At 35.0% G+C, this 104,845-nt stretch overlaps 8 protein-coding genes, 1 long non-coding RNA gene and 1 other non-coding gene across 16 annotated transcripts; 6 read left to right on the top strand and 4 right to left on the bottom strand.

Moving 5' to 3' along the window:
• Nucleotides 1-14,485: 14,485 nt before the first annotated feature.
• Nucleotides 14,486-17,987, bottom strand: LOC108213504 (chlorophyll synthase, chloroplastic-like). 3 transcript variants are annotated; one of them, XR_010289793.1, is made up of 9 exons: nt 17,812-17,987; nt 17,472-17,558; nt 17,314-17,379; nt 17,148-17,231; nt 17,002-17,063; nt 16,679-16,811; nt 15,630-15,734; nt 15,492-15,547; nt 14,486-14,814 (listed from the first exon to the last, which is right to left on the bottom strand). XR_010289793.1 is itself a non-coding variant. In XM_017385303.2 (6 exons), exons 2-6 carry the CDS (start codon nt 17,556-17,558, stop codon nt 16,712-16,714), a joined length of 399 nt encoding a protein of 132 aa, XP_017240792.2. In that variant the 5' UTR covers nt 17,812-17,987; the 3' UTR covers nt 15,761-16,711. The 3 variants fall into 3 exon arrangements, 1 of the variants encoding a protein (XP_017240792.2); XR_010289794.1 differs by lacking the exon at nt 16,679-16,811 and having other exon boundaries at nt 14,495-14,814; nt 17,812-17,985; XM_017385303.2 differs by lacking the exons at nt 14,486-14,814; nt 15,492-15,547; nt 15,630-15,734 and having other exon boundaries at nt 15,761-16,811.
• Nucleotides 17,988-20,301: 2,314 nt separating this feature from the next.
• LOC108215063 (cysteine desulfurase, mitochondrial) lies at nt 20,302-22,113 on the top strand. Its single transcript, XM_017387396.2, has one exon. The coding sequence runs from the start codon at nt 20,429-20,431 to the stop codon at nt 21,797-21,799; it is 1,371 nt and encodes a 456-aa protein (XP_017242885.1). The 5' UTR covers nt 20,302-20,428; the 3' UTR covers nt 21,800-22,113.
• A 2,836-nt stretch (nt 22,114-24,949) lies between these two features.
• On the bottom strand, nt 24,950-25,728 carry LOC108212516 (uncharacterized). The gene is made up of 2 exons (XR_010289795.1): nt 25,112-25,728; nt 24,950-24,988 (listed from the first exon to the last, which is right to left on the bottom strand). It is a non-coding gene; the product is annotated as an uncharacterized LOC108212516 (transcript).
• Nucleotides 25,729-34,263: 8,535 nt separating this feature from the next.
• Nucleotides 34,264-36,019, top strand: LOC108214929 (probable xyloglucan endotransglucosylase/hydrolase protein 7). The gene is made up of 4 exons (XM_017387183.2): nt 34,264-34,657; nt 34,777-34,877; nt 34,974-35,170; nt 35,273-36,019. The coding sequence occupies exons 1-4, from the start codon at nt 34,471-34,473 to the stop codon at nt 35,661-35,663; spliced, it is 876 nt and encodes a 291-aa protein (XP_017242672.1). The 5' UTR covers nt 34,264-34,470; the 3' UTR covers nt 35,664-36,019.
• Nucleotides 36,020-36,731: 712 nt separating this feature from the next.
• LOC108214927 (uncharacterized) lies at nt 36,732-41,990 on the bottom strand. 4 transcript variants are annotated; one of them, XM_017387182.2, is made up of 12 exons: nt 41,745-41,990; nt 41,125-41,171; nt 40,798-40,869; nt 40,255-40,325; nt 39,409-39,487; nt 39,255-39,329; nt 38,995-39,109; nt 38,426-38,483; nt 38,271-38,342; nt 37,825-37,955; nt 37,624-37,747; nt 36,732-37,110 (listed from the first exon to the last, which is right to left on the bottom strand). In XM_017387182.2, exons 2-12 carry the CDS (start codon nt 41,137-41,139, stop codon nt 37,035-37,037), a joined length of 888 nt encoding a protein of 295 aa, XP_017242671.1. In that variant the 5' UTR covers nt 41,140-41,171; nt 41,745-41,990; the 3' UTR covers nt 36,732-37,034. The 4 variants fall into 4 exon arrangements, with proteins under 4 accessions (XP_017242671.1, XP_063944992.1, XP_063944991.1 ...); XM_064088922.1 differs by having other exon boundaries at nt 41,701-41,990; XM_064088921.1 differs by lacking the exon at nt 41,745-41,990 and adding an exon at nt 41,284-41,308.
• Nucleotides 41,991-55,840: 13,850 nt separating this feature from the next.
• Nucleotides 55,841-57,565, bottom strand: LOC108210975 (homeobox-leucine zipper protein HAT22). 2 transcript variants are annotated; one of them, XM_017382441.2, is made up of 3 exons: nt 56,967-57,565; nt 56,593-56,675; nt 55,841-56,402 (listed from the first exon to the last, which is right to left on the bottom strand). In XM_017382441.2, the coding sequence occupies exons 1-3, from the start codon at nt 57,408-57,410 to the stop codon at nt 56,096-56,098; spliced, it is 834 nt and encodes a 277-aa protein (XP_017237930.1). In that variant the 5' UTR covers nt 57,411-57,565; the 3' UTR covers nt 55,841-56,095. The 2 variants fall into 2 exon arrangements, with proteins under 2 accessions (XP_017237930.1, XP_017237931.1); XM_017382442.2 differs by having other exon boundaries at nt 56,593-56,672; nt 56,967-57,563.
• A 395-nt stretch (nt 57,566-57,960) lies between these two features.
• On the top strand, nt 57,961-63,552 carry LOC135151550 (glycine-rich protein DOT1-like). The gene is made up of 2 exons (XM_064090071.1): nt 57,961-57,967; nt 63,203-63,552. The coding sequence occupies exons 1-2, from the start codon at nt 57,961-57,963 to the stop codon at nt 63,550-63,552; spliced, it is 357 nt and encodes a 118-aa protein (XP_063946141.1).
• A 9,718-nt stretch (nt 63,553-73,270) lies between these two features.
• Nucleotides 73,271-73,734, top strand: LOC108214050 (uncharacterized). Its single transcript, XR_001805473.2, has 3 exons — nt 73,271-73,412; nt 73,499-73,550; nt 73,635-73,734. It is a non-coding gene; the product is annotated as an uncharacterized LOC108214050 (long non-coding RNA).
• Nucleotides 73,735-83,978: 10,244 nt separating this feature from the next.
• Nucleotides 83,979-92,653, top strand: LOC135151551 (uncharacterized). Its single transcript, XM_064090072.1, has 6 exons — nt 83,979-85,083; nt 88,526-89,158; nt 89,250-89,708; nt 89,818-90,070; nt 90,162-91,180; nt 92,520-92,653. Exons 1-6 carry the CDS (start codon nt 83,979-83,981, stop codon nt 92,651-92,653), a joined length of 3,603 nt encoding a protein of 1,200 aa, XP_063946142.1.
• A 6,507-nt stretch (nt 92,654-99,160) lies between these two features.
• On the top strand, nt 99,161-100,666 carry LOC108212518 (uncharacterized). The gene has a single exon (XM_017384243.1). It carries the CDS (start codon nt 99,161-99,163, stop codon nt 100,664-100,666), a length of 1,506 nt encoding a protein of 501 aa, XP_017239732.1.
• Nucleotides 100,667-104,845: the final 4,179 nt, after the last annotated feature.

Here is a 104,845-nt window from a genome sequence, read left to right on the forward strand (position 1 = left end):
GTGACACTTGGAGTCGCAAACTTTGACTAAGTCAAAGTTTGCGCTCCAAAGTTGCGCTCCATTGGCTTCATTGTATGTACCTTGTATTTTGACTAATTGAGTCAAAACTTGCGCCAAGTTACACTGTAAGCAAGGGGAGTTCACTTAGAATTAATTCATGCAAGTAAACTTGCGCCTCTTCTCTTAGGGAGGTCAAAGTCGCAAATTTTGACTAAAGTCAAAGGTTGCGCTTTGGCTCCTCTTCTTCCAAGTTGATCAGCCAAGACTTAGAAAATAATTCTAAGTAAATACTCCAACTAGTGCTCCATAGTGAAGTTGTTCCCCTGTTCTCTCTCATCTCTTGGGACGAACTTTGACTTGGTCAAAGTTTGCTCCTCAAGAGTGCATGTCTTCACTTGTGATGGTACTTAGAAAAATTTCTAAGTTAGAGCAAGGTGCACCACTGCATGAATGGCTTGGAGGCGCAAACTTTGACTTGGTCAAAGTTTGCTCTCCAAGTGAAGTTGCTTCCATGGTGTTGTATGTATGTGACTTAGAAAATATTCTAAGTCCAATTCAAAGTTTCTCCATAGTGAAGGTGCTCCCTTGTTCTCTCTCATCTCTTGGGACGAACTTTGACTTGGTCAAAGTTTGCTCCTCAAGAGTGTAGATACTCCATTGTGATGTACTTAGAAAATCTTCTAAGTAAGGAAGAGCTGTTGACTTCGGTCAAATGTTGTTCCTCACATTGTAAGAGCTTTCCTTGTTATCACTCCTTTGACTGAGATTGACTTGAGTTTGCTCCATCCATATATTTATATTATATTCATAATATTATATAAATATATGTATAAATAAAGATATATATATAAATGTATATAAATAATATTTATATAAACATATAGTAATATATATATATACATATATTTAAATATATTCTCATATATTTAAATATATATAATATACATAAAATTATATGTAAATATAAATATAAATATATATAGGGATATATATATATAATTATCTATAGATATAAATATACACATATTTATGCACATAATATAATATATATATATACACTTAAATATATAAATGTTTATGTAAAATATAAATACATATACTATATACATATATATTTATTTAAATATATATACATATAAATATACATATACATATGTTTAAAAACATATATACATATATATTATATATTATATTTAATTAAATATACATATATACATATATAATTATATTTGTACATATACAAATATATAAGTGCACACATATATAAAATGTCACTTCCTGATATGGCTTTCTGTGGAAGCTTTGACATATGGCATTTGAGCAGTAAGCTTGGCATAGCTGACATTTGGCTTGACTTGGCTTTGGAACAAATGACTTGATATGACTGGATCAATTCTTCGATCGATAAATACTTTGCAAAGCTCCGTACGTGCTGACGCTTAGTGCACTGGTCTGGTTCACAAGCGACTAACACTGAAGTCAAACATTGTACCTTCTTTGTCAGCAAACATTGATCAGTCGGTTCCGGGTTAGTTTATGCTTCAGTTTGTTGATTATAAATAACCAACCAAGATATATAGAAATATCTTGCTTCAGGGGTTGCACTGAAATCTTTCGAGTACTTGGACAACATCTTCATTGCTTCCACAATCTTGAATACTTCAATCTTTATTCTTCACTGAGGCATGAACATATTAATGAACTTCTTCCAGTGAACTTATTCCTTCAAGACTGTAGATGGCTTCTTCAACCTTTGTCTTCGTATCTTCCAATTCCGGTGCAGGCGTAGTGTTATTTACTTGTCCTGTTCTATTGTTGAGTTATCATCCCTATGTAACAGATAGGGTTGTCTTTACATTTAGACTTACAACATCACCAAGTCAGATCCTGATCAATTTCCTCAGATCCTAATGATCATTAAATCAACATTTGTAACACTTGGCTTGGCTCAAAACTAGAACAACCATGACTTCATTTGAGTCAATCAGTTCTACTATTAATAAGTACGACGAACTCTTTCGTACGTGTTAACATTTAGTGCGGTGGTCTGGTTCACAAGCGACTAACATTGAAATCGAACTTCGTGGTGTCTTTGTCAGCTAGCATTGATCAGTCCATTTCCGATTTAAAATATTTCTGATGCTGCTTTTGAATAATCAGGTCGAAGATACTGGAATCGACTAGCACTTCACACTGAATCGGTAGACAACTTCTGATCTCTAAAAAAACTTGGACTTTATTATTTACTGAGGCATGAACATAATAATATAATTCTCTAAGTGATTCTTTGATTGCTTTAGTTTACTTGATTGTATAATTCTGTATGTACCTGTTCGTCATTCTGTTGATTCTAGTATCAGACTTATTTATTGTTAGGTCCAATCAGACGTAGAAGGGGGGGTTGAATACGTCTATACCAATTTCTTCGATTTAATTTAATTGCGGATAATTCTGTTTTCGGTTCATGTTAAATCAATCGTAAATAAACAACTCCAGCAAGTCGGGGAATAATCTTTGTATTAGAAATAATCCTCGGGTGCTACAAATTCCAACACAGGTGTCGGCTGCAGAGACTACAATCACTCTAATACAAACTCTCGATAAAATCGATATTAAAATTTAACTCTCGAGAATGTGTATAGTGTGTGCACTTACAAAGTGTGTAGTTTTTTTTTTCAAATGAAACTACAAAGCTCTATTTATAGGCTTTCAAAATCTAACCATGGTTAACGAGTTCGTCCTGGACGACTTCAGTTCGTTCGGGACGGATTTGATTTATCAAAATAAATCTAACTCCATTGAGAATCCAAGTTGCGCCTGTGGGAATGAATGGTCAAAGTTGGCGCCCCTTTAGTCAATACTTGCGCCATATAGGAGATAATCTCTCCACTGTGTGATGCCTTAGACAAAATTCCAACTGAGTGAATTAGTCCAAGTCAAACCTTGCGCTTGACTTTGAAGTTGCGCCACCAGTGTATCAGTGAAAACACACTTAGAAAAAATTCTAAGTAGAGGGACACTCTTGGAGGCGCAAACTTTGACTTGGTCAAAGTTTGCGCTCCAACAGAGATACTGAGTTAACTTACTTAGCCAGTTTCTCAATGATACAAACTAAGCGCAGGTTTTGACTTCGAGTCAAACCTTGCGCTTCTCCTTGATTACAGAGTAGAGGAGAGGAAATACTCTAAGTGTAGGAACAAGTTTTGACTAAGTCAAAACTTGCGCCTCTCAACACTGGAGTGTTTTGTTACTTAGAGAAATTAGTCCTTCCATTCCCTGTTTTATTAATTAAATATATATGTATATATATATATATATATATATATATATATATATCTGATTAATTGTTTTAATTAATTTCTTGAACTATTAATATCCAAGAAATTCACAATTAATATATATATAATATATGTTAATTAATATCTTTTGGCAATATATTCTGGAGCAGCTCGATTGACTTGATCAATAATTCGTTGATCGAATCCACTGAATACTTTCGAATGTCATGACGTCCTGTGCACTGGTCTGGTTCACGAACGACTCGAACTGAAATAATTCCTTGAATCCTTTTGCTTGATAACATGCTTGATCAGTCATTCCGGGTTAGATGTTGCTTCGATAAATTTGATTATAAATAATCAAATTAAATATACTGGAATCTTCTGGTCTTTGATACTTGATCTTCAGGCAATCTTGATAGCAGAAACTGATTATGCTTTATTCTTCACTGAGGCTTGAACATGTTAATGAACTTCTTCCAGTGGACTGATGCTCGTTTCTGATATCTTGATTGTCTTTGTCTGTACGTATCGAATCTCCAACCTGTAGATTCCTGTAATATACTTACATATTGTTTCCTGTCTTTTGTTGTGTTGAGTTATCGTAATTACATTTACGTTACATTATGCTTTACATTTATTGTTTCATGTCTTATTATGATGTTGAGTTATCACTATTACAGTCCACATTACATAATGCCTTAAATTGTGTTTGTTTGGGAGGGAACACATAGACATTTTTAGGCTTTAAGTGTTTATGATGTTCATGTGTACTTATCACTGCACTATTGTATTCTTTAATTTTTTACTAATTTGAATATTAGTTATATTTTAATTCATTTATATAGTTAAGTATATTATTCATGAGGATATTATAGTGTGTTTTTTCAAATAATCCATAAATGGTGTCAAGCATTTGGTGTATTAGTATTTTTGTTGTTTTGTATTCCTAGGTAATCTTTCCAAAAATCTTGAAGATGAACAGGTTATAAAAAGCATATTTGATGATTTTATTATTTGTTCATTCTATACTTTAGGGTAATGAAATAGTCATCAGTGGTTCAGGCACTTCATCCTCTTATAATGTAAGTGCTTTCTTTATATTTACACCCTGCTGTTTTAATTTTAATCTTCCATTCACTCTCATTTATCTTTGTAGAAGATCCTCCACGAATGTTTTAAAATACTTTTTTGAATGTAAATTGCATAGCAATCTCACTAAGGTTCTAGCTCGTAGATTGAGAGGACTGATGGACAAACTCACTTCCCAGACTCAAACAGCTTTCATTAAAGGAAGACACATATCTGATAGTATTCTGATTGCTTCAGAGGTGTATCACCTAATAGATCGAAGAATGAGTAACAGATTAATTCTCAAACTCGACTTCGAAAAGGCTTTCGATAGTATTAAGTGGAGCTTTGTGGATGAAGTTCTGCAGAATATGGGTTTTGGAGATAAATGGATCTCTTGGATCCATAGTATCTTTATGAATTCTCGGATTGGAGTTCTTCATAACGGCTCCCCCACTGAGGAATTTGCTCCAACTAGGGGTCTCCGTCAAGGGGATCCATTATCAACCTTGATATTTAATCTAGTGGGAGAAGTCCTTTCTAGGCTGCTGGTCAAAGCTGAGGAACTCGGAATTTTCAGAGGTGTACAGCTTCCCAATAATGGAGGCACAATCTCACATCTGCAATTCGCGGATGATACAATTCTTTTTTTCAACAATGACTCAAATTCCATTTTGGGGGCGAGGCGAGTTCTGAAATGTTTTGAATTGATCTCTGGCTTAAAAATTAATTACGAGAAGAGCAGTCTGTTTGGCCCAAAAATGTGTGATTTTTCAGTAAGCAGATGGGCTAGCATGTTAGGTTGTGGAGTTGGCAGACCCCCTTTTAAATATCTGGGCGCAGTCATTGGTTACCCTCCATCTAGAATTTCTTTCTGGGATCCTCTTGTTGCAAGAATTCGCAGGCAACTTCAAGAATGAGACTCCAAATAAGTTTCTATGGCGGGCCGCATAGTCCTCTTAAAAGCTTCGTTGGATAGCATACCAATTTATTGGCTATCCCTGTATCCAATTCCTGTCAAAGTCATTTCTGTTCTTGAGAAAATTCGACGCCATTTTTATATGAGGGGGAGGATTTGGATGGTAAGAGAAAGTTGCACTCTCTCTCATGGGAAAAATTATGTTTACCCAAAAAAGCAGGTGGTCTTGGAATCGTCTCATTAAAACATCGCAATCAAGCACTTCTAGCCAAATGGTGGGGACGCTGCTATTCTGAAAGGGGTTCTTTTTGGAATAATTTTCTTGCATCCAGATATGGGAAGAAAATCTTATATGATTTGAAGAAGTTTTCTTACACAAAAAATCGAGTTCCAATCTTTAAAGCATTCACGGAGCTGGCTCGCTGTTCAAATGTCTATCAACTGATTAACCGACAGTCCTTTAGTTGGAGACTAGATTCTGGTGAGACCATTCTTTTTTGGGAGGGTAATTGGCACCCTCAAGGAATTCTATCTATAGCGTATCATGTGCTCTATGAAACGTGCTCAAGCAAACTTATCACGGTTAAATCATTTTGTGAAGCATGGCAGGATCCCCAACTTAGGCATTCCTTGTGGATGACAGATCTGAATTTGATTCCAGTAGAGATTCGAGAAGAATTTGGGCGTCTCATGAGGTCTCTAAGTATGACAAATGGCAAGGACATTTTGATTTGGAGTCCGAGTAAAAGCAAATTGACAACTAAGCAGTTTTCTTCACTCTTAACTTCCAATAGGAACACACTGCCTCAAGCTCATTATTGGTGAGTTATTTGGGCAATTAAATGTCCCCCTCGGGTTTTGATTTTCCTTTGGAAACTTCAGTGGGGTATTCTCCCTACAAATCTTTTCCTCTCATGCAGGTTAGGTTCTTATACTAAAATTTGTCAGTGGTGTGGTGAGGCTGATGAATCAGTTAGGCATTTATTTGGTGAATGTGAACCTGCTAAGTGGGCTTGGAGGTTTGTTGCAAATTGGTGGAATCTCAAGGAGATTACTTTCTAAACAAATCAAGACTTCTTGACGGGTCTTCTCAATCTCAAAAGGCATCCCAATTCTAAGCCAATCTGGCGCCTTGTTGTTGGAGCTACCCTCTGGTCAATCTGGCTGGCCGGAATGCGAAAATTTTCAAAAACATCAAGTGTCCGAGTAAGGAAATTGAAGGTTTAATTTTCAGCAGAGTAAATCAATGGGGTTCAGCCTCAGGTATAGTTCCATTCAGCAGTGATCCTCTCTGGAAGACAAACCCAGACGACATGATTGGATTATACTGGTATAACTCCTCCATGGATTTCTGGAAATTTAAGTTTGTCATAGAAGCGGTAACATGTGCAGTTTGTGGTGTCTGGGGTAGAAATGCTCAAGGTAATTTCTTGGGAGGGATAGGAGGGCGCTTTTACAATGAGAGAAAGGAAATTAAACATATTTTTTCAATTCCAATTATGGTAAACACTATGGAGGAAGTGGAAATTGAAGCTGTGATTTATGCTCTGAATCTGGCTGGTCAAGAGTGGTGTAGTAACAAGAAACTTAATATTTATACATCCTCGCAATTTGCTTTGACCAATGTTCTGGGTCAATCGCCCTGTTGTACTTTGAATGGGCTGTGGAAATGGTCCAATGATCTATCAGAGGTGGCCAACCTCTTTTTCGTTCCTATGGACTTCAATTGGGAAGCAAGGGAGCTGGCCCGGAAGGGTCTGAATGGGCCTAGCTGTTTTTGGGCATGAATGATTAGGAGTTATTTTTCTTTATGCCCGTTAGCGGCATAATTTTCAATTTGCAGCACAATTATTCCCTACCTTATCTTCTATTTCATCTTTATAGGGTAATTATGGATACTATTTTTGATTGCATGCTCCCAAAGATTTCTTTTTAGAGTTCCCATACATCTTTTGCTCTAAGATGCTCCTGCTGCTTCGTATATCGCTAATCTCAGCCGTATTTTCCCTCGGGGAAATGGTTTTTCATAATTCCCAAGACTCCTCTCTGGGCTATATATGTCTGCATGCCTCTATTAGTCTTCATCTGTGTTTTGATTCAATCCCTTCTTCCAGTAATCAGTTTCTTCTCTTTTAGCATATGGATCCCTCTTGGTTTCCTCCGGAGGAGGATTTCGTAAAAATTAATGTTCACTTCAATTCTGCTGAAGTTCCGAACCTCATTGGAAATTTGAATGGAGTTGGTGCCATTGTTAGGGATGGGTCGGGTAGTAAGCTGTGGGGTGGAGCTGGACCAATGCCTGGCATGACTGAGGTGCAAGCAATCATATGGGCTTTCCAGGTAGCTACAGTTGAGTGTCTTAAGCTGAAGAAGCATAAGCTTCACTTTGAAACAGACGTGCATGAAGTCTTTTTAGTCATCCGATTTCAAGATGAAATCGTCCTAGCTGATGAGGTTCGAGAAGCAATGCTGATGTTCAACTCCATCTATACTAATAACTTCCAGGAGGATGAGACGGAGAGAATCATTTCGAGGATTCCAATTGAGCAAAATCGCACAGCGGAATACATGGCTAGATACGGAATGGAGAACGTTGGCTTCTTTGCTGAAACTCTAGGTTTCTTCGGCAATTTGGAGTTCTTTTTGGATAGAGATATGGGTCTAGATATTCTGTTCGAAGTCATGGACAATATGGGTTTAGGGGAGGTGATTGACGAGGAGATAGTAGATGAAGAAGAAGTTGAAGTGGAAAGGGTGGAAAATTTGGATGAAGAGATGGCAGGAGATGATGAAGAAGAAATGAATGGAGGTGTTGAGGAAGAGATGTTTGGAGGTGATGAGGATGATAATTTCTATGACTTTTGGGATCTGGTTTGCCCTAATGCTGAGATGCAGGTCGGGCCTCCCGAGCCTCAGGGGAAGAAGGCAATTATCCCTGCTCCTTGTTCAGTGAAAAGGCCGCTACTCTTGAAGGACAAGGTGGACCCGATTGCCTCTCCGCCTGGTTGCATGGGGACTTCTAGTCAGAGAGGCAATGTCGTTTCTAAGGGGAAAGAGAAACTTTATTCAGGTTTCGCTTTTAATGATAATGGTCTCCTCAGTGAGCCTGCGATGCATATTCTGGATGGTGGTCTACTAAAAGAGTACTGGGCTGTTTTTGAGGAGGAAATTATTGATTTAGAGTCGACGGTATGGGAGGGTTGCAAAGCAAAAGATCTCCTAGAGCAAGCAGTTAAGGCATGATTAGCTCGTTCTTCTGAGTCTAGTTCTTCGCACTCAGGGCAATACTTTGTGGAGTTTCCAGATGATGCAATGGAGGATCCTCTTCCAGAAGTGGATGAAGAACTTATGGATGTGGCTCGAATGCTAGTTGAATGGAACCAGTTTGTTGCAGAATCCAGTTAGATAGCTCGTATCTCCAATGTTATCAAGTATGTTATCATGTTTAGTCTATGCAGAATTTCTAGTCAGTGTTTCTGTTCAGGTTGTCCTCAGGCTTATCCTAGCTTATGTCTAGGTTGCTTTAAGTTCGGTCGTGTTGTGTTAGGTTTCATGCAGGGTGTTGGCCTAGGTTTATGCAGGGTGTTGGGGCTAGGCCTTGTGTCCAGTCTCCTCTGTATCGCTTTCTCGTTTTATATATTTTCGATTGATCAAAAAAAAAACAACTACTCTCAGAGGAGAGTTATGAAAAAAACTTGAAAACAACTGCAAAGTTGTAGAACAAGGATGAATGTCATGTATTTATATAGGAAGGAAGGAATATGGTCAATCATGCATGTACCGATGATCCACTTATGCATGTGAACACTATTTTCAACATTATGAAGATGTTTTGCAAAGTGACTTAGAAATACATATCATTTTAATTATAAATTTAAATTAAGATCTTGTAATTCTCATTTTATTAAAAAAATAAAAATTATCTACATGTAATGGACTCAAGTGACAACTTAATTAACTTCTGTAACCACTGTTTTAAAAACCAAATTATGATTTGACTTTGTGATTATATCGAGTAATGAGTACTCGGGCAATATAGAAGTACTGGAAAAAAATTAGATTTATTTATAAATTAATTTTTGAGATTAAATTATTAACATATGTATATTATATGATAAATTATATTATATATTATAAAATCCAATTTCACGAGTCTTGGATAATTATGTCATTATATTCAATCTTTTCAATTTTAAAACTTTTTTTATTTATTAAATTTCTTAACGTCTAATTCAAGCTGCCCAAGCTTGTATCGAGTTTTATTCAAGTGGCATTTAAAATTGAGTTATCATCCAGACAATATAAAATTAGCTTAAAAAAGAGTTCGAGTGCAGGTACTCAACTGATTTATAACTCAAATCAGTCGAGTTTTAGACAACTGACTATTAAATAAAATAATCACATATAAATTTTATAAAAAATAAATCAGCTTGTTAAATATTGATAAACTTTCATGATAAGATAGTGATAGGGTAGCAAATGATCGTTCGACCGACTGATGATCATAGTGGTGTTCAACATATAAATATGTGTAGACTAATTATAAGAAGACTAAGAGAGAGGAGGAGAGAAAGAGAGACAAAGGGAGATAACAACTATTATGTGTATCTGAATTTTGATCGACTCGTATAGTTAAACTTTTATATGTGCATGTGCTTGAATTCGATCATATCACTACGGGTGATCGTAACTTGTGAACATATTAAATCAATTTCAACTATTTATATGTTTTATAGATTAAAATATATGATTTGTGTCTAAAATTTCTGTTTGTGTCATTATAATTGGATTGAATAACCCACTAGACTTCATTGATTGTAAAAATCTCTCATATACAAATTATATCTTGTTAGTCTCAGTAAATAAAAATATATTTACTATCCTGAGTTAGATATTATTGATGTTATTAGTTGGTTTCAAAATAAAATTATACTTAAAAGTTTAATAAAAACACAATTATATTATAAGAAAACAAAAATCGAGTTTTACTCGAGTGGCACTCAAAATTGAGTTATCATTCAAACAATATAAAATTAGCTTCGAAAAGAGTGCGAGTGCAGGTACTCAACCGAATTACAACTCAAATCAGTCGAGTCTTAGACAATTGACTATTAAATAAAATAATCACATATGATTTTATAAAAAACAGATAAACTCATTAAATATCGATAAACTTTAGATAGTAACAGGATAACAAATGATCAACAGGATAACAAATGATCGTTCGACCGACTGATGATGGTCACAGTATTGTTTAACATATAAATATATGTAGTCGGGTTATGAGAAGATTGAGAGAGGGGGTGAAAGAGAGACAAAAGAAGATCACAACTATTATGTGTATCTTAACTTTCATCGACTCGTATAGTTAAAATTTTATATGTTCATGTGTTTGAATTCGATCGTATCACTGAAGGTGACCGTAAATTGTGAACATATTAAATCAATTTCAAGTACTTACCTATTTTATAATTGAAATATATAATTTGCGTCTAAAAGTTTTACCTATATCGTTATAATTGGATTGAATAGCCCACCAGACTTTACTAGACTTTACTGATCGTAAAAATCTCTCGTATACAAATTATTTCATGTTAGTCTGACTAAATAAATATATATTTACTATCCTGAATTAAATATTATTAATATTATTAGTTTGTTTGAAAATAAAATTATACTTACAAATTTAATAAAAACACAATTATATTATAAAAACAAACAAAATTATTAATTAAAATAAATAATATATATATTTTTATAAATGCTTGCACGGACTTCTACGCTAGTTTATATCATAAAAATATTTCTTTCATCGAAGAATAATCGTTCAGTACACATGTAGAATGCTATTAATAATAATAACTATAATTATATTACCACAAATAGCTATAAATAAATAATCAAAAACTTTTAATTTTGTCAAAAACCATAAGAATTAAAACTTCTAATTATAAAAAATAAAAAAACAATATTCCCCGGTTTGTTGGCCTTTTCTCCTCCATCCTTTAAAATAGTTTTATTCTTTTTCTCCCTTTAAACTAGGGAATCATGCCCGCGCTTCGCGTGCTGGTAAATTATTAAAATTTTCATTAAAATGAGGTCGGAAAAATTTAAATCAATATGAACATTAGATTTTTAATCTTTATTTAGCATATTATGTATATTTACAGGTACAACATCATCAAAAGTTAATTATTTGGGATATATGGTATTCACCGTTAAAAATTGAGATTTGTGCTAACAAAATATAGTAAAAGTAATATTTGTATTTGAATTATACTTATGAGGGGATTATGCTCACGCTGCGCGTGCTAAGATCCTGTTTATTATCCAAAGATAAGATTATTTTTCGGAATTGAGAATATTATACAATAAAAAAATGAAAAAAGTGAAATTTTATATAATATGGCAAGTGAATTATATTGATAATATGATTTTCATAAGCTATGTAATTTTCGAAAAGGATTCGTTATATAACGAAGATAACATGTTTCAAAATTTTGATCAGAGACTGCAATAGCTATAAACGTCATAAAAATCCTCCAAACAAATAATATATAAGAAATGTTTTATTGTGATATTAATCGTACAAAATATTCTTTAAAAATATATGATTTTAATAATATAAATAGGAATAACTCAATAGAAAACAATAATAAAAATAATTATTGGGGAAAATAAATAAAGAAATACACTAATACATTACGACTCAATAGAAAAAGATATAAATATAACTATTTAAGACAATCGACAAATCTTCTCAAGTTTTCAGAACAAAAGTTTTAACTTTCCATTTTTTACTATAATTATACAGTAATCATCACTTCAATCAGAAATGGAGGTAATATTTCTGTAAAAAAAAGAAAAGAAATAGAGGTAATATGGTTCGATTGCGATAGTTAATTATTTTTATATTTGTTGAATAGTAGTTTGCGAACTTCGCCACTGACCATCCCCATCCCGGATCTAAGCCTGGCAGTATTCATATAACAGCTAAACTGATTTGAGTCATGGATGCATTAGAGCCGAGAAAAAAATTGAATTCAAACTGAAACTGATAAAAACTGATAAAAATCAAATCGCATAAACTCGAAACGAAATGAAGTCAAAATTTTAAAAAAACGAACTTATTTTAAAAGATGTTGTGAAAACCGATAAAACAACCCTTCATAAAACTTATAATAAGTTGAAAAAATTAATTATTTCTCCTTGTAAGAAAAAGTTTAACTGTTTCTCCCGGTATATGTATTTATTTGTTAATATGTATATTTGAAGTATAAAAATTCGATTATTACATTTTAAAAGAGTTGATTAGATTTTTTTTGGGTTAATTATCAAGTTGGTCACTGAAGTGGGCTTAATGTATCAAGTTGGTCACTGAACTCAAAACGGTATCAAGATGGTCACTGAAGTGACCATAATTATCAAGTAAGTACCTTGAAATATGAGTTCAAGTAGTAAAATATTATTTATAAAGTTTTACACATTATTTTTAAATGTTATCACAATCAACTAAAATGTTATGACTTCTATTATTTAAAATAATATATTTATATTTTATCAAGTTTATTTATTATTTATATTTTATTATATGGTTATTTTCTTTGTTTTAATTAAAAATAAATAATAAATAAACTTGATAAAATCTAAATATATTATCATAAATATTAGAAGTCATAACCTTTTACTTGGTTCTGGTAAAATTTAAAAATAATGTGTAAAACTTTATAAATAATATTTTTACTGCTTGAACTTATATTTCAAGTACTTGTTTGATATTTATGGCCACTTCAGTGACCATCTTGATACCGTTTTGAGTTCAGTGACCAATTTGATACATTAAGCCTACTTCAGTGACCAACTTGATAATTAACCCGATTTTTTTTTGTTTGAATTTATTTCTCAATAATATTTAATGAATCAATATAAGATATTTATTGACAGTTTCACACATCGAATCCGTGAACTATAAAAATAATATAGGATACATAATAATTTAAAATTACTAAAATAAAATTAATATAAGATAATCATTTACAATAAAGGATATACAACAATTTTAAAAAATGACGCTATGCGTGCTAAGACCCTGTTTATTAGCCATAAGTAAGTTTACTTTTTGGAGTTTAGAATATTATACATTGAAAAAATGAAATTTAATATAATGTGACAAATAAATTATATTGATAATATGGTTTTCATGAGAGGTGTAACTTTCGAAAAAGATTCGTCGTATAACGAAAATAACATGTTTTAAAAAGTTTTAATCAACAATAAGTGTCATTCTATTTAACAAATTTATGAGAATTATTTTCATCCTAATATTTTAGATATTTTATAATAACACGTGTATGATTCTATGTTTAATCTAAAAAACAATTATTTTTTTCTACAAATTACTATTTCATTACAAATCATCTTTCTTGGATTTCGGAATACCATAAAAAATAATGAAAATTAATTTATCTTTCAACTTATTTGACTGGTCTTTTTTAATTTACAAAATTATTTAATATTATTAGGTTTTAAGATTTTTATTAAATTTATCACACAATAATCAAGGTTCAAAAAATAGAATCCAGAATACTCAAAAACACTATTAATAATTGATAATAAAATTAATAAGTAGTATAAAAACGTAAATAAACTAATTACATAACTTATACAAATAACTCTTTTTAACTCTAATATTTTCTTTTTCAATACAAATATGAATCATTACGTAATCATTTTATACACATATGAAGATATACGAAATATGACAAATCTAATTTAAAATTAACTGAATAATATTCTTATCACGTATTAATAGCAGAAAAATATTTATAAATAGATGATAAATTGCAAAAGCTAAAATTTCATGAGAAAATATAATCAGTTGGCTAATATAATTTAATTAAAATTCAATTCGTTAATATTAAAATATTAATAAAATAATGTTAAAATTTGAATTATAAATTCCACGGGTTAAAGGCCAGTTAAGTTATAAGTCGCCAAAAGGGCTTAGATAGGTGCATCATACCAACTCTTTCCATCCACCTCGTCATGCTCACTTTTAAACTAACATGTTAATAATCAAGTCAACTCTATCAAACCGAAAAATATATACAAAAACTACATGTTGAAAGGATTAGTAGCAAAATTGACTTAGCAGAGACACATTCTACTATTCTAGCACCTGCTGAGACTTAAGTGATAAAATAACCTGCAAGTAACTTTAACATTCTTATTTGTCAAAAGTACCACAGGAGAGTCGGGGCTTTGGAGATATTAATGAATGTCTTGATATATCTGCCTACACCAGTGTCTTAAAACTCTACTGTTACTTTTCTGTGTCTATCATATACCCACCAGACTATTATATTCATAAGTTTGTCATGGTAACCAAATACAAATATAAACAATCCGAGTTTTATAAATTTCAAAGTACAACCTCTCGAGATCTTTTAGGCTTTGTAGGAAATCTGAAAAATCCACATAAATCCATGCGACTACAGACCATTCCTTTTCGTCGAGACCTGAATCCCTGAATCCCTGTAATGTAACCTGCATCTCAAAAAAAAAAAAGCATCTATGCAATTAAGATTAATGGAAATACATTTCAAAATTAAACAGTAAGATGAGAGATCGCTACACCTAAGAGTCACAGGGATCTTACTTTAATACTCAATACAAATTTTGAGTTTCCAGATGGAACACAAAAGAAAATTTGTATAAGAACTGCTATATTGTGAATGTTCATAAATTAACTCGTGAGCGAAATTATTATTACAACTAAGAACATCTGAGTAAGTAAACTGTACTTAAAGATATTAAGATTTGCTAGAGGCTGTTGAGATAGAAAGGCTATATATCATCCTGGTAAGTCAGTTTTATTAGTAGTCTAACTATGACAAAACAACAGCGTTGCCTCTTTGTCAAGTATTAAAAAGGACAGTAGCGAAAAGCATTACCGATTTCTATATTTTATTTCAAAAGCCATGTCAGTTACATTGCCTCATTTCCAAAGCCATGTTCAATATTTTACATGTCTGGCTCCTGGATTATATGAGAAGGAATAACTGTCCAGCCACTATATCTCTGTACATGAAACTGTTTTAATATCTATGGTTTCTAAGCCGTTTCTGTAGCTATCTAAATCATTTGGATAATTCTCTGATTTAAATATGAATATTTAAATCAGTCTCCGATCATATTAAATCAAAGTATAATCGAGTACTAACCAAAATTGTTTGGAGACATGTATGTTCCACCCTTAGGATACGGGAATTATCAACATCTGCACATAAAAGGAACAAAATTAATATGAAAGTTACATATGTATCGTTCGAGTATAATCGTGTGCACAATTTAGAGCAAACCATCTTTTGCAGAAGTCTGATCATTGGTTCTATTGCCATCTTCCTGACCAAATCTTTGCGATAACATTTTTTCTACTCCTGAACATCTGCCTCTGCGTTTTGGAGCTGAGAATAATATAACCACTAAGAATTTAGAAATTCTACCGAAAAGAAAAACAGCCTTAAAAAAACTACCAACTGCTGGTGCTCTAGTGAGATCAGGCATCGATTCTAGAGCCTTTATCATAGTGTTGACACCTGGACCACGACCTCCTAAATAATGTTATTTTTGTAATAGTTTGATGATTAATATTCATCTAAGGTTTAAAAATGAAGAACTAAAAAAGAAAAATCAAATTATCAGATGGGAAAGGAATCAAATAAAGGAAAGAGATAAGGCAGGCTATTATTAGCTAACCATATTAACAGATCTCTAATTTGAGTACTATTGTTCTGGAGCTTTAGACGGAGATCTCTGCGATCTTTTTTGTGACATTAACTTCCAATTAAACAGATATAACACAATGACAGATATAACTTCCAATTGAAGAAATTCATACAGTGTTTTCAATGCTCCTTCAGCAATGATTACACATCAAGGTTCATACTCTTGAAAGAGTAATTACAAACATTATTAGTTTCAAATTTGAGGCCCAGGCAATTTTCTTTGTAATTCTTCAACTTATTGTCATCACCAATCATGGTAGTTCCACCCAATGGTGATCCATAAGTATAAACTAATGTTGCTATGATTGGTTTACTAAGTTCGACTTTTAGAGGACTTTGACTACTCATGCTTGCAAAAAGGGGCCTGCAAAAAGCTGTACAAATTAAAATCCTGTGAAAAAATATCAGGAACAACAAATATCTTGGGCCTGCAAAAAGGATTTTTGAATAAAAACAATCATAATTTTTTCTAGGAAATAGACTTTGATTTGGACTTGGGTTTGCAAATATGTCGAATGGATCGGTACAACATTTTGAATCTGAAAGCAATCCAGTATCAGTAAAATTGATACGATACTTTATACGACAATAAAATTGATTTCTCTGGAACTAAAATTATATACCAGTAGTACGCAAACTTTGCCAATAGACATAACTCAATCTTTTCCAACTTTGCCAATAAACTTCTTCACCAAGCTCAAGAGCTCTGTTCTAAGAGCATCGCGAGCTTTAACTTTCTTGCGCCGTTGTAGTTCCCTGAAGAATTGTTTAAGAATATAGCTCTTTTTTTACCAAGTATACAATTCAACTACTCATTTAAATATATTAGAATCTAAGAATATTAACAGTTGCTTAATCTGATATACATGTACTAAGCCCGAGAGTTTTGCTAAATTTAAACAATAGTTGAAGACACGGGATAATCATTAATGGTAAGCTATCATACCATGGTAAACTGATATAACTTGCTCCTAGTGCGAAATTTCCAATCCATCCATTCTGTTTCAGCTGTAGAACAGGAGAAAAGAGGTTTGTGAGGCTTTAAAAAGGACTATTTTCAATCATATAATTACAGAAATCAAATACAATTACCTTTAAAGGGGGAGCCGAATAGATGTAAGATATAAAAGACCCTCCCAAAGCAAGATAAAACATGATAGGAAATGTATGCCCTGCCTGTGAAAGAGAGTAGTGGGCTTAGGGAAAGAAAGCTCGGTGTTATTTGCTGAAGAAAGATCATCAATTTAAATAGACCTACCCACACATCAAGTATACCAGCTAACCCAAGTCCTCCCAAAAGCAGTACCCATATATGAGTAATAACCTGAGGATGAAAGTGTTCTTACATAAAAATTATCGTAAAAATAGAGATAACTTTCATGTATGCCTATTATAACAATAACTTGTATTACTAACCTCATTCTCAGATATGACCCCAGAAGGAATCGGACGATAAGGTTCATTAATAGCATCAATCTCTCTGTCATACCAATCATTGAGCATCTAGACAAATAAGAAAATACAAAATATATTGACTTCAAAGAAATTAATCAAGCAGGAATAAGCACCAAGTTTATGCAGCAGAGGTTCGCCTGTATGTTATCATATTTAATTTATTTTTCTGGTTTGCTTCATAACAAAAGCACATACACGTAGAAATTTGGTTTGCTTCGTAACATAAGCTCATGCAATAACATCAAATATACAATGCTTAACACGTGAATGCATCAAACGCTAAACAGAGAGAGAAGGATACCTGATTCACGTTCCTGAATACAATTCCAGGTATTCACATTGTTGCACAGATTTACAGGAGTATGCGACCATTGTTTATTGACGTTAACACCGCGACCTCTGCGCCTGGAGCCGGGGTCTGAGTTATCGCTCAAGACAGGGTGTGGAGCTGAAGGAGACAATAGTTTCGATCAACACCTCTTATGTGTAGAACAGATGTGACTATATCAACTCAGACCGTGACTCATAGTTGCATCAATCTACTAACTTAATTGTACACAATTAATAAGCTTGGATGAGGGATGGAATCAAGTTAAAAGAAGAAAATACGGTGATGAGTAGCAAAAATAACAAATGTGATTATTTCCTTGAGGAATAGGCACGTTTTCCTTATTATGTGTTTCTGGAAACTTCGAAACCGTTGCTACTGAACAAAGAATCAACATTTGGACCACATCGTCTGTGATTTGTAACAGGCTCTGGCAATCCTTCCACGACCCGTTTTTTCTTATCTCCAAGGCATACCCTATGACGGCTTTCAGTTGTGGTGCGAGTTTTATAACAAATAAGGGGATTAGACAGAGTACTAAATACCAACGACTGATCATAAGTTCAAATACTTAATATAATGGTCTATGAAGTTATGACACGAATGCCTGATATATGAAACGAACCTGTCTGTGAAGGAGTATTGCCTTCATTGTTAATTCGATGAACGCCTGGGGGGGGGGGGGGGCTGCTTTGAGAAATACATATGTTCTGCTTAGTATAGACAGAAATAAAGTTTATGTTTAAAAATATTATACTTGCTGAAATTTACTTTACTCAGAGCAAACATAAATATTCCAATAATCAATCTTACAGATTACTAAGTTCTCAAGCTTCAACCTCCACAGTGAATTCCTTTTCTGCCTGACTCCTAGAAAATAGAAAGATAGATAAATTCACCCTGGTAGATAAAATGAAGAAAGAGAAAAGATTACTAAGTTCTAAAGCTACGGAAGCCTCATTAGAAACTTACAGATTATTAAAGAGCTTTTTAATTGTCACCGGACTTCCATTAATTAAATGTCCCTTATACACAACTCCATAACTACCTTCACCAAGCACATTCTCCTTCTAAAATCAGTAATTAGTTGCAACTTCAAGGTCTCTTAAGGTAAACCAATGACCCCAACCGAAGTGAGAAAATTCAGGTAGCCCGCTTAAAGGAGAAAGAGCGGTTATTGGATGGGAAGAAATTCGTATATACGCAGAAAATGTACCAGAACTCCCTTCTTCACCATATTGGGATCTGCCATCTTTCTCCAGATGATTAAAAGAACCGTGACTGCTATTATTATCTCCATTCTTTGCTTTTCCCAATCCAAAATAATGTGTATCTATATAATTGAAAAATAAATTTAATCTTAACTCATGTATTAACAAATCTCAATTAAAATTTTCTTCAAACATGCATACTAAATAAAAATCATATATGAATAAGTAGCTTAAAAAATCATCTGAAAAATCAATTGCTATAAAAAAATAATATCACAGTTCATATCTGAAGAACTTATACCCGATTTCGTAGAAGCCAATTTCTTAGAATGTGATTTCAGGGACAAAGATACTTTCTCGGCACTATATTACCTGCATCACAGTGGAAGCATAGAAAACATTATCAATTAACAACAATGAATAATTTTTTTTGCTTCTATTGAAAATCATAAAAAATTTCATCAAACATGTACACTGCATAAGAATTCGTATACTATCAACCGGAACTCGAAACTGAAAATCCACCCATATATAGCACTTTAATATACAATCTCTATGTAATGATAACCCATTGAAACTCTTAGAGATATACCTATGCGGAAAGATCTTTAAATCTTCTTTGGAGGGCTTTAGAATCAAATCAATAGCAGCCCTACTTGGGGAGTTTGTTGTAGAAGGCGAGGATTAGTGTCAATGCTCCACATCCCGTTTCTAGCAAATCCATGCTTCTCAAGAGAACCAAACTCTGAAAACTGCAGATATGATGCAGATTCCACGAAAAAGGTGAAGGAAATCAACTGAATAATTTCCTTGAATAGCTACACTATGCTCTTTTTTTTTTGAGAAAAATAGCTACACTATGCTGATGGTGAATACAAAAAACAAACACGTGGTGTGCCTAATTTCAAGTATAACACATTGGCAGATACATTGATTAATTTGTGAACGTAATTGCCATGGTTAAGCTGATACCTGCTAACGTGAATCCATAGCCAGTGAGACTACGGTCAAAAATCACTCTACAAACCCACACAAGAACTCTTTGATATCAAGCAAAGAAATTCAGTTTGAATTTTGAAAACTAATATTCATAGTCTAAGAGAAGAAAGTCGTAATTAGCGAGCAACAGAATCAATCAGTAAATAAATACCCGTGAAGAAGGCAAGCTGGCAAGGTCCTGTAGCCAAGTTGGTTATCTAGCCGGTTATGTGTTTTATAAACGGGTCGCGCAGAATAAAGTAATATAGGTAGTTTAGTATAGGAATTGGGTAAAACATGGGTAACCCGTGGGTAAAAAGGCAAAACGGGCATTGCACACATTAAGAAGATATAGATTCATCATCACCCACGAACCCCAACCCCCAAAACTCATCCTCATCATGGCCGCCAAGCTTATCACCACCGCCCTCCGCCGCACCGCCCTCCGCCGCACCGCCTCTCTCAAACCCATTAATCTCCGCCCCTTCTCCACCGCCGCTGCCACCATCCCCGACCCCTACGATGACCCTTCTTCCCTTACAGTCAAAGGCGTCAAAATCTCAGGCAGGCCCTTGTATCTCGATATGCAAGCCACTTCTCCGGTCGACCCACGTGTCTTAGACGCCATGCTTCCCTTCTATCTGTCTCGTTATGGAAATCCCCATTCTCGAACCCATCTCTACGGTTGGGAGTCCGATGAGGCTGTCGAGATTGCGCGTGGCCAGGTTGCGCAGCTGATTAATGCGTCACCCAAGGAGATTGTGTTTACTTCTGGGGCTACGGAGAGTAATAATATTTCGGTTAAGGGGACGCTTCACTTTTACAAGGAGAAAAAGAAGCATGTGATTACGACGCAGACGGAGCATAAGTGTGTGCTTGATTCGTGTCGCCATTTGCAGCAGGAGGGGTTTGATGTTACGTATTTGCCGGTGAAGAGTGATGGGTTGGTTGATGTGGGGAAATTGAGAGATGCAATTAGGCCCGATACGGGGCTTGTTTCGGTTATGGCTGTGAATAATGAGATTGGTGTGATTCAGCCTATGGAGGAGATTGGGGCGGTTTGTAAGGAGTTTAAGATTCCGTTTCATACGGATGCTGCTCAAGCGTTGGGGAAGATTGATGTGGATGTGGACAAGTGGAATGTGAGTTTGATGTCGTTGAGTGGGCATAAGATTTATGGGCCGAAGGGGATTGGGGCTTTGTATATGAGGCGTAGGCCGAGGATTAGGGTTGAGCCGCAGATGAATGGGGGTGGACAGGAGAGGGGGATTAGGAGTGGGACTGTGCCTACGCCGTTGGTTGTTGGAATGGGAGCTGCGTGTGAGTTGGCGAGGAAGGAGATGGAGTATGATGAGAAAAGGATTAGTATGTTGCAGGAGAGGATGCTCAATGGGATTAGAGCTAAGCTTGACGGGGTTGTGGTGAATGGGAGTGAGGAGAGGAGGTATGTTGGGAATTTGAATTTGTCGTTTGCCTATGTTGAGGGGGAGAGTTTGTTGATGGGGTTGAAGGAAGTGGCTGTTTCTAGTGGAAGTGCGTGTACTAGTGCTAGCTTGGAGCCTTCTTATGTGTTGAGGGCTTTGGGAGTGGATGAGGACATGGCACATACTTCAATTAGGTTTGGAATTGGGAGGTTTACTACTGAGGAAGAGATTGATCGGGCGGTCGAGCTCACAGTGAAGCAGGTTGAGAAGTTGAGAGAGATGAGTCCACTTTATGAAATGGTAAAGGAGGGGATTGATATTAAAAGTATACAGTGGGCGCAACATTGATTGCTGGCGAGAGAAGCTGTCAGATGCTGGATGCTAGTGGTTGTGACATGACTACTGATTGCTGGATTGTGATGATAAGATGCTGGTAATTGCTAGATGCTGAAGCGAAGCATGAAAGCTTAATGGTATTAATAGCTTGGAGGACTTATAAGTCAGGTTTTATTGTAGTTGTTTTATGTTAGGTTTTGTTTTTAAATGACATTTTCAAAGCTTACACTATGCTACCCTAATATGTAATGTATTCTCTTGTTGTGGATATAAATAATTTATATTCTGAATGGGAATAATGAAATTTATGCTGTTTTGATCATCAACTTATTGTGTACTTCTTTGTGCTGTAAGTTGGTGCTTGTATATTTTGCATTTAGAGTGTATAGAGTTTCATGTGCTAATATTCCTCTAAAGAATCGTTTACGTTATATATCTGAGATTCAGCGTTATATGATAATCTGAGAACTAAGTGACTTATACTTGCTATATTTTGAAGCATGTTTGCTGAGAAGTGAGAACTAAGTGACTTATACTTGCTATATTTTGAAGCATGTTTGCTGTGTAGAAAAAAAATGTAACAGTCTGAAATCTGAATTCTAAAAGCTTTAATGCTATCTCTTTCCTCACTAACTCTGATAATGTGTTTAGCTGAGTAGGGAACATGATTATGATCATGCTGCACTAGATTTTGGTTTTAGATTATGGAGTATGGATTAAACACATTGGAGTACTAGTGGTGAGAACTGAGAACCATGAGTATCGACCAGGAAAACATATGGTCTTTTACCTCATGCTCTCGTATGTCTATTGAAAACTATCTAATCGCTTTGATGATATTATTATTTTTAGATGGATAATATTATTTACATATGTTATTGTTGAAATCTAGATATGCTTGTTTATATCGGAAAGTTTTAAATTATCTAATATTTGTTCAAGAATTAGAAGAATGGTGCACAACAGTTTTTTTGATGTCTTTTAAAATTATGAATACAAACATGTGTGTGTTGTATTTGTTTGACATTTTGGAGGTGAGAAGAGAGGTTATACAATTGTGAGGAATATTATTTGCTCTTATACTTATGTTTTTTTTTTTTTTTTGAGTAACTCTTATACTTATGTTGGTTATGAGTTATGTGCTTCTGTGCTTTCTATAGTTTGGAGCATGTTTATGAAAATATTTCATTAGGGCTATTATCCTTTGATATATCTCTATCAGAACCAAAGATTCTCTATCAAATTTTTTCACTTTGCTTCTATAGCTCTATGTACCAAACTCTTATGATGCTCTTCCCCTTTCTTTTAGTGTCACACACACACCGCACTCCTTTTATCAGATACATAGGATATTTATTTTTGTTTTTACCAGATTCTATGATAAAGAAAAATGGTATTCTTAATTATGGTTTTGGCAATTCTACGAAATCTTAAAATTACAAATTGTTTAAATACTCATACTAGAGCCATTCCCTTGGTACCAGTGACAAGTTTCTAAGCAATACAGGTTTATGTTTGATAGGATCGGACCATGGGTTCATTATTTTAGTTGCGGGTTGTTCATATTAAGTATACCTAGACTAGCAAGGGTATGTTTACTTGGAGGAGATTACCCTGGAAATGTCTAGTGGAGACACATGTAGCAGTATTTAAGTATATCCCAATTCTCTCGTCTCATCCAAGTTAAATTGTTAGATAATGTATATAATATGTACTGTATTGCTATATAAATAATTAATTTGACTAAAAAGTCTAATAAATCAGTTTGAGCACAAAAAGAGGGAATATACATTACAGTTGTAATGTATCTATGTTAGTGTAGATGTAAAATTGACCTCAGGCTTAGCTGTGGGGAATTGTGTATATCCATGTTAACCACAAAAGTGTTAGAGACCTGTCAGGAATGTAGAAGAGTGTTTGAAGCTGTTAAAGTTGCCTTGAGCATACTTGCGCATATGTGTTGGGATGTATTATCATTTATCCCTAATGTGCATTGGGGTGGCTTGTGAATCAATTGTAAAAATGTGATAGAAATTGGTACCTGATGGTTATCTACCTTTGAACTGTGGGCACACTTAAACTCTTACATTTTGGCATTTTGCAATGAAATGTATTTGTGACAAGATTTTTTTGTCATAGTAAGAGCTTAGACAATTCACCTTCTGAAGCATTAATTTTTAGTGAAACTGTGGAGGAAGAGCTAGTAGCTCTGAACTTATCAGATTGGTACCAAGGTGCTTCCAAAAAGAGAACAAAAAGAAGAATAGACCAAGCAGCCTATTGTTTAGACCTCCTGGAAGAAATTGAAATGGAGGTCATTACTACAGCAAGTACCAGTACAGTTACAACTCCAGATATTTTATTTTATTGCTAAAGAAAATCTTGTGTTAGTTGTGGTAGACTCTGGATATATAGGTAAATATAGTTACCTATATATATGAATTCTGAATAAGACAATTTTGCAGAACAAAATCACGTCACAGTAAAAAGAAGAATTTCATGATTAGGATTAAAATCCCAATAGTGTTGTTATATATAGCAATTGAACTTGTATTCTTTCTTGAGACAAGTGAAAGTGTTGAACGCAATTACAGGTTAAAGCCACATGAACAATTAGGTGAAATTAGAAAATTAATACTTCTATAGTTATGCAGCCATGATATGTAGTATAACAATGATCTGGTTGTAGGCAAGTGCAGAGAAGATGTTAATCCTCATAAAATTTCTCCGGAGAATGAAACAAAGTTCATCCAAGTCTTACACAGAGAAACTGAATTAAGGTCAGTCAGTCATAGATATGGAACCATACAACAGAGATTCTGTTTACAAGTCAGGGATTGAGGATGATATTCCCACATTTACACTTCCAACTCATGGGCTTGTAATTTGAATTATCGATGTCACTTCTTGAATATGTTATTTTGTACACTCTTCCTGTGCTGTTGTCATTCTTGCTTCTTTTGGTGTGGGGGGTTGGAATCTGGATTGCTTCACAATGCCCACAAGTTGCACACCTGTTCTCACATTGTGGTGGCTTCGAACCGATTTTCCCTCTCAAGCTCAATTTTTCTTCCTGAATTAGTTAAATTATCAACCAACCATATTTGTATTACATAATTCAGTTGTGTATCATGATAGGCAAGTGAAAAAGTAGTCGTCTAACCTGGGAGGGGCTAACTGGTTTTTGCAGTATTCTTCTACCTGCATTATACAGACAAGTGAATAAATATTTTCGATGAGGTGGGTGAACTAAGTCACTGCACACACACAATGTACATGTAGATGACAGTATGGAGTATCAAGTTGATGAATATTGGGGTTTACCTGTAGTGGCCGCAGCAATGAATTTTGTCGATATTACGAGTAGTAGCAAAAGAGTGATAATCACAGAGTGAGGTGGTCTATCATGGTGGGGGGTTTTATGATGGCAACTATGTTTGCTGTGGATACAAATCATGTTTAGACAATATAACTGAAAGAAAATGGAGAGATGGATGTGTGGAATATGAATCATTAGGAGTTGGAGGTGAATAAGTAGATATATAGCAAGGGGATGGAAAGAGAGAGAGAGGAAGAAGATGAAGAAAAGAATTGGTATTGAGAAATGAGAAGGTTTGTTAAATCTGAAAAGTTTGTTGTTGCTTGATTGAATGAATGACATCCTAGCTACCTAAGCTAAAAAAGTACTAGTATGTTCTGATGGAAGTAATAGGACTGAATATGTACAAGCCTATTCATCTATAATCTGTTTTCTTATAAGATGGAAATGATAGAAATTGGAAGGACAAATGAGTGGTTCGCAGAACTTTATAAAGCATTTAGAAGTTTGAAAAGGAACCCTGAACTCAAAAGAAATTGGGATGCAGAAATCAAATCGTTTCCTTGGTCTTATATATTTGTTTCTAGCTAGCTGTATAAAATCTTTCTTGAATCTGGTTTCTTTCTTGGCCTATATCCTAGTGTTGAGGATCCACTTGTCAGTTTCAAAAATTGGTTTCACTTGGCTGAGTACTCGAATTCAGACCATTTAGGATTCAGTTTTGTGTTTAGACTTTAGACAGCCAACTCTTAAATCAGTTGTAAATATTTGGTGAGTCTTTGTTTAAAAGATATGGAGCTAAATGGCTATGTGTTGAATAAATTTCTGATTTTAGAACACGTCTTTAAAAAACGCCTGGTAGCCGGACATTTATAGCTATTTGCTCCTTTTATCCGGCTGCCTGTCTTTGCTGCTTAACATTCTATCAGGAACTATAGTTATACCCATAAATCGTGTTCAGCCCAGAGTTGAAAGAAGCACAAGGTAGAAGCAACTGGGAGCAGAAAACAGTTACTGGATAGTACAGCTACAAGACAAATATCGATATAAAAACATAGAACTAACTCCGCCCAGTGTTGTCACCAGCTTACACTTAAAAACTACTTAGAATACAGCTGGGAAGCTGGGGGGTTATGCGTCTGAAAAATCGTTTTCGTTGATAGATGTAGATTCTCTGTGTTTCTGTCTTTTGTGCAGGGGTCTTGTGCTACTGATTTTGGTTATCTAACTTTTCAGAGAGAACCAACTCATCACGCAAAATCCATATAACCTCCTCCTTTCTTACCTCGTTTCTAACACTGCCCCAAACAGATGCAGTATCAGCGTAAGTTAATTCATGTTGTTAAATTACTCCCCTTAAATATAATAATAATACTCATAGGAAGGGGTGATGTACCAATAGTATGGGACTACCCTGCAAGTTTAGTCAGGGAGGTCTATAGTTTGTTTCTGTAAAGCTAAAGCTAATTCTATCATTTCAACACAGGCCCATCAAGTCAACATAAGTTTTATTTTGGTTTTGACAAAAAAAACTTGAGTGAATTGTATAATTATAAAAGTACTGCAGGTCGGTAAGTGTGAGAATGAACCCATGCTCTGCAACCTGCTTAACTGTTTACACAAGCTAGTGTATCAATATATGATGCCTGTATATCTTCATCTTCCTCGTACACTCCACGCAGCCCCACATCTGTTTAGTTCTACATTCATCTTATCTTTGAATGCAACTTCATGATTAAGCAACGTAGATATTAAAACTATGGGTGCCGGGGTCCCCAGCATATGTATGCTGGGGAGCCGGTATCCAACTCACGGGTTTTTGACCGTTGAATGGCGCGCTGGACGGTTGTAATTAGAAGTTGAAATCATCACAGACGTCTGAATTTATTTTTAGCATAGTAATACTTTAAAGAAAATGTAAACAACAGAAGAACAAAAACAAGAAGCGGTTAGCGGGAGATCATAAACGAAGAACACAATGAATTTCACACAGCCTTCTCAACTCTGTGCGATTTAGGCCTTCATAAGCGAACATAAGCGATTTTGGCTAGCATTCTTATTCACAGAATTTAAGAAATTCAAACGCTCACACTACCTCACGTATGAGTCGTCACACACGATTTTCACACGATTTTGGCTAACATTTTTATTAATGATTTTCATTGTATAATTTGGATCGTTGAATATGCATTCTTGACTTCCTGTTAGTCTTTATGCATTGTGTGATCACGAAAAAAGGGTAGGGAGAATAAAGAAAAACCGTGATTATGGTTGTTTATTTCTCATAGTTAATGTGTTTGATGAATTGCCGGTTTAGGGAAATCTAGTAGGTTATGTGAACGGGTTGTCTTTGCTTCCAGCGCTAATGATTTCAACTTCTAATCACAGCCATTCAGCGCCATCCAACGATCGAAAAATCGTGCCGGGACCAGCACCCTAAAACTATAATGTACAAGAGAGTAAGACACGACAAGTTGAGTAGTAGTATATCATTACCTCTATTTCAAAAGTCGGTGATTAATCACTGATTAATTGATTAATCACTGTTTGTAACTTGTCGAATTGGTTAAATCAACGATTAATCTTGATCAATCCAATTAATCTCTGATTAATATTTGTTCCGTGACTTCATCGATTAACTCCAATTCTCACTTTCACAACACTGATTTATACTATGAAAATGCACTTAAATTTCACTGGGCAAAGAATATGCATCACCCTTGGCAAAAAAAAGAATATGCATCACAGCGAGAAATATATATCCATATTCAGCAAACATTCTTACCACAGGGGTATCATATGTCCCTTGACAAGATTGGGCCCAAATTACATCTGTTTAAGTGGTGCTTATTTCGAGACTAACAGAAATCGGGCAATGTTTACGGGCCCAGTATCTTCGTCAAGAAGCAAAATCACAAAATCACAAATGTTATGGTATGGCAGCTGAAATGACACCGTCTTTGATTTTAGTCCTTCTGTTTTGAAATATAAATCGTTTGATTTTTTGATAAATATTTTTAAATTTTTTGAACGCATAATTAATATCATTAATTCTAAAAAAAATTCTGAATAAATATATATGATTAATATTATAATTTGGAAAAAAAAAATTTAAAAATAATAATTTTAAATAGGTGGTCAAAAGACTTAAAAACGTGTGTCAAAAAGTCAAGCGACCTATATTTCAAAACGGAGGGAGTATTCGTTACGGAGTACTCCTCCGTCCCATTTAATTCTATACACTTTCCTTCTTTGAATTTCCCACTTAATTCTATACATTTCAAAATTTTCAGAAAATATTAAACTTTTATAATATAAAAACCCCTACTCTTCAGCTATTTTTTCAAATTTATCAATTATATATTAATGAGACTCACTAATTTACGTACTTTTCTTTCATTTCTCATCACTTTATATTACATTATACACTTAAATTTAAGCAGCATTTGGTCTGGTTCAGAGCATAGCTAACGTTATATGAAATGTTACTGTACCGTTTGTCCTAATCCTTGATCTAGTGTTTAGTGTTTCGATTAAAACTTACTCTCCCCTCAACTCTCAATTTTATACCATCTCTATTTTGAAATATTCAATTTTTTTTTACATTCCAAAAATAATAATATTTTTATAATACAAAACATTATTTCACCCCCTAATTTCTTTCACCATCTATATTTTATAATAATATAAACATATTTATAATGTATGGTTGTGGGCACATACACACTCCGTTTTAAATTATATGTTCACTTTCTAAAAAATCAGAAAAATGAATTAGAGAAAAAAGAGTTAACATAATATATGTGACATATCAACATTGATCTTGCAAATATAAATTAGAAATATGTGAAAGAGAGTTGACTTTAAAAATATAAATTTACATTGAAAGTTGAAGTGAACAAATATTTTGACAAATTTTTTTCCTAAACTGGACATATATTTTGAAATGAAAGGAGTACTAGCAATCATTTTCAAGTGACAAATCTATTACAATTTCATCAATAATGACAGCTCATATATCAATCTCTCTTCAATCAAAATCATTCACCTAGTTGGTATGACATACCGGAAATCCACTACTTTCTACTATCATCTCAAATTTATTATTAAATATAAATTGATCTCATTTTTTTTTATTTTCCATCTAACTTGACAATTTTTTACACATTTTCTTGATTTCTGTATGAAAATCTAGAGAGAGGTAGTAGTTGTGTGGGAACCTCATTCCATCGATAAAAAATTATGGGTCATTTTTAAAATGTGTCCATCAACTACTTTTTCTTTAGATGGATGATTTTTATTTGGTGGAGATTTTTGTGCATGCAGAGGGTTTTCATTCTTAATGAGTGGGAGGCAATAGAAATCCACCACCTGACTTAAAATTAGTTGCATTTGGAAAATCTGATAAATTACTAAGTTATTACTAGACTACGTCGGGTAAAACTTTACTAGCTACGTGTTGTAATCTTTTTATCATTCTCATTAACCCGTTACTATGTCCTCCATTTTTATTTTCATCCCAGATGCTCATTTCTATGAACGATTGAAACGCCCCTTAAAATGTTGAAGTAGACACACCGCCAGGTGGTTAAAAGACAAGTACTGAATCCCAGAGGTGCTAATTAGGTATTTTATCTCTATTTAGTACTTACAGATCAATTACCTTGATTGATAAGGCACTTTTGGTTTACCAAATCAAAACACTTGTCTCGTTTAACAGACTTAGGCTTGCATGATATTCCTAGAATTAGTAAATATATTGATGCATATATGATTATAATTCCTCATCATGTAAGATATGCAAACAAATCATGTAAAATCAAACAATGTATGTTTTATTAGACATTTTTCTTATTTCAAGTTTCAAATTAATTTAAAATAGAATAAAATTTATGTGGTTTATATTTTTTCTATTAAAAAAGCCCACATTAAAGTTTAGCACAGGGTCTACTTTTTGATTGAGCCGGCCTGTTCATAAGCCGCCAAGACAAAAACATGTGAGTGAAGAATGTATGTTAAGCGAAATTAACTTATAAGCCCGCGAAGACAAAAACTGGAATGACCGAAGAATGAAAGAAAGGATCGAAGGTGAGATGGATAAGTGACTTAAAGTGGGCCAAAAACAAAAACCTACTATATCTGAACGAGTGTGGTATAAGGATAAGACAGGTCCAACTGGAAGATATGCAAACAAATCACGTAAAATTCATAAATGAGAAAGTTGAGTTACCCTACTCTTTATTCGTGAGAAGATGTGTGCATTAAACTTAGGTACATGTAAGTTCATGTGTGTATGTCTATATCCATCCTCCTTACATGCCTGATTTTGACATTGCACCTTCCACCTAGCCTATCACCGGCAACACCGCTAGCTCCAGCTCGATCGGGCTTCTCCGACCAAGCACAAATCGCCGGATCAGAATTCAGAACCACACACTTCGCTACAATTTATAATGTTTGGTTTTCAATCCAATTCATGCGCATTTGGACCACCTGTGGATAGATAAAATTGACAGCACTACTTTGATTAGGATAGTGATGAATGTTTTATGAATAGTTCAGGTTTAACATACGAAAATTTAATGATCTACGAAAATATTAAGTCGGCTCCTTAAGTAGGGGTCTGCGTGCATCTTACTCTCTCCGACTTTCTGGACTGATAACATGCATCTTAGCCTTCCGTTCGGGATGAAACATGAAGAGCATGTTCGGTTTTGGCCCTAAGAACAATTATTCCGTGATACCTACCGATCAGTAACATCAAATTCAGCACAAACAACTGTAAATAGCCTCTCACGATCATTCCATTAAGAGTTTAAAAACAAAACGATCAAACGATGAGTTAGCTTTGGAAACCAATAGTAGCATTCATATATTATTGATACAGCTGTATGATCAGTGATGGCATTCACTACTGTGTCAAAATCCAAACAACAGGGATTGCTTATTTTGACTAGTAAATAGTATAGGTCCACTTCATTTAATAGTTGCAGTAATCAGTCTCGTCAGGTGGTGATTAAGAAGTGGATTTGCGACTAATGACGCTGCCCCAAGTGGCACTCGTACTAGATTAGTGATGCTGTTAGGACGCCAAATATCTGGGATATAACATGGGGTGGGGTGTGCCAAAATTTTGGTGTGTTAGCCAGGGCCGGCTCAACAGTGAAGCCAACTAAGCGGTTGCTTAGAGCAAGTCCAAGAGTGCCTCAAATTGTTGTCCTAAGTTAAAATTTAGGGCATTTGATAAAGAAAGCTGCTCCAACAATGTCCTAGTGATGCCTTATATCACTAGGACAACTCCTTCAAGCCCTATTTTTGAGGCACTCTCTCTCCTTGCCCTATCCCATATTTTATAATAAATTTCTATCTATACTCTCTTTCTCTCTCTACTTTCTATGATGTTTTAATGATGAAAGTGAACTTTTAATAATAAAATATTAAACGAATAGAGAAAATAAGGCACATTGTTGGAGTTGAAGTTGGTTGAATATGTCCTAAACTACTAGGACATAATTTTTTATATTATATTTAGGGCTTCAACTAGGACACTGTTGGACTTGCTCTTAGGGCCTAGTCCCAGAAGGCCTCAAATTTTTCATAATTTTATATATATATATATATATATATATATATATATATATATATATATATATATATATATATATATATATCTTTATGTTATAATAGTTAAATTTTAATTGGCATTTATGAAAATAAATATTTAATATAAATATAAATTATTTTAATTTAAATATATATATATATATATATATATATATATATATATATATATATATAATATTAGTAATATAAATAAAATTAACTTAAAAAAATAGAATCAGATGAAGCAAATGATTTTGAATTTTTCAGTAAATATGTCTAAGTACTTAATATATGTAATATATATACTGTTTAAATAAATAATATCTATTTTGTTTTTCGTAAATTTTCGGTTATTATATATTATGTGATTTCTATCTATTCTGGTATAGTACTCTCTTGAAAAATTTAATTAGCTTAAATGTTATATTAATATACAAATCAACCTAAAATAATATATATATATATATATATATATATATATATATATATATATATAAATGATGTATAAATTTTGTGTAAAATGTAAATATAATTATTATGTTCTCATAAACAAATATATGTATAATCATTTATAAGAATCCAAAATATAAACTATTTCAAATATAAAAAGTAAGTATTACATTAAAATTTATTATGAATAATATATAAATATATATATTACATAAAATAAAAATATTTTTATATATAGAAAAATGTCTATATTAAAATCTTGCTTAGGGCCTCAAGTTGAGCCGGCCCTGGTGTTAGCTCGGACACTTCTTGCAGTACAAGTTAAAATCTGTACAATAAATTTACCAAATGAATGTTAAATAGTTTAAAACGGTACAGTAAATTAGATTTTTGAACTATTAATTATTAGCTAAAGAACTCTATAACCCAGGCACGTTGAAACTGAAACTAACGGGACTTTTGGGTTAAAGTTAGGAATGAAAATCAAGAATGATAATGGAGAGTATGAGAATGAGAATGGTATGAAAATCGAAAAGGTGAGAAGGTTATGATGTAGCCATCTAAAAGATTGAGGTTTTAATTCCATAATACCACCAAATTGAGATTCCGATTCCAATTAACGGGACTCTTTAATTAAATATGAACCAAACATCCCTAACTAAATATATATATATACACGCTATCGGGGACAACCAATCTGGGTTTTACCCTTTAAGCGAAACTGAAAGAGGAGGCTCCTTTGTGGCTTGTGCTCATGATTGCCGGTTTACTGGTGGTAGAGTGACCACGTGAGGCTGCGACGTTTATTTTTAAACTTGTGTTGAAATTATGAAGGCTCTTTTCATTTTGTGGTCCTTTCTTTCACCGACATAAACCCCCTTAATGCACATTTGAGTTGTGCCAACCTTTATGCTTGATCACCAGTTGGTCGATGTTTAGCATATTACGGTTAACTATACTAGATAGACATATAAGTTGAGAACAAAAATTAAATATATAATAAAAGAATAAAATATATTGATTATGTTAAAGTACAATATGACTATGATAATATTAATCTCTTCCTAATATTTTCAGATTTTAGAGGAATTGATAATTTAATATGATATCAGAGTTCAAGCAACTTCAAGCAGCTACACGAAAGAGAAAGTTCTTGATCCTAACTCAAATATGAAATTTTGAATAAAGGAATTGTTAAAATATAATATGATCCTCCCAAGTTTTCTTTTAACATCTTAAAATTTTAAACGTTGGAACTCAAAATATCATAACTAAAGGTAATATTTAAAAAATTTGTCTAATATGTGTCTATAGGCATATGCTAAGTACTAAATTTTATATGTTTTAGATATTTTGATTGGTATGATTACTGTATATGCAGGAGGTACATCATTATTAAAAAGTAAGAGTCAATTAAAATGAGTCAAACTTATAATTTTTAATGCTTAACATGTAATCATGAACACACGTTAGGAAAACCGATATTTAAAACGAGAGCAGGATCGTTAGTAAATTCATTTACCAAGTGTTAATGTCCAATTCAGATTAATATATGTTCCATTCATGACGCCCTGAAATTACTCCATGCACTTGCACAGAAGTGAAAAAATTTTACTTCCACATTTCGCAGACATCTCTTGAGCGAGCATAAACAGGTTATTAATAGGTCATTAGTTCTATTAAAAATTAAACGTTTTCAAATATAAAACTTGATTGAGTTGGAGTTTTGAATTTATGAAGTTACAACTCTCGTTCTCCGAATACAAACCAGACGAACATGACAACAAAAACGAAAAACGAAGGTAGTTGAGCTGCACAAATCAAGAGAGACACACACATAAAAAAGGATAAGATAGAAGATACAGTACTAGCTATGTATGTACAGCTTTCAGTGCCAAGTAGGCAACTAGTATAAATCATATAGACTTGTAGGTTTCACTGAATTAGCAAGAATATACAGGAATAAGTTAAAATATTGTGGGGAGAAGCTACGCATGAAAGAAAGAATGGACACAACTGCATCTAATGTACTGTTGTAATAACAAGAATACATTCTGAGTAACAATAATAAACGTAGGGCGGGTGAAGACAACGAATAGAGGGTCCATGATACGGCTTATGTGGTATTATTTGCTAGCTGTAAGGAAAGCTTCGTTTTTTCTTCTCAGTTTAATTGTAACATTTAATTCCACTTATCCCCACTGATTTATTTGATATTTCAAATCATTTGCTTCGGTTTCTATTTCATCCACATCTCTATATAAACCCCCTAAGTGCTTCATTAGCTTCATCATCATCTCAGCTTCATTTCATGGCCTCAATGTTGAAGTACTCAAATGCAGCTCTTTTGCCGCTGTATGTGGTTTGTTTCTTGATCCCTGCAGCGTTGGCTCGACCTGCAACGTATCTGCAGGACTTCCGCACTACCTGGGGCGATACTCATATCAGGCAGCTCGACGGGGGCAGGGCCATTCAGCTAGTTCTAGACCAGAATTCTGGTACTTAGTAATTGATTTTCTTATGCCTCCTATATTCTTGGTATTGAATAATTATGATATATAGTAGTAGTAATTGTTTCCTGTATAACACTGTCAAATTCTGTTTGATGATTAAATAGGGTGTGGATTTGCTTCCAAGTATCAGTACTTGTTCGGAAAAGTTAGCATGAAGATCAAACTCATCCCCGGTGATTCTGCAGGGACAGTTACTGCCTTTTATGTAAGTTAGCGAGGTTTTCAATCTCAACTCTTTGATTTACTAGTATGCCAAAGAATAGAGATTTAATTGTGGCTTCTTCATTTTGGTTGATAATAGATGAATTCCGACACTGACACAATACGCGATGAGCTCGACTTTGAGTTTTTAGGGAACCGGACTGGACAGCCTTACACAGTCCAAACCAATGTGTACGCTCATGGAAAAGGTGACAGAGAACAGAGGGTTAACCTTTGGTTTGACCCTGCTGCAGCATTTCACACTTACTCTATTTTGTGGAACCACAATATGGTTGTGTAAGTTGATCTAATTGTCAACCAGAGCATCTAAAACTTAAATTTCATCACTGATTAAATGACTAAGGGGAAGACATGAGATCTAATATCTCGTGTATGCAGGTTTTATGTGGATGACGTACCCATCAGAGTGTACAAGAACAATGAAGCAAGAGGAATTCCGTTCCCAAAGTCTCAACCGATGGGAGTTTACTCAACATTGTGGGAAGCTGATGATTGGGCAACCAGAGGAGGAATAGAGAAGATAGACTGGAGCAAAGCTCCATTTCTTTCATACTACAAGGACTTCGACATTGAAGGATGCCCTGTGCCAGGACCAGCTGCTTGTGCCTCTAACGTCCGTAACTGGTGGGAAGGTGCAGCTTACAAACAACTCAGCCCTATCGAAGCTAGGCGATACAGGTGGGTTCGAATGAATCACATGACCTACGACTACTGCACCGACAAGTCCCGCTACCCCAATACGCCCCCTGAGTGTCTTGCAGGCATCTAATCATCCCAATCCACATATTGAATACACGTACATGTATATGTGTACATTTGAATTTGTATGTTCGTCCCTTCTAGTGTTTTACTATAAGGCCCTACAGATATACTCCTTTTGTATGTTAAACTTGCGAGACATGCATATAGAAAGGGTATAGAGGGAATAAGAATATTTGCTTTCTTGTGCTCATGCATGTAAAAGGTTATTGATGTTTGTGTGGCTCTCTCAAGGTCAATGTGATGTTAACTGTGTCTCTGGCATCGAGCCTGAAAACAAAAATGCTATTTGCTTTATTATGAAACTGATGTATATCAATATCAACTTAAGTACAAACTGTTACCAGTTGTTGTTTTCTATTTAAACCCCTTTGTCTGCATCTTATAAAATTTGATCCTGACTTGTAAATTGTAATATTAATCCAAGAAAACAACATTTATCAAAAAAAGAAGAGAAACTTCATTGTACTTGACTATTTATCTTAGAAGTTTAAGGATGGTCCCGATTATTTAAAATGTTTCCATCTTCATCTTGGTTTTCAAAATCTGTATACTAGGTAAAAGTACAATGGAAATTTTGTTCACCTTTACTGCATTAAGGACATTTTATCTTCAGATCTATAAAGTACTAGGAGTTTAAAGCAGTTACCGGACATCATCGCAGAAGTTGCCCTGAGGTCCAAGTGCTCTGACGAACATTTATTCAGGAGCATTGATCCATTGGGACCACGAGCTTCTACGTTAACACATATTTGGTGGCTGATAAATATAATAGAAATGACTAATGGGTTTAGCACACGAAATGAACGGAAAATTGGGGTGTTTACCTTTTAATAGACCACTGGATTCTCTGTTTTTTTGAAGTCTAGCATCCTCATATGATTGTAGTAGGCTACTTATCTTCCGTCCGCCAACCATTCTCAATCGGTAAAGGACTGCAAAACTATTACAAAGTTTGCTGCAACAATACTTCAATTCAAAGAGAGTGTCAATGTATACAAATTCGTGACGCTATGTCATTTCTGTAGGGACATAACAAGTAACATAAGCATTTCAGCAAGGAGATGGTTTTTGGGGATGGCATGAAGAATAGTGGCTACTAGCAAAAGTTTACAAGGCGCAAAAGTTTAAATACAAGAAAGAGTTCTGTATATCTCAAATCAATTCAGTAAGACCTTAAACAGCTTGCTAATCTAAAAAAGAACAAAGATAAAGAGAGGTGGCAGTGGCACCTCTGCAAACCTTATAACTTAAGACAACAAATTACGTTCATCAGATATCTTTGCAACTTCAGCTGTCCTGAATTTCAATGTGTGTTCACAAGATTGTGAAGATAAAATACATCAGTATTCCTTTTATCAGGATAAAGATTATGACTGTTTCACTTCTTTACATTAACTTTGATGGCAACTGGGTCTGAACAATATGGACAGTTCCCAAACAGAACGTTATATGACCTGCACAAGAAGCAAGCAAAGAAGTATTTAAGATTGTATTTGAATGAAGCATGTTGATGATTGTTTAAAAGGCAGAATATTGACAATTTTGGGTCAACCTCATCCTTAAAAGTTGTATTGCAACTTGAAAATATGCAGTGGAATACCTAATCTGATATCTATAAGGTTGTAGCAATTGCAGAGAAACGTGTACAGATTTAAATTTTACATAGATTTACTGATTTGGTGGTCGCCTATCTTCGTCATCACATTTTTACTGGAAAGATGGAACAAACTGCACAGCTGGATTGTATTAGCAACTTACACTCTACTTGATACTTGCACCTCACTGCTTTCTCTCAGCAAAATTTATTTCAATGATGCATGGGAGATTTCACTAGGGGGAAAACAAAGGGATGTCTGACATATAGGGAATGAAGTCCGCTTTTTCATATAATACTCATTATTAAAACAAATCATGATCAGAGCTAAATAAATGAAGAAATGCACCATTGGAACTAAAACCAAACATACTGTCTTGTTGTAGTAAGTGTGAGCAACCAATCCCCAAGACATATACTATGGAAGGCCCTATTGCAGACTTTATTATCACATGTATAATCAGTGGTGCTTCCGCTGCTAGCTCCAAGTTCAACATCTACATAATTAATGAACTCAATAAGAAGGAACTACTTAAAAATGCTGTAGAATCTGTAAATGAAGAATTATTATTACCCGTGGGAAGATATTGTGCATAACAGATCCCACATTCAGTTTGATTATCGCTCACATGAACACTGGGTGGTGCTGGAAGTTTTGATTCAAATATGTTTGAAAGATTTTCAGGAACTGGTTTGTCCTTAATCCTGTCCAACGTAAGAAATTATGAGCACGGTGCTTAGACAGGAGACCCAATATATTGCGACGAAACAAAATATACTGTATCAATCATGTTTTAGATATTTAATCTTCAAGCTGGAAACTAATCATACTTTTGCAAGTCTGCAAGCACAAGTTCAGTATAACCTTGTGACCAATGTGAGTCAATTTAAACATTTATAAATGTATAAGGAAATTTAAACCATGTACTTCAACAAAGATACCATTCTAGAGCACCACAGAAAGAATTAGTCATATATAAGAAGATCCAACTAAGATTAGCAACGAGATTAAGAACATACCATCTTTTGCAATTTCTCCTCCACATCTTTCTTAACAAGTTTACCTTGTGATCTGAGCCCATAAAGCGACATCTATCAATGAAAAAACTTTTAGCATTAATGGGCTTGGTATTAGTAATTAGTAATATCAATAAAAGATGGAGGATAATTCCTACTCCGGTAAAGATCGTGGATCCGTGGCACTTATGAACAGCATCAGAAAGCAATCATCTCCTGAGAACCATAAACATCCCGAAAACTAGAATCAGTGCCAGGGTCACAAGGAGAATATCAAAAGGGTGAAGGAATGATAAGTATCAATCTACTTTTCCTCTAACACGTGTTTCCAGTTCCAGTTTAGTAACAGAACATAAGGCATATATATTGAAGCTTGGTACAGAATACACGCACCATGCGACAACGCTAGATCAAGACTTGAGAGAGAAATTCCAGTTATAATTTGTATATTGTTCGAGTTTTAAAGGTTATTCAAAAGAAAATTAAAAGGTGAAAGAGATTTATGACAAAATCAGATAAAGAAACAAATTTGGAAAGATAAAAGCATGGATCAGTTTGGTGCATCTACCTATCTTAAGAGTTTTATACGTAAACTTAAGATTGGTGCATGTACTGGACAAACAAAGGCAACTTTAAGGATACAAGCAACTTTGTCAACTGCTAACTTATGCAACCCTCTGAGTTTGAAAGAGAGCAATCAATATGGTTAAATATAAAAAATGATTACCCATATTGATTTGACGATAACAAGTAGCACGAGTTGGCTGTTTCGGATAAATAACCCAAAGATCATGATCAATAACATCCAATGTAGACCAGAACTCCTGAAGTTTCTCTAGATGCTGCAATACGTAGCAGGAGGGTTAAAATCATTGTACAGTATAAAACATATACAAGTTGATAGTACTTGTAGATCACTCGTCCTCACAAGAGAGTTGGTTTAAAGAATAGTTGTATGAGCAAGACTTATTAAGTTTATAAATGCACCTTCTGGAATTGTTTTACAACATTCGTAAGTCTGTAATTTGTCAGCCACTCCAAAGTAAAAATATAAGGCACATCCTACACAATATTAAAATATTTAATTCGTAACAAATAATTAAATATAGCATTAGCATGCATAGAGTTGGATAGAACAAACTGCAGAAACCGCAGGCGGGCATTTCGGATATGTTTTATCCAGCATTATCTCCATCACATGTACTCTTTCTTTTTTGTCTCTGAAACTCAAACATGCACAAAACAAATAAATAACACAATTTTAAGTCCCTGTTACATTAATATGAGAACACATAACCACATATAAGCCAAATAGAGAGAACACAGAAGTGTGAACACAAGCGCGCACACAGAGATAGAGAGCAAGCGAGGAAGAAGGAATAGAGATCTACACAAGTGACTCATATGCCTAAAGCTTGTAAGAAAATAACGATTATGCCAAACCTTCACAATCTAATTGAGGAATTTGGAAATCTCAGTTAATGACAAATTTGAGGATTTTGTTTGGGGAACAGATATATTGTCCAATGTTCATAGGTCTTTGGAATCCTAGTAAGACAAAGCTTTTGGCTGACTTAATTTATGCTCAAAGTAGAGGTTAGAAGGTCTGTTACTAGATTAGACACAAGTAATTATAAAAGATTAAGGAAACTAACCCCACAAATATTTAATACGTAAAAATAAAGAGAATATCACCAACGATTGAGCTGAGCATATGAAATTGACACATTAAACTGACACTAACTTGTTTGTACATAATTGAGGCTTCTTCACTAAGTTTGGTTGAACAAGTACAACTCCAACCCGTTAAATAACAAAAATATAATTGTTATCTTCCAGATACAGCACTCATCCTGCCTGAACCTACATATATTGTCCTTGTTGGAGATCAACCCCTTGGCTAAAATCAAATGAAATGCAGAAGTTCAAGGTAGAGTATAGTTGTTGCTCAAAAAAGTAAAATCTCTAACAGGGTTAAAAGGATCACCTGAAGCGGAAGCTAAGAAATGTAAGATCTTCTCCAAGCCTCAGTAGATGCTCCCATCCAACTTCTTCGATCTGCAAATTACATTTTTCGAATAATCATCTATATGACTTTCACTAAACTTGCCAAAGAAAACACGCCAGCAAGAAAGGAATTTATTACAGGATATTTGTTTTTAATCAAGTTACCAAGTGCTTAGTCTAACTAATAGAAGATATTCAATTAATCCTATATTCCTCTTTGCAAAACTTTAGAGGCCCTGGCCTTTGAAATATTCAATTAATCTAATATTCCTCTGTGCAAAACTTTAGAGGCCCTGGCCTTTGAAATATTGAGCATCCACCGAAAGAGAAAGGATGGGTCATGTTTTCTACATTTTGGGGAAGCAAAGCAAAGAAACAATTATCTCTTTAGACCATTTCAAATGGCATGCTACAGTAGACCTGCTAGTAATGCTGCAGCATAAAGCCCTACTTTCAAAATGTCACATGTACCACAGACACTATTCCAATCTTTTCAGGCGGGTAAGATAATTTGCCCACTCACCTCCGTATATATCATGCGACAAAAAGAAGATGAGGGGCCGGGTTTGTCGCACTGGATCTGCTCAGTGCCGTCCTACAATCCAAGAATAATGAATTATTATTCCAACTCTTACACGATTACATACATAACATGATAAGAGCGATGTTAAAATGGATGTACGCACTAGCCCTATAGTCAGGATATCAATTTCAGATTGATGGTGAACAAAACCGCTTCAAAAACTTGATGGTAATCATGTAAAATTCTAATAAATAATATCAATTTGGTGCTCTAAATTCTGATATTTGGTTTGTCAGACCATAATTTTGATTCGAAACCAAACCTTACCATGCTGGTACCCATAAAATAATAATTCACCGCAAGTTTGATCCAATCTGCAATAATAACATGCAAGTAGCTCAGTTACATGGCTTAAATAATATCAATCATAAAAATCCGAAACTCGTTATCTAGAACCAACTTAAAACTCAACCAATAACGACTAACTGTTGGTCATTAACAGACTAACAGCAGTGCAGTCCTGATCACTTCACCAAATTTTTCCTGACAAAATTATATTACGTAGATAATTTAAAAGGGATCAACAAAGGCCCTCTGACTATGCTACATTAGAGTCCAAAATCTGTTACGATAACATCAGATTATTGCAACCAGAAATATAAAACAGAGAATCAACTTATAAAGTGTTTGCATGAAGGAGCAATAACAACATCTACCAATCATAATATAACAGGGAAATGTCTGACATGAACGTAATTTATATATAAAACATAATTAGCATTTACTGTACATAGATATTGAGATAAATATATTGATGAGACAAAACATCAAACATATTGCATACATATGGATTGCTGGTTAAACTGAAAAAACAACTGATAATTGTATTTATTATACTCATACCATTGAATAATTGTCCCTCGGCCTAAATTTAACAACTAATGTACCTCTAAGATTGTACAGCTGTTAGAGAAATCTGAGTATCTGACTATCTCTGTACAAACAGTTGCAAAGTATATGTGCATACTAAACGATTTCGAATTGTATTTCACTATTTTGGGTCCAGGTCCCCGGCAGTCATGCTGCCAGGACACGGTTAACTAGCTTATGATTTTTAATCGTTGGATATTCAGCACTCAAATTATAACAAAATTTTAATATATTTAGCGTTTTTTAACCGATAGAGAGAGTAATTCTACACCGTTTACAGGTTAAAATGCGCTAGACAAGCTCCGTCTCGCGCTTAAAAATAATCGAACGTATAAAAAAAATTTATTTTTTTTAAAATAAAAAATTTATTATAATTTGAGTCGCTGAATATTTATCCAATAGCTCATAAATCATATGTTGGTCAAGCCGGCCCTGGCAGTCGTCTGCCAGGACTAGCACCCTTGTATCTTTTAGCTTAACCATAACCGGAAATAAAAAAGAGTAAATTTTTTGATTTGTACTTTTATTAGTCGTTTAAAAAATAAAACAAAATACGTAAATTGACGACATTTGATAAAGAATACATAAAATTTGTTCATAATACTTTACAGCTCAGGAACACTATAATTTATGTTAAAAAAAATATTTTCATGACATTAAGATGTATTTACTTTATCTTCAAAAAAAAAAGATGTATTTACTTTGATGAAAAGAACAAAAGATAATGGAATAAAATAGATTTAATTACACTTTGTAATCCCTAAGTTTGCTCTAAACACAGTTTACTACTTGGACTTTAAAACGGGCAATATACATTCTATATGTAACATTCCCGTGCAAGTTGTAACCCCTAGTCACTATTCCGTCCAAATCTGCCGTTAACTTTAACTGTTTCAGAAGTAACAATGTGTATATTAGTTTCTAACAGCTATTTTAATTTTTACCCCCTGTGACCCCTCAAAGTTTATGTATTATATTTTGAAATTATTTCTGAACAAACACAACGATGTAAAAAAATTTAAAATAATATTTAAGATATGTATTCATTTTAAAATTTTAAAATAAGTTACATCGTTTATGTAAAAAAAAATACATTTTCAGATTCTAAATCTAAATACATATTTTAAAATTTAATTTAAAATTTTTTACATCGTTGTGTGTTCAGAAATAACTTCAAAATATTATACATAAACTTTGAGGGGTCACATGAGGTAAAGTAGTTGTTAAAAACTAATATACACACTGTTACCTCTCAAACAGTTGAAATTAACAGCAGATTTGGACGGAATAGTGATTAGAGGTTACAACTTGCACGAGAATGTTAATAAGTGTAGAGTGTATATTGTCACGTTTTAAAGTTCAGGTGCTAAACTGCGTTTGGAGCAAATTTAGGGGTTACAAAATGTAATTAACTCTTATATATATATATATATATATATATATATATATATATATTGTTTTAAGGTGTATTGACAGTATTTTAATATATATCTTGTTTTAAGATGTACTGTCTTGTAACATTGCCATGCACGTGTGCTTTATAATATTCGTAATTTTATCTTTTATATATTAAATTTAATTGAAATATAAATTGGTTATGCTGACCGATTTCCAAAATGTTTTGGTTTAATTGATAATAAAAAGATTTATTAGAACATGTTATATATTAAGGAGACCTGTAGAAGAATATTTCAATTTTAATATAATGATAATATAGATAGATCTATGTATTACTTTTAAAATGATAATATGGAGTAATTAAAAATAACATAATATATTTAGTTGAAACATATCATCAATTATATATATTAATAATTTTGTATAATAATATTATCTTTTCTATATGTATGCTTCGTGTGTTATTTTTAGACAATCAACTTTCTTAGTTAGAAATCTAAAAAGATAATATGTTTTAGTCAAAAAGAATAGTTGTTATGTTGTCCAAAGTTATTGTTAGAATATTGAGTTTTTTTAGTTAGAAAATATAAAAAAGATAATAATTTTATTTTAAAAAAGATAATTGATTATATAACTAGGCCATAGTTCGGCCAAGTACCTGGCCAAAGTAACTACCGACCAAACTTTTAATGTTTGAATTTTAATAGTACATTATAGATTTGTTCTGGATATGTGTGCATATTTAAGAAAGAGAATTTAGAAGTTGAGAAAATTAGTGTCTTTTTGTGACTTCTCCTTGTATTTAATTTTTTCGATACTATTTTCATTTTAAATTATCAAATATTGTAAATAAAATTATCCAATCATTTAAGTAACTTATTAGTCATACATTTTGAACACTTTAATTAATTTATAATTTATAATTCATAATCTATATATCATTTATAATCCTTTTTGTATTTTAATTAGTTTATTTTGAATGGCAAGTGATTTTTTAAGTTTAATCAAACTATCCATCATAAATGGTTCGTTTTTCAAATGTGTGCTATTGTTTCATCCCTACCCGGGCTTTCCTAAATTTTAACCACTCCCTCCGTCTAATAAACCAAGTAGGAAGGTTTCTTATCATCGCTTGATTATGATTTACATGGAGCAAATTGTTTACGAGGATTTGCTTATGAGATGTTTGTAGTTTGAGCCTTCTTTATAGTCATTCTCTGAATAAGATTTTCATCAGGAAATGTTTTCTTGATTTTATCTTCAAATTAGGAGCTGATACTTCTGAAACTTGATAAATTAGATCAATAATTTCCCTAATGCATATGCATTAATATCTTGCAGTCTTAAATTTTTGTAGTGAAACTCACTAACTTTACTTTTAAATCAACTTTTAAGTGAATTCTTAGCGTCCTTAGCGGTATCAATATTTATACTCTCTGAGAGATGAGGTTGATTTGTCATCAGAGTTTGCTACGGCAAAGTTTGTGTTAGGATTTGAGTCTCAGTAGTTAACGACTGATGCTTAGATGTTGTGAGCGGAGTTAATTATTCAACTTGAGACTTATGAGCAACTATTTTTGTAACAAAAGTAGTAGTTAAGGTAGCATTGGGTATTGGCCTCAGGTGTTACTATTTAGAAGTAAAGGATCTTTATTGCCTTTTTCTGAAAAAATGGTCCAGATTGTCAATTCAAAACGTAACTTCGTGTCGTCTTTACAATGTCGGACAAAAACACAACTTTAAGTCGTGTTTTCAGCTGAAAGCGAAACTTCAAGTCATGTTTTCAGCAGAAAATTAAAACGCAACACAAAGTTGTTTTTTGAAATAACAGTTGGGGTCATTTTTTCAGAAAATGACATTAAGGCTCATTTGTCGTAAATAGTGACAACAACAGAAGACTTTTCATCCAACCTGGTAAGCTGCTCCAAGAAGTCATCTCGAAATAATGTAATCTACATCCAAATTATTTTTTCAAATAAAATAATTAATTTATATAATTACATAAGATATTACTTAATGTTGTATTTAATATAATATATATCACACTATTTATCTACAATAAGTTATTACTAATTATTGATAAAACAATTTGGTTTGGTAAAATTTAGTGATCCGGATTTGAATCCTAATTTATATAAAAAATCATGATCAGATTCCGGTCCAACTTTTCCAATAAAATATCTGAATTTTCATATTTTTTTAAACGAATACCGGACCGATAATTCAGAAATTTGCTTTTCAAATTTATGCCTCACCTCTAATTTTTGATAATTTAGGAATTAATAATAATATCATTTACTCAATAATTTGAAAAGCAAGTATCATTATTGCCTCTCAAATAAAATCAACCTTTCATTCTCCAATGTTTGTATTATTATAATTAAAACGAATACTTTTGTCTAATCTTAATATTCATTGATGAAAGATTTTGAATGTAATCGTTTGATCCTACCGATTATAATTTATGATGATAAAAATATATTTAATAATATCTACATTTTAAAAATGTTTTTTTTCTTATACAAATTACATAATACTCCACATCTTTAAAATTTTAGGAATAAATTATCGTTAGATGCTTACAAGATGAGTATGATTCACAAAACAGTTTAGATTTAGGCCCAACTTCATGTATTCCTTATAAGTTTTTGTTTTGGGCCACCGGGTAAGACCTTTCATAGTCCAAAATCCTAATGTGCGTATATATAATCTCTCCTAAACATTACATTCGCCGCACAGTTTCTCTTGTATGTGATAACACAATTTATATATATACATATGTATTCAAGATATGTTACTTGTTATTCATTCTATCATTTGTGAATTCAGGCCTCGACTTTGAGACTCTACTGCAATTGTGAATGGAAGAATATTATTATAAGATCACCCTCGTGAGATGGTTTGTCATTCATGTAAGTATTTTATGCTTGTTGGTCAGATATAGTATTTTATATCAATTCATAAAAGGACGTTCACAATCTTATCAAAATATTTCAATAAATATGTTACAGATTTGTGATGTATATTAAAATATGTCATCTATAATTATGTTAAAATATTTGAATTCAAATTGATATCCATATTTTTTGATTCATTTCTTATGTTTTTTCCTTTTTTTGGTAGATTTATTTTTAGATCTTATTATTGGGTTGCTGATTAACTTCTTATTTTGCAGATTTTTCACACAGAAGTATAGAACTTTGCAATACTTGCATTATTGTTGGATCTATTTGTAAAACAATGAAGAAGATGCTCCAGTTTCAACATTATCTCAACTAGCTTACAATGGTAAGTGAAGATTGGATATTTACATCTTCTTTTTATAGTTTATTTATCATATAGTAATCTAGTCGGTGATAATTTGTTAAGTAATTGATCTAGAAATTTTGGTAGCATAATTTTTATTTTAATTTCAAAATTCTTAAAATTAAGTTTTTATGAGTTGTTTGTTATAGAAAAATAATATTTTATAAATTAAAACTATATTAAAATATAATTAATATTATAGCAAATTTATTTTTACATGATTAAATCTTTTTAAAACATAAATATTATTATAACACATTTTAAACTTTATAGCTTTCTATATTATACTATAATATTCAAATTAGTCTGAATTAGAGATATTTATAGTCGGTAACTCAATGTTGACTAATCTTAAATTATTAATATTTTATGTCACTTTTGTTTGCTTGTAACAATTATTTATTTGTTGGTAAATTTTACGAAATTAATATGTAGTTTTTAAAACTACCAAACTTATATACATTATTGAGCTGCTTACTAGAACTATTATATGTGGTCTTTGTATCTGACCAGACATGCCTGACTGCTGGTGTGAGTGAAAGATCATGAAAATCTCCAAAAAAGGTTGGAAAGTCCGGTGCAAGGACATGAAGGATGGAGACCGATCTGACATATTGCAGGTACGAAAAACAACCGTTTTAAATGATCAAGTTGTTAATATTGAATTGTGCACTTTGGTTTCTTGGATGGTAACAACTTTTTCAACTCCAGTCACAAGTTAAGTATATTGTTTACGTTGAACATTGTCCTTTATGCATCGTAGGTAAAAATCTGCACTCACTGAGGCCCAACCCGGCCCTAGGCATATATGCGATTTTCATGTATTTCTTTATTGTGCAAACAATGTCAGTTTTAACATGTATCTCAGCAATTAATTGGTTTGGGAATTACATATAGTGTATTGTTAGATGAATAATTTTTTTTAACACTATATGATGTGTAGCAATATGTTCCTCCACCAAGACTTGCACGTCCTGATAAGCTGAGCATGAGACACTGTGACCAGCTTACCATCCGTCCATGTCAGAAGATCCTCCTACTACTTATGAGGTTGGAGCAACCATTGATGCATGGCGGAATAATGACTGGTGGCAAGATTTTGCTTTTACCGTAGAGTCCGTCTTCAACTGTGGCAATTACCATCTTTTCTTACTGGTAAGCTATTTCGACAAATTTGGATGCATTTTCCCTTGTTACATATAGTATTCTTGTCATGTCAAAATAACTTTTAATTAAATGGCTTTATTAGATTTAGGGGAACCCTGACTATGCACCTGACTACTGGTGTAAGTGCAAGATCATGGAAATCTCCGAAAAACGTTGGAAAGTCCACTACAAGGACACGAAGGATGGAGACGGATCTGGCATATTGGAGATGCACCCTTTATGTGATGTCCTTGCCTCTGTACAATCATGTTATACAAATACGTCCTTGACTAGTAATATTGTTGGATATAAACAAAAGCCTGTATCGTGTTATGATTATTGGACAAGTATCAATCATGGTTTTGATGTAACCTATCTCACAAATAATGCCAAATGTTATAGCAAAAAAATAAGAGTGTAGCTAATGTGTTGGAATTTTAGAGTGCATGCTCTTAGTTGAGAATTAGGGTTGTTCTCGTTGACTAGGCTATATTACGACTTATGCAAGATGCCTACGTATTTCAAACTTGTGTTGAAAATTAAGAGAAAACGTAATTCTAAGATAAGGGATAATGTGTATTGACAGAACTACCGAAAGAGAGTCTTTGAAATAATTCTCATTTTCATAATTGGGAGGATGTGATACCAAAAGATTTGACTGGGAAGTATCCATTTCAAATTGAATGTGGAATAACTAACTGAAATGAAATAACTTCAATTGATTGAAATTATAAGCAGATTGGCTTTAAAATCTAATCATTAAAGAAAGAAAAAATGCCTATAATTTCATTACATTTTTTAAAATTCCAGTTGAATACCCTCGAATTTCATGAATGAAAAACAATCCTTTAGAATCCCAACTGAAATACACCCCACCCAATCAAATAGTTTGGAATTGACAACCCACCTAGTCAAATAGTTTGGAACTGGATTTTTTTTATACATTTTTTCACCATTCTAAATTTTACAAAATTATAGAAGTGCCCCCGCAAAATTTAAAAATATATAGGTGTCTTGTGAAAAATTGCTTGGCGCCCACCCCTCAGTTTATATCCTAGATCCGCCCCGGTGGGTTGTATTCAACTGGAATTTTAAGGTATATAATGTTATCCAATTGAATACCTGAAGATTCTGTTACATTTTTTAAAATTCCAGTTGAATACCCTCGAATTTCATGAATGAAAAAAATCCTTTAAAATCTCAACTGATTACACCCCACCCAGTCAAATGGTTTGGAATTGAATGATCGAAGGAATAGAAGATAATATACATTTTATTTTGATTTAAAAAGGAATATATATATATATATATATATATATATATATATATATATATATATATATATATATGATTTGATAACCCCAAAATTTTGGATTACAAATTTTATTTTAATTTTTCTTTCATTCCATTTTAGGGTGAACGGAGTTTAAGGGTAACAAACTTGTTTAGTTAATAAAAATAAGAATATTATTAGAAATAAGACAGCAAATTTGATATAAAAATTATATTAAATATATTTTTAACAACAAATTTAGTATTCGAATTTGGTATCCAAATTTGGGCATCACACTATTTAGTATAAATTTTACACTATTTTAATATTGCAATGCAGTTATATTTTATTGTTTTACACTATTTTAGTATTACATTACAGTTATAATTATTATTTTAGTGAGAATATTATATTATTAGTACGAATTTAATAAATATCATTTTGATTAATAACATTTGTGAGATGATAATCAATATGTGATCCTACATTGTGTATTTTCAAATATCATAATATAATCAAGAAATACTTTAGTCATAGAGTAGTTTAGTGATGTACTTATCTGCAAGTTTAAAAAAAACTACGATAAGATAAGTTATGATAAAAATAAACAATAAAATAACTAATTCAATATTTTCAATGTTATTTTAAGTTTGACATTTAAGGTTTTAGAATATATTATATTAATAATATTATATTAATAATATAATCGATACATGTGAAATTTATTAAAGAATGAATATAAGTAGAATTGCACTATTTTCATATCAACGATATTAGTTGATTAGTAACTCGCTTAAATGATTGTACAACAGTATTAATGTTTTCCGGAATTATTTGAGTTTTTCAAAATTATACCAGCCTCTAATATTATCACAAACTCCTTCCGATTTTTTAATTCAATAAAAATAAATATATAATTTAATTCTTTCTCTACTTGTAGCAGGACCATGACATAAAAGAGACATGAGAGAAGATCGGTAAAACTAGAGAAGAGATAAAAAAAAATTAATAGAATTTTTTTATATAATAATCTAATATTTTGAATACATGTCTCAATATTTGTATAGTAAATCATTATAAGTTCTAAATTACCAAAATATTCATAATATATAATATCATAGATAATATATTTATATATTCTAACATCTCTCTCAAACTCTCGATGTTGTGGCAACATGTATTGAGGATTTGTCGGACAAGAGCCGAAGGTGTGAAATTGATTGAGCTATGGTGAAAATATTAGCAGAAAGTATATGAAATAATATAATTGTTTCCTATTACAAATGATGTCGGGTATATGATAATCAATTTCAATATATATGATAATCAATTTCAATATATTTGGTACGCTCGTAAATGACCGAATTACGTGCTAATATACAACCAAAAGCGTCGGTTGATGGCCCTATTGCATGGGTTCTTAAACCGATGCCAAAGATGATTTGCGTCGTCAGATTAACCAACGTTATAGGCCTATATCTATAGGGTCTCCGACATTTGCTACGCGACTTAACCGACGCCTTAAGAGTTATTTGACCGATAAATTGGACTTTCACACAAAACACACAACAAGAAAGAAGAAGAAAGAACAATATCATAACACTTTAATTTTCATAAAAAATGATTTGTTAAGATTATAATTACATAGTTAAACACTAACTATACTTAATATATGAAATCTAACATTCAAACTCATCCAAATTATTAATATGAAATATTATAGAATCCAGAATGGATTCCAAAATGAAATCCTCAATGGAATCATATATACATTCTTTGCATGATTAATATCACATAGAATCATGTTATTTTTAATTCATAATTGTTGTTAAACATGTTAGATGCTATTATTATTTATAATAAAAGGTTAATTAGCTTAAACTTAAAACTTAATTTAAGTTTTTTTTTTGGAAAGAAAAAGATTTTATTTAAGGCTTAACAGAATCAACCGCCAGTGTCTCCAATACAACAGAAGGAGGAGACAAGAAATCAACAAAACTATTGACCATACAAGGAACCCTGGCTAAGAGATGGGCAGCCTTGTTGGCATGCTTTTTAACAAACAAAACTGAAACATCAGGCCTAGATTGAAGCATAGAAAGACACTCTCTCAGGATGAAATCAACCTCAAAACAACATTCTACCTTCTTCTTCAGAGCATTCACCACGAGAGGGGAGTCACTTTCGACTTCCACATGCAATAATGGTATTGTTTGAAGCCACATTAAAGCCTCGATAAAACCCCAAGCTTCTCCCTCCATGACTGGAACTTCCCCTGCACTTGTGATCGTCTTTTCTTTAATGAAGTTACCGTCATGATCTCGTAAAATCATTCCCACCGAAAATGACTTTTGTCCAGAAAACACCGAAGCATCAACATTTACTTTAAACTTTCCCTACGCTGGTGCACTCCAAGTAACTACACTGTAATTTATATATAGGGTAGCACTCCGCATACTCTCTTATATGGAGTTACGTAGAACATCATTATAAATATATACAATATATATATATATCATATTTTTTATGTAATATAATTACAAATTTTAATTATTAAATCGAAAATGAAGTTATACAATTTTTTTATTCCAAAAATGATCTAAAATCATGCAATATCTCAACATGATTCTATAACAGAATAATAATCATCCAAAATTATTTAGTTGTAGGATCAGTTTCGAAAATAAACTTTTTTCATATAATTTTAAGTGCTAAATTACTTATAATAAATATATATTATCGTATTCTATATTGGAATCACATTTTATATGTATTCCATAATAGAATTTATAATAAAATTGATGATTTACAATAGTGTACTATGTAACTCCATATAAGAGGTATCCCCCTAGAATGTTGGCCTATATATGTGTGTGTGTGTGTGTGTGTGTGTGTGTGTATAGGGGTTTACTCCACCAGAAACTAAATTAGCCCAAAAACTAGAAACTAGTCCCTGGCCAGTTTTTCATCACTGTTCTTAACTACAAAAATCACTCATTTGTATATCAGAAATCAATAATTTATATATGCAAAATCTGACAAATGTAGATATATAAATACACATATATACAACGTATATCATCATCATCTTCAATCATACTACATTAATGAAACTCCCGTCATCATTATCAACCCCTTCCACTACTGCCGCCTTCACTTACAACTATGATTTGCCCGTTTGTCATCATAACTTGCCACTACTAATGACTATCTACCATCACCACACACCTCATCCCGCCATTTTCTACCATCATAGACCTTCTACAATTATAATTGATCATCAATAATCGACCAGCAATGTCAATCCTAAGTAAATGTTCTTCAATTATTAAAAATAAAATACTGATGAATATACTATATAAATTAATGATTCACAACAGAGAAATTAGTGATTTCTACAGTTATAAACAGTGATTCAAGGAGTGGTTTCTAGTTTCTAGAATAACATTAGTTTCTATTTGATCACTTGCATATATATATATATATATATATATATATATATATATATATATATATATATATATATATATTTGATGTGAAGTGTGTACATACACGAAGAAACAGTTGCACTGTTTCAGATTCAGATAGATAAAAAAGTAGTGTATGTAATTTCAAATTGTATTTTATATGGATTAGCAAGTCATTATTATTCGAAGGCAGTCATGTTATCTACTTTCGGTGGCCGTTGGTTAAACATGTCCTCTAAATTTTTAATCCCCAGTATGTTACTCCCTCTGTCCCATTTAATTGTATACGCTTCTTTTCAACTGTTCGACACGCATTTCAATGCTCTTATAAAATATAGTTCCGTAACTTATTTTTGAGATTTTCTTTTTCTGAATAAAAATATAACATCCAAACTTTAATTCAGAAAAAGAAAATTTTAAAAATAAATTACACAACTACACTTTACAGGAGCATTAAAGTCCGTGCCGCGTCCCCGTCCCCCAATGTATACAATTCAGGGGGACGGAGGGAGTATAAACTTTAAAATATCTCAGGTACAATATTCAGTAAAATACTGTGGATCGAATGACTATAACAGTCACGGTTTAACAATTATTGCAGGGCCCCTGCCCCTACCTGCGACGCCAAGCTCATGTTTCTCTCAAAATCCTTCGCATCTTCGTGGAGTGGAATATATGGCTGATTCCATGTCAGCTAACAAGTATAATATTCACAGAACCGAGTGATAAAAAGCTACTCCCTCCGTCCCCCTGAGTTGTATACATTGGGGGACGGGGACGCGGCACGGACTTTAATGCTCCTGTAAAGTATAGTTGTGTAATTTATTTTTAAATTTTTCTTTTTCTGAATTAAAGTTTGGATGTTATATTTTTATTCAGAAAAAGAAAATCTCAAAAAAAAGTTACGGAACTATATTTTATAAGAGCATTGAAATGCGTGTCGAGCAGTTGAAAAGAAACGTATACAATTAAATGGGACAGGGGGAGTAATACAAACCGGAAGCATACAGTAAAGCTCTACGCAAGTACTTCCTCCATCCCACTGAATTGTATACGCTACTTTTTGACATGTTTTTTAAGGCTTTGTTAAAATATAGTTTCACGATATTTTTCAAAAATTTTCTTTTTCTGAAGAAAAATTTGATGTTTAAACTTTTATTCAAAAAATAAAATTTCAAAAAAATATTTTGCAACTATACTTTATTGGATACTCGAAATGCGTGTAAACAGCGAACATAAACATAGAGTATGTAGTAATATCGGTTACGTGGCCTAATCAAAATTTCCCGCGTCATTGATTTGACGCTGGCATGGACTCTTGAGGTACTCCATATGCGACCGACACGTAGTTGTAATGGGAGATTAACATACCTTTGCTTTTCAGCAATTGGTGGAGTCAAGCTAGCAACTTGAAGTTTGCTATTCTCAACTTCTCATGATAGAGGGATTGCATTAAAGTTAATGATGTTTAAGTAGGCGTATTATAGTTGTATGAAAACAGCAGTTGGTGGATTGATGCCATTAATTATAACCGAATCATTAACAAGGGAGTCACCCACAATGTCTAGAGATCGCTTTATACAGATGTTCGCAGGACTAATTAATAGAGTAACATTATATGTACATGATACATGGAGGAACTGCTAAATCCAAAATTATACTCCCTCTGTCCCATTTAATTGTATACGTTTCTTTTCAACTGTTCGACACGCATTTCAATGCTCTTATAAAATATAGTTCCGTAACTTATTTTTGAGATTTTTTTTTTCTGAATAAAAATATAACATCCAAACTTTAATTCAGAAAAAGAAAATTTTAAAAATAAATTACACAACTACACTTTACAGGAGCATTAAAGTCCGTGCCGCGTCCCCGTCCCCCAATGTATACTACTCAAGGGGACGGAGGGAGTAGTATAGGGTACATGTCACGGCAGTTCTCACTGGCATGCCTATAGGCATGTATTTTACAAAAAGGCATGCCCAAATGGCATGCCATTTTCCATTAAATATAGCAAAAACTGCTGCATCATTACAGGATCGATACTAAAGTGCACTTACAAATATAACAAAAGTTAGTAAATATTAAGAACAGAACTTATTACAGTACTAATTTATATTAGTAGTTTATCTAATATTTAACTATGATGTTGGACTATATTTTTAAAATTTTCAATATTTATAAGATATAATATTTATATAAATTTTATTATTTATATAAAAAATTAGTAAAAAAGCATGCCAAATGGACAAAAGGCATGCCTAGGGCATGCCCGTGCCGCTGTGACATGAACCCTAGAGTAGTATCGAAGTTAGATAACGTAACTTACATAAACAGCAGTTAATCATAAACAGGGAATAGACAAGCCGACAGCGTGTCATCACTACATGTGTGTCGTCGCCAGACGTGTGTAGTTCCCAACTGCATGATTTCTTCTCTAACTACCTCAAGTGCTGTTACGTCTCTTTCCCCTTATAATCGGATCCGAACTGAATTTTTTTATTAAAAATACTTCTCGTATAAATCGATGTTCTTAATTATATCTGACCTTCGTACATAAAATGTTAGCAGCAGAAGGAAGATAAAATAATAGGAGTGTAGCTTCAGAAGATGCTAGATAATGGAAAGATGACTGACCCACTTGATTTGATGAATAATCACCATAGCTTTGAACTTGCACATTATTGATGGCATGTATAATGTGGCGTCGACCATTAATAAAAAAATAAAAAATGACGATAAAGAGGTTGGGACTTGGTTGTCGTGTTCACGGGGTCAGCAAAGGACTCAAGTTGTCCTAGGACCAATTATTAGTATCGTGTGTTCAAAGTAAAATTTGATGCTCTATTCCGGTTTCAGAATAGAATCATGTATGTACATTACCACATTTTCTCAATTATATGCGTGCTTCCTTTCTCACATCCATCAATTATTCAACTCCACAACCCAATTGCAGATGTACCTCAAATTATTCTTAATCATAATTAATCTGTGTTTAATTATGAACCTCAGATCTTAATGATAATAATTTTGTTATTATAATTAACAGAACACGGAATGCTGTGGCTTGACTCATGAGTACTATATAAATACGTGTGGCCTCTCTTCACATATATAACTTTTTGTACACGTCTGTATGTATATATGGCCTTTGCCTTGTGTGAATGATTTCGTTTTTAATCACTAAAAATTAAAAAAAGAGCAGATACACGTGACCCAACCTCCTGCAGCATGCGCATGCCTCATTGTCTAATTGCAACTTCATTATCTCTTTCTTATCTTCTTCCTCTTTAACTCTTTCTGTATTATATGGAATATCTAATTTATAGCTTTGCTGAAATAATTAAAAGAAAAAACTGAGCAAATTAAAGTTTGGTGCAACAAGTTTTTCCAGACATATTACCGGAGAACTACAATTTCATGCAGAATGATTAATACATGCATGCAAAATGATTTGGCCTGATTAAAAATTAAAATTTTGAGCTACTGCTATTAAATAGAATGAGAAAGGAAATTAATACAGTGGAAAAGAAAACCCCCTTTACTCATATATATAGATTCAACAGCTAATTACATTGACATAATTAGAGATCAGAGAAAACTGATACATATGTCTATCCTAGCATCAGGTCTTTATGGAATATATATCTATAGTATATATATTGTGCTTCATTTCCAGCCCTCAAGCAAAAATACAGGGTTTGTGGAGATCTGGTCATTTCCATTTTTAATCTACGGACACTATGGGGAAAATTAACCTATATATATATCATATATATTAACAAGCTGCTGATGGATTAGGGAAGGAGTTATAGAAGTGAGGCTTCGGGGTAGTGATTGAAGAAAAGGTCTCCTTGGAGGAATTATCAGCGCTAGTGGCGGGAGGGCCGCCGCTCCCGCCGACTCTTTCGCACGAAGGACACATGGTAAGAGTGGCCGCTGGCAGCTGCATATACAACGGTTGAGCCACTTTAAGTGCTTTTAGTTCTTGAACCTCTTTCTGGAGCCTCCTGTTCTCATCTGTTAGAGTTTCGCAGCATTTTTTCAAGTACTCACAGTCCACTTCTGTCTGCTTTAGCTTTGTCCTACATAATTTTAAATAATTCACTAGTGCTGATTAGTAATTATAACAAGTGGATAATCAAACTTGTAATTATATTTTAATTGTTACAGATATAGACAGAAAAGAGTGCTTTCACATTTATTTTTTGTAATATGAATGGACCAGAGTTTTCTGTAGAAATATCTTAGTCATTGATGATTTAAATTTTCTACCTGGCTCTCCTGTTCTGGAACCAGACTTCAACTTGCCGTGGCCTTAAATTTAGCTCCTTTGCTAGTTCTTGCTTTTGTTTCTGCTAGTGTCCAGCAAGAAACATAATTAGTCTTAACAAAACAGAATTGGTAAATTTAGTTTTCGATGGCAAAAAACTGTTTTCATGTTTCTAAAAATATTTGATATATATAGTAGTATGTCTTTTGCCTATAGAAACATACATAGAAATTATAAGTAGTCTGTGTGTGTGTGAAAATGAGAGAGGGGGGAGAGAGAGAGAGAGAGAGAGAGAGAGAGAGAAGGGAGGGCGGGAGAGAGGGAGGGAGAGAGAGAGAGAGAGAGAGAGAGAGAGAGAGAGAGAGAGAGATTTTACAGGATTGAGAGTGCTATGTAGTTTGAAGCTTTCTTCAAGAAGGGCGGATTGAGCTTTGGTGAGCCTGAGCTTTTTTCTGCCATTACTACCATCATCATCTTCATCACTAATAACCCTCGAAGAAACCCTAGCCGTGGTCTCTGTTTCTTCACTTCCACGCTGCTCTCTCTCCCTCTTCACACTGGCATTCGAGAAAGAGGATGCTCCGGTACTATCTTGCCGATACAATATCTCACATGAAGACGGCTTAATAACAAAACCATCATTGACTTTGTCACCTGAAACAAGACCCAGGGTCAAAGACGGCTCGAAACTCAAAGCCACGGCCTTGGGCCGGCAAGGATGACTGTGATTACCGGCCTTCGCCGGAATGATTTCCACCGCTGGTGAAAAACCCAACCCTAGCTTTAGGCCTGTTTCACAAACATTACGATCAAATCCCATGATTTATTTGGTCTTTTTGGACAAGCTGAAACAAGAGGAGAGAGAGAGGGAGATGAATAAAAGGTATGTGGGGAGATAGTTGGAAGGTAAATATGGAGTGAAATAGAGTTGAGAAAAAAGAAATAAATAAGAGGAATTAGACAGGGGAGTTGGGTGGATGGCTGCCTATATACTACTACTACCTATATACCATTATCCTCCAACTACATGTATTTTCTCCAATCTAAAATTAAATTCTTATTATGGTTTAGTTATTAAAATTTAGCAATATGTGTTTTGTTGAAAAATATTTAGGTTACTCATAATTATACAATTATTATAAAAGTTCAGAAAAATAATTATATTGTTTATAAGAAAAAATAGGCATAGCATGCACTGTTGAGGTTTCCACAACTTTTATAACTAGCAGTTGGGAAACTACCTTGTAAAGGCACCTCTCTCCCTCCCTCCCTCTTTCTCACAATCTAATTGGTCGACCGAAAAATGTCTTACGAATCTATAATTATTCAGTGATATAAAGTACTTGTACACTATTTTTTACCTAACGGAAATGGCAGGTATGTCGTCGGGTAATAATGCAATCTCATTCGCCCTATATGCACCATTTAGGTATTATATATATAATTCTATCGCATCAGGGAAACCAGAGGAAGATATCGCTTGCGGCTTTTCTGTAGTCGCGGAGAGTCGGAGACTTGCAAAAGCCTTTTGTTGTGTTTGGTCCGGGAAATGAAAATGAAAGGAAACTGAATAAGATTTAATTTTCACATAGTCAAATACTAAAAAAATTATTATTTTCATCAATTTTAACTAGATTTCAAATGTTTTGTTTGTATTAAATTTAATCTATTTTGTATTCGAATCAAAAAATTTATCTACATCTTTAAGGTTAAAAACCTAAAAGATATAAAATGTTACTATATATATATATATATATATATATATATATATGAGAAAATTACATATATTTATTACTATTATATTATTTAAATTTAAGAAACAAAATTTCTATACAATATAATATAAATTATTTATAACGTTAGACTGTTTCTACTCGAATACAAACTAATACAAACAATGCTATTAAATAAAATGAAAAGAATTTTGGGACGGAGGATGGACAGCAAGATGAGCTTACACGGGTCAAGTGGAGCCTACTGAGACCATGGCCGGTAGAAGCAAGTTGTGACTCTTAAGACTGTCGTCTGGTGGATGATGTCGTTTAAGTATATTTTATCCTTGTATTTTAAATTTTATTTTAATGTTTTGTATTTGAACTATATATTATCGTATTGGACTGACTTTTATTTAATTTTTAAAACTATAAATCTGGTCAGGCCTAACTTATTAAAATTCAGAGCTGGATCATACTACGGAATTGATGTTGCCAACCCAACTCAGACCCTCATCCCATATCTGAAATTGTCAGTCATATCCCAACTAAACAAAATTTTAATATTAAATTATAAGATATTATCGAGGTCACTCCGAAAGCAGTCTCGTATCCTCAAACTAAACATTAAAATTTAATAATTTTGGTCGGTAAAGTATTGAAGTAGACAGAATTGAATATGAAAATAATCAAATTTGGCTGGTAAAGTATTAATCTAGACAATAATTAATATATTAATAGACATTATATGTGATGTCCATATATTAGCTGCATATCAATTATTCTGTCTTCGCAGCTGAGACCTGAAATAACTCAGACTTCATGTGATTGTAAAATCTAAAGTAAAAATACATTTACAACAATTGAAAACAAGAATTTATACACTCCCATGGAATAAAAATTCTTCATCCACCATTCCATGCATGCATGTACCCAATTGGCCAATTATTGGTCTTTCAAACTGTAAACTTTGTTTTGTAAACTTTTTCTTGTCACGGCAAAGGAGAGACCAATTTTACTTTACCTTCTCCCCCCTCTTTCCCTCTTTGATCAAAGATAAGCATCATTATTATTTATTACATCCCGTGTTTATCATTCATCATAATAACGCAATATAAAAGGGTTGCTTTCATATGCATAAATAGGATTAGAAAATAGCCATTATGATGCAATAATATCATTATAGGTAGTAATTTTTAGGCATTATCTAAGACACTATAATCTGTCATTTTCTTTGCATGCCATATATAAGCGGACATGAATTAACTCTAGCTCCATGCTATATATTGCCCTTTGTTAACAAGGACTGATAAAAATACCAAATTCATTAATATTTCTTAGTGATTGGAAGTTGTTCCGCTTCGAGCAAGGATTCCCTACATAGGAGTACAATATAGTGCATGTGGCAAGTTGCATGTGGTGCATGCCATTATCTACGCATATTTTGATATCTAGTCAAGTAAGACAAGTGTTAGGGCAATAATATATGATGAAAAGTCAGTATAGTTCATGCAAGCATTGGATTGCAGAGCACTGTCGACAATGATGCAAGTCTAATGCACTTGTTCGTTTCCAGTGAAACTTGTGAGTTGTATTTTATATTTATCTGTGCAAGGGAAAGAATGGTTTACGATCATCGCATTTTTCACTTCTCTCTTGTATTATTGCCTTGGCTTCTTAATTTATTTTAATATATTTAAGATGGAAATCAAACCTTATATGTTTAATAAAGTAGAGTAAATGACAAAGTAGTGTCTTGTAGTTTTTCAAACTTTTCAAGATATTGGCTCGATTTTAAAATTTACACAATGATGGCCGGAGTTTAATTCCGTCTTTTAATAAGATGGCAGACATGAACCACCGTTAAGTGTCCTCCGTTAACTCCAAAAATTAAAAGAGTAAACGACAAAGTGGTGGAAATCCAGCCAACAATTTGTAAAATTTGGCAAACTACCGCCACCACTTTGTCGTTTAATATTTTATTTTTTTAGAGTTAACGGAAGAAAATTAACGGAGGTTTACGGCCGCCACCTTAGAAAGGCGCAAGTAAACTCCGGCCACCATTATGTGGTTTTTAAAATCCAGCCACCATCTTGTAAAATTTGGAAAACAACAGCCACCACTTTGTTATTTGCTCAATAAAATATAATAAAATATAATAAAAAGTCAATCTAATGGTTCAAATCAATTTGATTACACTTATAATATATTGTATCAGACTATAAATCAAAAAACAAAATTTTTTTTTGGTAGTCACCTTTAAAAAGATAGTTCATATAAGTTTTACTCCCTCTGTTCCTCTCATTTCTTTACAGTTACTATTTTGAGATTTCTCTCTCATTTCTTTACGTTGTTATAAATAGTAAGTTTTTCTCATTATTACACCCATTATCTTCCCCTACTATCTCATATTTTACAATAAAAACTACTATTACACCTCGTACTTTCCTCCACTATCTCAAATCTATTATTAAATATTGATAGGTCCCATCACTTTACCCACTTTTCATCTAATTTTACTCATTTTTTTATACATTGTCTTGATTTCTGTGTTTCCCTCCAATGTAAAGAATTGAGGGGGACGGAGGGAGTACCGTTTAAATTCTTCCTTTTACTTTAATTTGGGTCATTCACTAATTACTTTTTGATTCCTTATAAAGCAACCAATATATATTATCAGTTCTTGCTTGATTACTTTTTTCAGGTATTACACTAAGATAAAGTAGGTACTGGCTAGCTAGCTGTCTTTAAGTTATGATAAATAGAGCGTCGAATTGACGTTACGCATATATAATTAGGCGAAATTAAAATGACATGGAAGATAAATTAGACAATTGATCTCCCTCCTGTAGTTTGTTGTAGTGGGAAAAAAAGAATTGGAAAAGAAACAGAAAGTAGGTAGAATAAGACAAGAGGATTGGAGTTCGAAGGAATTATCTACATAAAAAACGATACGTACCCAGAATATGATTCATCAACAAGAATCAGGATCTTTGCTTAAGTAGAAAGTTGATGTCGAATGTTGGGGACCTACTAATCTGTTCACTTATAAATCAATAATGGAGTGTCGGCGTTTCACGATAAGAAGTTAGGTCACCCACTTAACCTCATCATAAACCTATACTTATATCCTCATTACCAATAATGTTCCCCTCTATGTGTATATATTCCTTGCACATTAATCTGGTTAGAAAAATTAATAATGAGTCGTTACAGCCCGAGTGACACTAATAATATTTTATACACATATCCATGTCGTATATTGTTAAGTTTATACTTTAAGCCTCCTAACATCCTGGTGTATACTCGCACTAATACTTAACTAGGTATAAACCAATCAGATTACTACATTGTGTATGTATAGCAATTTAATTAATTAATTAATATTAATTTTGGGTATAGCTTTTAAGAGTTAGATCATTAATATATATAAAATTAAAGAAATACAACTGTTGACTTATTGCTCAGTGATTCCATAATAAAATATCCATACAAAGGGAGGAGAGGAAAAGTATAAAAGATAGTGGGATCTAATGATATTTATTCTTAAGGGAAATTGATTCATTATATATTTTTTTCCGCACTTAAAATGATCAAAAGGAAGACTTGTCTTGTTATCAACTTGATATGTATGGGTGTACAATCATGTATGTCGGCTTCTTTTTAATTTAAAACGTTAGCGAAAATTACATCACTGGATCAATAATTTAGACAATAATATAAATTCGTTCATATGGGACAATTAGTCACATATATGCATTCCAGCAGTCAACACATGTATAAATTCTAATATCCCTGGAGCCAGTGGTTTCGCTATCACGTATTTCTTTGATTTTTCTTAGTTGGGGTTCATTTACGATAGAATGAAAAGAAAAATTATGATGAAAAATTGTATGGAAAATAGTGATTATATATGTCATTTTGAATTTGAAAAATGAACGAAAAAATGTAATGAACATTCCTTCCATAATACGTGGATTAGTTTTGTAGTTCAAATAGTTTGAAATGATATAATTGAAGAAATGAAAATTATATACATATTTCAGCCCAAGATATAGTTTAAATTTCATTCAATTTCATCCAACTGTGGACTTGTTTATTTACTAATGGGTCGGAGGAAATTAAGAAAAATGTATAAAATAGTATAAAAGAGAATGAAAGGTAAATAAGTGATTTGATCAGCTAATATTTATATTGATAGATCTAAAAATATAAATGAAAATAATTAGTGAAGTTGAACTTTGTACAATAAAAAAGTTTCTAATTTTATAAAAATTGTAATATAAAAAAGTTGAGACAAACATTTGAAAAAAGAAAATATTAAAAATTGATTAGGACAAGAAAAAGATATATATATATATATAGGCTCATGATCAAATAGAAACCACTCTTAAAATAAAAACTAAAAACCACTATTTACACTCTTGTAATTACTAAATACACTCAACCAAAACAAATCTAAAACCAATAAAACACACCCCTCCCAGGCCACCCAAATCTGCCCCGATCAAATCTTATCCACGCAAAAAACATTGACTCACCTCACCGCCATCATCTGCAGTACCAGCTTTGTCTCTCCCTCTCCCCGTCATCACTATCCCTTTTCTCTCTCTCTCTCTCTCTCTCCACCATCACCAACTCTGTCTTCTCTCCGTCATCACCACCTTCGTCCTTCCCCTTCCCTCTCCCTGATCATTTTTTCGATGATCTCTCTCCCTTAATCTCGTGAACGACTAGATTCTATCATATATTTTAGTGTTAAAGTGTTGATATACTCGTTATTATATTTACAAAAACTGATGATTTATGCGTACAATTTAGTGATATACGCTTCAGAAATTAGTGATATTCTCTTTAGAATTTAGTGATGTGTGTTGTAAAACTTAGTGAAAACTCCCAGAAATTGGGGAAATCTGCAGATATGTTTTTGTATTTGATTCTGGTGGTGGTGGCAGTGGTGGAGATGGTGGAGGTGGCGGTGGATATGAAGGTGAGGACGACGGAGGTGGAGGTGACGGAACTGGAGGTGGTGGAGGAAGAGAAGATGAAGAAGGAGAAGGTGGAGGTGGGTTGAATTTGTTGGTTATAGATACGGTGGAGGCGGACATGGAGAGACGGCGGACATGGAGGGGCAGTGGACATGGATGGGGTGGCGGCATGAAGTTACAGGAAGTGAAGGTGGAGGCAGGTTGGGTTGGAGGAGAAAGTGGGGTTGCAGGAGAATTTAGTGATATTCTCCTTAGAGTTTAGTGATAATCCAGTTGGGTTTTTAGTTTTTAGGATAAGGAGGTTTCTAGTGGAGTATGACTCTATATATATATATATATTCACCAGATATGCACGTGGAACGTTATTCACACTACTTAGCGATCACATTACTTAGCACTTAACTAATGGAAAATGCTTGGTGCACATAATTGTGTACAAAAACATGTACATAATGACATGTGGTGGATTTTAATTGGATGGTCCTCCTGCATTTACACCAACCACCCCAATTAAAACCCACCACATCACTTGCCACAGTACAAATTTTCTGTACACAATTATGTGCACTCAGCACTACTCCTTAACTAATACATACTGCCGTGCTATGCGATTGTATCATTAATTCCACCTGAAGTGGGTGAGTACCGAATCTGACAGGCGTTAAGCGTTGTTATTATATTGAATTGTTGTGTGCATGGGTGATAGTTAAAAGACTTGTGTTATTATTGTAAGTGTGCGATTGCTGACGTATGGAATGAAGTGTGAGAGTGAGGAAAGGGCAAGGTGGGAGCCGCAGGGGATTTAGTATGATAGGGCATGTGATTCCGTGGGGGAGTGATGATTATGGAACGTAGAACTTGGCAATCATGAAGCTGAGGAACCTTTTTATACGGATAAGCTTTCACCATATCTCCCAATTATATACACCTTTGTATTTTGGTTAGTTTCGTTATTGGCTCCTCCTTTTACGGCCACCCTTCCGTTTTTTATGTGCTTTTAGCGGGAATAATTTTCAGGGTCAAATTTTACTTCTAAACAAATTGGATTAGGATTGAATCTAGCTAAAATTATATCATTTAATTTCATCGGACTCCAAATATATATGCCAAGTATTAGTTAAACTCAAAAATATTATATATCAACTATTATATCAGCATTAAAAATAAAAAACATATATCAACTATTATATGTATATCAGCGTGTTAATTGGTGATGTTAATACTTATATAAAAGGATCATTCCGATTAAAATTTAACACATGTTATTTGATTAAAGATTTTGCACCTAATTTTGTACACTAAAAATTTCCTAATACTATATAGGTAAAAGAAAAATCACAAATTTAGGAGAGGTTAGGCCTCCCACCCCGTCCTTCAGTCACTGTGTGCTTTGAAGATTTCTAGTGAATCTTTTCCTGATATTATATAAGTAGAAGAAAAATCGCAAATTTAGGAGGGGTCAGGCCACCCACCCCTCCTTCGATCACTATGTGCTCGGAAGCTTTCTGGTAAATTTCATCAAGCCGCTATTTCACTACCTCTTGGATTTTTCGATGACAACTCTCTATTTCAGATTAGTAATCGATTTTTGACTTTTCATATATAATAAGATTGACTAATTTTTTATTTAAAATTAGGTTTATATAAAGTTTGATCAGTTGTACGCACTAATCATGCATGTTTTGAAAAAAAACTCGATGTTCAAATAATTATACTCCCTCAATCATAAATGATAAAATAAAAAAGAAGAAGAAGAAGAAAATCAAACCGGGAGTGTTTGACGTGCATTTGCGGTTCACTGAATTGCAACTATAATGTCCAGACAGTGGACCATGCATATGATATCGTGTTCATCTTTTGAAAAATTACATTTTGTGCTTATATTTGGAAAATTTTAAGATATTGGGCTCATGTTTAAAAGAACGTAAATTATTATTATATTATAAAAATAACATGTCATTTTAATAAGATGATAACGACGTGAAATTATACTAGTCCCAGCAGGAAGCTTACGTACACTGTTTGCACGCATTTTGAGGCTCTCGTAAAGTATAGTTCTATAATGTATTTTTAATTTTTTCATTTTTTGAATAAAAGTTTAAACGTCAAACTTTTTTTCGGAATTTTTTTCAAAAATAAATATATAATGTAAGTATACTTTATAGGAGCATTAAAATGCGTGCCAAAAAGTAACGTAAAGAACCTGGTGGGACGGAGGGAGTATTATCTAGTGTTTGGTCAAATATATAGTCAACATGAAATGATTGGTTATATTTTTTTTAAGAGGAATGATCCACTGAGATGTATCTCCGGTAGAATTTTTTGCCAAAAATTATCTGATATGCGGGTAGAACCTTTTGCCAAGAATTATCTGGCATCGAAGATGGTCTAAGTATGTAATTTTTATTCAATATATTACTTATTATTGTCAATTAGAATGCTAAATATTTTTCAAATACTTTTTTTTTTTACGAACAATAAAATTTTACTGAACATAAAACATAAGAACACAGTCGGGACAAACCCCCAAACTGACAACTACAACCTGATTGTGAAACAAAAACCGAGCTAAACAAATAGCCGTTTTGTTTTCAGATTGCTTAACAGATGGAATATAAATATTCTTGATAATAAAAATGATTACAAAAGTTTCTCGAGCAATCCAGTCGACACCGACATCACTGAAAATAGTAGAATCACAATTGACCTGCGCACATAAAAATTCGGTGATAGACCAGTGTTCATATCCATCAGTTACACCAACTGAGGTTGGGGAACTTAATTCTAAAAGTTGACGAATTTTTTTTTTCTCAAAACAGATGTCCCTTGATTTGATTGATTTGTTTACATACATGTACTTTTTCCTCACAGAAAGTTATACTTCCTGCGTATATTAAGTTCGGGTTAATTATCAAGTTGGTCATTGAAGTGGGCTTAATGTATCAAGTTGGTCACTGAACTCAAAACGGTATCAAGATGGTCACTAAAGTGGCCATAAATATCAAACAAGTACTTTGAAATATAAGTTCAAGCATTAAAAATATTATTTATAAAATTTTACACATTATTTTTATATTTTACCAAAACCAAGTAAAAGGTTATGACTTCTAATATTTATGATAATATATTTAGATTTTATCAAGTTTATTTATTATTTATTTTAAATTAAAACAAAGAAAATAACTATATAATAAAATATAAATAATAAATAAACTTAATAAAATATAAATATATTATTTTAAATAATAGAAGTCATAACCTTTTAGTTGGTTGTGATAACATTTAAAAATAATGTGTAAAACTTTATAAATAATATTTTTAGTACTTGAACTCATATTTGAAGGTACTTAATTGATAATTATGGCCACTTCAGTGACCATCTTGATACCGTTTTGAGTTCAGTGACCAACTTGATACATTAAGCCCACTTCAGTGACCAACTTGATAATTAACCTATTAAGTTCTTAGGATTTAGAAAAAATTATTTGATTCAAGTTAAATCGATGAAAGTGCAAGTAACTAGCTAGGAATATCGATAGATCACTTCTCATATTTTATGGATATTCACGTTTATATGAATCATCAAATACTCTTAGTTTTACATATATTTTAAAAATATCAAACTCTCTAAATATTAACGTGTCAACCAAATGATTTCTTAATTAGTATCTTATTATTTTAAATGGAGAAAAGTGATGAGAAGAAGGAAAATTGTAATACTCCTTTTCCACCTTAATTAGGCATATTCCTTCAAACATTTGTATATGGGAGAAAAGTCACAGATAAAAGATAATATTTTATGTCAATTGTTTCCCCTGTATCTCAGATAATTTTCAAGTCAAGAAACATTTTAAACTACTTTCTCCTCCATGCACATATTCTTTGAAACACCATTGAGTCTAAAAAAAACACCTAAACTAAAGAACAGGAATAAGAAAAATAATAAATTTGACTTCTCTTATATGTACGGAACGTATGCTATTGCTATCCTTTTACTAAAATCGCTAGAAAGTAAAAGAACCAATTAGCACAAACCTCTTTTTGTTGACCAGCAGGCTTAAAGCTAAAAGAAAGAATAATGCATGTCTAGCCAGCCCATGCACGCGTCGCCTACTCTGTACCATTTGTGTTTATTTGCGGTTGCGGAAAATAATTATCTTTGTTTTAATTGGCGAGCAAATGTAAAGTCAAATAAGTAAAATCAAAATAGCAAAGTAAATGCAAATAAATTTTACATATAAATAATATATGAAAAAATATACTTGTAAAAGTAGATTTTATATGAAAATAACATAGTGTAGTGAAAATTAAAATATACTAGTTACATAGGAATTATTCAAAAAGCAAGCGTACTTGATTAAAAAAAAAGAAAGGGGAGCCAAGACACTGTGCATTGGGTTAATTTAAAAAAATATTTATTACTTATATGTGAAAAATAATTTTCAAAATCACGTGTTTGTAATTTTTTTTGATATTTAAATATATAAGTTATTAGTATAATAACAAAATGTCATAAATTTATTCTTAAAATGATTTTATACATTTTTATAAAATCAATTTTTTGGAAAACACTCCAAAATATTTGAGATTCGTAACTGGTTACACATCATATATACAAATATCTTATAAAAATTTAAATGAGCTTTTCAGTCAGCTTAACATATATGTAGGTGGTGTTTATTTCTGAGAGCTTTTCTTGATCGTTTGTGTAAAGAAGTAGAAGACTTTTAAGAAGTTGGGAATGCTGCTTATTTCCAAACACTTTATTAACCATGTTTGTTTAACAACCTATATCTGTTTGTGCTTTTACTTTTCCTAACTCTTTCGCATAAATAAATTTTTAAGAAGCGGAAAATGTTAGTTTTACAATGTTTATTTACTATAACAAATTGAGAATGCTAACTTTTATTTGAGAACTTAATTACTTCTTTCCCATATAACTTAATCACTTGTTTTATTTCTCACTTTTAATCCCTTTTAAAGTGGTACTTTTATGACGCTTTTAAAGCACTTATTCGTTCCTCTTTCCTGTGCAGAAAATTATAAATCATTCTGACTTAGAGGTTTGGTCGTATTAGTAGTCTTGATCAAGTGTTTGTTAATTTTTTTAATTTTTACATTTAGTTATAATATAATTTTTTTTAAAAATTTTTGTTAAAATTTGATAGTGAAATTTATATTAGTTTCCATAAAAGCTGAAAACGATTATTATTGTAAGAAAATTTTTAAAAAAATATCAAAAAGAATATTAAACATATTTTAAAAATCTTCTTTAACCTAATCCAAACCGTTCGTAGTCTTGTAACACAACTGAATTGCAGTGTCCCACGGTTTAGTGGAGGTTGAATACGTATTCTCCAAACAAAGTGCCACTAATAATCATTAACTGGCTGGGATGAACACATTTGAAGGTCCACATCTCACGAGTAATAGTGTGCACTTGTTACATAGCCAGTTAATATTGACACACATGATTCCACTTGCAACTTGTTTAAGTATGATCTGAAATTTTCATAAAAAAAACCTGTTATATATACTAGCTATGTCAATGCCTTCCTGCACTAATGCGGTAAAGTCGTCTGGTTTATCTTGAAAACGAACCACTTTCAATTCAAAGATTAAACCACGCATTATGTGTAGGGTTACAGCCAAGGAGCTAGCTTGGAGTTGGAGTTGTAAAAACAACGCGTAGAATATAGGAAAAGTATCTCGCGAATCTAATTGGATGGATAACTTGTTTGGCAAAAGCCATTGCCCACTGGTTGCTGGGACGTCGACAAAGGTATATATATAGTAGTATTCTGATATAAGAATCATGTCTCTGCGGCATATATATCTTTTGATTTTTTAACAGGCATAACACTAAGTTTTTGGGAAAAAAAATACTAAACTGTGTTGCGTTTTGATCTTAAAAATATCGTATAAAACGTAAGATGATCTGGATTTTGGGAGTAAAACACTATATGAAATAGTGTTGAGGTTTCAAGACGCTAGAAAGAAAAAGAATGATATACGGCTCACGATCTAGCGTTTTGAACAGCAAAATGATAGTTGACAACCATCTTTTTGACACTGGTATTTGAGACCATTTTCTTCAAATCTGTGACAAAATCTCTGACAATGAGAACCAACACTCTTCATATTCTCACTTATAAGTCTGAATTTAATTTATAAATTCAGTTACACAACGGTATGAATAAACTCCTTCACACTTATGAACTCCTATACCCATATATTAACGATGCATTGTGTAACGTTTTGCTCATAAAAATCCTATAGAGTGTAAGAAGAAAAAGAGTGATAAACAGCTCACAATTTAGTGTTTTGAATTGTAAACTAATAGCTCACTTACAATTCGGAAATTAATTTATAAGTTTGTATACGAATAAACTCCTTCATATTATATATAAACTCCGTATATTTTCGGATGAAAAATCTGAACACGATACAGCATATATAATAATTGTTTGCCAGAAATGCAGGCTGTGTATGGCTGTATTATTACTTACTACTAAGCACAAATAACTAATACGTGATTAGATTTGCAAGCGTGGAGAGGCATCATCCCTGATCTAAACACCGACCTTTTTTATAAAGCAAAAAACTTTAGGAGACATCTTGTTGGACTCGGGCTAAAGGAAAAGTCTTCCAAAAGAAAGCATAATTACTTGCATTTGAAAATTCTAAGTGGAAAATAACACCATTCATCCTCCATGTCATGCCTCCACTAACGAATTTGCTCAGTCATAGACATCTCAACAACATCTAGATCTACTTAATAATTACACATACGGTGAATGAGATTATTATTGGGGAAGCTATAGGTAGGCTTATAATTAGTAAGCAGTGCCCAGAATTGACTAGGCCCTAGGCCGTAGGTAGGTGGGGGAATTGAGATAACAGTGCTTCTTCTACTTGTGGCACAAAGTTGCGACATCGGTGGTCCAATCTCCTCAATGCTTTTCCATTAGATCTCAGGCTTCTTTGTCTTTGTATATAACAGGCTAACTTCGATGCTAATGACCATTCTTCTGAAAATGGCAAACGTCTTCGTGCTTTCCAGCTAATTTGTCAACGAGTCGGGAGTTAATTAGATAATTAATCACAATATTTATAAAATATATTTTAGTATTAAATAATTATAATTATAAAATGATTTATATTAGCATACGTATATATAATAAAAGTATTAGAGTTTTACCAAAACTATTAAATTTTATAAAAAATTATAATTTTATCATCTTTTGAAAATATTTATAAAAATATCTTTCAATCGTATACAACTAAATACAATTTTCATATTTTATGTGAACGTTAGTACGTGAAAAAAATTCATCCTAATAAGTATTCGAGCTTTCACATCGAAAATCTCCTGAACAAGATCGCGGGTTTCTTAACTTACCTATGAAACACATCTAGACCCTGTCTACAACATTTCTCTCAAGGTTCACGTTGAAGAGCGAGAAGCGTTATTAGGTCTTGCCCCAGATCAGTTGCGGGAGAGGCAAAATAAATAGAATATAAGTAGAGATATAATCGGTTGCAAGAAGCATAGATAGATAGAATATAAGCACTAAGATAATCCCCAATTAGACTAATTTTAATAAAGTTATTTGACTGAATTAATATTCCTCAAATTATGTGCAAGTAAGAGCAGACTCCGATTGTTCCTTATTTGACAGCAGCCAACAAAGCACTCATTCAATAATTTTTTTTTAGTTGTGTTTGTGCTTGCAAATATAGTTGCAAATAATTTGAGAATATGGTGTTGTTACAATTTTTATTTGAAAAGTTATACATTTGCAAATTTTCTTACAAATTTAAAATATATTTATAAAAAAATTCTAAACTTGAATATTTGTGGAAAAATCCATAACTATAGTTAATAAATAATGTGACATCAAATATTTAATATACAGAATAAAGATTATCCTAATAAATAAATAACTAAATGAATAAATACACACACATTAATATGGTATACAAGATAATAAATTCAAATTAGTTGTTTCATTTATTTATACAAGATTGAAATAACATAGAAGTGACTGTTTTATTATTTTATTATTTTAATTATTAATGTATTTAATATTTTATTCATAATATATATATTATTTGCCATCTAGACGGCGTAGACTGATTTTAATAATCTAATCTGACGGTGATCAATTTTATTAAAAAAAATGCATAACTGATAGTTAAATCCAATCGAGTTGTTTTAGAACCAGTTAATGTATGGGGTGCCTCGAAGATCTCCTAAACCGATTTTTAAAATAATTTTAAGAGAATTTATGGTGTGTCTTATGATCAGATGAAGATAAGAACTTACTTAAAAAAATTAGATAAGAACTTACTTCAACAAAAAAATTCACATCTACTAATAGAACATGTTTCATAAATGTGAACTTTTTTGTTGAAATAAGTTCTTGTCATAAATTTTCCGATAAATAAATGACTTTTTCTTAAAAGAAATTCACCGCCCAACTTGAATTTATATTGGAGTTATAATGGAATTTTAATATAATAACTATATAGATACTTTTTTCACACACATAAGTATATAGATATGAAAAAATGAAAATAATCTAAATAATTTATATTAACAATGATATCAAATTTACTTAAAGACGCACTCTATTTAGAGTTTTGTAGTCATGTGAGGTCGAAATTTAATCAACTAGTAATAATTTAATAGCGAGATAAATATATTTTTTATTTTAAAATAAGAGAATATATAATTGCAAAATAATCGTGTATATATATTTTCCAACTTTTAGTATTTTACACAACATTAGCGGCCGTTATAATTTTGAAAAATCACAAACATTTTAATCTCCTGTTATGGATGTATTTGCATTTGATTTTGAAATATATTTTGTGCTGGTTGTCATGTCCTCTTTATAATTTGGTGACAAAGACAATGGTGAAATCAGTAATGTATATGTTATTGTTAATGCTACGATGACAAGTGTTTGAAAAACACATTGATCATATGATATTTTATTCAGAAATTACATTACAAACATAAATTATATAAACTGAAATCATTAACATAATGGCCATTACCATAATCTTTATCCATTCATTTTCTCATCGACAACATTACTATCCGTAACACATCGTTTCCATCTTTACTAGATAGTTCTTGGTTATTCTTAATATTAACAATGATAAACTTGAACATCATCTCATGTCTCAAAAAGTATATTATTAATGAGGTCAATCAAATATGTCATTAAAAAGTTGAGATTGTGGTTGTATACATGACTAATAGCCTCTCTGTAATTAGACTTCACCAAATTACACTTCGTATAAGACTTTTATGCTAATGTGATTTTATTAAAATTGTTAGAAAACGGCACCTGCACGAAACATACGAGTATATAATAGATATAAAATATAAGATGAAAAGAATATATTTCTTTGATGGATTTACCAAGCTAATCTCATTGAATGTGAGTGCTTTTTCACTTGAATGTGATGTGATCCACTATTTGTAAGCTGTTTTCCACCACCTTCGCTTCAAAATTTTAACAGCCCCATTAATGATAATCAATATTGTCTTTAACAGGGAGCAGAATGTGTGATTATATCTTCCAGAGCCTGTCGCTTAAGTGCGGTTTACCTTGGTTCACGTAGTTTGCAGGTTATTGCGTGAACTCGTGGGTTTATAGGGTAGCAGCTGCGGGTTCCTACGTTAAAAAAAGAATAAAAAAATATTGTCTTTAAGTACTTTTGTAACTTACAGTTATAATATCACCAATCAATCTCTTTATATTATAGCTCCTGATGCCTGTTATGTACAGTTACCACCCCCTTAGTTCTTTCACCTCTAACTTCCATGTAATTACAAAACTGCCACCGCTTTGTTCTCCTTCAGCCACGTACACTCAATGACCCACGTGCTATCTCCTTGCAGCTGTTTTGGTTTTTTTATTCACTCCACCGTACTTGCAAGAAAGCTTATGTAACAAGCTTATGTTGTTTTGATGTGTGGTAAAGATATTTTACTAATTTCAAATTTCAAAACTCAGCATCCTCCATTGCTGAACTCTACGACGCCACAAAGTTGTCTTGCTGATTTTGATTTTCTTCCGCAGTTTTACGGGAGCCATGAACCAGGTTATAGTATAGTGTATATGTTGCCTTCTTCCTTAGTATTTCTTGAGATGTTTCTTACAAAAGCTCTCGCTTTGGTTTACTAGCAGGATGATGATGATCGTTCGTGGCGTCTATTCACTTCCGAGGATATGATACAAGGTTCCTCCACTTCTCTACCGTGTTTGTTGCAGTTTTTCACACACACAATAAACCGACCTTAAAAAAACAATCTCCCTTTTTCAGGTTATAAGTCGCTTAACCGAAGAAAAAAAAGCGCGAGGAAGAGGAAGGATCAGACGCCGGGAAGTTCCCCTGTTACAACCACGCCAACGTGTACATAAGAGTTGCTTGATTATTTATTTGAGATTTATATTATAATGTTGATATATGTAATATAAATCAAAGTTGCGTGCTAGGTTATGTATCAACTGTTGGATGAATGTTAAACTTCAGTTTACCATGCATGTAATTAGCTGCTTTCTTGCTTATGTATCTACTGTTGGGTATTTGTTAGATGTTGTGTTTATTACATTAGTTGGTTAAACATCATCATATCATGTAGCTTAATTTTCCATTTGGTAGTTTTATTGATGTGTTTTTTTTATATTTTATTAAAGTTAATATGTGTAATTAACATGTAGTCCGAACTGGGAACAAAGTTGCTGAGATTAACGAGAACTCTCCCTTATCTGTTTTGACACGAGCTGTGCCCACTCCGCTGTCTCAGAGAACTTCTGAACAAGGTCTTCCCACCTTTCTTATCACATATGATGCCACCTAAAAGTAGTGTTAAGATCAATTCTCAGCAGTTAATAATTGGAAGAATAAAACCTGCAGGACCAGGCATCCCAGAGAGAAGTACAAAAAAAGCATGTACTAGGACGCCACTATCGAATATTACAAACACACCACTATCGAATATTACAAACATACCAACTGGGGCAAAGTTGCAGCCAAAAAGAGCCAAGCGCAAGGGAAAAGCAGTTCACAATGATTGGGAAAATATACCGCTAAATGATTGGAGTCGGAATCTTTTTGATGAGGAGTTAAGTGAGAAACCTAATACCGCGCCACATCTGTATGATGATAAAGGTTGTATTTACTTTCAAAACGGCAGCATCAACATGATTTATCTATTGTATTCAATGTTAATTTTGTACTGCATGCATTACAGATGAGACAGCAACGGAAGGAGTGTACTTCTCAGATGATGGTTTATTTGATTCTGAGTGCTCAGACGGTCTGTCAAACTGTTGTTAATATTTCTTTTTGCCTCAACTATATTCATTGGTTTTCAGAACATATTTTGCCATATGCAGCAGATGATATGCTGGGATCTACTATGCATCAGCAAGATTACTCTTCTGACTCTGCCAGCGGTAATATCACTGTGACTTCATAATCCAGTATAGCCGCTGCTCAATATACATTTGTATTCCACTGCTTAATCATATCTTTTTCTACTTTACAGATGAAGAACACCGTGTAAGGGCTACTGAAAACCGGACGAAAAAACGTCGTGGTAGTCAGTATGTCATACCTGAAGAGTATGCAACACTTGGTTCTCCTTCGTACAAGTGTATTCACTGCCATGCTCAGCTGTGGCATGAGGAGCGTGTAAACAAAGGTGTTACCAAAGGGACTCCAATCTTCTCCATATGTTGTAAGAAGGGTGAGGTGAGTTTACCAAAGACTCCTCAAACTCCAAATTACCTGCTATCACTCTACAATGGTGAAGCAAGAGGTCGTGATTTTAAAAGAAGTATTAGATTATAAAATGTAAAGCATAATGTAACGTAAATGTAATTACGATAACTCAACACAACAAAAGACAGGAAACAATACGTAAGTATAATACAGGAATCTACAAGTTGGAGATTCGATACGAACAGTCAAAGACAATCAAGATATCTGAGACGAGCATCCGTCCACTGGAAGAAGTTCATTAACATGTTCAAGCCTCAGTGAAGAATAAAGCTCAATTAGTTTCTGCTATCAAGGTTGCCTGAAGATCAAGTATCAAAGACCAGAAGATTCCAGTATATTTAATTTGATTTATCGAAGCAACACCTAACCCGGAATGACTGATCAAGTATATTATCAAGCAAAAGAATTCAAGGGATTATTTTCAGTTCGAGTCGTTCGTGAACCAGACCAGTGCACAGGACGTCAGGACATACGAAAGTATTCAATGGATTCGATCAACGAATTAATTGATCAAGTCAATCGAGCTGCTCCAGGATTTATTGCCAAAAGAACTTATTAATGAGATATATATATATATATATATTAATTGTGAATTATTTGAATTTAAATAATTCAAGTAATTAATTTAACACAATTAATTATATATATATATATGTATATTTGATGATTGTGAAAAAATGGGAGTCCAAGGCAAGAATAGCTAAGTACACATTCTATGAGGCATTCAACTGAAGCGCAAACTTTGACCAGGTCAAAGTTTGCGCCTCCTCTCATCAGTTGTACTTAGAAACTTCTAAGTGTTGTCACTGCATACACTGTGAAGATAATAGATCAGGCGCCAAGTTTGACTGAAAGTCAAAACTTGCGCTTGGTTTATTCACTGGAAAATCTGCTAAGTAAAGACCTCTCTTCACTGAAGAATGGAGCGCAACATTTGACCAAAAAGTCAAATGTTGCGCCTCCTGTCCATACAGTCCCCTTCACATCACTTACTTAGATTTTTCTAAGTAAAGACAATACTGTATGTAGTGATTGGGGCGCAACTTTGATATACATATGTTTATATATGTAAGTGGCGCCACTTTCATTATTCCTGGGAGTTAGTTTATTTCTGATTAAACGAATCCGTCCAGGACGAACTCAAGTCGTCCAGGACGAACTCGTTAACCATGGTTAGTTGTTGGAAAGCCTATAAATAGAGATTGATGTTTTCTTTTGAAAACAACTACACACTTTGTAAGTGCACACACTATACACATTCTCGAGAGTTAAATTAGAAGATCGTATTTATCGAGAGTTTGTAATAGAGTGATTGTAGTCTCTGCAGCCGACACTTGTGTTGGAATTTGTAGCACCCGAGGATTATTTCTAATACAAGAATATTCCCCGACTTGCTGGAGTTATTTATTTACGATTGATTTAACATGGACTGAAACAAAGATTATCCGCAATTAAATTAAATCGAAGAAAATTGGTACGACGTATTCAACCCCCCCCCCCCTTCTACGTCTGATTGGACCTAACAATTGGTATCAGAGCTTAGCTGATCGATATACAGATCTGAGATCCGTAACCAATCTGAAAAGCTAGCTGTCCGTACAATCGTAATTTTATCTGATAACAATGTCGACACACAAGTTAGGAATCAAAGTACCTCCATTTGACAAGGATGACTACAACAACTGGAAGATGAAGATGTTGCTGTACATCAGAGTTGCTAATCCCATGTTCATTGGGATTCTGGAAAATGGTCCATTTGTGCCTATGAAGATTATTCCTGAATCTGTTGAAAATGGTGTTCGTATTCCACAGAAGTCTGTTCCCAAAGAGAAAAGTGAATACACTGACACTGATAAGGAATATGTTGCACAGGATCATAATCTGCAACTCATAATTGTTGAATCAATGACCAAGACAATGACACATCTGATACTAAGTCTGAAAACTTCAAAGCAGATGTGGGACACTATTGAGGCATTGATGGAGGGATCTGAAGAAGTCAGGGAAAACAGATACGATATGCTAATTGCCAGATATGAAGCATTTCAGGCAATACCTGGAGAGAACATTTCTCAAATCTACGAGAGGTTCATGTTGTTACTGAATGAACTCACCCTGCATGGAAAGACTTATCCACAGAAAGAGATTAACAGAAAGTTCTCATTTGCGATGCCACCCCATCTAGTTGTAAAGACAGAGACCATCCGGGAAAGAAGCGACTTCAGGACTATGACTTTGGAAAAGCTGTTTGGAAAACTGAAGACGTTTGAGATGGAACTTGAACAGAGAAAGATTATATATGGTGGTGGATCAACAGAATCCAAGAGTATGGCCTTACAGAAGACCACTGCACTTATTGCTGATCAACCATACTTTGGTTATCAACAATTAATTGAATATGGTATCAATGATCACACTGTTGCTCAGAGTGATTGTTCATCCATTAAAGCTGACTATCCTTCTACCATTACTGAGATTGTAGAAGCTGAAGTTGATGAAGCTTCTGATGAACCGGAGGATGAGTTCTACACTCGAGAAGAGCTGGAGCAGCTGGAAGATAAGTCAATGGCTTATATGGCTGCAAGGTTTAAGCATATCAAGTTCAGAAAGAACCCCCGGTACAAGAAAGCTTCAGGGAACAAGTTTCAGAGTAAAGGAGGATACTCAGGGTCAGGGTCAAAGAGTACTGGCAGTTTCAAACCAAACATGTATGACAAGAGCAAGGTCAGATGCTACAACTGCAATGACTTAGGGCACTTTGCAACAGAGTGCAGGAAACCCAAAGCGGCTCCTGTCAGAGAAAGAAGCAACTCATATGGGAAGAAGAATTCTTATGAGGATCTGAAGAAAGAGAATGAGAAGCTGAAAGCTAAGTTGGAAGCAATGGTGGCCAAGCACAAAGGAAGGGCTTACATTGCTGAGGGAAAAAGCTGGGATGACACAGATTCTGATGATGAACCTGTCCAGAGCAATTATGCATTTGCATTAATGGCTGACACTGTCGAGGAATCTCCATCTCAGGTATCTCCTGAAATTTCTGTTGATGACATGACTACTGCTGATTATAAAAAGACTATAAATGAACTAGGTCAAGAGATGTATAACTTGCACACTAGTTTATTAGCTTCAGAATCAGATAACTGTAGTCTTTCTCTAAAGATAGCTAAACTTGAAGAAAGAGTAGATGAATTAGCTTTAGAGAAACTCATGAACACTAACCTTAAAGATAGAATTGAATATCTAGAGAATAAGGAGAAGTGTAGTGCAGAAATTGAGGAGTCCCTTAGGTCTCAGATTGCTGACCTAGAAACTAAGCTTAGGGCCTATCAGAATTCTGCTTTTCTACAGAAAGAGATCTTGGATAGTCAAAGGGTTGATAAGAAGGTTGCTATTGGCCTTGCCTATAGTTCTTTGGAAAGAGCCAAAAGAAAGAAGAGAAAAGAGAATGAAGGCATATTTGTTTCAGCAGGAACTGAGAATGCTCCTGAAGGAACAAATATACCTAAAATTCTGAAGAACACCAAGACCCCTATCTTTAGAATGGCACAAACAGAACCTCTGATAGAAGAAGACCTTGTCATCAAGGAAGAGTTGAAAAATGAGGAAGTTGTTAAGCCTCAAGTAAAACAGGAATCACAAGATGTACCTTCTAATTCCCATGTCAGAGATGACTCAGATAAAACTGGATTAGGAAGTACTATTTCCAACAAAAAGAAGAACAACAGCAATGACAAGTTAGATCCTAAGAACACCAATTCTAGGAATTCTAATGCTAGAAAGGTTTGTAATAATTGCAATTCTACTAATCATCTTACTCATGTATGTAAAGTGATTAAAGTAGATAATTCTGTTTCTAGCATGCCTAATACTGTTAACATGAATGCTGTTCATTTGCCATGTGGTAGAGTAGGTTGCATGCTATGTGCTATGAATATGATGTCTGCATGCTTTACCATGTTAAATGCATCTTTTTCTGCACCATCTACCATGAATATGAATATGCCTGCACCTTCTGTTGCCCCTGTGGCAAAGACTGCTAGTCCTTCTAAGAAGAAGGAAACTCCCAACTCCAAGTCTAAAAGCACTTCTGCTAAGACTAAAAAGGAGAAGAGTCCAGTCACCCCTGAACAAGCACATGTTAAACCAGTTTCTGTTGATAATCCTGTTTCTACTAAATCACCTGGACCCAAGAACGTCTGGGTACCAAAGAAAGTTTAATCCATTTGTGAATGCAGGGCACATGAAGGAAAAGTAAAGTTGTGTGGGTTCTTGATAGTGGTTGTTCAAGACACATGACTGGAGAAAAGTCCCTGCTCACAGATGTGGTGATGAGAACCGGCCCAATTGTAATCTTTGGAGATGACAACAAAGGTTTTACAACGGGATATGGTAAGCTGAAAGTTGGAAATGTCATCATTGAAGATATCTCTCTGGTGGAAGGACTTAAGCACAACTTACTGAGTATCAGTCAGTTCTGTGACAAAGGATACGACGTAATCTTTCAGAAGGAAGTTTGCTTAATCCAAAACCGGAAGAACAAGGGTCTTACACTCCGTGGTGTAAGAAAATCAAGTTTGTTTATAGCCGACATAGACTCAGCAAGTAAGGGGGAGGTCAAGTGTTTCTACACCAAGGCCTCTGCTGATGATAGTTGGTTATGGCATCGGAAGCTCTCACACTTGAACTTTAAGACTATGAACTCTTTAGTAAAAAGGGAACTTGTGAGAGGATTGCCACAGAAAGAATTCTGTCAAGAAGGACTCTGTGATGCATGTGAAAAAGGGAAGTCAAAGAAAGCATCACACAGGAGCAAAGGCATGACTGATATTGGTTCACCCCTTCAACTGATTCATATGGATCTGTTTGGACCAGTCAACATTCCTTCTATATCAAGGAAAAGATATGCTCTTGTGATCGTCGATGACTACTCAAAATACACATGGGTATTATTCTTACATTCAAAGGATGAAGCAGCACTCGTCATCATTGATCATATCAAGAAGATTGAAAAGGAAGCAGATCTGCCAGTAAGGGCAATCAGATCAGATAATGGAACAGAATTTCGTAATGCTGTTCTTAATGACTTCTGTACTGATAAGGGCATCTCTCGTCAGTATTCAGCTCCAAGGACTCCACAACAAAATGGTGTCGTAGAAAGGAAGAACAGAACCTTGATTGAAGCAGCAAGGACTATGATTAGTCAATCAAGACTTCCAATTTATTTCTGGGCTGAAGCTGTAAGCACTGCTTGCTACACTCAAAATCGTACCCTGATTAACAAGGATTTGGATAAGACTCCTTATGAAGTAATGGCCAACAGAAAACCATCACTGAGTTACTTTCATGTGTTTGGTGCAAAATGCTTTGTGTTAAAAGAAGAGCATCTGGGAAAGTTTGATGCCAAAGCTGAAGAAGGCATCTTTCTGGGTTATTCTTTGGAGTCTAAGGCCTACAGAGTTTATCTGATCAATGACGACAAACTGATTGAAAGCATCAATGTAAGATTTGATGATACCAAACTCCCAAGTCTCCAAAAAGAAAATGAATCTGATTCTCTGGAGTTTGAGAATTTAGAAGACATCTATTTAGGAGAAGATCAACCTGAAGCTGATATAAGAGATCCTAATGCAAATGAAGAGAATGCTGATCCTGAACCGTCTGGAGGAAGTATTGGCAACAATACAAATGATCATCATGGTCACAGTGGTCAAAGTGGAGGATCATCAAATAGAATCTACATCAGCTCAGGGGGAGTAAGTCAAAGTGGATCCACTAGTCATCACACTCAACACAACTATGATTTTGGTGAATCATCAAGATTGAATCTGCCAAGACAAAGGGTATGGAGTAGAGACCATCCTGTTGAACAAATCATTGGTGATCCAGACACAGGAGTGCAGACTAGAAGAGCAACTCAGAATGAATGCAACTTTGCTGGATTCTTGTCTCAGATAGAACCAAAGAAAGTTGAAGAGGCTCTAAGTGATCCAGATTGGGTATCTGCAATGCAGGAAGAACTCAATCAATTCGAAAGGCAGAAAGTTTGGAAGCTGGTGCCAAGACCTAAAGGAAAATCTATAGTTGGCACTAGATGGGTTTTTAGAAACAAACTGGATGAAGATGGTATTATTACGAGGAATAAGGCAAGACTGGTTGCAAAGGGTTATTCACAAGAAGAAGGAATTGATTATGATGAAACCTATGCTCCAGTTGCTAGGCTTGAAGCAATCAGGATGTTCTTAGCATTTGCTGCACACTCCAACTTCAAAGTATATCAGATGGATGTGAAAAGTGCATTCCTGAATGGTGATCTGGAAGAGGAAGTCTATGTTGAACAACCCCCTGGGTTTGAAGACAAAGAATTTGAAGACTTCGTATACTTTCTCTTCAAAGCACTCTATGGCCTGAAGCAAGCCCCTCGAACCTGGTATGACACTCTTTCCAAGTTCTTACTTGAAAATGGTTTCACCAGAGGTATCATCGATAAAACTCTTTTCCATAAAAAGCATAAGGATGATATAATTCTTGTACAAGTATATGTCGATGACATTATATTTGGTTCTACTAATGATCTTTTGTGCGAGAGATTTGCTAAGTTAATGCAGAGCAAGTATGAGATGAGCATGATGGGAGAATTGTCCTTCTTCCTAGGACTTCAAGTTATTCAGAAGCCTGACGGTATTTTTATCTGCCAATCTAAATACATCAAGGATCTTCTGAAGAAATATGGAATGGAAGAAGCATCTCCTGCCAAAACCCCTATGCCAACTGCTGTCAAACTTGATCAGGACAAATCTGGTAAGTCAGTTGACATCACGAAGTATCGAGGTATGATTGGCTCTCTCTTATACTTAACTGCTAGTAGACCAGATATCATGTTTGCAACTTGTTTATGTGCTAGATTCCAGGCTGATCCTAAAGAGTCACATCTTATAGCTGTTAAGCGTATTTTTAGGTATCTTAAGGGAACCCCCAATCTAGGGATTTGGTATCCTAAAGATACAGGTTTTAATCTGATTGGCTATACAGATTCTGACTTTGCAGGATGTAAGATTGATAGGAAAAGTACTTCAGGAAGCTGTCAGTTTCTTGGACGAAGGTTGGTGTCATGGTATAGCAAGAAGCAACACTCCGTGTCTACGTCTACAGCGGAAGCTGAATACATAGCTGCTGGAAGTTGCTGTGCTCAAATCTTGTGGATGAGGAATCAACTACAAGATTATGGACTCATGTTGAATAAAATTCCGATTCTGTGTGATAACACGAGTGCCATTGCCATTGCCAACAATCCTGTTCAACACTCCAGGACAAAGCATATTGATATCAGGTATCATTTCCTTCGCGAGCATGTCATGAATGGAACAGTAGAGTTACACTTCGTACCTACTGATCAACAAATTGCAGACATCTTCACTAAACCACTAGACGAATCCACTTTCTCTAGACTGGTTGGTGAACTTGGGATGTTAAATATGTCTAATTAATTAGACAAGAAATAACTGCAATTTGTTCGTAAGTCCACAAGTTTTAAAATTTACATATTTTCAGGACTTGTGAATTTACAAAGTGCATCCAGTATTCTACATAATTTTCTGATAATTAGTTTTAATTATTTGCCATGATTTATATGATCTGCATGATTCTATGTGATTATGTGATTAATTGCTAAGTGGTAGATATTTAGAATTAATTCTTTTGAATTATTTAAGTGCTTATATTCAATTAATGAATATTAGTGATTATTTAATTCATATTTTAATTATATTTGATTAATGGATTTGGAGCAATTCAAATTAGTTTATGTTGACCATTAATTAAATCTTAATTAAAATAATTGCAGCACAATTCATTAAATATTTGTTGACTAAATTTTAATTTAGTTAAACTTATTTTAATTGTGATATCAATTTGTTAGATTATTTTGAATTTCATCAAAATTCATTTAACAAAATTGATATATAAAAGAATTTCACTCGAATTTAGCCTAAGTATGTATATATACATTTTTTTGGTTAAGTCAAGTATACTGCTGCACTGTATGTTGAAGCGCAAACTTTGACCGAGTCAAAGTTTGCGCCTCGAGCGTATATGCCTGTAGACTGAGTGTTTCAATTCTTTTTCTAAGTACAAACTTGCGCCTCATACAGTGCATGTATGAGGGGCAGTTTCGTCAATTCACTTGTTGCGCCTAGCGCACCTTACTGTCTGTACAATGGAGGGCAACTTGGTAATTCACCAAGTTGCGCCTCGTTCCTGTATGTGTATATGTACTGGACTTAGAGTTTTTCTTTTCATTATGTTCAAAACTCCATCAACGCATATACATACGCATACACACAGACGAACTGCCACTTTCAAAAACCCGGACTCATCTTGTTTAATCGACCAAAATCTCTCATTTTTCTTGTCCATTTTTCAATCTGAGACCTGTTTTGGAATCCCTGAGACAAGAGCTTTCTATACCTACCAGAATATTAACGATCCGTCGTTATTTTTTGTAAGGGTTTTTCGAAGCTTTTCAACTTCTAGGACAGATTTTTACGTGGGTTTAGCATCGAAAATTTGCGAAGCCGATCCCATAATTCTTAGAATTTCGAGTAGAACAACATACTTGAATTTCATCGGATTCTAAAATTCTTGGAATTAGGGTTTTTCGGAGCGTTATTAATTAATTATTTTCGTGACATAAAGTGAATATTTGTTCGTGTTTATTCGTGAAACGAAATTTATAATCATTTTTAATTCTAATTGAAAATGGCTGCAAATTTTGATATTCCGAAAACAAATTTCACTATTGTTGAAAATAATAATTTAATTACGCAAGCGAATTATCGACGCTGGGTTCGATATATGTCAGAATTTTCTTTTGCCAGATTTGCAATGACAGAATCAGTTAATCTTAACAAATCTCTTCTACGAGAGTTTTTGTCTTCTCTTTCTGTTGTAAATGCAGGACAAGTACTTGGACTTACTTGCACAATTCAGGGACGTACACTTTCTATCACTGAGAATACCCTGAACACTGCACTCCAGCTACCTACAGAAAATTTTGAAGCTGTTCCTGACAGAGCTGAACGAGTTAATTTTTTCTATGCTATCCACTGTCAGAGGGAGCCAAATGGTGATCTTCCAGCGAAGATGTATGTCAAGCACCTGCCTAGGGAATGGAATTTCTTCTTTAATTCCATCTCCTATGTGTTTGCCCCTAAAACTGGAGGATTCCATGGGATTACCAACTTCAATCAGGAGATTGGGATTGCCATTGCTCAAAACTCAAGAATCAATCTGGGACATCTGATTATGGGAGCTTTTCAGGACTCTCTGAGGAAGAACAGACATGTACTTCTATATCCTCGTTTCTTCCAGATCGTGCTGAATCAGATGTTGACACCTGCTGAACGTGCTGTCTATCCAAATATAGACAATGTCATCTGTTCCTTCATGACTACAAGGGTGATATCAATGCTGGAGAATCATCAAGGATACACCAACAATGAACCAGTGGTGATCACTGAGGCCATGCAAGCTTTTCTGAATCAAAATGTACCTCCACCACCAATTCAACCTGTTGTTGCCCCTGTTGTTGCTGAAGAAGTCCCTGAAGAACATGATGAACCAATTCCTGAGCCACTCATCCAAGAAAATGTTCCTGAGGCTCAAAATATTCCTGTAGAGGAAGAAGTGATTGTGGAAGATGCTGCAGATGTCTCCTCTGAAACTAATGATCAATCTGATGGAGAGGATTCACTACAGGACAACTCTACTGATTCTGAGGATGAAGCAAATAGTCCTGTACAATCCACTGTAGCTGCACCAACTGATGATGTGATGGTGGACATTGATGAACTCTTCACCAACACATACAATCCCCTGCATCCATCAGGTATACCTTCTGACTCTGACAATTTGTCATTTAGTGCACCTGATGATTGGGTCCAGAATTTACTGGATCTTAATCCACTCACTCCACTTCCTCCACGTGCCAGTGAATTTGAAATCCCCCAAATTCATAACCAAGGCACCACTTCCCAAACACATGAAGCAGACACATCTCAACCCCTCAGCCAACCACTTCATATTTCTGAGAGAGAGGGAGAAAGTGCCTTTAGTGCACCACATAAGGAGGTTGTTTCTGAAACTGCAGCTCTGTCTCCTAGTCAGGAAAGGAGAATAGAACCTGAGACAACTGCAGATATGTCTATTTCTTCACCACCTCAGCCACATGATATTTCAATGCACAGTGAGGTTGCACACACTTTCGAAGAATTGACGGTTGCTAACACCTTGTCGTCCATGTCAGGGATAGACACTGTTGTTACTGATCCTTTTCAGGGTCAAGTGCCTTCACAGGCTTCTGGGGGAAACTTGGATGAATTGCCACATTCTACATCCTTGTCTACCCCCCTGGGAGGAACATTCCCAGATCCTTCAAAGGACTCTTCACCCCTCGAAGGTGAACGGCAATCTATTTCTGAGCCCTTCATATCAGGAAGTGAGCCAGTTGTAGAGGACTTGTCACAAAGTCATTCGCCGTCAAAGGCAGTTGTGGGAAACCAGGGTGCTTCGCCTGTTCAAGGATCACATCCTTCGAGCCCTGTGTCTACCCACCCTGAGATTCCAACTCAGGATCCAACTAAGGACTCACTACTTTCGAGTAGTTGGCAACTTGTTTCTTATGACTCAGATTCAATTGACGAGGAAACTGAGGACGAAGGCTCACGAACCTTCATTGCACCTTCTGTGACCTCTCTAGAAGAGGCTAAGAAGATTTCTTCTGCAGGTACATCTAAGGATGCTGGAATATCTTTGAGTGAGAGGGAAACACCAACAGAACTTGCTATACAGAAACCCTCTGACCCACTGAGTGTTCTAGCTTTGAGTGAAACGAGGGAAACGCCTACAGAACGTGCTAGTGAGAACCCCACATCCCAACCTACAATTGAATCTGCCATTCCAACTGTATCTGTGACAGAATTTGAAGCTCTGAAATTCAAAGTTCAACACTTAGAAGCTGAGAATCTTGTTCTACGGGAGGAGTTGGTAGAAATCAAATCATCAATGGAACAAAGGTTGGCTGCCCTGGAGGCTAAGTTGCTGGCATCTCAACCTTCCAGAGAGGATTACTCAACTGAGGGGGAGAGAGCAGCAGAAAAAGCAAAGGGAAAGAGGGTGATAACAGGGGTGTCTGAAGAACTGATTGATTCTGCTCTTAGGCATCAATTCAGTTACAGTCATGATGAATACATCCCTGAGTTTGTGGATGACAGGGTGATTAGGATGGTTGGTGCTGAGAATGAAGATCTTGAAGAAGGAGAAATCCCAGACGCTGAAGTCTTTGCTGATGAACTTGCATATCACAATGACATCTTTCCTGCTGAAGAGTTTGAAATTGCAAATCCACAAGACATTGCTAATGTTGCTAGGGATTATGCTGAGCAAAGGAGAGCAAGGGAGAAGTTAGAAAACCAAAGACGGATTCGAAGGGAAAGGAGACTTGCCAATTTACATAAAGATGGAGCTGAATGGGATGCTGCTAGATCTGTGTTTGATTTTCCAGAGGTCACTCAAGACAATGATGATGACGAAGTAAAAGATATCTTTGACTCCTTCAGGAACAACTACAAGGATTTACATGATTATCACGAGGTGTTAAATGATATCATTTATACTGTGTCTGTTGCTGTTCTTCCCAGGAGAGGATGGATGGTGAACATATCATTTGAGCTACAGAGAGAAGGCCATGGACTCAAGCATGTGTCAAGTCAGTTTCTCAGAGATCTTTCTTTAACTGAGCTGTTTGTGGTAAGAAACAAGATCATCTCAACCGGCAGAAAGCATAATGAAATATTCAGAGATATGGTGGAAGGTTGGATATCTGATATTGGAGTTGAAATTCATGACAAGCCTTCAGTTATCAAGTATTTCAAGGATGGTATGATTCAGAGTATTGGACTCACTGATGAAGCATTATCAACATACAATCCTCGTATACTGAAATATCTGGAAGCTCAAGTCAGGGAGAAGCGCTCAAGGACTAGCAAGGGAAGACTAACTGCTGAATTGTTATATGCTTATCGTCTGAACTTTGCTGCTCTGAGAGACTTAGACTTATCAGCCATCAATCGTCAACCACCATATCCACTGCCTCCACTCAACCCTGAAATTCCTGAAAATCCAAATGCACCTGTTGTTACTTACAATCCTACATCTGTAATATTCAAGAAGAAGAAAGACTCTGAAGTCACTGCTATACCACTCACAGAGATTGGAAAACTCAATTCCAAAAGAATCACTCGTGCAGTTGCAGCTGTTAAGTGGTCAGTGGTAAAAGAAGACAAGAGTGTGCTCAAAGATTTGATTGATCTTCTGGAAATAAGAAAAGCTGTAGAGACTGTCCACAACACTTCTAGAGTTCGTGCTCATCCATCAAGGATCATTATGAAAATTGAAGGAATGGAGATGAATTTAAATAATTCAAGTAATTAATTTAACACAATTAATTATATATATATATGTATATTTGATGATTGTGAAAAAATGGGAGTCCAAGGCAAGAATAGCTAAGTACACATTCTATGAGGCATTCAACTGAAGCGCAAACTTTGACCAGGTCAAAGTTTGCGCCTCCTCTCATCAGTTGTACTTAGAAACTTCTAAGTGTTGTCACTGCATACACTGTGAAGATAATAGATCAGGCGCCAAGTTTGACTGAAAGTCAAAACTTGCGCTTGGTTTATTCACTGGAAAATCTGCTAAGTAAAGACCTCTCTTCACTGAAGAATGGAGCGCAACATTTGACCAAAAAGTCAAATGTTGCGCCTCCTGTCCATACAGTCCCCTTCACATCACTTACTTAGATTTTTCTAAGTAAAGACAATACTGTATGTAGTGATTGGGGCGCAACTTTGATATACATATGTTTATATATGTAAGTGGCGCCACTTTCATTATTCCTGGGAGTTAGTTTATTTCTGATTAAACGAATCCGTCCAGGACGAACTCAAGTCGTCCAGGACGAACTCGTTAACCATGGTTAGTTGTTGGAAAGCCTATAAATAGAGATTGATGTTTTCTTTTGAAAACAACTACACACTTTGTAAGTGCACACACTATACACATTCTCGAGAGTTAAATTAGAAGATCGTATTTATCGAGAGTTTGTAATAGAGTGATTGTAGTCTCTGCAGCCGACACTTGTGTTGGAATTTGTAGCACCCGAGGATTATTTCTAATACAAGAATATTCCCCGACTTGCTGGAGTTATTTATTTACGATTGATTTAACATGGACTGAAACAAAGATTATCCGCAATTAAATTAAATCGAAGAAAATTGGTACGACGTATTCAACCCCCCCCCCCTTCTACGTCTGATTGGACCTAACATACAATGCAATGTTTGCATTTACATCTGCTGGGGGAAATGTAGATCATTCTATTAACAAGGGCAGAGGACCATATATTTACCGGTTGAATGGTCAAAATCACCACGTTTTTGGTTCTTTGATACCAGATGATGGCGACACACCAAAATTCTGTCAACTTTACATATATGATACCGGAAATGAGGTCAACAACAGAATGCGTTGGGTTAATGTTGCTGATGGTCAAGTTGTAGATGCAGAGGTTGTTGAAGGCCTCATGCGAATGTTGGATGAACAAAATGAATTAGTCAAGAAATTTAGAATGGCACGTGATCGATGGGAGAGTAATGATATAGTCGACTTGAAGGTTGAACTGAAGGTCTATCGAGCAGAGTCAGGTCGGGTGAATCATATTTCTCCCTCTGACGAAGTTGCTGGAATTATGGTTGGTTCCACTTCTAATACGACTCCTGATCGGGATATTATAATTGAGCCCAAGATGGGTAAGCTGGAACGTGTATCGTATATTCATCCGAAGTTTATGGCCCTCCAATATCCTCTTTTGTTCCCCAACGGTGAAGATGGTTACCATCACAAAATTCTTTTTAAGAGTGCAGATCCTGATAATCCAAGTGACCGTGATTACTTATCAATGAAGGATTACTATGCCTACAGATTTCAGATTCGACAGAATGAAGGTACAAACAAATTCACCTAGAATTTCACATATTCCATTTCATGATGCCACCTTATACAGGACTGTTTTCTGATATTTTTTTTATAATGCAGATATTACTCCTAGGTTAGGTGGTTGGCTTTTTCACCAACACATTGTTGATGCGTTCTCCTCCATTGAGCAGACAAGGTTATGGTGGTTTAGAAAAAATCAGACCATAATAAGGAATGAGCTTTATAGCCATATATGTGATTCTGTACGCAAGGGAGATTCTAATTCAGCTGAGGTTGGAAAAGGTGTAATTTTACCTTCTGGATTTGTTGGTTCGAAGAGTTACATGCAGCAGAATTTCCAAGATGCTTTGGCGGTTTGTAGACATGTTGGGCATCCAGATGTGTTCCTAACGATGACTTCGAATCCTTTATGGGATGAAATTCAAAAGATGATGCAATTTGTTCCTGATTGCGAGACAGAGAACTCACCAGATATTATATCACGAGTTTTCCGTTTGAAACTTGATCAACTAACAAACGACATCAAGAAGAACGGCCATTTCGGTGTTTGTGTAGGAGGTACATTCATTTCTCACCAGTTTGTTTTTTCTTTTCTATTACAGCATACTTTAAGAACAAGTTTCATTTTCTTTTCTTTTACTCATATTAACTCACATTAATTTCACAGTGATGTACGTGGTTGAATTCCAGAAGAGGGGTCTACCACATGTTCACATGCTTATATGGCTTGACAGCGCCTCGAAGATATATCTTAAGAATAATGTGGATAAATTTGTTTCAGCAGAGATACCGGATCCTCTTAAAGATCCAGTTGGCTACGCAGCAGTGAAGGCCTTTATGATCCATGGCCCCTGTGGCCTTCAAAATCCTAAATCTCCTTGCATGAAAGACATGAAATGTATCCGCCATTTTCTCAAAAAGTAAGTCCTCTAAACCCATGTTGTTGTGCTTTACATTTCAAAGTTTGTTTTACACTTTTTGCTTGAATTCCAATCCTACATCTTCATGCAGGTACTGCCCAAGAACAATGTTTGATGATAGTGGTTTCCCACTATATAGACGGCGCAGACAAAACATCACTGTGAAGGTGCGCAATGCAGAGTTGGACAACCAGTGGGTGGTGCCTTATAATAGAGATGTATTAGTTAAGTACCAATGCCATATGAATATTGAAATATGTTGCCATGCTCGAAGCATTAAATATTTATTTAAATATTGCTTGAAAGGCCACGACACGGCTACTGTTCATGTGACTGGCAAGAAGCGTAGGACATCCAATTTAAATCCTGATGAGCCTGTAGATGAAATTCAGGCTTACTTTGATGGAAGATACATTTGTGGCGCCGAGTCTGCTTATAGGATTTTTGGGTTCCCTATTCACCATCGCACTATCTCTGTTGAGCGATTGCCCTTTCATTTGCCAGGGCTGAAAAACTGTACATTTCATTCTAACCAGCCCCTTGAAAAAGTTGCAGAGAAGGAGAAGGACAAGCTAAGAAAGCTAGAAGCTTTTTTCCTATTATGTGCTTCTGATCCTATTGCCAGAAAATACACATACCAGCAAATCCCAGAGCACTATGTTTGGAATGATGGACAACGAAGATGGAATCCAAGAAAGAGAGGCTTTCAAATTGGTCGTTTATCATATACACATCATAGTGCTGGTGAAGTATGGTTCATGCGTTTGCTACTGACAAAAGTATGCGGTCCAACATCATTCAGAAGTCTCAGAACAGTCAATGGCGTATGTCATGCCACTTTTCGCGATGCCTGCAAGGATTATGGTTTGCTTGATGATGATAAAGAATGGCATGAGGTTATAGAGCAATGTGCAAATGGAGGTTTACCACCACAAATCAGACAACTCTTTGTGCATATAATTGTCAATTGCAAAGTCACGGATTTGTTTAATTTATGGAATTCTCATTGGAAGCACATGGTTGAAGACATTTTATTACAGCGTCGTCAAATGGCTAAGGATGAGACCCTCTTGCTTAATGACAAGCAGCTGCAATTCTATGCACTTGCAGGTAAATAACTAAAAATTCTACTATAATATTTTGAAGTTATTTCATATTTCTTTAAAGTAAATCATTTTTTGAGTGTAAATAATCTTTTTAGGTGGTTAAAATTAAGGGTACGATGTATTTAGTTGCTTGCTTGCTAATAGGGATCGAAATAATTCTTAATTATTAAAGGATTATTAAAAAGCCCAGAAACATAAAAGCCGAGTTAATAAGAGGCTGAAACACTTAAGCATTAATTAATTTCATAATTAATTAATGTGGCCCATAATGAGGCCCGCAATTGGGCTACATGGACTGTCACAACCCAATAATTGAGTCCCGAGCCCTGTCGAGGCTGGAATCCAGGAACGAGCCCTGTCATGGCCCAAATTCATAATCCTACTCCGAGTAGGAAACTACATGGAAGGCTCTAGAAACTTCAAAGTTCTACGAGTATTCTAATTCTTCGATGATAAACATCCAGAGTCCTAGATAAACATCGACTACATAAGAAAAGAGTTTTATCTTATCTCATACGAAGAAGCCTACTTCTATGAGGTTTTAGATACATGGAATCCTACTTCCAATCAGTCTCTAACATCGAGACCACTATATAAAGGGCTCTACCCCTCCAAACTAGAACTACGTTTTTGACTTGATTCTTCACCCAGCTGAAGATACGTAGGCATCTCGTAAGGACCCGTTTGAGTTCCGACTCACGAGAGCAGTCATAAAGCACGAAGCTCACCCCTCGATTTTTGATCCATAACATTTGGCGCCGTCTGTGGGAAGAAGACAACAACCATGATGAAAACACCTAGAGTACGTTCCGAGGTTCATGTCCCATCAAGCGGATCAACCACATGAATTTCAACGTATTCATTCCGCTCACCACCACCACTCCTATCACTGTGCCCATCTCAGGCAACGGAGCAACCACCGTTGCCCAAACCACCATCCCGTTAATCTTTGGCACTGTGCCCCCTTTGACCTATGTAGTAGCAAACGTTACCGATGCTGAAACTCATTATTCCACAGTCATGACGACCACTGGAGGAAATTCAGATGAGTATCACTTGACCGATTATGACTCTTCCGAAGAATCGGAGAGAGACCACGATACCCTCCCCACGTAGGAGGAGGGATGAACATCAGGGTCGAGGTACCCAACATTGTTCTAGGCAGAACAACCACGAGTCTCGTAGACCTACGAACCAAGAGTATGAAAACAAGATTCGAGCTTTTAAAGAAGAGATTGCGCAATTAAGGAGAGATATGGCAAGGCAGCAACCCTTTGAGCCATAGCCAAGGGACGAGAATCCTCAACGTTCAGGTATGAATAGAATTCACTTATTGCCTGCAGGTGATCCTGATAACCTAATTCTGCCATTCACCAAAGAGATCATGGCTGCAAGGATCTCAAGGAAGTTTAAGCTTCCAACCATCAAAGCTTATGATGGAACGGGTGATCCGCAACTCATGTACGGACGTTTATGAATGCATTGCTGTTGCAACCAGTCACGGAGGCTATCAAGTGTCGGGCTTTCCCCCAAACTTTAAGCGGGATGGCACAACATTGGTATAGTCGTTTACCCCCAAACTACATATCCTCGTTTTCGGACTTGAGTAAGGCTTTCATAGGCCAGTTAATTGGAAGCAAGACCCATGCCAAGATTTCTGCTTCACTGATGAATTTACACCAAGGAAGGAACGAATCCCTCCGATAGTACGTGAATCGTTTTACCAAAAAAGCTCTCAAGGTCCCGGATTTGGACCAGAAGGTAGCGATGATCGCCTTTCAACAAGGAACCACAGACGATAATCTTCGCCGCTCACTGGCCAAGAGGGCCCCTGATAACATGAATGAGCTCCAGGAAAGGGTCGAGAAATATATTAAGGCGGAAGAAAGCATGAGGAAATCCCAGAACAACCAAGGGCCAACCTCGGACTTTAAGAAGCGTGGTAATGATATTGAATATGATGCTGATAATAAGTATTTCTGAAAAGAGAAGATGGTGAAAAGTTACCCACCAGGAAGCAATCAGGACTGAGGTTCACTGAGTATGCAAGGTTGAATGCCCCTAGGAGTCAGATTCTAATGGAAATTGAGAAAGAGGGAGAAGTTCGATGGCCAAAGCCTATCAGAATTGACCCCGAAAAGAGAAATAAGGACTTGTGCTGCGGATTTCATAAGGACACGAGACATAAGACCGATGATTGTCGGCAGTTGAAGGATGAGATTGAATTTTTTGATTCGGAAAGGCAAGTTGTCCAGGTATACCAAGGACGAACATAGGAATCCCCGAGACAATGATAGTCGCGATAGGGACAATGATGATCGTGATAGGAGAACCGAGCCTCGAGGGCCTATTATTAATGTAATATCTGGAGGACCAACCGCTGCTGGTACTTCTAGTAACTCAAGAAAGTCTTACGCTAGAGAAGTGATGTATATTATTGGAGAATCCCCGAAGAGGGCCAAGACCGAGGTTGCCTTAACCTTTCATGATTCTGATCTGGAAAGGGTGAAGTTCCGCCATGATGACCCGTTGGTCATAACCCCCATTGTTGGAAACTCATCTATTAAGAGAGTTCTTGTGGACAATGGAGCTTCCGTAGACATCCTCTTCTATGATGTTTATGAGAAGATGGGATACGCAGATTCACAGTTGACATCGTCGGATATGCCAATATATGGTTTCAATGGCGTGGAGTCAAAGATTGAAGGAATGATCAAACTACCAGTAACAATGGGAGCAGAGCCACGGAAGGCCACTTATATGTTGAACTTTCTGGTCACTAAGGCCTCATCAACCTACAACGCTATCCAAGCAAGGACAGGAATGCACGCTTTTAAAGCCATAGCATCCACCTATCATTTGAAAATCAAGTTCCCGACAAGGAAAGTAGTTGGAGAAGAAAAAGGAGACCAGAAGATGGCCAGGAATTGTTATGTTGTAGCCTTGAAACCCGGGGAAGTCGGGGGGCAGGTTCTACCAATTGAGGACTTAGGTGTCCATGGGGAAGATGAAAGGAGAGAGAAGCCCGTTGTGGACTTGGTTCCCATCTCCTCGTATCCTGATAAACCAAAAAAAAGGTTACGACGTTTGATCTTGAGAATGCAGGAGCCACGTATCGGCGCCTTGAAAAGAAGATGTTTAAGCATCTGATTAGGAAGTCCATGGAAATCTATGTTGATGGAATGTTAGTAAAAAGCTTGAACAAAGCTGACCACCTTGAACACTTGAGAGTGGCTTTTGAAGTCCTGAGGACACATAAGATTGAAGTCATGAAAGACCATCCCTTCATAACATAATGCATAACCCTAAAGCTAAAGGAAGGTTGATTAAATTAACAATAGAGCTAGTGGAATTCGACATTCGATACAAGCCACGGGTGGAAATCAAAGCTCAAGCTCTGGATGACTTCCTAGTTGAATGCACCATTGACAACCAGGAAGTCGGGGGGCACGAGGACAAGGTAGTAGAACCTAAAAAAGATGTGAAGCCTAAGAAGTATTGGTTACTATTTTTTGACGGAGAATCAAAAACAAAAACTAGTGGTGCAGGGCTGGTGCTCTAAAGCCCTGATGGGTTCATACTTGAATATTTTATCAAGCTAGATTTTCTTGCCACAAACAACGAGGCTGAATATGAAGCCTTAATAGCTGACCTAGGACTAGCTAGAACTCTGAGAGTCAAGAATCTAAAAGTCTGTGAAGACTCGAGACTTTTAGTCTTTCAGTTAGCTTATGGAGCCGAAGTAGTGGTGCCTCTCGAAATTACTCACACCTCCCCCAGGGTCCAGCAGTTTGAGTTGGAAGCCAATAAGAAAGGAATGAGACTTTTTCTCGATATGATAGATGAGGTCCGATATCAGGCTAATGTGAAAATAGTGAAAAGCTAGAAACCAGCTTCCTACTACTACAGTCTCCGAGTCGAGGAACGATTCTTCAGAATAGGAGATTTAGTACTTGGGAAAGCTGACACTTTAGGTGTTGGTCCAAAGGGCAAGACGGCCCCAAACTGGGAAGGACCGTACGCAGTCAAGAGCGTAACAGGCCATGGCTCATACAAGTTGTAGACCCTGGATGGAGTGGAGGTTCAAAGATGTTGGCATGCCACCAACTTAAAAATATAATATATTTGATTATTTCTATCAGTAGATGTTCATCGAATAAGGTCTTGCAGACCACAACCACTTAGTTGATTGAACTATTGTCTATCCCCTTTATTATAATTTAATAAGAATCCCGAGGGATATCCTTTTTCCTTTTCATCCGTCCAATTCTGATTATTGCTTTACTTTATGCACATTGTTGCTTACATTTTCCTTATAGCTCGAAGATCTACATAGATATTAAGTTATATCCCGGATAGAAGTCAAGTTAACACCGAATCTTAGCCGTGTAAGGCCCGAATAAATAAGTCCTAAATAGATAAGGGCTAAAAGGCTCGAGCATGCGCGGATGCTGAGCAACTACGGCCTCAAGGGCTTAGCTTCACTGAGGGTCATACCCTGTCGTCATGACCATCCATGAACTTGAGGAAGGGGTCAGAGTCCCAAGTACTCGTCAATGCTCACCTCTTTGTTCTTCTTTAAGCCCTCTTCAAGAGTTTCACCTCGAGTTGAAGAGAGGAACCATGTCCTCAGCCGAGTTTGAACGGCTCCCTCAATCTTTCGCCGCTATAGTAAAACTGAATTTCTCTTAGAGTTCTCTCATACTCCTCGAAGGCACTAGCTCAGTAAATGGCCACCTGAAAGTAGGATTGGCTCCCTGAGCTAACTTCCTCAACACCCTCTTCGTGACTCGATCGCAACGAACCTGGTCATCATCTATGATCTCAACAGCTGAAACGAAATAATAACACGAGTGTTAGTAGGCGATAAAAATGTGAATTGACACAAGCACATACAAATTCATTGAACCAAGTTGGTTAGGCTGAGTAGAACCCCGAATTTGGCCGAGTAAGTCACGTAGAGAAAAGGCCCCGCTTAGGCCCAACTGATCGAGTAAGCCCAAAAGAGAGGAGCTCAAATAGGAAAGTGGTCGCCAAGAAATTTTCACTTGGCATACTTAAAAATATGTCTACTTGGCGAGGGTGATCCCCGCCAAGCAGAAAGTTACGGTTTAAAAAAATAATTATTAATTATTTTTTCTGAAAAATTGAATGTCTCCTTGGAGTGGGTGACCCACGTCAAGGAGACAAGCCAAGAAAGGCCAATCCTCGACCACGCCTAGCAAGCACTTCCCTTAGGCGTTGTACAATGTACGCCTCCTTGGTAGTGGTACCCACGCCAAGGAAGCAACTCTCTCTTGTGTATAAAAAATAACCACGCCCAGGAGACATATTTCCTTGGCGCAATAACTTACGTGCCTCCTTAGCGGGGGTCACCCACGCCAAGGAAGCAAACCGTGTGAGGCCTTTGTTTATCCACGCCCAGGAGACATGTCTTTTGGGCGTGGCAATTTTGGTGCTTCCTTAGCGGGGGTACACACGCCAAGGAAGCAAGCCGCGTGAGGCCTTTGTTTATCCACGCGCAGGAGACATGTCTCCAAGGCGTGACAATTTGGATGCTTCCTTAGAGGGGGTAACCACGCCCAGGAAGCATATTCACGGAATAACATGATTTTGAGTAAATAATAATTTATTATTTACTCATAAAATTGCTGAAAAATCCCAAAAAATTGGGAAAATCCTGAACTTTGGACGTCTCCTTGGCGGCTTGACCGATGCCAAGAAGACAAGACCTGTGGCGTCGAATCTTTCACGTGTCCATGGTGGGGGTGACCGACGCCATGGAGATAAGACCCGTCGTGTCGAAGCATGGACGTCTCCTTGGCGGGGGTGACCGACGCCAAGGAGACAAGACCCGTGGCGTCGAAAATGAAAACGTCTCCTTGGCGGGGTGACCGACGCCAAGGAGACAAGACCCGTCGCGTCGAAGCTGAACGTCTCCTTGGCGGCGGTGACTGACGCCAAGGAGACAAGACCCGTCGCGTCGAAGCTGAACGTCTCCTTGGTGGGGGTGACCGACGCCAAGGAGACAAGACCCGTCGTGTCGAAGCTTGGACGTCTCCTTGGCTGGGTGACCGACGCCAAGGAGACAAGACCCGTCGGGTCGAATCTGGGATGTCTCCTTGGCGGGGGTGACTGACGCCAAGGAGACAAGACCCGTCGTGTCGAAGCTTGGACGTCTCCTTGGCGGGGGTGACCGACGCCAAGGAGACAAGACCCGTCGCGTCGAATATTGGAAGTCTGCTTGGCGTGGTGACCGACGCCAAGGAGACAAGACCTGAGGCGTCGAAGATTGCAAGTCTCCTTGGCGGAGTGACCGACGCCAAGGAGACATGACCTGTGGCGTCAAAGCTTGGACGTCTCATTGGCGGGGTGATGGACGCCAAGGAGACAAGACCCGTGGCGTCGAAGATCAAAACGTCTCTTTGGCGGGCTGATCGACGCCAAGGAGACAAGACCCGTCGTGTCGAAACTTGGACGTCCCCTTGGCGGGGGACGCCAAGGAGACAAGACCCGAGGCGTCGAAGATTGGAAGTCTCTTTGGCGGAGGTGACCGACGCTAAGGAGACAAGACCTGTGGCGTCGAAACGTGGACGTCTCCTTGGCGGGGGTGACCCACGCCAAAGAAGCATCTCTACGAAGAAGTCTTATTTCTGAAATAAAGGAATTAAAAGTCCTAAGAAATTCTAAAAATTCAGAAAACTTATGGGACTGTGTAAATATTTTTCTCAATAGAGAAATAATATTTTGAAAATAGTTTGGATAAATATTTTGTATAAATACCTGAAAGGTACTGAAATTCTTTAAAGAAATTTGGAAAAATTCCAGAACATGTTGTAAATTCAGGGCAAACTACAGAATATTGAAGTTAAATTTTCAATTTATTTTGAAAATGGTTTAAAGGCCTGTAAAAATTCTAGAAAATTGGAATTTAATCGTAAAAATTCCAGTTAAATAGAATTGAGCCCCAAAAAAAATACGGAAATGCTGGTGAGCACTATGACACGCGTAAATTTCATAAGAATACTTGTTGTACAAGTAAAAAAGACTCGTAATGTCATGAAAAAGGCTCGGAAAGTCATAGGAAAGACTTGTGAAATCACAATAAAACCTCTAAAACTTTCGAAAAGTTCCTACGAAACTTATCCAAAGTTGGGGGGCAAATAATAGGGATCGAAATAATTCTTAATTATTAAAGGATTATTAAAAAGCCCAGAAACATAAAAGCCGAGTTAATAAGAGGCTGAAACACTTAAGCATTAATTAATTTCATAATTAATTAATGTGGCCCATAATGAGGCCCGCAATTGGGCTACATGGACTGTCACAACCCAATAATTGAGTCCCGAGCCCTGTCGAGGCTGGAATCCAGGAACGAGCCCTGTCATGGCCCAAATTCATAATCCTACTCCGAGTAGGAAACTACATGGAAGGCTCTAGAAACTTCAAAGTTCTACGAGTATTCTAATTCTTCGATGATAAACATCCAGAGTCCTAGATAAACATCGACTACATAAGAAAAGAGTTTTATCTTATCTCATACGAAGAAGCCTACTTCTATGAGGTTTTAGATACATGGAATCCTACTTCCAATCAGTCTCTAACATCGAGACCACTATATAAAGGGCTCTACCCCTCCAAACTAGAACTACGTTTTTGACTTGATTCTTCACCCAGCTGAAGATACGTAGGCATCTCGTAAGGACCCGTTTGAGTTCCGACTCACGAGAGCAGTCATAAAGCACGAAGCTCACCCCTCGATTTTTGATCCATAACACTTGCTGATTTGTGTACTGTTGTATATCTGTTAGATGTTTTGCCGATATTAACCCTGCACCTTGGTTTTGTAGAAATAGATGATTTGCTGAGATCAATAGGCAAGTCTTTGAAGAATTTCCCACAATTACCACAGCCTCCCAGTTCTTATCTAAATCATGGTTGCAATAATCTTATAATTGAAGAAACAAGTTATAATATTGCTGAGATGAAAGCGGAAAATGCTAAATTGGTGGAAACGATGAACGAAGAACAGAGTCATGTGTACAATGCCATACTGCAGTCTATTCATAACAAAGAAGGTGGACTTTATTTTGTATACGGGAGTGGAGGATGCGGTAAGACTTTTTTGTGGAGGTCTTTGATTTCAAAATTGAGGTCAGAAGGGGAGATTGTCCTGCCAGTTGCTTCTTCAGGCATTGCAGCTACTCTTTTGCCAGGTGGACGGACGGCACATTCACGGTTCAAAATTCCTATTGTCCTTGATGAATTTTCACTATGTGGTATAGGAAGCAATTCAGACATTGCTCAGCTTATTAGGCAAACAAAGCTTATTATTTGGGATGAGGCTCCTATGCAGCACAGATTTGCTTTTGAATGCTTGGATCGGTCCCTTCGGGATATCATGAAAGCTGTTGATCCATTGAACGCTACAAAGCCTTTCGGAGGGATAACTGTAGTTCTCGGAGGTGATTTTAGACAAATACTTCCAGTCATTCCACAAGGAGACCGGAGCCAAATTTTGTCGGCCTGTATTACTAGATCTCGGCTCTGGAATATTTGTACAATATTTCTTCTTAAAAGAAATATGCGGCTTGACAAGGGTAATTCACAGCAGGAAACCGATGATATTAATGCTTTTGCACAATGGGTATTGGATATGGGTAATGGAATACAGTGCACTCCTGTTCCTTCGAAACCTGAGATGCTTGAAGATGATGTTTTACTGCCAGAACAATTCTGCAATTTGAATGAAGAAAATTCGGTTGAAAATATGATCAACACTATATATCCGGATTTTATCAGCAATTGTGGGAATTCCAAGTATCTCAGTGAGAGAGCCATATTGACACCCACTAACCAAACAGTTGGTCACCTTAATTCTCAAATTGTTGATATGATTCCTAGTGAGATGTTTACTTATTATAGTGTGGACAACGCTGAAGAATTTGGTGGGAATGATGCTGATCTAAGTTCTGCGTTTCCTATAGAATATCTCAACTCTATGAATCTCCCTGGAATGCCTCTTCATGACCTCAAACTAAAGGTTGGTGCTGTTGTAATGCTGATGAGGAATCTTAATCAGACTCTAGGACTTTGCAACGGAACTAGGATGATTGTTACAAAGTGTCTAAAGTTCTGCGTTGAGTGTGAGGTAATATGTGGTTCCTTCATTGGTACTAGACATTTTATTCCACGTATGGAATTATGTCCATCCGATACTAGGATGCCTTTTAAGCTGGTGAGGAAGCAAATGCCGCTTCAGATCTGCTACGCTATGACCATCAACAAATCGCAAGGTCAATCACTTCAAACTGTTGGTCTTTATCTTCCTAAAGCTGTTTTTACACATGGCCAATTCTATGTTGCCATAAGCCGGGTTACGTCTCCATATGGGTTAAAGGTTTTTGTTGATGATGACAGTGGTAGCAGCACAAATTTGACACAAAATGTTGTGTACAAAGAGGTTTTCTATGCACTGCCAAGTACTTAATTATGTCTGCCAAGTAGCTAAATGTGAAAGTTGTAATATTCTTCATTGTGAACTCTCAATGTTATGAAATTGTAAAGTTATTTTGGTGATTACTTTGTTTAATGTACTGGTGCTTACAACTGTTTAACTTATCACAAACCAGAATTTAGATATTATATTAAGAAAATAACATCAAAGTGCATAAACAACTTAAATTTCTTCAATAAACTGTAATCGAAATCAGATTACACCAAATTTTTATGCTGTGCAATCCAACTGTTTATGTCTTAAACAGCAATCTCAGACGAGTACTCCATTTAGCATGTTGTACTCAAATATTTTTCGCAGCTTATGTACATAAAAGAGATTATAAATGAAGAAACCACTGAATCAATAAGCATACTTAGTAGATTGCTGTTCGGTTAAATCTACACGCAAGCGCACGTGATCATAAGTAATATATTTGTTCGTTCCCACAGAGACTGGTGAATTAAGAATACGCACCTATGCAACAATGTATGAGTAATTTTCACTGCCAAGACAATTAACAAGGATATGTTCTTTTATACTAATAATTAAATTTACTAATCAAATTCAGAATAGGAAAACACATGGGATTCTAACTTCATTATCGAATTCATCTAGAATTGAAATTACTGATTAACATGCGACTGTTGATCCTAATCAGACAACACGAAAGTAATACATGCCAACTCTCGTTGCACACATATCATACCACTCAAAATCCACAATTAAGATAGAAATCTCATGGACACCAACAAAGCTCAGACCCTATATCTCTATAGCGGTAGTGTAAGCAGAGAGGTTTAATAACAAGTCGTCTATCGTGATTACACAGGGTGATAAAAATAGTTCAAGTCTACCACAAATTATGTTTCATTCACATAATCCTATGTTTACATGGCATAGTTCTAAATTCAATCATCCACTCTCGCTTCAGAAAGAATTAACAAACAACTTAGAAGTTAGCTATGCTCCTAAGAAGAATAAGCACGGCTCATGCAAAGAAATCAACGTACGTCACACAATCAAACAAGTAATATTCGTTACTAGACTACATCGATAAATCCATTAGAATCCCATTAAGGCGGTTAGTTCATAATCGAACTAATCGACATCATGGTTTCTAATGAAAACATGATAAATAAAAGACAAGAATTAAATAGAATAAAAATGCTTGAATTAATAATAAAGATCACACGTTACAGATTGAAGTTCACGATCTCGCTCGAAACTGTCACTTCCTCGCGAAGAACGATCTAATACAACTGATATTGTGCTTCGATAAAAATTAAACTATGATATTATTCTCTATTCTTCAAACTACTACTATACGGCTAGGGTTTTTTACACACGAGAAATAAAAATGCATTGACTAAGTCAACCGGGCCTCGACCGCTGCGAAAATCCATCAGAAAAGCGGTAAAAATCAGCCCGGGAAGTTTCTGTGGGGCGCCACCGCGCTACACTAGCGCGGGCGCGCTAGTGTTGCAGACTGTAGCGCGGGCGCGCTACAAGTTAGCGCGGGCGCGCTACTGTCAGTGATGGCAGCCTCGTTTCTTCGTTTCTCGCTCGTTCTCGCGTGCATGTCCTTCCTCGCTTCTAGTACCACTTCCGTAGGTGATCACGGTTGCATTTAGCATATGCAACAAGCCCTTTAAACCCCTAGATAGCTCTAGTGGACGAGTGTGCTCTCGTGAGGGTTTGTAGAAGATGTACCCACAAAATCCCAAGTCGCGGTGAATCAACAATTCTCTATTCTTGCAAATAATGCACCAAAACCAACCTAAAATGATAGAAAATCACTTCATCACCTCAACTCGTGACCTGCACAGAAAAACAATAAAAACACATCAAAAGACACTAAACACTTAAGTACAACCAACCAATTTAAGCGGAAATGAAGGCCTATAAGTGTGTATAAATACCACTTATCACACCCCCAAACTTAAACTGATGCTTGTCCTCAAGCGTCAACGACACTATACAATAATACAATGCAATGCATGAATGCAACTACATGATGAATGAGTGAACTATGAAGTAATTGCCTTGTCAATTATAATACCTCAGATTGTGCTAATGTTCTTGAATTTCATCTCTCTCGCTACCAAGTCAATTACTCTTCTATTTACAAGTGTGGAGTGCCAGTGTGTGCAAGCATGCTCTTTTATTGAGACAAGACAAAAACTACTACTCCCACAGAATCCCAATCAAGAATCGTAAAAGTTTAAAACTCACACCCCGTCACTCAAGTCCTACTAAAAGCCAAGGTCCCAAAGAATGTCCACACCCTTCTATTTTATTCACTATTTTTTTTCTTTTTATTGGTGATTAATTGCTCGGTCTAAGGTCAGAGCGCTTCGCAGTGTAAATGCGTTACGAACACCACAAGACTTCACACACCAATTATTCACTCTATTCTAGTGGTTTATTTAACCGTGCAATGGTTGAGATCCCTAAAGATTTATGCACTAGTACCCATGTAGCGAGTGTTGGGTCAACAATCCCAAACCACGAGGGCTTTAGGTTGCTAGGCACAAAGTCCCCTCAGACTTAATTACTCGAGTACTAATGAGCTCAACCTAGTTAATTATACCACTTATTTTTCTAGTGAATTTATTACTACTAATTTTTTTTTTCTTTTCTTTTCTATTTATTTTTTTTTTTTTCCTTAGAAAGGCATATCTACTCCTCAGTTCCCCCAAACTTAAGATTTACAGCCCTAAGCTGAAGGGTGTCCAACTCAATCCTAGAATTCATGGAATTTCGTCTAAATCCTATCTCAAGAACATATGTGAAGTACAATTTCCAACACAAGCAATTTCCAAGTACTAACCTAGCATTGCAATTGAAATTACTAATCAAGAACTACGCACATAACTCATCATAGGCAATTAACTTGGCTTAACTTCATAATTCATGCAAATGCTCGTGATACTAACTATGACAAAAAATAGAAAAACGTGATAAATAATCAAAGCAAAATAAAAAAAACGTGAACTACATGAACTAACTAACACATGCAATAATAAACTACATAATAATATGCTCTTCCTTAGATTACCACCCCCAAACTTAAAATTTTCAATGTCCCCATTGAAAGTGATAAAAAGGCTAGAGCGCCCACATACCTACTCGGAGTCCGAGTCCTCCCCCTCCTCTGCTGGAGGTGAATCCGGTGGAGGATATTGCTTAGGTTTAAGAAATGGGGTATCCACTTTCTCAAACAAAATCTCGCCACCACAAATAAAATCAAGAGCATCAAATATTGTCTTTGTCCTGTAGAAAGTCTCCAAACAAACGTTAGTAAACTTAATTGTCACTTCAAGAAGTAACCATTGATCGACATTTATACTTTCAGAGAACTTTGTGATAAAACAACGAAAAAATTCACATCCATTAAAGGACCGAACTCCTTCGACTTTCACACAAGGTGGAGGCTCGGGTGGTGGTTTTTCAGAACTCTTCACTTTCACAGGAGTCATAAGAACTTCTTGGCCTTTCATGTCACTGAATAAAGAGATGAAATTGCTATCCTCTTTTTCCAAGAGTTGAAGTGTAAGAGCCTTTTGGACTGGATAACCCACCAGATTTTGTGTAAGATCATCTTGGACAATCATCATGTCAGCTTTAAAACATGTACTCTCAAGTATAGGGGTAGAGGTTGGATTGAAAGCCAAATTTTCAATATCAGAACATGGAGCAACCTTGATTGAGCTAATCCCCTTCAGGAAATGTAATTCAAGCACACCTGGTGTAGGAGAAACTACGATCAACTCGATATTGCTTTTTTCATGCACCTCATCATCGCCCACACGGTCCATAACAACAACTTCATCGATTTTGCCGTCAGCGACACAATCTTCCTCTTTATTAATAGGCACATCATCATCCCAGGTCGAAAAACTATCACAATCTCCATCATTTGTAAGAATGGTAGCATTTATGTCATCTTCAACTTGGGTGGCTATAAGTGGAGAAGAATCGGGTTGTTCGACAGTAAAAGAACTAGCTAACCGCTCAAGTCGAGCCTCCATCATCAGTTGTGTAGCCTTGAGTTCCTTAAGCGTCTTGTTTATGTTTACCAACATATCATATACCTCATTTGTTTGATCAGAAAGCACTTCTACAGTGGGTTGAGGAACCTGTAGATCTTGTACTTGAGGATATTGATAC

Source organism: Daucus carota, chromosome 3, assembly GCF_001625215.2.
Source record: "Daucus carota subsp. sativus chromosome 3, DH1 v3.0, whole genome shotgun sequence".
Classification (NCBI taxonomy): domain Eukaryota; kingdom Viridiplantae; phylum Streptophyta; class Magnoliopsida; order Apiales; family Apiaceae; genus Daucus; species Daucus carota.

Excerpts from the sequence above, each read along its gene's own strand:
- LOC108214929 (XM_017387183.2), top strand. The coding sequence starts at position 34,471 with ATGGCCTCAATGTTGAAGTACTCAAATGCAGCTCTTTTGCCGCTGTAT. Across the intron at positions 34,658-34,776 it reads AGTTCTAGACCAGAATTCTG|GGTGTGGATTTGCTTCCAAG; the intron begins GTACTTAGTAAT and ends ATGATTAAATAG. Across the intron at positions 34,878-34,973 it reads GGACAGTTACTGCCTTTTAT|ATGAATTCCGACACTGACAC; the intron begins GTAAGTTAGCGA and ends GGTTGATAATAG.
- LOC108215063 (XM_017387396.2), top strand. The coding sequence starts at position 20,429 with ATGGCCGCCAAGCTTATCACCACCGCCCTCCGCCGCACCGCCCTCCGC.
- LOC108210975 (XM_017382441.2), bottom strand. The coding sequence starts at position 57,410 with ATGGGATTTGATCGTAATGTTTGTGAAACAGGCCTAAAGCTAGGGTTG. Across the intron at positions 56,676-56,966 it reads TACATAGCACTCTCAATCCT|CAGAAACAAAAGCAAGAACT; the intron begins GTAAAATCTCTC and ends GCTGGACACTAG. Across the intron at positions 56,403-56,592 it reads TTCCAGAACAGGAGAGCCAG|GACAAAGCTAAAGCAGACAG; the intron begins GTAGAAAATTTA and ends AAAATTATGTAG.
- LOC108212518 (XM_017384243.1), top strand. The coding sequence starts at position 99,161 with ATGAAAGCGGAAAATGCTAAATTGGTGGAAACGATGAACGAAGAACAG.
- LOC135151551 (XM_064090072.1), top strand. The coding sequence starts at position 83,979 with ATGACAGAATCAGTTAATCTTAACAAATCTCTTCTACGAGAGTTTTTG. Across the intron at positions 89,709-89,817 it reads TTTCGGTGTTTGTGTAGGAG|TGATGTACGTGGTTGAATTC; the intron begins GTACATTCATTT and ends TTAATTTCACAG. Across the intron at positions 91,181-92,519 it reads GCAATTCTATGCACTTGCAG|GTGATCCTGATAACCTAATT; the intron begins GTAAATAACTAA and ends TATTGCCTGCAG.
- LOC108213504 (XM_017385303.2), bottom strand. The coding sequence starts at position 17,558 with ATGCTCAATGATTGGTATGACAGAGAGATTGATGCTATTAATGAACCT. Across the intron at positions 17,380-17,471 it reads GGGTCATATCTGAGAATGAG|GTTATTACTCATATATGGGT; the intron begins GTTAGTAATACA and ends TTTCATCCTCAG. Across the intron at positions 17,232-17,313 it reads CTGGTATACTTGATGTGTGG|GCAGGGCATACATTTCCTAT; the intron begins GTAGGTCTATTT and ends TCTCTTTCACAG.
- LOC108214927 (XM_064088921.1), bottom strand. Across the intron at positions 38,343-38,425 it reads GATCCACGATCTTTACCGGA|ATGTCGCTTTATGGGCTCAG; the intron begins GTAGGAATTATC and ends TTTCATTGATAG. Across the intron at positions 37,111-37,623 it reads ACACTTACTACAACAAGACA|GTCATATAACGTTCTGTTTG; the intron begins GTATGTTTGGTT and ends CTTCTTGTGCAG.